The 144,179-nt window shown below is 39.4% G+C and overlaps 2 protein-coding genes and 1 long non-coding RNA gene across 9 annotated transcripts; 1 reads left to right on the top strand and 2 right to left on the bottom strand.

Annotated features, from left to right (window-relative positions):
• Positions 1-49,657: 49,657 nt before the first annotated feature.
• Positions 49,658-92,879, bottom strand: LOC124156193 (TBC1 domain family member 13). 2 transcript variants are annotated; one of them, XM_046530578.1, is made up of 11 exons: positions 92,790-92,879; positions 92,642-92,715; positions 92,308-92,433; positions 86,123-86,282; positions 84,004-84,160; positions 81,928-82,126; positions 75,105-75,306; positions 74,330-74,452; positions 69,521-69,578; positions 50,078-50,156; positions 49,658-49,933 (listed from the first exon to the last, which is right to left on the bottom strand). In XM_046530578.1, exons 1-11 carry the CDS (start codon positions 92,807-92,809, stop codon positions 49,908-49,910), a joined length of 1,224 nt encoding a protein of 407 aa, XP_046386534.1. In that variant the 5' UTR covers positions 92,810-92,879; the 3' UTR covers positions 49,658-49,907. The 2 variants fall into 2 exon arrangements, with proteins under 2 accessions (XP_046386534.1, XP_046386543.1); XM_046530587.1 differs by lacking the exons at positions 49,658-49,933; positions 50,078-50,156 and adding an exon at positions 63,651-65,896.
• On the top strand, positions 92,819-113,474 carry LOC124156173 (protein zer-1 homolog). Of its 3 annotated transcripts, none has more exons than XM_046530550.1 (12): positions 92,819-92,903; positions 93,343-94,130; positions 94,207-94,340; positions 97,670-97,845; positions 98,283-98,485; positions 99,256-99,427; positions 101,942-102,103; positions 103,025-103,186; positions 103,794-103,943; positions 107,091-107,245; positions 109,508-109,605; positions 112,315-113,474. In XM_046530550.1, exons 2-12 carry the CDS (start codon positions 93,376-93,378, stop codon positions 112,557-112,559), a joined length of 2,412 nt encoding a protein of 803 aa, XP_046386506.1. In that variant the 5' UTR covers positions 92,819-92,903; positions 93,343-93,375; the 3' UTR covers positions 112,560-113,474. The 3 variants fall into 3 exon arrangements, with proteins under 3 accessions (XP_046386506.1, XP_046386522.1, XP_046386515.1); XM_046530566.1 differs by lacking the exon at positions 92,819-92,903 and adding an exon at positions 93,024-93,216; XM_046530559.1 differs by lacking the exon at positions 92,819-92,903 and having other exon boundaries at positions 93,024-94,130.
• Positions 113,475-129,492: 16,018 nt separating this feature from the next.
• LOC124173961 lies at positions 129,493-130,779 on the bottom strand. Of its 4 annotated transcripts, none has more exons than XR_006868813.1 (3): positions 130,458-130,779; positions 130,254-130,376; positions 129,493-129,533 (listed from the first exon to the last, which is right to left on the bottom strand). It is a non-coding gene; the product is annotated as an uncharacterized LOC124173961 (long non-coding RNA). The 4 variants fall into 4 exon arrangements; XR_006868811.1 differs by lacking the exon at positions 129,493-129,533 and adding an exon at positions 129,548-129,592; XR_006868810.1 differs by lacking the exon at positions 129,493-129,533 and adding an exon at positions 129,551-129,595 and having other exon boundaries at positions 130,458-130,778.
• Between the last annotated feature and the right edge of the window lie 13,400 nt (positions 130,780-144,179).

The raw sequence follows: 144,179 nt of genomic DNA, 5'->3' as shown, positions 1-144,179 counted from the left end.
TAAAAAATTAAAAAGCATAGTAACCTAAAGTATAGTCCTGAGTAACGCATTATTGTGCAATTAAAATAATATTATAATTTATCGCGATTTACACAGGCGTATTACGGTGGAAATTAGGGAGATAATATAAAAACTCAGGCTGCAATTCCTCATGCAAAAATTGTTTTTTTGTCACGATCACCTGGATTCAGCCGCAGCAAAGCCCGATGATGATGTTGCGCTACAGCGGTGACACCCGGGTAGTACAACACATCGATGGCTAAGTTCTAACAACACGTATCTCAAATTCGGCCGTTTTGAGACAGGTATATTAAACGAAGAGTAATTACATCAAAAAAATAAATACAAGCGAAAAACAACTCTTTGTTTGCAAATGAATTTTTCTTTTTCAGTTTAATGAACTTTTGGTTTTTAATTTCAGTGTACAAGTAAAAAAATATAATCGTTTTTTTGCTCTCCTGAAAATTTGCTATTTCTGAGATATGTGTTGTTAGAACTTAGCCATCGATATATCAAAATTGCGTACGCTGTTTACAGACGATTTCCAATCAGATAATTAGCTCATGCTTTAAGCGATACTGTGGTTGTGACAACAATTTGCAACATTTCAGCTGGATTTCTGAACACGTGCTCCAACACATCGCGTTATAATACGATCATAAAAGAATTATCAACATTCAAAATTAATCAGCTCCCTTAATTTCAATTCAATTCAATTATTAATTAAATTTACTAAATCCAATTCAACTCTCGTTGTGGAATGAATGAAAACTTCTTATTAGCAGTTAACAGTGAACCAACCAAAACCCTGGAAAATATAATGTACAAAATTCTTGTAAAAGGGACCTACTCCGATACTTTAATTTCTTTGAGTTAAGGCCGTATCACACTAGCGACTGCGACCGCGATTTCGGCTGCGGCTGCGACTGCACCCGATCATACATTGCGGCCGACGCCACGGTCGCGCATGCGCACGTATGAACGTTTCTGCTTGTGGCTTGTTTGTTTACGAAAGCCCAAAGAATGGATAGAGAGCAGCAATTGTTGAAATTGTTCCTAAAATATGTTAAAACGTGCTTCATTATTACTCACCTGTGTACTCGGGTCCAATATCTAATATGCTGGGCTTCCATCTTCACTTTAAAAATCCGAAATTATCTCAGCGTTATCTCACAACCCTCTTGAACTTCCCTCGCTACGGTAACCAAAACAAACACGGCTGTCGCAAGCGCGCGGGATTGAAATAGAGCTCTCTGATTGGCTGCGACTGTGACTGCGACTCAGAAGAATAGCCGGACGGCTATTATTCTGAGTCGCAGTCGCAGCGTCGGCTGCCTCGCTCTGATTGGTCGACGGGCCAGTCGCAGCCGCAGTCGCGGCGGTCGCAGTCGCTAGTGTGATACAGCCTTTAGTCTATAAGATTGCAAAAAAACTTCAAAGCAAGCAAAGACTTCACCTCATTCTTGAGGAACGCTCTAGTTCATGCATAACTATGAAATCACACAGGTCAATATAAGAAAACCTACCCAAATATTAGATGAAAAACTATGTAATAAAACGTATGCAAACAGAGACTCGACTGTTCTGAAAAATAACATGATGATCAGAGGTGTCATGGCTGCGTTCCGGCACTGGTTAAGAAGAGACATAATAGTCAAATAACACATCTATCAATTTTGGTGCCTCAAAATTTCTAATATTATTCCTAACCAAAATAAAAATATTTTTCGATTTGTTCATTCTATATTTGCTGAAATAATTGAAACACACAGAGTAGTGTTTCGCTTGTAAAAAAAAGTTAAGGGAGCCGCGTTCCGGCACTGCTAAATTTGCCATGACGTCACTGATGATGATCGAAAACGCATTGAAAAAATGAACCGAGAACATAGTCACTAGAAATTTCTGAGTTATAATCGCTTCTTTTGCGCAACTTAACTCTTTAATTTCCTGCTTCAGAGAGCAGAGATGAAAAACACATTCATTTGCCGCTAAATCTAAGGAAAACATTCAGCTGCATTGATGAAATATATATCTTCAACACCTGGAGTGTATTCGACTCGTCTCAGGATGTTTTTACCAGATGTCACCGTACGTAGTGTATGCGTTCAACGAAATGATCCCTGTCTACGAATCGGTTAGCACGTTAGTTGGAATAGCATAATTGTAATACAGCTAATAGGAATCTAAATACGCAATTAAAATGATTTTGACGTCGAATTTCTATCATTCGGCTACTATCCTCGCAGTTGGTTTCTAACGAAGGGTTGCAGGTTGCCTAAACTAGGAATATGCTGACAATTCTATCTCACAGTAAACCCATTCAACCCTTTATATAAGATTTAAATTTCCTTTTTATAATGTCGATAGTTAAAGTCATCTATGCTACCACTGAAATGGCCATAATTGTTATGATGGGTCTCCATGGTTATCTCATCCTGACCCCGCCTGATTGTTCAGTAAACTGTTAACTTCATTTCATTTCTGGCGATATTCGTCACTACTATTCGATTTTGAAAAAAAAAACTTTGTAAACCGTATGCATAATAGATACATACACCCGTATTCGATTTATATACATCCTTGACGCATCCCCTGACATAAATACTCGCAGAAATTTCTTTAAAAAATTGTTTCATTTCAAGCTGTAACCTTGTTGCTTTCAACAATTACGTATTTAATTGCATCACGATTCAAGAAGGGTTGTAGTTTTCTTGTGTGATAGTGTCCTTGCGCCTGGGCTATTCGTCTCCTGAGCGGATGTATCGCGGGCAGCCGCCAGCGGGGAAAAAATTCGGGGGGGAGGGCTGAAGCCAGCTAAGCTCCTTTTCCCCACCACCACTGACTACGTGCCTGGCTCAACCGGCGAAAATATTGAGCCGCTCGCGCGGGCGCCATCTTGCTCTCGCGTCGATTGGGATCGGACTCCATCCCCTCCACTGCGGGAGGGAGGTGAAAGGGGCGGAGGGAGGGGGGGTGTTGAGATCGGAAGGGGTGGACCCACCCTCCGCAAACACCCTCTCAGGCGCCATATCTCGGAATTCCGATATTTGGATACTACACACCCCCTCCCTCCCTTCCCATAACACTGCCATTCGAGGGTTGAGAAATCAGAGCGAGGGTGCGTGCGAGGGGAGCACCTCCCCCCTCCCATCCCGCCCCGCCCCACCCCATCCCCGTTTAAGCCCGAGAACCCTCCGTACCTCCCCCGCTCCCCTCCCTTCCCCTAGAGAAGAGGCCCCTCCGTGCCCCCCAACACCTCAGTTCAGGAGGAAAACACCTCCAGTGGGTGCTCCTGCAGAAACTTCCTTTCGGGCACCTCTTGCACTTTCTCCCGCATTTATCACGATTGTTTCGCAAACGTTCAAGAGGGCTTCTTCCGGTGATGAACCGGAGAAACCATATTCAAGAGATAAGCAGTGCGATGAGTATTTCACTTGACCGGGTGTCTATCCAGCGACCAATGCCATACCGAGTATCTGCCACGCTACACTAGTATCTCTATACTTCAATGCTACTTCAGCGAAGACGACGGTGCTTCATGGAACGCCATTTCATTTAATAAAGACGTCAACGAATTGAAAAACAACTAAGTAAACGCACTGGATAGCGTAGTGGCACGAAAATTGCATGGCTCGACTTCCAGTCACGGGAAGACGGCAAATTTTCTCTAGCCATTTTCTGAGTCGAGTCGAGAAAGAGAGAGTTATGAATAAAATTAGTCTAGGTAAGCTAAGAGATTAGCCCATGTATGGAAGACATTTATTATTCGGTTTTATCATCATTAAACTACTCCAGGTGTATAAAGGTATACGTGGGGCGTCCCCTCGAAATTAGACAAAAAAATTATTACTTAGCGTAGCCTTAGTGAGAATAATGAATCGCGGGCTACTCTTTCACATGTATTACTACTCGTACATGATCAAACACAAAATATCATGAGTTGCTCTAATTTAAAATTAATAAATCTTGGCATCTCTACCATCATTTATCCATCATCTTTAGAAATTGCTAGGCACTATTAATTAGGTTACGATCAAGACAGAGACAGAGGGATACAAACCCGGATCGCCCATGTGATCAGCATTTCGTGGAGGAAGTGACGATTCTCCCTCCCCGAAATGACGTTATATTAACACCAATGAACTACACGCGTTAAATATAACGCGTTTTCAAATGAAACAATAAATAAACTCGCGATTCTTCCTGATAGAGGTCTACTTCTTTTTTTTTTGCTAGAAATTCACCTTTTATCCACGAGGACCAAAACTTATTGCATGCAAATAAATGTTGAGTAAATAAAAATAAATATTAAAAATATAAGTTAATTGAATAACAAGAGCAAAATTATAGATCCACATCGATGCTACCGGAATTCTAGCGTAAACAGTTATCACTCAGGATTTCGACCCACGAGTTGGTTTGGGTGTATTCAGCAGTTCCTTTCCCTGAGCCGCCTCGTATTTGGAGGATTTTCGCTCGGGGGTAAGCGAATAGTGCGCCCCCGGGGCTAGATCCCAGGAGACTTCCACTAATATCTGACTAGCCTCCCAATCAAGAGTAGGCCAGCCATAACAATTTTGATTTTTTTGTATTAGCATTAAAAGAGCTGCAAAAAGTTTAACTGTTTCTTTAAAATGGGGTCTTTCCCACAAACCCGAAATGGTAATTAATGGAAATGAATCGGCTGATGGTAAGGGAAAGAGGGAAGTTAAGACGAAATAAAGCATTCATCGTCCAGCCACTTCCTCGAAATTTTAATGAAAAAATGCAAATGTTGCCGCCCACTTTTCATGAGTTGGTGACGTCATTGGAGATTTGGATCATTGGTTAGTTCAGAAGCACTCAATCCGTGACGGAAGGAAACGCTCACTTGAGCGCTATTGGCAGCAAACCACGCGAGAAAAATGCGCGGAGTCACGGTGAATGCTCGCTAAGAGTCCGAGGCGTTACCGGCTTGTTTTAAAAGTGGAAAATGTTTTCGACTTTCTGTCGCAAATACCTCGAGCTGTTGGCGGAAAACCGTAATATACGGGTCTCATTCTTCATCAAGCCGTATCAAAAAGTGAAAAATTTGTGAACGAGTCAATTACATGGTAGCTGTGAAAACCTTGTCGGTCTAACTCCACAGTGAACTCAAATCGCACTGAGGTCATTCGTCTGTATAGACACCGGGTTCGATTCCTTCGTAACTGCACAAGACATTCATCGGGTCGGAGGTTTTTCCCTGATGAGGGGAGGAATGCGGGGGCGGACTACAGCCCTCCGCTATCCCGCGGCGACATCCTTTGATCCCCCTCCAACATGGCCCCCGCGCGCACCTGCCTCGGAATCCGATTGCCACTGATTTATTGACTTGTCTCCCGCACTAGAGATCAGGCAACACCGCGTCGCCACCCTTCCTCCTGACTCCCCCGCCTCCTCTCATACGGACTCTCCCTCGCTTGATTGTGCGCGCGCCAGCCATATTCATCCCCCCCAATCGCAATAGCAAAGGACGATTAGAAACGCGCGCGGAGACAGCTGCGCATCGGTGCGCTGGAGTCCACACGACCGCGGGCATCTCACAATCGCCATCCTCTCCAGTCTGTTAATTTTAGCTTACCATTACCTTCTCTGTTATCATAATTTCACTTCTTTCTTCTTCCGGTTATTCGCATTTCCAGAATTCCCATTACAGTCCCTCACTTCCCCCGCTGAAGCGTTCCAATCAATATTAGGTATATTTTACTCAGGATTTCCCTATTTATTAACTTTTGTTGTTCGCACACCCCATCTACTCCCCGCTTCCTTCCATTCAGTATGTTTACCTGAACCACCAAAAAGCCGGCGGGACCATTGCCATCACCATGATACGATTCCTCATATGACCACAGTAAAATAATAATGCTTTCACTCCTTTGGTCCCCACCCTCCTTCCACCTCACCTGGCAGAGTTCCAGCTTACCATTTTTTCCCTTCTCCATTTCCTTTTTTCCTAGATAACCCGCCTTCATCATTGTCCTTAAATTCCATGCTGCAACTGTCATGACTACTTTCTTCTTCCCTATTTTCTTGATCTTCTTTTATTTCCTTCTTGGATGCAGCTGGTACGCCAGTTTTCATGATAAAGACAGTGCTTCGCAACGCTCGCTGCCTTAAACGGCACCCACCCTAGAGGGCCAGGCCACATTGGATGAGTTTTCGACTCTCTTGTCATTCTGCTTCATGTTTTGAGCGAAGATTTACTGGATCGTTGCTCTACCATATCTCATCTGGCTCCTACCCAGGCATGGGTGATATTATAAGGAGAAGCTGAGAATTGCACGGGTCAGTGCCAAGTTGTTTTTAGCCATATGGAAGAGATATTCAAGGAAAAACGACAACTGTAAAATAGTAATCGGTTGAGCATAGAAAAATGTAGTCCCTGAAAGTATAGAAAAATTTAACACATAAAATGTGTCACCTAAACTACGAAGACTACGGACTGTGCTGTCATTGTATGATATGCCTCTGACCAAAAAACCGATGAGAGGAATCAGTACTCAAAATGATGGAATTGGTAAGCAACTGGGGCAATAACTCTGTCGGTATCCCCGAGGGAGAGCTCGCGCGTGTTCTTCAGGAGTGAGCGCCGCACAATTTTGAGAGATAAATTTCAGTAAGTCATTGGCCACAAAAAATCCTCCTTTGAAATGTTTCAAAGCACTGGAAAATACATGCAAAACTTGCTCCGATCTTTAGAGATGAAAACAGATATAAATCAGGAATTTACAAGCGCCGTCATTACCACATATCATACGCAACATTCTGACACACACAATCATATTCATTTATCCATTGTCATCATACCATTCATTCAATTTTCATATTCCGAAATTTCCTACACGGTAGTCAGCACGCCTTTCGGGAGGGTCGCTCCACTAAAACACAGGTTGCGCTCTTTGTTCGTCTTCGTTCGCTTTACACATTTCAAGGAAGCATTTGACTTGGAACCTCATAATAAAAATACAAATTAAATTCATGCAGGTGAAAGGTAAATAATAATAAATTGGATTCGTGACTCTGTAAGTGATCTTAAGCAAACATAAATTATGGATGGAATCAGTTCTGATGTAGTTCTCGTGACATGTGTCCCACAAGGAAGTGTATTTGGCCCTCTTTTGTTTCTTACATTTAAATGGCCTAATGCATCTAATTAGCAGTGAAATTAGTTTCTTTGCTGAGGACACATCCATTTATCGAGGATTTTGCAAAGACTTTCACTCTAAAATCCTCCCATCAGTCCGAAACACTCTTCATGTGTAGCCAAGAGTGGGGACTAGAAAATAATCTCACCGAATGCATTACAAAACATTTCGCCCATAGAACTCCCGCTAGCCTATACGTTGTGGTTGCACTTAGCATGAAGGCCACACATGAAGTCAAATACTAAATAAATTACTGTGGAAAATCATACAAAGTTATTAGTATGAATACATTTTCATTCTACGAAGTGAAGCCTGAACTAATACAGAATAAATATGGGAGTTTTGAAAGGTTGCATATAACTTGCAAGTTATCGTAAGGAGCGCATGACATAAATAATTATGGCAGAGCGCTGAAGAAGCGAGGAGTCACCAAGCGTGTTGTATGAAGAATTACGGATGAAACAGTGAAAGAGAAGTGCTACGTTGTACTAATTAGGCCGTACCTTAAATACGACTATAGTACTTTGATGCGGCGAAGAAAGAATAACCCGTGGACCAAATAAAACACGAACTTAATCGGCGCGATTCATCATAAACTGCTCTCCGCTGACAGAAGCATGACGAATCGTTCAAGTCATAGATTTGAAGGTAACTTTATCACCTCGGTCAAAATCAATATGATAAAATTGAGCAAGTACGTGATTTAACTGTGAAAAAATTCACACATACAGCCCACAGTTTAAAGTATCGTTAAGGCAAGTTGATATGTGCTGTATTGCAGCACTATTGCGGTCGTGGTAACGACTATTTGGTGGCATTGCTGCAGTTATTTCACCAGAACACTGGCTTACAAGAAGAGCACGGAAGAAATCCAGTGAATCCAGTCCAGTAAAGGGAGACTTACGAGATTTTGCCTGCAAATTATCACCATGTCGTAAAATATATGTGCTTTAATGGCTCTGATGAGAGTATTTTACGAACCATTTCGGCTTACAGAGAATTTCTTCGGAAAAATCGACCTTTCAAACTTTGGCCCTTGAGATCACTAATTCTAAAAAAAATGTTGACAAATGAAATGTTTTTCAATTTCTTGGTACCCCATGGGAATTCAGTAAGAGTTTAGGCTAGAGGAAGATACATTTTTCCATCGAAAACATGAACATGGATTTATTTTTCATTTTGATTCAGGATTGAGGATTGACATTATCCATTCAGATGAAAAATAAGAGCTACCGTGATCGTACGACTCGATAGATTATTCGAATTCGGGAGATATATTGACAAGCCGACTTCTCCATGTTGGCGACTTGCATTTTGCTATTCTGGTGGAAATCGAAAGGAAATATTTAACCATTATAATGTGAAACATTTAAAATTTACAATGAGGATTATGCGTTCTTTACGAATGTGTTTAGAACTCTTTCTTCACGACATTCATAAATAAGATGGATCGAAAATACAATTCAGTAACTAATTTCTCGATTCCAAGAAAGTATTTGGTACAACACCTAGTAACATTTAATATACATTATATTTATTTGGAGTTGAACGAAAACAATTGAATTGGACATGCGACTTTCCAAGTGACCTCAAAACAAAAATAAGCCATTGGCAGAATTAATCCTGACGTAGTTAAAATGTCATCCAGTGTTACACAGGGAAGCGTATGTACTTGGCCCTCATTTGTTCATGTTACACATAAATGACATCAGCTCCCGAATCACGAGAGGAACACAGTTGAAAATATCACAATAAAATCATTGCGCAGTTCAATAATATCAAAAAAGGACTTAAGTATATTTTATATTCCTGATAGAACCAAGGAATTTATTCTGAGAAAGTTGTGTTCCCAAGATGTCTAAAAGTGAGCTATTGCAAAATCCAAGTTAAATAAACGTATCGTATAAAAAACATATTAACTTCTTGTGGAAATATTTCTTATTTATTGGCTCACGACAATATTCTCCCAAAGTAGTAGCCGCATGGTATGTATATTTTCAAAACTTGAACTGTCAAAACTTGAAAAATGTCAAAGGGTTAGTTAAAATAATGTATGAATTCCTGGAAATTCTAACAATTTTTTCCTGCCAACTGCTGTGCAGAGGATGCGGAAAAAAAACTTCGACGACCTACTTTTTAAGGGTTATAATAACGTGGTCTTTCGGTCTAAATAATTATACCGAACATTATTTTTCGCCACAACGTGATTAAATGACCCAATCTTTGCCAATTTCGCTCAAGTCGTATTTCAGACGATATTTTATAACTGACAGATATAAATAGAAGTTTTAGTAAACAACATGAAAATCTTTAACACAGAGAAAAATTACACATGGTAATCTATTAAGCATAGAAAGATAGTGACCGCTAACTGAAATTTGACTGTAACGGCACGACTAATTCAAATTTCACGAGGAAATCTGGTTTAATTAGAGGCTCATAGCGAAAATTACATTCGAGATGAGATAACCAAACGAATTCATTACAATTAATTGCTATTACTCGCGAGTTTAAAACGCAATTGCAAATATTGGGAACAAATGGATCGTTCTCCATTTGTCGTAAATATTTGAGACGGGAGTAGCGCAGCAGCATCACAAATCAACGGGACGGACAGCTCCCTCGTCCCCTCGTTCCAAGCATTGACATTCGTTGATGGAGTGGAGGTGGCGGCGAGAGGCGCCGCCCGACGCCCCAGGACGTCTCAATCGGACCCTCGGAGGCGGGGAAGCAACTCTCCCACCCGGACACCTCCCTCCACGAATTCAACCACGTCACTCGGAGAGTGGGACGGCCGAAGGCGTCAACGGTCGCACTCATGCGGTTCACGAAGAAATAAGCGAATAAATTAACTAAGAATAACGTGAAACTGTTACGCACGTTATTGTGATACAAAAATTTAGGACAGCTCGTGCGATTGAACCTAAAGGGATGGCGAAATTGCCATGATGAATGTTTATTTCATTTTGCCAAGCTTAATCCTGCAATATTTCCCTGATGCATAGTTTCCGATAACATAAGATGACTGATAATTTCAACCACGTTATTTCCTCTAATTATGTCAGATTTCATCGTTAAATTTTAATTAGCCGTGCCGTGTAAGTCCAATTTCAGCCAGCTGTCACTCACGTGGTAACCATTACCAGGCGCGCAGCTAGGAATTAAGTCAAGGGGGGGATTTAAGGAGCAACACTGGGGTATGAAACACGGGAGGTGCGGGTGCCGTCCCCCAGAAAATTTTTAAGATAAATCGTTCAAAATGGTGAGTTTTACGGCTTTCTGAGGGATATTTTATTAATTCTCACACTATTCTATTAGTAATATTTATCCAATTAAGTAAAATAGATTAAATTTTAAAATTTCTCAAAGTTCGGGGAGGGGGGGGGGGGGGTTATCTCCCAAACGCCTCCCTTGCTGCACCACTGACTTTTCCATACTTTTAGATTCCGTGTGTAATAATTTTCTTATGTTGTTCAGTGGCTGTCTGATGGAAAATACCTACGCCTTTCGTTTATGCTCAAAGTTAATACGCAATTTAACTTTTCGCTCCGGTGGAAAACAAGTTTCTTTGGATATTAGCAGTATTTCGGGACGGTCGAATACTTGTGTCCCTCGTCGATGAAACTTGCATGGAGAAGTAAAACTGATTCAGGATTTCTCACCAATGGTAATGGTGGGGAAAATATACACGCAGGTTCGATTAATAAATTACTTTATCAAGATATTCGACGCATGGGAGTGATGAATGCCGATAGAGAAGCAATGAAGTAACTTACCCGTTGCTTTATTTCAAACATCTTCAAAGACTACTCAAAATCTTCCAATGTTTATTTAATATACTCAGAAATAATACATGCAATATTCGGCAATTCCACTGAATTTCGTGTGAAGCTCGAAAAACGTATAATGAAGTGATTCCATATGGGAACTTCCGATTTCCTTGTATATATCTAGTGGCTATCTGAAAAAATTCTCCTCGAGTTCTCCACCGGCTAAGTTGTCTAATATTAAGTTGTTCCAACCCTGTGGATAACCCGAGGAGAATTTCTTTAGGTACATAACTGCGAAATTAAACGAAAAAATCGCCATAGGTTAATCCGAAATTCTAATTCTTCTGAGTAGAGTTGTCCCTAGACAGGTGTCAACTCCACCTTAGAGCCTCTCTATCTTCCGCATGCCTTTTCACGCTCGTTTCCCTCCCGTCACGTCATTACATCCCTTCTCTCGCTTTTCCGACAATTTAAGTCTTTCTTGCATGCAATCCCTTCCCCCGTTCATCCCCTAAATATTCACGTCTTTTTCCTCCCCGCAATTCTCCTCAACAGCCATCCCTGCTCTCCATTTGAAATCAACACTTCTTCATTTCTGATTCAATCCTTAATGCGGACTAAACCATGGGTGAGTTCGTTTATCGTCCACACGCCCCCCCCCCACTATATACACGTCCCTTTGCGACCGGTTGCGTCTGTCGAGCGAGTGAGGGAGGGCGATGGGTGGATGGGTGAGGAATCTGCCCATGCCCACACATACATACATATATGCCTTTGTCACTCGCGCGCCCATCACGGGGGAACCATCGCTCACGGGCCTTTGACACACGGCCGGCCACCCATCGCGGACATCCTCCCTCGATCGATGGCGGGCATTCCTCCGTGGCGTGCACCATCATCGTCTTAGCACCGGGTGCTGCGTCACCGCCGCACCATCCATATCGCCCCCTCCTCCTCCCGCCCGAGGTGGACAGCCGGGACAGAAATAATCTCCAGTAGGTACACCTCCTCGGTGCCCACGAGATTAAACACAACGGCTCTCTCCTCAATGAATCTATCGGCTGAATATACCACACGATACTAGTCTATCAAGTCCCAGGATGCTCGCGAGTGCAGGATTTACAGGAATTAAACTTAAGACTGCTCGGAACCGTCAATGCTCGCATCACTGTGTGGCACAAGATTTGTTTGGGTTTGCTGTTATGCTACCATGGAAACCTTCCTTTTTCGCTGGAGAGGTTGACATGAACGAGATCGTGGTACTTTCGTGGTTCCACGCTGGGTTTTTCTAAAAAAAAACCATAAAGTCCCAAAAACCTTCCTTTTTTCCATGGTATAAAAACAGACGATTGTACTGCAAACTTTACGAAGAGCAAACTTCATTGATTGACGGTTACAAGTTTCCACTGGGAGCAATAATCAAACTAGGACCGCTCACCAGCTATGATACAGATTTTTCCACCAATTTCCAGCGTGCTATCTCTGAATCAAATGATACAGGATCTTGCACAATTTCACGGATAATTGCTAGTGAACCCGGAATGACGCAAGATTCGCATGACTTAAGTTTAATATGTCATTATTTTTAGTAGTGGAATTCCGGAGCATGAAAACGACACTCGACTCGGCGTATGAAAGCCATGTTCGGTATAAAAAGGCGTGTCAAGCTACGCACAAAGTGAAGTTTCTTATTTCGGCCGCATCTAGCAACAAATTAGTATACCTCAAGAAATCATTCCATTCAGGCGTTTCTTGAATGCAGCTTCTTCGAAGTGAAAGTGAACAATAAAAAAGTGGAGACTACGACTTAGAATGCAAGGTACAAATCAACCGCTCTTAGCAGCAAAGTAGTATCTCAAAAAATCATTCCATTCAGGCACATCTAGAAATAGGGTGGTTTCCTATTATATTTTATTGCCTAAATCGAAAGATTACTACTCCTGGAGTACGTATTTCACGCTTTTAGATTTTTTAATGACGATATAAATTTTTCGCGATTAAATGAAAAGTGAAAATTTTCAAGCGCGCGAAAACGCGACGGCTAAGTATGAATGGTGGAAAAACCCCGTGCGACGTCATTCTGGTTCCCGCTGACCCCGTGTGAGGTGACTTTGGGGCGAGGCTTTGAGCGCTGATGCGATGCAGGATGCGATGTAGTGCTTGGCTTAAATAAGGAGTATTAATACCCTATCAAACGAAGGAAACTTTCCGACCATAGGCAGTTTTAATAGGTAATTATTAAGACATGTTTCCCTGAGCTCTGTGCCTCATGCATGCATTGGTAACCTCAGACGGTGTATAACTCCTATCTTCTCGTATAGAAACTAGGTCCCTGTGACGTCACGTGGAGTGGCATCGCATGGGCGCCAATCTGGCCTTTTTCAAATGCGGTTAAAATTGACCATTAACACTCGTCTTAACTGGGATTTCTAAAACCAAATTATTTGCATATTATTAATACACTAATGGTGGGTAACGAATCGCAATCAATGCCTTTCGTTTTCTTTGATGAAGGAAACTACCCTATTCTAGGACATTCGTCCCTCCCTGCTGCTTTCCACATCACAGTACTACGGCCGCTTTCGTGAACTTCGCTCGAAGCCGTGGCTGTTGATGCAGGTCCGATCTCAGTAACGGACACAGAATAAGTTCAAGGGTGGATGGCGCAAAAGATATCTTGAGCTACCTTTACTTTCATCGTAATGAAACATAACCAAGTCACATGCACGGTTTAAGAAATATTTATTCAAACTGATTATAAACATATACAAGACAATGGATACGAAACCCTAGGACGGGCTCGCGGGGTTACTCTCCTGGGTCGGAGTCTGAAGCCATAAGCCTATCACCTCTGCACCACAGAAGGGGGAAGACAGGAAGGAAAAAGGAGGGAGGCGCCGCCGCGATAGGAGCCCGACGACGCCTCCTGGGACGGGATAGGGAAGGAAGGGATGGGACGAGGAATCCCGCACCGTCACAAAGGCGCGCGGGTCCTACCACTAGCGAAACCTGGAAAACCATTGCTGTGCCAGCGATTTTAGAGGATCATTCTATCAGGAAGAATAGTCCAACGATCAAATCGCTAGATGCATATACAAGACAAAGAGTTTGAGGGTTCTAGGTGAACCCTTCGAAGGATACAACGCACCGGGGCCGGGAACCAAGCCAGTGGCTTATACGCCCAGACACCCGGGGAGGGGAAGGAAAAAGGATAGAGGCGCCGCCGCGATGGGAGCCCGCCGACGCCTCTGGGAAGGGATAGGAACGGAAGGGACGGGACGAGGGAAAAACACCGCAGCGCTATAGAAGCGAAGAAGGCCCTACTATTAGCGAAACCAAGCATAAGCAATTAATGTTCTAGCGATCCCAGTGGATTTTCCTATGAGGAAGAATAATCCAACGATCGAATCGCTAGATCGCATATACAAGACAGTGCTGTCTTTTGATATAGGAAAATTAAAATTGCGGTTCTGCAATTTAAGGCAATGCGGGCTGACCCGCAAGGGGGGGGGGGCGCCCCCCATATGTGTCCGCCACTGACCGATCTTCATGATCTGCGCTATCAATGCCTTCTGCTGAGGCTCCTGCCTCTCAGTGGGGGGTGGGGGGCATTTCTCTTTGCGTGTACAAGTTGGTGACCTAAGCCAGAAATTTCTTTTCCGTCAATTGATGTAAAACCTGTGACGCTCGGATTAGGAGTTGAATAGGATACCACTGGTCCACCCCAAAAAAGGTAAACATCCAATGGAGACAATATTGAAATAAGTGGATGAAAATTTTGGCTTGAGCCAAATTGGCCGTTTTAGGTAATATACGCTAACATAAAAAAGTATTAAACTTAGCAAAGCCGAAACTTCAAAATATGAAGGAAACCTAAAATTATTATAGAATTAAAGATGAATAATAAAAGCAAATATAAGTATTTGGTAACTATCAAGGCTGCTCATGTGCGACTAGCTACATACAAAGAAAAGGCATGGTAAAGATTTTAGAACTGGTGGAGTAAATCGAGAGAAGAAATAAATGGAAGGTCAGATTTGCTGAAGAATCTAATAATAGATGGAGCAAATCTCTTTTAGGGGAGACCGGGGTAATACCGTGCACCACTGTTTTAGATCCGCTGGAGTACTATGTACCGAGCGCTGGAAAGTGATACTGCGAAGCGGAAGGAAAGCGGAACCGATAAAGACAATCAGGGAGCTTCTGCCTTTATGCACGTGTATATGACGAAAGTTTTTCTGTTCAGTCAACTTTTCTTATAATTTTAAGGACTAGCTCGAACTGAGGTAGTAAGTGAAACATGTTATTAGGGACTATATTCAAACTAGTGGTTATGAATAGCCCATATCCTGGGCTATTTTTTTAATACAAAACACAAGTCCTCTATTGTTCTTATTTTACGTTAGGGTTGGAAATTCTGCGCCATGTCGTTTTGGGGCAATTCCGTACACCTTGCATGGAGCAATACCATGCATGGTTCAAGGTGTACGGTATTGCCCCGTGTTGAAAAATAATGCCCCATATTGTATTATAACTTTTCTGAGGAACATTTAACATTTAAATTCTGATGTTTTAAGAATGTTTATGTGAATTATGAAGGACCTTTGAATGGATGAATTGCCAATCCTCCCAAGCACAGGCGAACCTCGATAGTCCGAACACACGGTAGTCGGAACACCTCAACAATCCGAACGACCTTCAGCCGTCGTGTTGTCAGTTTATCTGCACTAATTATGGATTTTTATATCTTGGTGCTACAATAAAGCATTTAATCGTAAGTAGAAAAGGATTTTTTTTAATTTCGGTTTTATGCTAGCTGACTTTTATTTCAACTAAGATAGGGGTTTTAGTCAGTACTGTAGTTGGGCCGGCACGAACCGGTACGGCGTACTCCCAAAATTCAAACTCGTTATAAGCGTACCGGTTAAACTACCTTTTTAAATCTGTAAATTGTCCAATGGATTTCAGAAAGAAAAATCGGAAATGATTTTTTACTTGTTCCGATTTATCTCGTGGCACAACTTGGAACTATATAAGAGTTGTTGTTTGACATTTCTATCGCGGCCGGATGCTCAGCTGTCCATACATTTTCAGCTGTAGGCAATTTTCTTGGATAATTTTCGATGTGTGATATCTCTTGAGATAATGTATAATGCCTTGAGCCCTTGCATAATCGTAGTGCCTTGAAATGTCAAGCTTAACTAGTCGTTGGGTATGATGCTAGCACTAGGCCTTTCGACGTTGGACCGCTTAATCTGTGAATTACACATTAAGTGATCGTGAACTTATTACACGGGGGGCCTATTTTTTCTTATGAATTCAATTTGAAAAAGCATAAGAACTCGCTTTCATCTCGCTATAAAATAAAATCAAGTTATTATGCTTACGCTTAATCTTAGATTCGTCCTAAGAGCAATTTAGGGAGCCCTCATACAAATATTAAGAGTCGTACTCTTCCTTCATCCTGTATTTGCACCTGATGATGTCGTGCAGCGACGAAACTGATCGTTACTAAATAATTAATGTTAAATTTACAAGGTTTTCCGATTTAACATGAAGCAATTTCACCTAGTCACGCCTAAAACTATCTATTTTAGTAGTTGTAAAAAGTACTCCAATTCAAAATTTACCAGACGTAATCTGGACTGGCTGCATATGTTCACGCATATTCTCCCATGTTTTCATGAAAATAAAATTTATGTTAGACAAGAGATATATTGCTAAATATCTATATCTTTAATAGGTACGTCGATCGATTGGTTGTTCGAAGCCTAGAATTCTAAGGTGTCCCGCACGGAACTTGCGCATGTCTTCCACCGAGCACATTAATCCTTTTTGCAAATATTTTTGCAGAAGCGAAAGAAAATAAATGGTACTGTGTGCAAACTATTCTCTCCATAGATTGAAGCCAGTAAAATCTTTAATTCCTCAAATCAAAGTGCTTCTCAGAACTATGGTAATATCTTACGAAGTTCCGCGTGGTCCAAAACATTTCACACAAGGAATCCATTTTTTACATCGCATTTCATTTAGAAATACATGAAAACTGGCTTCCATCTTCTATTATGTATCCACATTGATAGATAATGAACATAGTTTTTCCTTGGTGAAACGACCAATAGGTTTTACTTTTAGTTTACTTGTAACTCCTATCGAAAATGTCCTGCACAGTACCTGGGAAGGCTGAGATGCTGCCCGCACTAAAAGTATGCATTTCTCTAATTTGAACCCCCTCCGCTAGGTAACGGCGCGAGTGTCCAGGATTGAGGGAGAGAGTAATATGGTCTTTTTATATTTGGCCTTACTGTAAGTCGCTCCTGAACTTTCATTACACAGAATAATTGAAAAAAAATTCCTATCGATTTTTCGGACCGGCCTGCTCTTTATGCTGTTTTTGAATAATTTACTTCTCACAACGATCGCTATTTCGGTATTATGTGGGTATAAAGTACCATTGTTCATATGTAACCTATAATGGTATTCATTTTGACTTTAAAATAATGTACTCTAAATGAGTGTTAAGTAAGTCTTAAGAGAGTAAATCTTAAGCACCTTATCGTACCGGAATAATATAGTTCTATTCCATTCCATTTTAATGCCCATCCACCTTGCATTCATTTACTCTGATCCAAAAACGCACGCTTTGAAGAGGAGGCCTCGGGATATTCCGTTGAAACTTGATCTTCGCAGCCACTTTGGGGGCATTTTAGTCGGTTTTCAAAAATGTCGCATCGCGCCGATGAGGTGAGAGAGGTCCATTTATTCTAGATATTTACGATATAATATTTAAAACCGTCAAGAATAGCATTGGAAAGTTATGAAATTGATGGGTCGCGAGCATGGATTTGGTAAAAAAACCCATGATTATTATAGCTTACTTCACAGCGATATTCGGATCAATCTACCGTTAGCGACGCAAGAGGCGATTTTGTAAACCCTTAAAATACGCGATGGGTGACAACAAAATATATAGGCCGACCGAAGGATACATTATTGTCCCATTCGTTCTATGAATCAAGGAGACTCGCTCCATTAAAGGTGGCACAAGAACAAGGCGATTAAGCAATATATATGTTGCCGTTTAGCGCCCATTTTGTTTGGCGGCGCCAGTAGTCAGCTATAGCCCGTTCAGGGTGACTTCTGGCATTAACCGTGGTGGAAGTGGTCTTTTTTATTTGACAATCATCTCGCTTACGTTTAATGTGTGGTTTACATGATTTATTGGCACACTTAAGTATTACTGCCGTGTGTTTCCTCGTGAAAAGTGGAAATAGATGACTGGCAGCGCCGCGAGAGGCTATTTTGAAATCTGATTTTATTGCGCGCGGAGCGGCAACGATTCTAATAGCGGCGGACTTGAGAATACACTATTGAAATGTTCGTGCTCTGAACTATGGCTCGAATAAAAAAAATCACAATCGCATTGCGATGGTTTCCTCATCAAACTCGCTGGACTCAACCTCCGTCCACTAAACGAGCCGAGGAACATCCCCCGTCTGACGCCAACCACTCTTCCATTTTTTAATCCACCCCTCCACGCAAAAGGCCCTCCCGCCCCAGGGCAGCACCATCGCATTTCCAAGAAGTGCACTTACGGGGCATAGAGGATTGGCCGCGTGATGAGGCCCAAGCATTCGCCCGCTGATTGAGCGATACGACACGCCCGAAAGCGTTACCCTAATCACCCGGTGGAGATGAAATCCCGCTGAAAGTTCCAAACGCTCTTTTCTGTCGTCACAACACTATCAATGTACAGGATACATTTTAAATTAACGTGCAACATATATATTCTTTACGATTAAGATAGTAAATAGAATGATGCCAAAAAAAATACTCTTTCCGTGAAATGTGTCCTTTACTCTACATCTGCAAATTAAATTTTTTGCATGGGCATCACATTGCAGTTATACTCTGAAAATTTTCTGGCCAACGCTAGTAACTTGTATTTGTTCTTCGACTTCTTTGTAAGTGAAAATGTTAATAGAGCTTAAAATAAAACAAGAAATGTTTCTTCGAATTTATATGCGTCGCTATAAACTGTGTATACTGGGGGTATACCTACATCGGAAATTTCATTGCTGTATCGCCAGCAGTTAACTTTTGAACGCAAGAATGAGCAAGATATCGCATGATTAAAACTATTCATAGGTGACCAGCACTGTACATGGAACTATGAAATTACTGGCAATTCAGAAATAAATATTTCGATGCATGTACATTGCCAATGTCATATTCAGAAACCTTTAGAAAAAAACCGGGGTGGGCCGAACTGTTGCACAACCTTTTTGCTGAAAAACCGAACTACAGTACTGGTGCGCAGGAACCCCCCCCCCCCCCCCCCCCCAAGCCCTAGCTGCATATGTCTCAAGGAATCAAGGAACGAGCACATTTCATACCCTTGCTCAATGATAAGACTCCCTTTGCAGTATTTGCCAGGGTAAAAGTTGGTCCCACCATCAAGCCGCCAAGAAGACATGAGGCGTGTGACGCTAGTTACTCAGGTCAACCTCCTCATGAACCCTTATGCATAAGTTTTGGCGTTGGAATCAATATTTTGTCAAGCAGCAACGCGTCTCCAGACGAAAATCGGCTTAGAGAAAACACATCACGTCGCGCATAAGTTGCCCGGGACGCAACTGCTGCGGGACGCGGACCACTTAGCTGTGGACATGGCCTAAAATCCCTATTTTTTATTTTAATCGGGAAACCAATTTCATGGCGTTATGAGTTCATTTAGGATTATTATGGCGAAATTAAGTTAGTTTGTTACTGCCTAAAAATGTCTATTTTTATCTGTCTACGACTTTTTATGCTGATGTCGCCTATTTAAGGGCCTAAAAGAAGCAAAGCAGTAATTATATAACAGGGAGTATGGGTATTTACTGCATTATACTTAGCAGATAAAATTATTGAAATACGTGAGTCATGTGACATTGTGATAGGAATAATATGCACCTCCGATACATCGGTTCGAACGTCTTGTTCACCCACTCAACCGATTTTGCTCATCTTTCATATTACGTGTCCACTCTATCTATAAGAAAATTAAGACATCATGATGCATTAGTAGGTTTTCTATGGGCAACAGAATATCTGGATAAAGAAGAAGCAAAATACGTTCTCGAATCCAAAGCTGCAGAGTTGAATCACGATGTTGGTGCAGAACCTTTCAGATGCAATTTTGATTAACGACCACTAATCATGTCATCGCTGGAGGCAAGAGAACGACTCCTTGCAACGGCTACAGAGATAATCTGAACTGTGGAGAGTGATATACCAATTGAATCAGGAAAATCCATTTCTCAAGAGTTGAAGACGTTATACAGAGAATCCCTGGATGGCAATCCATTGGTTGGGTTGAAGGTATTTTACTGAGGGCACAAAATAGCTCTGATACTAAAGAAGAGTCCAAAACAACTTTAATTTTTCCGAGATATATTACCTAAATATTTTAACGTTTCTCGTTGGGGAAATAAATTTTACGAAGCTAGAAATCCATTCAGGGCTATTTGTAACAATAAAAACCAAGTTTAACTGCATTTAAATGCCAATTTTATCGTTTTGCGAACTTTTTATGCTCATATTGCTGATACGAAGGTCTTAAATTGCAAGAACCGTTTACCGTTCCAGTTTTTATTTTTATTTTTGCGTCAACAAAAGTTATTTTAATTGGTAATTCATCGGATTTTTGCCCGTTTTCCTATCGGACCGATGCAGGAGAGCTCTGTAATGTAAATTAATTTTACTTCTGATTGAACAGCTTAATGAAGTTGAGGTGTAAGCGCCAGGTTCATCAATTTCACAATGGGCCTCATCCCATTCTTGTGCCCTCCATTCGCACTACCTGGTGCAACACGACTTTCGGTCACTTGTGCATGATATTAAAATAAATACTTAGTTGGTTCCACCATGTTTATTTTCACTCGAAAATACTCAGAAGGAAAACAAGTGAAGATTGAAACCGGTCGAGTTATAATAAATTTGTGGAATAGGGTTCTTTTGCGATCTTTAAAAATGAAAAAAAAATACGTAACATGCCTAAAGAAAAATCATTTATGGCATCACTACACAAGCAGAGGATAAGTAATTATGCTAATTTTACAAATGACGATGTTATATTCTGCCAGGTGAGTTGTAAAGAGGTAAGTGCTTCTTGATAGTTTGTACAGTACATTTGGCCTCTATAGTTCACTGAATGACATAAGATGGCGATCGATGGCTGATGTACGTACGTTTTTGAGAGACGCGATATCCCTCTTTATGGTAAATTGTGAGAATAAGTGCCATTTAGAGCAGCATTGAAATTCACGCTCTCAAAAACAGAAATGTACCAGCAATACGAAACCTTCAGTGAACCAGTTTTCCTTCCCAATTTTGATTCTTCTGATCGAAAAGAGTTTTAAAAAGATTTATGCAGAGCTCTAGTTGCTGCAAATATTACATGGAGGAAGCTTGACGACCGAACTTACGGAGTTTTTTTGAAAAAGTTCACAAAACGCTCAATCCCGCATCAGTCTACAATGGGGACTTATTGCTACATGGATCCCCTCCGTAACTCAGGAAGTCCATGATAAATATAGATTAACTTTATTTACTGTATTTCACTATTTTAAAAGCATGACTCTACCAGACAATCAAGCGCTGACAGAAGAAAGTGCTGATTCTTTCCTCTGGTTGTCCGTAGACGAGACCACAGATAGCCACAGTAAAATGATTGTAAATGCGGTGGTGCTTAAGATGTGTTCAGATACCACCTCATTTAGTAGTGTCCACGGAAATTGAAAATACCGACCATGGCACGGTTACTAGAATGGTGAGAGAAGCTTTGTGTAAGTATTGAGCAGATTATTATGAATATTTATACAGTAGAGCACCGAATATCTGTTCTCTACTCTATACTGTATTATGCACATTTTTATTTCCTTCGACTATTTTGGATTTTCCTTACTTTAGAATTACTATGGCCAACAGAAAATAAAGTTGAGAAGTTTCTGGTGCTTATTATAATGGATGGTGCATCGTATGTGTTATAAGCTGGACAGATTGCAAGTCTTCTACCCCAAGATGGTGCATGTCACACGCGTCTCATCTGCTCTTCACAGATCAGCAGGGGAGATGAGATCCAAGTTTCCCTAAGTAAATGCAGTGTTTTCAAGCGTAATAAGAGTATTTTTGAAAGCACTATGGCGCATTGCTGTTTTTAAAGAGGTACTGCCTGACATATCTCTGCCTCCACAGCCTGTTTTGACAAGATGAGGCACATGGATAAATGATTCATTGTACTACACAGACAACATCGTTAAAATAAGTGAGATATGTAAGGAAACTACTATATTTAATCATTTAAACATCTCATCTCCAGAACCCCCTCCCCTCCAAATTCAAAATCCTAACTACGCCAGTGGTAACCAATGCCCATTGAATCCGCCTGTGTTTCAGCGTAATATTAATATTTTATTCAAAATTGGGTGTATAATCGATAATACTTTGTAAGCTCCTTTATGAATTCCTTAGGCGTGCAATGACGGTCTCCGAGGGAGGTCATAATATTACGGGCTTGAGACCTTAGTTACCGCCCAACTTATGACCGCTCATCGGATGGGAATCGCTCGTAAACCATGCGTATGTCCCTTAACAGGGATGCCGACTTACAAAAAAATATTGGGAGGGCCCAAACCGGGGATCTCGCCCCGGGAAATTTTATAAGTAGTGAGTTTTAAGTTATTTAAGCATTTTAGAAGAGTCGCATGATCAAAATTAGAACCCTGACGATTCGAATCTCGATATCTGGACACTCCGGGGAAAATCGACAAGCCTGACACATTTTTTCCTCACACCCATGACGAATTTTTGAGGGGGGTCGGGCCCCCTCAGGCCCCATGGAGTCGGCTTCACTGTCCCTCATAGACAGTAGTTTTAAGTAACATACGTAAGTTTGACTTGTGAACGCTTTATTTCATCATTTATTAGCTATGTATAAAGCTATGTATAGCAGTAACTAGGAATATGCTTTATGGGGATGAAGGGGCCGTAGTTATGATCGATTTCGACTTATGGTCCGGCAATACGATGATTGGAATAGCTCTGCAGGGATATAAGCGCTATAACTGCTGCCGGCAGTGCGGCTTTTCCCATAGTTAATTACTCGACCACACTACCGTGTTACGGTACAGGGCTTCTTGTGACAGGTGATTATACGAAGGATGTGCGTCTCGAATGACCGTGGCCGGAACGCAAGTCCCAAAGCAATTAACTTGGCTCCAAGCAACTCTCTCTAAATTTGCGGCAAGGACAAGAACTGGTTCCAACTGAAAGGGACACTCGCCGTCGGGGCTGGCAAGTCGATAATACGAAGTATCGTTCGACACTCGCTTCGATAGCTCGCTAATTGCTACACATCACGTTACTCAATGCAGTGGAATGAAAAACTTATTAGAGCAAAATGACGTTGCGAAGGACCTCGATCAACATTACGCTTCATTTAAATTCATAAGAATTCATGCAGCATTGGAATTATTTTCTCAGCTCAGAATTATTTCTCAGCTTATAAATTTCGGATTGAACTGCAATTTCTATATCGAAATATTAACATAATGATAAATTTATCGCCTTTCTCTGTCACAACTAGCAAATATAAAATCATTTGGCACGTCCATACTTCCGACTCAATCAATCCGCTGAATATAGAGGATCCGTTTTAGCCCACGCAGGGAGGTGCAATAAGCGGTTTTCCCGATGTTAATTTGACTATCGTATTTATATAACTAATGAGAGATATTCAAAGTTTTTTATCATATTGTAATCCATATGCATTTTTTGTCATTAAAAAGGGCCCCCGCGCACTGGCAACTTTTTCAAAGCAACTATTTAGTTGCTTTATGGAAGTTCAAATGAAACACACGGCATTTACTGTGGCCCCGCGCACGGGCGACTTTTTAGTTGCCGCAACTAAATAATTGCGTCCGGACCTATTCTGAGGGTGATTAAACTGTTGCCGGCTGGAATAGATCGCGTGGATGTTTACCCAACCCCGCGCACTGTCAACTTTTCAGTTGCTTGACGGCACTTGTTCGGAGCGCATCTTGGGAAGTGTTTTGCAGGACGCGTTTTGCAAAGGTCTCATAGTTTTTAAGTTTTGGGATTATTTACGTTAATTTTAATTACTGAACATGCTCTGCATTGTATTTGGAAGCCTTATATTTACAACTTCACTTACTTCCATTATGTAAATACACAACAACCTCAGAATAATTTTACTCACATAGTTACACCTTCCCTTCATTTAACACCTTTCATTAAATTTTCTTCATCTTGATTTTCTTTATACTCTTGAGATTCTTCGAAATTCTTTTCTTCACTTTCCTATTCTTCTCCTTTCTACTTGTCCAACTACTACTGTTTCACAGCACATTACACATGGTGGACCACGGATCTCTATTGTAGAGACTATATAATGCTGAGCCTTGGAGTTTCTCGCATTCCATCTACGTTTCCGATCTTGGTTCATTTCTTTTTCTTCCTTAAAGTCGACACCTTCAATTATTTCAATCATATATGTTGTTCGAAATAGGATTTCTATTTAAAAACACCTCATGGGGTAGGTTGATTTGTCCTTCCGCTACGGTATATGCGTTACACCTTCACTCGACGCCACCATTTCTTTAATTTTTTCCTTCCGTTCTTTCTTCCGATTTCTCAATTTTACTGCAAATGTTGCTCCGGCCTCATTACCTTTTGGGATTATTTGCGGTACTTTAATTTATTGAACAAGCCCTGGATTGTACTTGGAAGCCATAAATTCACAACCAACGGTCATATACCCTTACGGAAAGATTCGGCAATCCATGTTAAAATTCGAGTCTTAAGTTCGACTGAGGCGGCGCCAATCGTTCCTGCAGCGAATTTGGAGCTAATCTGCACAGGTGTGGGTTACTCCATAGAACCACGTTTTTTTCGTAATTTTTCGTTTAAAATTCAATGCTGAAATATAATACTAACGTTCTTCTTTATTTTCTGGTTCAGGCTCTTTTCAGGTTCTTATAAATTTCACATTTTTTTAAACTAGTGAGCATTATAAAATGAAATTTGTTTGAACGAAGCAAATTACAGTTAATAAAAGGCGGATATCATGTAAAATTCATTCAAATTTATCATGGATCTAATAGAGGAATCGCACTTACATGTCAAAGATAAGTAAGTGATTCTGAACAGAGGATTACCAAAAACAAGAAAACAATGTGTATCCCCAAAGATTCCACAGTATTGCAATCGTTATTGCAATCCAATGATTGCTGTACTGCAGACAGTGACGTAACTAGGAATATTCTTTGGGGGTGGGGGAGGGATGAGATGGCATGGTGTGGGAAAATTTTTGAAAAATGACATGCCTCGATATACATTTTACATAATTTCGGCGCTAAACATTTAAATTTAAGCAGATAAAGTTATTATATTTCAATACTAGGTAATTTTTTAAATATCTTATTTTTTTTCTCTGATGGTTTGGGAGGGAGCTATCCCCTCACCCCCCATATTTACGCCACTGACTGCAGCCCAATCCATCCTAGCTCGCGTCATATTTTATTTTCTTGAGTTTCCTCCTCATGTGTTTCTCGATCCAACATAGTCTCTTTTCAATAGTTTAGTCTCCTTTCCATGTATAACTAGATGGACGTATCTCTTCCCTGATATCTGGTCCTATATTAAATAGCCACTCCACCATTTTTACAGCTTCTCTAGTGCCCAATTGCTATTGAAGCAAATTTGCAAATTGAATTGCAAAAGCTATTGAAGATCATTCCTGATACCTATATAAACCAGATTTATTTAATTTGATTAAGATATCTATTATATTTAGGTGATTGAATTTGTGATCATTTTTGAGTAACTTGATAATGAATTGGAATTTAAGGCAACAAAATTTTAGATTAAACGAAAGTTCTATGAACGTCTACCAATTTTACATACAGTATAGTTAATCTAAATTACTCTAAAAAGAGGATAGTCCACAAGGGCAAATACTGTACCCAAAACCTTTTGTTCCTTTGCTTATTTTTTCCCTGTCTCAAAATGAGCGCAACAACACAACTAGCTTCCACGAGATCCATTGTAAACTGAGCTGAGGGGCAACTATTTAATCGCCAGTGCGCGGTAGCGAGCAACTCTTGGGTGAGTAAATTGTTTAGTTGCCGGTGATTAAAGTTGCCAGGGCGCGGGGGCCCAAATACGAATGAATCCAATTTTCCTCCTAAAAGTATCGAATATTACTGTAACTTAGAGCTTGTGAAAGCTTTATTTCATAATTTATTAGCTATGTATAAAGCTACGTATAGCTGGAACTAGGAATATGCTTTGGGGGGATGAAGGGCCCTGGGGTAAAGACTGCCCCCCAGGCAATGGGGGTCCCGGGAAAATTTTTGAAAAATGACACGCCTGGAAATACATTTCACATCATTTTGGCACTTAAAATTTAACTTAAAGCAGATGCAGCAGTTATATGTCATAACTAGACAATATTTTTAAGTAATTTTTATTTCTCTTAGGCTTTGGGAGGGATACATCCCCTCATACCCCCATAGTTACGGCACTGATTGATTTATAATATGGTAGTTTCCTTCATCAAAGAAACGAAAGGCATTCGTGATAAAAAGAAGAACACAATGGTAATTTCCACACTTTTAATGTCACAACTCAGCAACCGACCATCATGGTTTCAACACGTGTCATTTTCAAGGTGAAAAATCCAGTACTCTCTCGGTATATATACCCAGGCCAAGGTATTTTATACGAAAGGCATTGATTGCGATTCGTTACCCACCATTAGTGTATTCATAATACACAAAGTATTTGGTTTTAGAAATACCGGTTTAGAAGAATGGCAACGGTCAATTTTTATCCTCATTTGAAAAAAGGCCAGATAGGCGCCCACGCGATGCCACTCCACGTGACGTCACAGGGACCTAGTTTCTATAGGAGAAGATAGGAGTTTTACATCGTCTGAGATTACCAATGCATGCATGAGGCACAGAGCTCAGGGAAACATGTCTTAATAATCACCTATTAAAACTGGCTAAGGTCGGAAAGTTTTCTTCGTTTTATAAGGTATTAATAATCCTTATTTTAGCCATGCGCAACCAGCTAGCAGGGCACTCAGCTACCTGCTAGCATCCTGCGTCGTATCAGCGCTCAAAGCCTCGCCCCAAGGTCACCTCACTTGCGGCAGCGGGAACCAGAACGACGTCACACGGAGATTTCCCGGCATTCATACTTAGCCGTCGCGTTTTCGCGCGCTTGAAAATTTTCACTTTTCATTTAATCGCGAAAAATAGATATCGTTATTTAAAAATCTAAAAGCGTGAAATACGTACTCCAGGAGTAATAATCTTTCGATTTAGACAATAAAAAAATAATAGGAAACCACCCTATTATATAATGATTTGGATCAACCATTTACTTAGTTTAATACCTATTGAAGGATAATGAAAAATCGATTTTTGTGTGTAAAAATGAGCAGCCCATGGCGAGGCGCATGGTCAAACGTGATCCCGACGACGGAAAATGTGGAGCCCTTGGGGTCGTATCCCGTGGAGAGGCTTCCCTTGTTCTCTGCTCCACAGTCTACGCCTATGTCTGTGCGGAGGACCCGCCCATCGAGATTCAAGACGGCCAACAGAGCCAGCGATTCCCTCGAAAGCCCTTTCGTGCATATATTGCGCTGGTTACGCCGATAACGAGCTCATGTTTTGATAACCTCTCCCGCCTCCCGAGAAAGCGAGCCGCCTCCGCACACTACATAGCCCTCGGCACTCGAAAAACCCTTTCAGCAGCAGCCAAATAATAATATACACCCTCCATCCACCCCGCCCCACCCCACCCCCACACACATATTATATTGCAAATGAGATATCCTCGCTGCTTCTGTCAGGCCGCCGCCCCCACCCCCATCCTCCCCCTACCCTCCCCTCCGTCGTTGAAACACCCAACTCCAAGGCCTCTCCGCCCCATTCTCCCTCAACCTTAAAAAATCCAGCAGACGACGCAATTATCGGGGAAGGGGCGTGATCGCATGGGCGCTCACCAGCGCACGACGTGTATAAACGTAAGTATATCAACATACACGTTGTTCAATTATAACTAAAACGGGTCAATTAATTGTCAATGTTTTATGTAAAAATTTCTATACGAATGGTATGGTTTTTGGTAACATTTCTCCGAAGAGCGTACCATGAAACCTCAGACAAATCTTATACATGGAACTTATTAGTAAGGAAAAAAGTGCATTTTCTTCATATGGACCGATGCAAGATATCGAGACTATAATCCACGAATAGTACAATAGAGGACTTACATTCGGCCTCTAAAATATGCTGTCATTTAAATGAATTTGCAAGAGTCGCCGCTCGTGACGCTAACGGTAGAGCAATCCTAATTTCATGGGGAAATAAATTATCATTAGGTCTTCCAAACAACTTTTATATTCGAGATGACATAAACAATACAATTATTATCAATGCTATTCATCACGAGTGCAAATACTCGATTGAAAACACTGAGGATAAATGGATCGCCCCACATTCATCGCCACGCTGCGGACATTTTTTGAAAACCAATATTAAAACTGAGCGAAGAGGCCGCATCATCCAAGCCCCCTGTATCCTCCGATGATGATCGAAGGACAAATCTCCGAATCTGTATTTTGAGGGAACAATAAAACGGCAGAAAACGCACCGAGCATAATAATATATAAACATTGTCATTATAAGGCAAAGCACAGATTCGATCTAAAGAAAAGCAATCGTTACGTTGCGGTAGAAAATTCTTCGATGAGAGGTGACTGATCGTGCAAAAGAATTAAGTTTCACCCTGGGAATAAGACATAATCCACCTATAAGTGTGGTTTTATATATTCTTCAAAGTTTGTTCTATAGTCATTAATGCATATAATTTAACTGCTGATTTATTCAAGCTCCATCGCTCAGATGCATTACTATTCATCATATGATCAATGCCAGTGGATGAGACATTACGGGTAGTTACGATGTGGAGGAGAAAAGCTGCCTAAGAGGAATTTGAGTCAAATTATAGCGAAAATAACAAAGCGCTGAATGAAATAATGACGTGAATCCATCTCAAAATGCGGCCTGAATTGCTACCTCAACAGCCGTTGCCTACAATGCGAATTTTAAATTCATAAACTATGCTTAAGCGTCCACTCAAAGACCACTTTGGTTAGTGAAGTTAGATTTTCAGTACAATTGCAATGAGAATACAGCTATGCCCAGGCGAGATACCCTTGTTTCGTTATGAAAGCAAAGAAAACTATAGAGTGCGCAAAAATCACCCGATGCAAGCAAAAGCTGCCATCTTTGATTCACACGGTACCTCACTCCACCTGATTCAACCAGCATGACAGGTTTTCACTGATAACCTGAATGTTCAACGGCAAAATTTCTAACTTATCCCTAACGATCAAATAATGAATATTTCTGTGAAAACGCAACAGCAATCACAGGTACTCGAACTGCCCTTGCGACTCGCAATTTTTAGCTCAAATCTACTCGAACTCATCTCAATCTAAAAGCAAGCAGTGTTGCCACAGTTGGAATATGAACTTTCCAGACGTAGAAAGACGGCAAAAATTCGACTTTCGGGCAGCTTTTTGTTTGATTGGGGACCACTGTTTAGGACGGCAGCCGCAGGTCCACACCATAACCTTAAACTCCCTCTCTCTTGACTCTTTACGGCCCAGACAATGATGTTTCGGGGCAAAAACAATTTGCCTGCCACGGACACCGTATTTATTGCGCCCACCCCCACTCATTTATTTCTCCTAATGCAGCGCGCTCGACGTGGGAGGCGGACGGCTGCAGACCGTATGGCGATCGGGTGCCCCCGTATATAATACCTGCCTGCCAACCCCCATCCTCCACTTTTTTACTTGTTAATATTGTTTTTTCGCTCGCTTCCGACGTCCCAGCCGAGGGAAGCCGCCTCTCCTTCATTGGGTTGGGGGCGGGAATATATGTGCGGCCCCCGGGGGCGGAAGGGAGACGCGGCGTCGGGGACTAAATTAGAATTTTCCGGAGAAGCGGAACTGTGGACTGCGGACATTAAGAGAAATGCAAATTGGAAACGGAGGTCCGAGTCGATTATATCAGAAATTGCTTCGAGAAATATTGACGCGCACATTAATTACTGCAGAGTGAGAACCATTACGGCCATTGCTTCGATATCCAATACTGGCCCAGGTAACTTGGAGCATCTATTTCATAGCTGGAGCGGAATGGGGTATCCCTCCAATATAGCCCGAAGGAAGCTGCCTCTTCTTACGCCAGCGGTGTCTTCAATGCCTTTTGTTGTGGTCAAGCGGTTGGAATTGGTCTAATTTCAAATACAGTGCCCGATGCACTCTTTCTGGAGCACCTACACCTCATGGGCAAAGTTTAAGAGTTTTACTTTTGGGGGGGGGGGGGGAGGAGGGGAAGCAATCCTACCGGAGGTTTAAGGGCGATGGAACTCACCTCAGTGAAACGGTATTCCATAGCCCGTGAATATTTTTGAAAAATTCGTTTAAATTAGCCTCTGAAAACAGCATTTTAAGTGCCAATTAAGGCTAAAATTTATTTTTTAGCTTGCTGTTCGTGTTTTATAATTGTACTTGAATGTACAGGTTTCGTACTATTTAAGGAAAAATTACCATTTAAGTTGGGGGACCAGGCTTCCCCTACCCCTCCAAAACTCTGTCCATGCTCATAACCATCTCTCATACAGGTACATTACGTGCATGCATGTGACGTCGGCAGAGGCAGTTATTTACGGGGGACTTTTCGTCCCGAATAGCGTCTCTACGCGCTTCATCCCACGAGGCAAACTACATGAAAAAATATGTAGAGCCTAGGAATGAACACGGAGTGACAATAATCAGGAAAATGATGGTGATGTGAAAGTGACGAGGAAAGGCGGGGAAAGGGGGGGGGGGGGAGGGCTTTAAGCGGAAAGCGCGAGAGACCAGACGGGAAATTCAACAATAGTGTTCGCTTCCTGAACTTTTGGTAGAAACAGGTCATAGGAGTGCGGATCAATAAATGCCGAAATCAATAGAATGCACTAGTGTAATGAAAGCATGTTTATGTCATCATCATCATCACAGGTCAACAATCCTAGGATTGGTTTGACGCAGCTCTCCACTCAGTTCTCCTATCAGCTAATCTTTTCACACCTACGTATTTCTTCTCTTTCACATCTCTCTTTACTTGTTCCATATATTTTGTTCGGGGTCTTCCTTTTCCATTCTTGCCTTCCACTTGTCCTTCGACGATTGTCTTCATCAGGCCATCATGTCTCAAGATGTGGCCTATAAGGTTGTTCCGTCTTCTTATTAAGGTTTCATGAGGCTTCTCTTCTCTCCTACCCTTCTTAGGACTTCCTCGTTACTAACTCGGTCGATCCATTTGATTTTCCATGTTTATGTGGGCTATCTAAATATCTATCGATTTGAAATTTCCATCGGCACACCTCATTCACCTCATTTTGCCATCGATTACAGCATGTAAGATTAATTTAGCTTATATAATATAAAAAAATCCGTTTAAGCTTAGAGCTGGCGAATTCAGAGTCAACCGGGTTGCATATGTTGAGTGGTTGCAAGATAAGCGAGTTTTCGCGTAGAATGAGAAGTCGCGGAAGAAAAGGGTCGGAATTCCGTTACTGCATTGCTCTTAACTTGGGAAAGATTGGACCAATGGAATTATACAGTAGCCTGCGAACAGGCCGTGACGTGCCGATGGGAGGCTATCTCCATCTATACGCCTCATCAATTGGATAAAAAGCGCTGCACCTCTCTTCGCATCAGTGAAGATAGAGACACAGTGGTCGGTACAGAGACGTACGTTTCCCTACAGGCGTGATAACATATAATTTAACAGTCATAGTACTGCGATTTTGAAAGGCAAGAGGAAACCTCCACACGCTTACCACGGGGGAAGAACGTTGTATTGGTAAAAAAAACTTTATCGGGCTTATTTATTGTTTAACGTGAATTTCGAATGCTTTCACAATCCTAGCGATAGGACGAGGCGTTTTGCTAATGGGATCTCACTATTTGCACAAAAGGCTTCACCTCAGAACATCACAATGAAGGCCAAAAATGAGAACTCATTATTGAAAAAAATTAAAAAGCGAATAGATGAAAGGAATATCTGGCAGATTTGTGCAAAGGAGACAGCCGAAAGGATGAAAGTCATGGGAGGAAAAAGGGAAGTGGATAAATATTAAATGTGATTCCCAATTTTTTGATCGGAATTTGACGCACTCTAAGAGACCTGCGGGTATAGAGTCTGGAATTGATAATACTCCTGAAGAACCAATTAAAAGTGCAGGAGTGAAGACCGTGACCCAGCTGTACAAAATCTAAAATGAAATGTTCTCTATAGTAGTATTATGCTGTAGAATGCGATTAAGAACCTCATTATTCCAATTTCCAAGACGGTTAGAATTGTGAAGATTTTAGGACCATAAGCTTGACGACACATGCATCTGGATTGCCCTTCTGGGAGCCCTTAGAGGAGAGACTAGAGAAGAACAAGCCCATGTTTACTGCGGCTGTGGACTCAAAGAAGGCTCACCTTTTATTTATTTATACATTTTTTCGGGCAAAAAGTAATAACTGCCGAACAATTTAATGCTGAAAAAATATTAAATTTTGAGGCCACACTTTTCGGTTTGCTTTAAAAATGGTTGAAGCGCTGTTTTTCTATGAAAAAATGGCATCAAGTTGGGCCATCCATCCTGACCCGTAAAAGCCATTTGATTCACAACTTGTGGATAGAGATGGAAAATGGATATTCGGAGAAATGATTCTTCATCCATGGCGCCGCTGAGCCATAAACAAGAAATGAGAAGCCCCCAAGTTCCCGCCCACCCAGAACAGTCAGATGCGTCACCGGAGATTCGATGCAACAGGCAATTCAGGGAGGAAGCGATGAAATAAGGGAGGATTTTGCTCAAGGGAATTTCCACAAGACCCGATCAAGGTCAAACCACGACTACTTCACCTTGACATGGAGTCTTTAAAGATAAGGCAATGTAAATGGTGTTGAAAAAGCAACGTACCACCATGATCGAACATTCGAAATTGCTCGCAAATTACTAAAATGCATTTAGATACGATAATCAGGATATAATCATATAACCACACAAAAATAGAAATTAATCACAGCATCACCATTTCAAATCGTTCCAAGCGACGCGTGACGCGTAGTCTTTGCGATGATCATTATCACCAACAAGCATGTGATGATGACCTGCTCAGATCGACACTTATTCACACTTATAAAGCCAATGATCAATAATTCATTATCCTTATTTTGTCGGAGCGTTGCGACAGAGACACTCAAAATCGCAGAAGCACCGTGTTCAACGTGAGGGCCCCGACAGGTTGATAATGCCGATTCCACGGAGGAATTTGACAAAAATAATACAAAAATTGGTGTGCTATTCAATAAAATGAGTTCAATTATTTGTGCCGTATGAATAACAAAGTTTTACAATCAGTTTTATATTATTAAGAGTAATTTTAGTTTTGATGATCAGCCCCGATGAAGACAATGCCTTCCAAAGCAACTATAGCGAAATAAAGACTCCTTCCACTGGCCTTAAACTAAATAAGAAGACATATGCATGAATAACGTGGGAAACTGTTACATTGTATGCAATAATTAGGGATATTTCCTCAGAAGCGGGGGCTCAAATTCAGCAGGCGATGTGCCGGCCGTCGAAGACTCCATCGGGGAAAAGGTGGGCTCTCCGCACACCTCCTGGCATCGCAATGTAAACACTCGAATGCTTTGCTCTTCATCACCACGAAACGACTTCATCTTCGGAAAGTCCCAAAGAGAAATGAATAAAACGTTATGTTCTAAAAAAAATTCCAACGTGTGGAGCTCCCCTAATAGCACTTCATCGACTGATAATAAAATAAATTAGAAATGCAATTAGAAAATTCAATTCCGCTACATTTTCGGGTTATCCAAAATGAAAATAAGTTTCTTGCTTAGGTTTGTGTGACTGTGCTCGTCACAGCATACCATCGCAACGAGAACATAATCCTCATGCCGAAAAAAACTGATACTAAGCTTATTTTAAATTCAGAATCACAATAAAATAAAAGATACGTACGCAGCCACTCTAACATTCGAGTTATCAGTAAATGAATTCTGTCAAGAGGTGAGGTCAAATCACCTCAGTTGCATGGTAGCGGTCGGTCTTAAAAATGAATTATTTTAATAATAAAAACATTGAATTTTCCACCCTTTAAATATCTTTAACAAACATTTGTGCGAGGATCGTGGTAGCTTAGTGGGTAGAACTTTTGGCTGCTGATCCAGGGGCCCCGGGTTCTGATCCCGAAAGAAGCCTCTGGTCATTCCCAAACAAAACGTGCGAGGAGGCCAAGGGAAAAGAACTGGCCTCCATTCCTTCGGTGTGAGGAATTCACACGCCTGTCGCTTACTTCGAGGTAAGATCTACCATCTCCTATCCAAACCAGCCTTCGGGAACAACCACTGAGTGTGTGAGTAATGCATTTAAGCATCTAAGAATACCAATGAAGACAAACATTTTCAAGCAACATATCGACCGCTCCTAGCCGCAAAATAGTATCTAAAAAAATCATTCCAATCACGCATATCTTGAATTTCTTGTCCAGTAAATCGTATGTGTAAAATTTGAGCCATATAATCGTATCTGAAATTTAGTCCATAAAATCGTATGTCAGAATACCAGTACACAAAGCTGTATCTCGAAAAATCATTCGGGATAACCGTAAATGGAAACAGATATCGTGATCCCTTAAGGAAAATTAAATAATTGAAGATATTACTTTGCGGTTAGGAGCGGTCGAATTGGTTCGAGCGGTCGACGGTTGTGTTTTGAAGTTTTCATCCACGGCGAGACTTCCCAGAGAAATTTTTCTAACTATATAGATGTTAAATCAACCATTACCCACCTAATCAGTGGCATAACTATGGGGGAATGAGGGGATAGGTCCCTCCCAAAGCCTCATAGAATATTATAGTGTACTAATGTTTCCTGGCTGTGATGATTTCCCACGGAATTACGAGTGAAACTTAAATTTTAAGAGCCAAAGTGATGTAAACTGTATTTCCAGGCATGTCATTTCTAAAAAAATTTCCTGTCGCTTGGGGAGGTGTCGCCCCCCAGACTCCTCCATCCCCCTCCAAAGCATATGCCTAGTTACGCCACTGCATCTAACGTATTAGAGTAGTTCTAGAGCCATATCAGCATATATTTATGAAATATTTCTAAAGTTTGCAGCGGCGGGTGGTGAGTTGCCGGCGTGGGAACAGGGGGCGCCCTCGGCGGCGGAGTCGCGAACCGCTGATTGCCCCCACCCCCTTCCGACCGAGTTATTTACGAGCGGCGAGCCGAAAGGGAAGCCCGTCCTTCCCTCCTCCCATCCCCCCCACCTCGCTAAATGAAGTCGGACGGCGCTCAAGAAGGAAGGAAAAGACGGTCGCAATAAAACCCAGAGAATAGCCGAGAGAAGACGGAGGGAGTCTGCTGGATGTACGCTCGTAATGGTGCTGGCGGGACGCGAATCGAGGCTGAGTCGAGCAAGTGGAGTCGGAGATTTTAACGGGAGGGTGTTCCAAGGTCCAGCCCTTATGCGAAATCATTCGCCCGGAATCGGGGCACCCTTACTAAGAAATACTATAGAATCATACATAATTCGGTAATCACTATGATCATCATTAGTCAAGAAAACCAAGATTGGTTAGACGCTGCTCCTCTCTGATATCCGCTAGCCTTTTCACAGTGACGTATTTCTTCTCTTTCACATCCTCCATAATGGTGCCTATGTAACTGCCGTCCTTTGCCCTTCTTCCCTTCCACGCAGGGCCGGATGTAGGTGGTCCGGGGCCCATTTTAGTGGGAGACCGACTTCTTCAAGGTGTTGCCATTTGTAGCAACGTAATAAAAGGAGATCCAAGTAATAACACAAATTTCAGCAAAAACAACATATACCAAACAGAGCTCTTCGTCTTCCTAAACATACAAATAGCAGCGCACGTAACTCATGTTTCCGACGACACCGCTACGCGTGCCACTGGTTGCTAGCGTCAGAGCTACATTAACAAGGCCGACGGATGCAGTGTTTTTTATCAGCAGCGTTAACCATTTATTAACGCCAATGTTGATGACTAGATGTTAACCAAATACAATCCAGCGTCCCTTCAAATCCCCATATACATGATGGTTTTTTTCTGTTTTTCGGATTTTGCGGGATTTACCTCTTATATTGGCGGAAGGATCATGCTAGGTGGGTGGCCCAGGGCTCGCCCCCCCCCTTTGATCCGCTCCTACTTCCACCTGTCCTTCTACGATTGTTTACATCAGGCCATCATGTCTCATCATAAGCCGACCTGTCTTCTGCTTAAGGTTTATAGAAGACTTCTCTTTTCTCCCGTTCTTCCCAGTACTTTCTCACTTCACGGTCTATCCATTTTACCTTCATCATTCTTCGGTAGCACCACATTTCGAATGCTTCCACTCTTGACTTCTCTGCTGCTGTCAACGTCTAAGCCTCGCTTCCATAGATAAACATGCTCTATATTTAGCATCTGGTGAAATGCTTCCTTATTTCTATGCATCTATTCTCAGCTGTAAGAAGATTCTTCTTTTTGTACAAAGCTCTCTTCGCCTGCGCTATCCTACTGACTATTACTTTCTTGTTTCATCCATCGTTGGTAATTCGGCTCCCTAGGTAAGTGGATTCTTTCACCTCTTCAAGCTTATGTGCTTCCTTAGGTTAATGTCGGTCTTAGCCTCCTCTCTTTTGCGGCATACTAATATCTTCAGTCTTCTTTTTGTCGATTTTCAGCTGATATCTAACCATCGTTCTTTCCACATTTGTCAAAGTCTTCTTCAAATCATTCTCAGTCTCGGCCATGGCTGCTATGTAGTCAGCAGTGGCGTAACTATGGGGGGGGGGATGAGGGGATGTACCCCCCCCCCCCAAAGCCTCAGAGAAATCAAACAATAATTTAAATTTCTTGTCTGGATTTGATGTATATTAACTGCGTCTGCTTTAAGTTAAATTTTAAGCGCCAAAATGATGCAAAATGCATTATCAGGCATGTTATTTTTCAAAATTTTTCCTTAAATCCCCGTTTCCAAGGGGGGTTGCCCCCACTAAAACCCCCCTCATCCCCCACTTCCCCCCAAAGCCTCTTCATCCCCCCCAAGCATATTCCTAGTTATGCCACTGGTAGTCAGCACATCGCAGCATACCAATGTTATCTCCGTGGATTTTGACACCCAAAGCCTTCTCCTTGATTTCATTGATGGCTTTCTCGCTGTGAACATTAAAAATTACGGGGGTCAGTACACACATGCATCAATCCTTTTCCTATTCGACTTGCTTCTTCATATTTGGGTCCACATTTTATCACAGCTACTTGGTTTTTATATAGACTGAACAATTCTACGATCATTGTAGAGTGCTCTGATTTCTTTCAGAATTCTAAGCATTGAATTCCATTTCACAGCATCAAAAGCCTTCCCTAAATCGACAAATGCTGTAAGTCAGTTGGTTCTTCTCCATTCTCTTCTCTATTAGCGTAATTAGTGCCAAAATGGCTTCTCTTGTGCCCTCGCTTTAATTTGAATTGGTCCTCATCCAGAATTTCTTCTGCTCTTCGTTCTATTCTCCTGTAGATGATTCTTGTGAATTTCTTCGACGCATGTGTCGTAAGGTTTTATGGTCCTAAAATCTTAGCACCTCCGCTCTCTGCTTTTTTGGTATAGGAATGATGATGTTCTTCTCGAAGTCACTAGGTAAATATCCAGTTGACTACATGTTGCAGATAGTTCTGTACAGTTGAGTTAAAACCTTTTCTCCTACATTTTTGAAAAGCTTTGATGGAAAATTGTCCATTCCTGGGGCCTCATTGTTTCGCTATATTCTTATTTATTCGCTAGGTCTCTTATTCTCCTGTAGCAAGCCTGTCCTTCCTCAGTATTCGCATTCTTGTAATTCTTCCGTTCTTTTACGAGGTCTAGGACTTCATTCGTGATCCATGGCTTTTTCTTATCTAATTTTCTTCTCCCTAGAATTTTTTTAGCGGCCTCCTGAAGCCACTTTCGATATTTTTCCAGCTATTTTCCACTGATTTATCAGTCGGATCTAATCCTATCTAGCTCTCCACTACTTCTTGAAAGGCCTGTTGACTTTTTTCTCCTTTATTTTCCCTAATCAGCATGAGTTATTCGCTGATTTCTTTAATGTCTTTAATTTAAGATGACATTTCATCATCACTAGACTATGATCACAGTCGATATCTGCCCCCGTGTAGCTTTTACTGTACGTTATCTGGTTTCCAAACCTCTGCTTCACTAACATATAGTCTACTTGGAATCTTATTTTGTCTCCTGGAATTTCTATCTAGCATATCTTCTTCGCATGTGAATCTTAAACAGTGTGTTGGCAACAGTAGCGGATACAGAAAAAACTCAAGGATAGGGCGCAAAAGATATATTGATCTCCCTTTACTTTTATCGTAATAAAAAAATAATCAAGTCACAGAGTCACAAAGATTAAAGAAGTGTTATTTGAACTGATTATACACATATTGGAAGGAGAAAAGAAAAGAGGACGAAGAAGGCTGAAGATGACAGACGCGGTGAAGTTAAGAAGAATGTGTTAGGGAAACTAAAGATGAGGCCTAGGACGGAATGAGGTGGAGACGACTTCGGTGTTTGGGACCTACCGGTGAAGGGCAGAAAACCAGCTGATGATGATGACACACATATTCAAGACAATGCCATCTTATGATATAAAAAAGTTACTATTGTGGTTCTGCAATGTTCGGCAATGCGGGCTACCCCGCAAGGGCCCCCCCCCCCCCCAAATGCATCCGCTACTAATTGCCAACCACTACCTTGTGTTCGGTGCAGAATTATAGAAGCCTTTCTCCTCTTTCATTTCGATTTCCTAATCCATATTCTCCGTTTACTTTTATATTCTGACCTTTGCTGACGATAGGGTTCAAATTACCGAACACAATAAGGTTTCATTCACCCCTTACCTGTTTGATTACTTCCGTGATATCATCGTAAATTTCTTGAGATTCTTTATCCTCGTAGTCAGTCGTAGGCATGTAAACCTGGTCCACTACGGTATTTACTGGCTTAAAATTAGTCTCTTACTTTACCAATGTAGAATTCAACAAGTGTCTTGACGACGATTTGCTTATTTTTATATCACGACGAAAATATCTATCAATCCTCAGCGTGCAAAATTTTACGTTTGAAATGGAGGCCAGTGGTACCCAGGCAGCTTCCTAAAAGTTGGTGATTATGCATTATTTCGGGTTTCCTTCTGCCGAGTTTTTTTTCTTCTTGAGAAAACTTCGTTCAGAGAGTTCTTTGTTCTTTAATAAAACTGTTTCTCGAATATTTTGCTGCATAGAGTAGACCCTTATTCAAGAGTCTCCAACCCGCGGCCCGCCGGCTAATACGTTACCCACCATTAGTGCACTCATAATATACAAATTATTTGGTTTTAGAAATCCCAGTTTAGACGAATGTTAATGGTCAATTTTAACCGCATTTGAAAAAGGCCAGATTGGTGCCCATGCGATGCCACTCCACGTGACGTCACAGGGACCTAAATGCTATTCGAGTAGATAGGAGTTTTACATCGTCTGAGACTACCAATGCATGCACGAAGCACAGAGCTCAGGGAACCATCTCTTAATAATCACCTATTAAAACTGCCTATGGTCAGAAAGTTTCCTTCCTTTGATAAGGTATTAATAATCCTAATTTAAGCCAAGCGCTACCTGCTAGCAGGGTACTCTGCTACCTGCTATCATGTCGCGTCGTATCAGCGCTCAAAGCCTCGCCCTAAGGTCACCTCACTTGCGGCAGCGGGATCCAGAACGACGTCACACGGAGATTTCCCATAATTCATTCTTAGCCGTCGCGTTTTTGTGCGCTTGAAAATTTTCATTTTTCATTTAATCGCGAAAAATAGATATCGTGATTTAAAAATCTAAAAGCATGAAATACGTACTCCAGGAGTAATAATCTTTCAATTTAGGCAATAAAAAATAATAGGAAACCACCCTATTTATTGCGGCTCCTAGAGGCTAAAGAAAATATTGCATCGCGTATCAAATATCGACGCACTCGTCAAAAATAAACAATGTCAAAGATCGCATTGATTGATTGAACTTTTGAACCAATAAAGGTTAATGCACTTTGAAATTATACGTATTTTTACTGGTGCGGTGGTAAAGTGACGCGGAGTATTATGGCCCTCCGGATGACGTGAAATTGATTTTTGGCCCTTGAATTAAAAAACGTTGAAGACCCCTACCCTAGAGTGCCCCGTAAACGCATCGTTTTTGTTATTACATGGAACGTATTTTAAACGGCTTTCGATAACGCTCGAACGCCGGCGATGGGTGCGGAGTGATCCATTCATCCCCGTTGTATGATATGCAATATAGATATCTGCAATCGCTAGGAATAGCGTGGCAAGGAAATGAATTTGATATATTATACCAACTCCAACACAAATAAAAATAAATATTTAATACGAAAAATATCATTCGCCGTTAGAGCCCGGATCCCCCGATTTCCGGTCTAGTGCCTTCGCCAGTTATTTTTTAGCCGTTATACTGCATGTTTTGTTTTAACTTTCGACCATTTCGTTATTTATCATCGGAGCACTTCGTGCTTTTTATCATTCTTCTTAGCTTTTTTAGTACTTTACAAATATGCTATTTAGATTGAGACATTATGAGAAAGTAAAACAAGTTAATAATTCTATTGGAGGTGCTAGTTGCTTTCGTCGGGGAGAGGAAAGGGAGGGGCGAACGGGCCCGCCAGCTACCTGTGTCGGTCCTTTCCTCCCCTCCTTTGCTCGCGGCTCAGGTACTTCGCATGGGCCCGTGCGCCAACTTATGGCATACACACTATGGTGCGCGAAAACGCAAGCGCTGCCCCCACCGGACGTTTTACTCCGGAAGAATCACCATGGTGATCGCATGGGTCGGTATTTATAACAATGATTTACCGGGGTACTTCGTAGGGGGTGGGGGGCTTGAGGGCAGCGTGGCCTAGGGTCAGTTTCCCGTGGAGTACGGAGGGATTTATGATGGTGGAATGGTACCTCCTCTAACGAGAGGCAAGTCAGCCTAAGGGGGCGCCCTAGCGTTTGAATTTCCCAATTTAACGGCTCACGAAACCCTCTAGCCGCAGCGCCGGGACATTCAGACCTAAGTTGAAGCGCCGCGAGAGAGATAAAGGGGGGGGAGAGAAAAAAAGCACCTCCTCTCCCAACTTCGCCCGCGACAACTCCGAGGAGAAATTTGATACAGGGGTCGCAGAGGGAGTTGATAATTGATACCTAGCAGGTGGCGAAACAGTAAAAACTAATTGGGGTCGTGTTTCACTGCCATGATCTGAAAAAATAGGCCTCTGAATTCGAGAGTCCGTTTGAGCAAGCACCTTTTCTGAAAAAGATTCCGGGATGGTATCTTCATTATGTAAGCAGGCACTACGTCACTACGTCGAAATCACGACATAAAAAAACAACTTCAGTATTGAATTGTGGTTGATGACATTATTTTAACGTCATGTAGGGTCTGTTTACGCAATGAAGACACTACCGCTCGCAGTTTTCGAAACGGGAGGAGAAACTGGTGGCGTACAAAAAATAAACAAGTTTATCATAAGATATACACGCGCGAAATATATTCAAATAACATAATAAATCATCAATAAAATGTTACAATAAATGTGACATAGAATGCTTGAAAATCGCATTTGGATGAGAAAAACAATGGTTTTCAAATTTCATCCAGAAATATTTTTTTATTTACCTCGATGAAAAGAAGCACAATAACAGAACGCGATGAAAAAATACTGTGGGAGAGCTGAGACTTGCGTTTCCAAAAAATAATAAATAAATAAACAAAGTTATGGAAAAAATAGAAACACTTAAAGAGAACTTATAACCCTTCTCACTCAGAGGATGTGCGGCTGCCTAAATGTAAATGTGCGTAAAAAAATCATTATTTAGCGCTAATTAGGCGACCGCCTAATTTTAATTCACGTAATTTTCTTCCATTCACGCGGAATCTTTCAAATGTGTAGCAAAATTTCTGGCAAAAGTGACTCCATATAAAAATTTGTTAATTTATCCTCCATGCATTGTTTCCAAAACTCGTCATCCTTGACAATTCGCACAGTTTCTATGCCCAACGGACTCCATAAAATAAAATCGCAGTATTTCATTTATGTGATGTGCAGCTGCCCCTGTATTTGATAATAGTAATTGCCCTTTAATTTAAGAGCCACATGATCCTCCTTTATCTCACATGACTCTACTCTCTTCTGAGATACAGCATCCTTTGGGTGCATTTCCCTGCATGTGTATGGGCACTTAACTTCCACTATGCCATCACCATCGGACAAGAATCCTCCTGTCAACAAAAAGCCCTAACCGGTTTACTTTTTTCCGCTGACTCTCTCATACTCAGTAATGGCCAATGCTTAGATAGATTGCACTTTGAAAACATTACCTTTGACCATCGCCCTCCACTCTATGCTCAACAGTGAAATAGTGGAAGTGATAAACAATGTGTTGCCACAATGTTTGGGTTTTCGCGTCCACAAACCTTCCGTTAGAATTCCGAATTTTATTGTTCTCACGGACGAAATCGTAGTCAGAAGTAACTCCCCCACAGAAATGTCCTCGTTCGTCCAGCAAAGTAAAATAATACATTTCATGCCGAAATATAGGGGTATAGTATTACCAACACTGACTCTCCGAGTAAAATTAAGTGGGATGATTTATTGAAGATGAAAGAGGACAATTTTTTAGTCTCCCTCCCAAATACTGAGAATTTTGAAAAGTTGAGGATTCATAGTATCAGTCATCCTATTCACGGGAATTTAATGAATAATAACGAACGATATCAGGGATATATTTTAAATGATATCGCGTATGGGAAACACGATTTACTTGCGGCAGCGTCGACTGACGAGGAAAAGGAATGGCTCAATTGCAAGTATTATTACGGCATCGTCGATGAAACGGGCGATCCTAACACAATGACAGATAATTGGAGTACAAGAAATATGACTTTGAGCAGCTGCCGAAACAGAGACAAAATTGAGATTTTGGGTACCGGGGATGTGGTGGAATTCGAAGTAGAAACGAATTGCGAGGGAGATTTACTTTACCCAGATCTTATCAATAATAGGTCTCCTGGAATTTTCAACACATTTTTAGTCAAGGGTATCGAGAGGGTTTCTCAAAAAACTACAATCAAACGAGGTTACACGCCGTGGCCGAGTAGCTTAAATCCTAAAATGTACAGACGAAACGCAGCACTGGGGAGTCAGTGGTTGTTCGCGAAATATAAACCTTTGCAGCATCATTTTTTCACTATGGTCCCCATAAAGAAAGCGAATGGCGCTCTTATGAAGACCAGGGCTTCATGCATGCTCGAACAAAGTTTTCAGGTGACCTTTGTTTTTAGGGACGATGAAATGTCCACAGTAGCACCCCTTGATATGTGCCATCTGCGGGCTAGAGGTGGATGGGTTAATGGAAGGCAAAACTACAATGACATGGGAACTACGATGCCATTTTTGACATGATGTGATTTTTTTGTGAAATAAAAGACAAATATAAAAATGAACTTTGATTATTTTTATTACATAGGCCATACATCCAAAAATTGTTTACCCTTGTACCCAAATGGAAGAGTTGTAACTCTATCTTTTAACACCACCCTTTTCTTATCCTCCGAAGACAGTGCAAGTCTCCTTTGTTTTACCGTGTGCAAGAGGTGTTCTTTGGACCGAATATTATATTGGTCAACGAATAGGTTCTTGTTTTCAAATAACGCATCCTTATAGTCTTTGAAATTAACCCTCGAACCATCCGTTACGGAGGTTGCTGATGATTTAGTTCCTTTGTTATTTAAATTGCATCCATCTCCGAAACGGATGGCGTATGTCTTTGCTCGTAATCCGACAAATTCTAGTATTTTTCTGTGCCCACCCTCATCGGACCAAAGACCGGCCTCCTTATGTGTCCCTCTGGTCTTTATGACATAACCATCTGGGACATTTTCATAATCGAGGAGTGGGCCCAGAATCGGATCGTGCAGCATTTGTAGCAAAGGATGCTTGTTGCAATTCTTAAAATGCATCATTAAACAATCCGTATCAGAGTAAAGACATGAAACATGATTTCCGAACACCGCCTGCACACGGTACAGAAATTTATAAATTCTCAATTTTGCTCGTTCTAATATGGCAAATCCTAGTTGCACCGGTTTGTTTAACAATACATCAGTCTTTTTAAATTCACAAAAGTACTTATCATCCACCATGATATAATTTAGACAACCCTGCAGGAAAGAGTTAGTCCTCCCCGTCTCAGGATTACTCCTTTCTTGTAATACACTGAATTTTTTATATTTAAAAGGATCCTCACACGTCTTTCCATATAAACTGTTATTTAATAATTTTAGTAGGTTTGAATAGCATTTACTACTCGAGTTCTTACGTAGATTTATGTTTCTCGTCACATAGTCTTTAAATACATATTCCTGTGTGAAGATGAATACCTTGTGGACTTTCTCTATTACCATAGAGTAAGTATATACTTACTCTATGCTATTACCAAGCCTTGGTCTACATAATATTCCAAAGTTCTAGAATGAACCAAGTACTCGGTATCCCATCACTCGCTATCCCATATTCCGTGGCTTTGTTTCCGTGGAATGATCGTCAGAGCAAAGACTGAACTACCTTCTCCCGAGAAGTTCCGGCTCTTAGTTTACAAATGCGTGCAAACGAAAAGGCAGTGAGCCTTTTTAATCGCTCAACGTGCCCCGTTTGACAAGAGGCGTTGTTCCCTAGTGCATTCTTCCAACTTTCGCCCCTGCACTTCGTCTAAATTCAACGAAATTAAGAAAGCTTCTCGCACGGTGGGGTCAATTTCTATCCTCTTTTCGGAATTTTCAGCGTCACGCTGTCCATAATGCTGGTCGGGACTAGAGACACATCTTCGCTTGCATGTTGTGGGACCTTTGTATGCAGGTCGCCGCTTGGCTCGCATAGTTTTCTTTTTTGTCGAGGCCAGTTTAAACTTTTTTGTGTAGAATCCTGGGCTCTTGTTGGTGATGATCTTATGTATCAGGGCATGTGCATCTGGTACGGCATTCAAGGCAGAAGCGGCCACTTCACATCTTGCTTGGTATTACCCTCTCAATGCGTAGTTTACCCTTTTGCCTCCTACGTACTTTTCCACGTGAGAATTAAACGACTCTGCTTGATTGTTGGTAACATTCAGGATCAAGCTGGACGAGTGAACGAGCCAACACTTTATTCGCAGCCATTATATCATCCCATATACCAAAATTAATCAACAAAGGGACTCTGTTCTCCTCATCAGCCTTTGGCCCATGACAAAAGTACTCCGCACATTTAGAATGGTCTCCGAAAACATGCCGTGGACCATTTATAATGTCTTTCTGCAGACTTGCGGAGTCAGGAGTTGGGGCATTTTTTCGGAATTTTATGGCCGAAGATACCGCATTTCTCAATCGGGGTAAATTATCTCCAACATTCTTCCTAATAGTTGCAGGTACATGGCCTTTCCAGTTATTCGGCTTCCTCACAACTTCTCTAATGCGGTTACAATAATTCCGCAGCAAATGGTTCGAGCATTCAACCTTTTGAACAGGAAGGTCGATTCCATATAGCATTACTCTCCCGAGCCTTTGCATGATGCTGCTGTCTCCATCACCTGAAATAATCATGAAATTTAGCGGGACTATTGGTAAAAATGTATTACTTATTTGGAATACTTTATCTTAATAGTTCTCACTATGGCACAACGGCTTGTTACTTTGGTTAGACCAACACACAAATCAGCTATAGGAAATAACGAAGCGTGAAAACATTTTAAAAAATAATAGAAATAACGGATTCGCTTTGAATTAGGTATTTAGAGTGGGTAAAGAGGGTATTAGTATGCATTATTTACGAAAGAGGATTTGAGAGCCAGACTAGGTGCAGACAACAGGTCAAGGGAGGTTGATTACTGACCGTGGCTTTGAATATTTTAAGGGAATAGAATTTCTGGGATATTTAGAGCCAAAGTTTCTTTCATCTCAAGTCAAAGCTTTTTTCATCTCTTCCCAAGCAACATCGTGTATGGCAGAAGCGACGGTGACTTGCGTGTTTAAAAATGTTTGGTTGGCCATAGGCGGTATGTTTAAAATAGCACTCATTTCCGCCAGTTGAGCGTAACCTTGTCCAGTACATATCATGCTGGAGACCTGTAATTGAGATCGGAAAGCAACTACATCTGAGAACGATGAAGTGATGACCAAATGATTTTTAAAACAAAAGATGGTAACGAAGGTATGACCGTGGCCGAAAACAGGTAGTAAAAAACTGAATGTATTTCCCGGCAAATAAATTTAATATAAAGTAGGAAAATAAGGCAGGTTTTGTTTCCAGCGCAGAATGGTGATATCATCTTTGTCGTCCACTTACCATTGCGGTATTTATGTCCATGTCTTCTTTGGAGGGACACTCTGTGTGCAACTTCGATATTATTCCATATACACTACATTTTAAGATAAAAGTGCTGAAAAACCCTTTTCGATTTTACCTTTACCACATCCATGTCAGAGATACCACACCCAAAAGGTCTATGGCTTCCTAATTCCTTGAGTGAGCGGAAGAGGTATTCCACATCAAAATATCTTCTGCCTCTCGGCGATTTGATCTCATTGTCAGTGACAAACGCTGGAGAGTGAGTTGAAGAAGCTCTGAAACAGAAATCATAATTATCACTACGTGGAGCAGGAGAGAATTTTCAGGATAGTTATGAATGAATACTTCATCGTTTTGAGTGCCGACCACTATTGGGGGATGAATAATCTCTCCGTGTCATTTTATATTTTACATTAAACATTGATTCGGTTCGTCTTCCAATGATAATTTCAATATGCTCGTTACGTTCTCATGCATCAAATATAAAGTTATGCAACACGATCGTAGAATTAAATTTAGAGAATATTAGGAGAGATGGAAAGAATGTGAAAGGGCAAAACGGTTATAGAATGTTTTATCGCGTGAAATCAAGTGAAATCATAAGTCTCTTACACGATTTCCTCATTACTTGAAAGACGGAAAGTAAGTTCACCTGATAATAAGTTGAGTTGATTTTTGAGGTAAGTCCTGTCTGACTATACGCCTGTCATCCGATGTATGACATATGTCCTTGGCCCTATACTTCTCGTAAATATAAGTTATCGACCCCGCCAAAAACGCAAACAATCGGATCAAAACTTTTGTGGATAACTATATTTTCAACAGTTTTAGGGATCCCGGCTGCTGTGGTATTTATTATATTCATTAGACTGTATAGAAAATAAACATATAAATGAAAGTCAAAACCAATTTCGTATGATCTAGAAGGGTAAGGCAAACAGAGCATTGATATATTCTAGGGGATACGTATTATTTTTTTTGTAATTATAAAATAGTTAAGTGGTTTTGTTAAGCTTCTACAGCAAGGAAATCAAGGGTAACGGTAAATCATAATAATAAAAGGCAAAATAAAACAAATAAAGGTAAAATAGCATGGTAGGTAGAGATAAAATGAAAATAGCACGTTCCCTGCCATTGATTTTAGACGAATTCACCCACTGCGCCCAACTGTTTTTCCTTATTTTAATACTTGGATCCTTTTAATAAAAATGAATGAGAAGAAGTCTGCTGATCTAAAAATTATTAATGAATAGCTTTCGGTCATAATGACCGACGCGGCGAGGCGCTGCTGCTTTTAGCTGCATCGCTTTTTTCCCATACAAGAATTGACGATGACGACTCAAAGCTCTCCGACGATTCCCTTTTTTTCCCTCAGTTTTCGAGTTTCTTTAGGACTCAATCCAGCAGCCATCATCTTTAGTTTCGTTCGCTGGTTTCTCAATACACTAGTTCTTTATTATGCTCCTTCTGGCACTTACACGCAAAAAAATCGCATAATTTTAAATGTTCCTTAAATAGTGCTTGAGTTTTGTACTTCAACAAAAACCCTACTTTTGGCCTATTCGCATTTTCCGTAAGTTTTAGTACTTCCTGTGGTACCGCTAAATCCATTTAGTCACACACATAATGGAAAGGAAGCGTCACTATAGTTCGCACACCTTTATAGCCACTCGAGAGGACTTTTCATAGACCGTAGGCTCCTTTCCTGTGTTCTCGGATCTAAAAATATTTCATCACTTCTCTAAAAGTTGCTAACATCGATTTGTTTAACGCCGACGAGGCGCCTAATAAGGGACAAGTCGTCTCACTACGCTTCCTTTATTACCTTCTACCATCTTCCGATTTATATTATCATAGATAAACGACCTCCTAGCAGCATGCGCGGGATGCATTTTGCTGTATTGGAGGCGTGGGAGGGGGAGAAGCGAGCGTGGAGGGGAAGGGATCGGCCTGCGGCTCTTGTATCCGCGACGCTGCGTGGGCGTTGGAATATTTTCTTCGCGGACGCTGACTCAAATTAGGCATTTTGTGGCTAAACGATGGCAGATACGTCAAAACGCACGAAATGTTTGCCCCGTAGAACAATAACTCGGCAAAATCTATGGGGAATGACCATAAAATACGATATTTTTCGAATTTCGACCCTCCCCCCCTAAATTGAATTTGAGCGAGGGTCAGGGGTTCACCTAGAGGTCTCAAATTTTTCAGGCCTTATTTTTGATCGGTCCCACAACTTTTTTTCATTGGGCCAGATGGATTTGAAAAAAAAATCGATTTTTCCGATCCGCCCTAGCGCGCACCCCCCCTGCGGGGCCGCCCGCATTACCGAACATTGCGGAACCATAATTGTAACTTTTTTATACCATAAGATGGCATTGTCTTGTATATACGTATCATCAGTGTAAGTAAAACTACCTTAAACTTTGCATGTGAATTAATTATTTGTCATTACTACAAAAGTAAAGGTGGCTCAAGATATCTTTTGCTTGCTATAGATATCTCCCCCCTCGAGTTTTTTTCTGTATCCGCTACGGGCTGGAATATATCTCATTGTCTCTCAATTTAGAAACGTTGCCACTCAGGGGTTTTAAATCGCAGGCTATCCGTATTGATACGACTTTGTAGTATCTTCTAATGAGGGGTATGATGTGGGAGAGGAAAACTGCTTTGACTGACTTCGCAGGGATTTTTAGCAGTGACACGTACCTGATCACCTCTCTCCTTCAGCCACTCTTGGCTGGTTCATTCTCGCTAAAGAGTAGTCACCATTTACTCGGTGAAATCGTCAGCGTGCCATATCTAATCTCTAAACGGAAATATCATTTTCGGGAAGGGAGAAAGCTTTGAGGTGAAGAGGTTGTAAAATCTTTAGAAATCTCCGATTTGACACGGGATATGAAAATTTTCCAACTTTGACTTTCAAATTTTGTGTCATTCTACACCTGATCATAATCTATTTCAGAAGCAGACACGTGAATTATAAATGATTACTCATATTATATTTAGTTTGTACAATTGTTAAAATACCTTAATCCTATATTTATCTTTGCAATTGATTTCACGTTAATAATGTACGAGTTACAAGGCAATGTCTATTCTACTCACTCATTGTCAGTAGAATCATCTCTTCCGCACACTTCATGTGCGACGTGATGGACCACATATGATTCCATGCACTCATTTGGTGTTTCCGTAGGCCGGTGGCTACATTCTGGCTCTGGCGATACGCTTTTGTGGCTTTCGTAGGAAAAAGGACGTCCCGCACACTCTCCAGTCTTTCCCACATCGTCACCAGGGACTTGGTGCCTGATTGGGGACTTTGCTTCGACCTCAGATGATTTATCGGGCCAATTGCTTAGAACTGGCTCAGAGTAATCCACTCTGTAGCACAAAAAGCACCTAATTAGATAGGAAAATACTAAGGGATGTAATTAGCAAAGCAGAACCAAATAATTGGGTGAAAGCGAAAATGAAGAGAGGTTACTAATCCAATTCCCTATATAAATGAATCGCACCTATTCTTACCTTTGTTTTTCACTTTTCCGCTCTTCAGCATGCAAGGTTGTGGCGACCCTTTCAGTTTCCAATTCGAAGACACCTGAAACTAAGAGTGTCTAATATTATTTTCAATTTTAATTTCGTTAATCGCTAGCCAGCGTAAAAAGCAATCAAGTTTTTAAAAGTATTCATACATATATCACTAAATATGCTCTGACATTCTCCGGCTTTTTTCCATTTCAGTAGGTTCTTTTTGTTATACGTCTTCCTTTTCTTGAGCTTGTATCCTTATCGATAGCGCCATTTCCTGTAGGGCTTGCTAAACTCTTCCATCGCACCAGTAAAAAAACGCAAAAAGAAAGAACGACGACGAGACCTCTAAACCAAGCGGTTCGTGATCCAGCGAAGTAAGCGTGCGGCAGGCCGGCCCGGCCGGAGAGCGGTGAGCCTTTGAGGGGAGGGCCAGGAGGGGAGGCAAAGAAGAGTAGGATGACTCGCGGGAGAAGGAAAGGTGTTTAGGATGACTCGAAACGACTGCGCGTGATCGAAAAACTGGCTGCAAGGTCTCACAATTTCCCAAATTGAGGCGTTGATTTACGACTGGCGCCACATGATTATTATACTGGTGGCAGATGAAGGATAATAATTTGCTTTGGTCGGTTGAATTTTCTGCACGTGATTTTAACCATGGTGATGGTCGTTGAAAAAAATCAAAATTCGTGAAATTAAGTGACAAGTATCTCCTCTAGGAAACCTTGTGGAAGACCCGTCTTCATCTCAAGGCACAGATTAAACCTTTATTACTATTATGAGTCGAGAAACCGCTATGTACCTATGACGAGCGAAGAACAAACTGGTTAATAGAAAGGGTCTGCATCGCCTTTCGCGACCGTGCTAGGGCGCCCCCTTAAATAACCCCGTCAACCTTCAATTGGACGCACATCGAGTTAACACACGCTGTCCTCACCTTTCGGATTTTTGCTGTATTTTCATTTTTTATCATTTGACAACTAACGTGTCCTTGATATTCTATGTGGAGGTCACCGGTTCGAATCCTGATGACAACTGGCAACATTTTTCGTGCTCTTCTTTTTTTGAACATTATTTTAAAAACGATTTTTACAACGTGTTCCCTTTAAAATTTTTGATGTAATTTTTTCGTGGAAAATTGCTCCGAGGATTCACCATGGGTATTTTTATACACTCTTAAAATGAAAATACGAAAATTCAAACGTACCAGAATCTGCATCTAAACTCTCATTCTGTAGTGATGTCGATGGCGTATTTGTACCGGAACCACTGTTCTTGTTCAGCCTAGCAATCAAGTTTTTGAGAAATTGTTAACATCTAAAAGTGTTTTCTTCTTCTCACTTCAATTTCGCGCATCGCTTTTGAATACACGTTTCATATTAACACTAGGGGTGGACGGATCCAGGATTTTTTTCGGATCCGGATTCGAATCGGATCCTTGATTTTCGGAGCCGGATCTTTCGTATCGGATATTTTCGGATCCAAATGCATTTTCAAATTCCTGTTATTTAACGAAGTAATTATTCAAGTTAATTCTGGGTACATACAATCAAAGGAATGCTTTTTAGATTTTTCTACACATTTTAATATTTTTATAAATTAAAAATCATTTTTATAGGCTTTCAGTTGTTTTTTTTAAACATCTTTAATTGCTCAGGGCCTAAACCGTTACGCTTGGGTTTGGAAATGAAAATAGGAAAAATCTTCGGATAAACCAGTGACCAGTGGCGTAGCGAGAGGGGGAAGTTCGGGGGTCAGGACCACCTGAAATATAAATACACAATGACTTTCCTTCATTATAGGAAACAAAATAATTAAAAAATCATGACTTCACAATAGATTTCTATGAAAAATGAAGTTCTTTTTCGATTATGAAGGGTGTTAAAATTAGTTTGAAACCCTCTGCTTCGTACCCTATTTTTTTTAAATTTCCCCCCCTGGTTTTGGACCCCCCCTAACGAAATTTCTGGCTACCTCACTGCGATCGACTGAATTCAAATTTTTCTCACGCACGTTTCCCCTGGATTTTGTCGCTTTCTCATCGCATACCGACTTGTGTTTCACCCGAAAATGCTTCACTCTGGTGAGGTGGATTTAGCACTTCCTCGCGATAATTTCACGCCGCAGTGCACGCACATGGCACACAAAGGTTCTCCTTATCTCCATAGAAATTTTTCTACACAATGAAAGACATTTTTATCAGTATATCATTAAATTAAATTTCAATTGCGCCATCAGCAACACAATTAACAGTATTTAAAACAGCATTAACGTCACGTGCGACGAGGTGCTCGACCGCTCAGCATGAGGAAGGGGTGGGCAGCAGAAGCGCGTAAAGGAGAGGTGGAGGGGAAGGAACGCGCTCCCTCCGAAATTCAAGCAACGAGGCTATAGATCAGTGGCGCCGACTCCATGGGGCTTGAGGGGGCTCGGGCCCCCTCAAAAATTTGTGATGGGTTATGGGAAAAAATGTTTCAGGCTTGTCAATTTTCCCCGGAGTGTCCAGATATCGAGATTCGAGTTATCAGGGTTCTAATTTTGATCTTATGACTCTTCTAAAATGCTTGAATAACTTAAAATGACTACTAATAAAATTTCCCGGGGCAAGATCCCCGGTTTGCCCCCCCCCCCAATATTTTTTGTAAGTCGGCGTCCCTGCTATAGATGAGGGAGTCAAGGACAAACAAGTCAGATCTTGCTTCAGTGACGTCGTTGCCTTCAAAGCGAAGCCGGGCGCGCTCCGTAATGTATGCAGTTGGCGTGTCCAATCCGTCTCTACTTGTTTGAGGGGTTAATTCTGCGCTTGTTCCTTTGAAAATTGTGTAGTTTGGACAATTTTGCATATTATTATAGTCTAATTTTAAATAGAAAACTTAGTGACAATTAATTACAGCTGAAAAATAAACAGAAATATCGTCAGAAATGCGTCGCGTTTGGTCTAATTCTTTTTTTAAATCTCGTGCATGTCATCGAATTGTCGAAGCTATCGAGATATCTTAGGGCCCATAAAGTCACACATTTGTCGTCTAGAAACGGAGAATTGAAGCAGGTAGGCCAAAAAGGTCAGCTGGTGAGACGGGGTAGGGATGAATCACGCTTCAGTTGTTCTCGTGTAATTTGATATTTTCCTTGAAGACGATGATTTATGGTCCGTGTGATTTCGGAAACAAAAAAAGCAACTGAGGCACGGGCTGGTGGACGGCCGAGGGTGGTTTTCTGAAATCTGCGACGTAGTAACTTTTGACGTGGTTATTATCCTACGACGCTGAGATTCCCCCGATCAGGGGCGCAGCTAGGAATTAAGGCTAGGGGGGGTTTTAGGCGCAACTAACATTGGGGGGTCAGAGGGTGTGGAATACCCGCCAGGGTAAGCGGGAAGTTCGGGGGCCCTCCCCTAGGAAATTTTGCAGATAAATGGCTCAAATGGTGAGTTTTACTGCTTCCTGAGGGATATTTTATTAAACCTTACAATATTCTTTAATTAATAAATGATAATCCAATTAATTGAAATAGATTAAACTTGAAATATTTTTCTCTGAGTTCTGGGGGTTTATCCCCCAAACCCTCCCCCCTCGTTGCGCCAGGGGCGCAGCTAAGAATTAAGGCGGGGGAGGGGGAATTTAGGTGCAACTAATACTTAGGTGTGTGGGGGTATTGCATGCCTGCCAGGGTAAGCGGGATTTGCGGGGGCCCACCTCCAGAAAAATTTTAAGATTAATGGTTCAAAATGGCAAGTTTTACGGATATATGTGGGATATTTGATTAATCCTAACACTATTCTATAAGTAATCCTAATCCAATTAAGTAAAATGGATTAAACTTAAACATTTCTCTGAGCTCTGGGGGGGGGGGGGGGTTTGTCCTCCAAACCCCCCACCTCACTGCGCCACTGGTGCTCAATACAATGGATTGATGATATCTCCTCCGCGAGTGAAGTTCAGAATATGCGAACAGGGATATCTTGGAGACCGTTCCACACGAGGCAAGTAATTGCATAACCCACAGCAGGTACGAACATGCATTAAAAAGTACACAACGCATGGCCGCGAATTGTGCGAACGCATACGGAAATGTATGAAAACAAGGAGGTAACCAATGCAAAAATTATTGCACGCCCAATCGAGAAAGAGACGAAACTTGAAGATGCGCAATTCCCCCAAATTTGGGGGTTTTATCCCCCAAAATCCCCCCCTCGCTGCGCCACTGCCCCCGATGATAGTTAAATCTCTTGGAAAGAGTCACATTATGTGCCAGTCGTATTTTGCATTTTTTATTTTCGACGGCTTCGTAAGCTTTCAAACAAAACGGTTCATGGGTAGGACAAGAATTGCATGCGACTGCGCATTGGAAGAGAGAATCGGAACTCTTTCCACCCTTATTGCGCGGAGCGTTGCATTCACTGAAGCTATTATTTAAAATTTCGGATCTAGATCCGATGTCTTCCGCGGCTTTGGATACGATGTATCCGATGAAGGGCAATATCCGCGGATATTTGGATATCCGAGGTATCCGATCCGACCACCCCTAATTAACACTTTAAATAACATGAATTTCTCGTACAAACCAAACCAATTATCATTGAACTACGCAGGATTTTGCGATCTCAGTGAGGAAAAATACGGTGCCGTGTGCGACTATCCCCCCTCGAGAATCGCTTCCTTCCTTGCTTGCTGTCCAAGGCACTGAGTTTCACGGTTCACGTTACCCCTTAGCCGGTGAGATGTGTAATGCTACACATACAATGTAATCTGATATTTTTTCTAAGTGACTTAATTGAGGTCTTAACTACTCAACAGCAGCGGGGATATCGGGTTTTGCCAAGGAACTAGAGACTTTGGGAAGAGTGGAGGAGGGGAGAAAATGGCTAAGCGTGGGACAGAAGGGGAGAGAAATAGAAGAGAGGCGACCAGCGCATGTTGGCCACTTCGCGGTATAAGCGCGGGCGTTATGGGTAGTGTTGCCGCGAGACGAGACGAGACGAGACTTTCGCCAGTCTCGTCTCAGTCTCGTTTCCTGACCTCTGGTATCGTCTCGAGTCTCGTCTCGTGAACCCCACTCTCGTCTCGTCTCGTTTCCCCCACACTAAATTTAGCGTCGTTTCCATGCGTACGCGTGCTGAATCGCTTAATCGATAGTCTTAAAAATAGGGGAGCCATTAATATAAATTGCAAGCACATATTTATCCGGACACCAATTGCATCAAACTGGTGCTAAAATCATTGATTTTATTGATAATCAATGAATAAAATAATAACATAAAACGAAAAATGTCTAAAAATGGAATGTAGACATAATCCTAATCGATCACCGAAAAAAAATTCAAAAAATTATATTATCTTAAACATTGTTTGAACTTGATTATTATTAATACGTACTTACAATTTTCAGCGCCGTTTACTTTTGCCTGCTCCCTGTATGCCGTGTCTAGTAGTTCAAAAGTCTGTGGGGTTTCTCAAAACACAGGTTCCTGGGCAGTTTTACATCTGTATCTTGTCTCGTATCTCTTTATGTTTATCTCACTCACTGCACACTTTCTTCTTTCAACCCTATATGTTTCAATTTATGGGTTTTGTTGAACAAAATATGCCGTCTGGTCGATCGAGCACATTCCGTATCGATATCCGAGAACCGTCCTTTGTGCTGTTCTAAATTCTGTCCTGCTATAATTTTGTTCACTAAGATTCAAATATTCACTAATGGGCGAAAGGTTATAGTGAAAGCGCATTTTTTTGGAATTTCCTTTGTAAATTTTAAAGAAACTATGCCACGTAGCGGTTTGTCTCAGTCACTATAATTGTAATTATTTCATCATCGAAAAATAACTCCAATTCCAAGGATCCTTTTTACACGAATAGGCGATATTTCTTTTCAACTAAATCACACGCAAAGGTTAGAGGCGCGTCTTCACGGCCGATCTCTTCCCAATTATTTTCTTGAAAATTCACGGAAAAATTAGATGCTATAAATCTTCGAACCTGGACTCAAGCGAGTATCCAACTGTAATTTACGAAGTCGTATCAGAACATTCTGCACTCTTTTATTCCAGAAAGTCAAGCACACTGTGATCGGACCACTCACGAGAGCTAGAAGGCATGGTCAACTAAGAAGGGGTTCAGATACGGAAGGGGCCCAAGGCCGAAAAAAATAAAACCACCAAAGCAAACGCAAGCGCGAAAAAAACTCCAACCCTCAGCTTCCAACGTCATAAATAAGATACCAGATGCTGGCAGGTCTTCGAGGTTCCGAGAACTATTGAGTGACAATGCCTGGACGGTCCAAGCCTTCGCTATCATTGCCACGATGAAAGAGAAAGGAAAAGATGAGATGATAATGAACCACAGAGGAAGGCATTCAGCGTCCCCACATTGAGCATACAATCGCTATGAAAGCACATAAATCGGAGCGTAAGTGGTAGACTATCTTCCATGGGCGTCCACCAGTCGCCGCTCCTAGAGGAAGCATCCTGGCATCAGCTGGAAAAAATATTCTAAAAAAAGTCGACCACACAAACAGAGGCAATTAAGAGGCACAGAACGAAATCAGACAGATATGTCTCACATATATACTCACTGAAGTACATATATGGAAGATTAAGAGATAGGAATATCTAATGAAACTTTCAAACTCATACAGTGTGTCTTTCACGCTTAGGAACGACCACGCAAGGGAACGACCACGGGAATTTAAAGTCACGCTTGAGGGGTTAAATAGCAATAATAGTACTCCCTCGTTTGTACCGGCGAAAAAATACCGGTATACTGGTACATTCATAATTTATAAAATTTGTTAATAAGTTGAAAATAAACGTTCGTATTAATCTATTAAAATTATCCGGTGTTTCCGAAAATTAGATTATTATACAGGACAATTACACTGAAAAAGTCATTCACAGGCATTTATACGAAAACCCAACGGAAAACTTCATCAGAGGCTCAATAGGGGTGTTAACCTCAAACGAAATTACCCATTTAGGTAGATGCTAACGGTGAGTTTTGGCTAACAATTCACATTGGTGAAAAATTTTCTGCAATAGGTGCATTACATTTTCTTTGGTGCTCCGTTGAAATTTGTGCGCCTTTGAAACGGCCAGTTTCGGCGGGAAGTCAGGCTCGAATGGCTGTGACGTCACACACAGCTACTTCGCTGACTGCACGCTTTCGGTGAACGCCGTTATCCGTGCCGTGCTTGAATTTGTGGATGCCGTGGTGAGAAATGCCTTCGGATTGTGGTTTTGTGAGGGCTAATTCTAATACGGTGCCTAATATGAGTGCTCTGATGCTCATTTTTCATCATGAATAAGAAGAGGTCAAGACAAGAAAAAAATCTAAATACGCAGTAATGACATTTTTAGCGCTCCGGAAATTCAAGGAGTCAAGCAGGCAAGTTAGGAGTCAATGCATATTAATTATGATAGCACTGTTAAATATGTTAATCGTACTGATGAGTATATTTTCCATCAAATATTTAATTTTGTTACGATTTACTCAGCCCTGGCTTCCATTTTTATTCGAATTATCCCCTAGTAAACGCTGAAATGGTTCTCGAGGGGTACATTTCATATTATAACTCAAATCCCTGTCACGCAATGCTCGTTTTTTAGTTTAAAAGGCTTTTGATAATTTATAGCCTATAAAAACTTAGGTGACATAAGGAAACTATTATCATAAAATAATCACTTTTGTTCGTCTCAGATTTGTCTGAATCATGATATGGAATGGCGAATTATAGTAAATATTTATTATTGTGAATGTTACTGTAAGGCCCCTTGCACACGCACCGATTTTGGACGGCCGGTAAAATATCGGCCGATATTTTACCGGTGAAGCGCTGCTTGCACACACGCTGAATTTTCACAGGTCAAAAGATAAGTTGCTTGGTTGTTGAGCTGGCGCAGGGGATCCGCAGTGGCATTGGCCGGTAGCTAACCGACTTTTTACCGGTGCCGGTGCGCGGTCGGTCAGTGTGCAAGCTCCCATACCCTTCCATTGTTCACCATTGGAATGTTGACGGCCGTCCAAAATCGGCGTGTGCTATTGGGTCTAAGGGTTGATAACTATTTCAGCGCTGCCAGAAAAGAATACGGCGATTCAGCAGTTTGCTATATCCAACTTAAAAGAGAATAATATATACACTATGAAAGGGAGAGTTTGTCCTGAGCACAAAATCAGAAGAAACCACAGGAAAAATAATTTTTGTCACTTATTCTTCCGCCATACCCAGAACCCAGAGGAAAAAAATTTACAAATTCATTTGGTTCACAAGGTACTAAATATTTGATAGCATTACATTTTTATATTATTATACTCACTCCATGTCAAAGCTTGATTTATTGGATCAGAGGGCTTTTGAATTTGAATTTCAAAACATTCAATTATATACTGTACATTGCTGTAATTGGCTTAAAAGACAATGGTAGATCAAGTTTTAAATTTAAATAAAGATAAATTTTTTAAGCAATGTGAAATAAGAGGTAAAGTTGCGTGGATAGTAGAAAAACTCTTGTCTTACTGATTTGTAATTGGTCTCCTAATCTCTCCAAGCTGTCATTTAATTGAATTTTGATGATGGTGATGAAAATGTCTCTAGTGGCAATCTTAAATATTCCAGAGGGCAAATCAATGACGTACATTGGATCATTAGGTATTCCTAAGTACCTCTAGGGGTAGCTTCATTATTAAGTCAGTTATATTACTGTTTTCACCAACTCCAAAGCTGAGAATGTGCTCGAGAATATTTCATCAATAAACATTATGTTTGGTTACTGTGTGTCAATCTTTGGTGTATTAAAAATCTAAGACTATGTTAGCATCAATTAACTTCGGTGATCATTGAATAGTAGCATAAACATTGTTCTTAATCTTTCGTAAATTATTTCCATTCAAATAACTTAAATTAAAATTGTTTTCGTCCGTTCGACTTATTTGGGAAGACCGCAAGTAAAACAATATCACGTTAACTGACGTTGTGATGCTGGCATCTAGTATAAATTTAACACTAACATTAAAAGAATCTTCACAGCAATAATAAGATGTCTTGCCGTTGATATTTTTGGTCATCTCGCATTGCTGCAGTTAACCATTTCCTTCGCACACGAGAATTAAGAGGCACAGTAATAAAACGTTTTCCCGGATTTCTTATTGTGGTAGAATTACAAAGCGGTAGAAAGCAATATATATATACGCCTTCTTCCTAATTTCCTCCATTTTCACCCTCGTTGTTTCTTCTCTGATGCAGGATCACAGGTTTTTCGACCGGGTTGACGGCTTCCGCGAGAAGTTCGCTGTGTGTGACGTCAGCATGCCTTCGGCAACCTTCGTGCGCTCTCGGAGCGTTTGAGCCGGCCCTCGGATTCCACACTTTTCGCCTAGCCTTTTTAGGATTAAATTTTTGATTAGAAAAGCGCTGAAACTGTCGCCGGTATCCCCTCGGTGTGTACTTTCATTTAAGACAGTAAAAAAAAATTGGTGAACAACCCTATTATCGAATTGTTGAACGGTGATAGCGATGTAGTTGTCAAAGGCAACGTCATACAAACGATTTCGGGGCATACGTTTTAATTTTTGGTGTTTTCCTAGCGAATGATAAATTTGAAGATCTCTCAGACAAGAAAAAGACACTGTCAGCAGAACGTCTTCTTATTCAAACACCCGACGGTGGCAATCCGACACAAACTTTGGCTACTTATACAACAACCACTCACTTGGTGCCCGAGAAAGCTTTTGTCATTTTAATTTCTGCTGTATTTATGTGTGTGAAAATATTTTTACACTTGTCTCATGTAAATACATAGTAGTTTTTACATTTCTAGAATCGGAATTAGTTATGCCTAAAATACTGCGATCGAATAAAATTAGATGTGTAGGTCACATTTCTATTTAGGTTAGAAAAATATATATACATTGTACGGTTCAATAACATTGATTTTCTTGCCTTCTGTGGCTAAAAAAATCTTTTATGGCCATAGTGATAAACAGTCAAGCATGTAGCCATAGTCAAAACACGTAATAATTTTGAACAGGATATTTGGCTGAAATTCTCGTAAAATGACTTTGCAAGTCATATTTAATTCGAATATTTTCATTTATAATTGATACTATATTTATCCCTGTACATCGCGGTGCGGCCAACAGCAGCCTCCTGCCCCCCGCCACAGGCTTTTCCCGGCAAGTGTGGCATAACTGTGTACGACACATTTTTCCACCGCCAATTTTAAAAATTTATTAAAATTGTAAAAAATTTAAGTACGACTTTCTCTCCATAAGTCCTTACAATATGCAATACATTGAAATAATTATTAGCTAACAGCCGCGCTAGCCACATTGTTTTGCAATTACATGCGGATCAAATGTTTCCGGACATGGCCTTACAGATGGGACTACAATAGGGTAATGAGATAGCAATACACGAAGATACTAATACCACCTCGAAATACCCTCTACCAATTATGAACCGATTCAAATTTTTTCTCCCAGAAAAGATAAAATGCTGAGGCACGACTTTCATTTTCTCCGAGTATCTTCAAATGAGTGAGATGAAAAATTGAGGATACCATGACTCTTCAGCTTATTGAGATTTTAGTGCCGATGACAGCACCACAGACTTCATAGTTAAGAAAAAAATGAAGTTGGCAGGATCTCAGAGGAGTTCAGCTTGAATAACTATATATGAATTTTAATGAATATAATTATAAACACGTTTATGTCTCTCATGAAATTCACTAATTGTAAAAATTTTAGAATTTTAATATATTTTTCTTACTCAATGCGTAACTTGGAGTTAGCACGGCGTGTGAAAACCTTTCACCAATGGAGTTGAAGCGATCGAAATAGAGGTAATTTAGGATTCCTCTCAGCTGCAATAAAAATTATATTGTCGTTGCCATCTTAGGAAAAATTTAGAAATGAAGGGCACAGTAATATGTATTACTGAAGTAATATTAACGTGAATTTTCTGATGGATTGCTAAAAAAAACGGTAGAAAGAAAAAGGAAACAGCAATTTACGAAAGTCATACACGATTTCTGGCGTTCTCGTAACGATCTATTATGTTGTGCAGTATTGCTTACCGACGCGGAATAAGTCTCGTCATGCGTCCTAATTTTATATTTGTATAATGCAGTCTTTTGTTTACGATACTTCGATGCTTTCACAAGTGCAGAATGAAGAAAGACCTTGGAACCCTGAAGAAATCAAGAGGAAATAAATGCAGGAAATACCCCAAGCAAAAGATACCGAGCGAGGGGCTGACCACCCAACGTAACACATTTTTGTAACACAATGCTGTGGCTCTCGAAAGTTTAGCCAGAACATTTTTTACATTAAAATAAGGCTCCAATTTTCCAAATTAATTATCCCAGGAAACAAGGAAAAGTAGTCAGCCATTAACACCCACTTACTTGGCTCCATAAGTGTCGCTCATGCATTCAGAAATTGGTTTTTCAGCAAATATTCTAGTTTATAATTTGATCATCTATCGAAAAGTTATTATTCAGCTGTATTTAAAATATAATGCTTAAGAATAACGTAAAATGTGTTTCGTCCTAACTGAAGGATATAGTTTTAAGCATAAACCTATAAACCTCTAGGCATAAAACTATACCAAATATCAATGGAGGACGTCCATCTAAATTTCGAGACTTTCGAGAGTCTCGTGGAAGTGGTATCGCCTCGTCTCGTCAAAAGGTGGTCTCGTCTCGAGTCTCGTCTCGAATTCTACCCTACGGTCTCGTCTCGAGTCTCGTCTCGAAAACGAGACGAGACTCGAGACGAGACGAGAAAGTCTCGAGTCTCGCGGCAACACTAGTTATGGGGGCCCATTACGTTCGGGGCCCTCGGCGATCGCAGACGCAGACCAGCCGACATGGCCAGACCGCCCCTAAACGGCGCACATCAGTTAACCCGTGACAGATCTCGTACCTTCCAAGTTACGCGATTCCCGCCACTTAATGTTGGGCTCGTATCAGTGCAAGGGCGTACCCAGGATCAAAACTGGGGAGGGGGGGGGGGGGGAGGGTAGAGACAAGCCATGGTTGTTCAAGTTGTACGTACGATTTTTGCTTCTGCTCCCTCCAGCCCCTTGCTGCGTACGCCCGTGTATCAGTGCTGTAGTTGGGAAAAAATGTAGGCTGTACTCACCAAAAATTGCCAACTTCTGAACATGTATTATAAATCCGACCGCAATTGAAATGTCAAACTCCAACTCTTATATTAGTTGTGCCACGAGACAACTCTGAACAAGTAAATAATCATTTCAGATTTTTCTTTTTGTAACCCATTGGACAATTTACAGCAGCGCTACTTTTTACAGTTTTGAAAAGGTAGAGGTGCGCTTATTACGAGTTTGAATTTTATGGGGTACGCCGTACTGGCCCAACTACAACACTGGCTCGTATATCCCAGTGAATTGAAATCTAACAGCGTGATTGTCTCCCAACCGCTACCCAGCTAGCGACATTCGGAAAAAATACTTAAATCAGGAAACTGATGGAACAAACTTGGGAAAGAGAGAAACGGAGAATATGAGTATTCTAATTTCATGCTATAAAAATATAGGCACTATGATTGTAGTGCTATAAATGGATGACATATAAAATGTCTAATAAAGGGTAGAATGCAAATGCAAAGCTTTAAATAGGGAAAATCAGGGGAAATGCTGTAGGCCACAGGAGTGTACCACAAAGAAAGGCAAAATAAGTCAAATCATTCAACGATACTAAAAATGGGGATAGCATGATGCTTGGTTGATTAAATGGAAAATGTAAAAAGAGCTACAAGGAGTGAAATATGTGCAGTGAAAATGAAGGAGAGAGTGAATCCCAAGGACTGCAGTCCTAAATGAGCAGCAAGCACGACGAAATACACAAATAAGACTTCAACTAGATAACAATGCGGCTGAGGAAACAATGTACATACAAATAATTCAGCCCAACGAAGACTCACTCAGCCTAGACACATTGCTGAAGTTCCAACTTCAACTACACTGAAGGAGATTTATTTACAGATTTGAAAATCCATTTTAAATGCTTTTCAACTAGAGGAATGCGTATCGTTTGGCTCCTTGCCTTTGACCAATCCAATGTGGTTGCCCATCAAGTCATAAACCAGTACGGTTATAGGGGTGCTAACATTTATTTCCATTGCAACTATGTGCAGCCCAAAAGAATTTGCGCTTCTTGCTAGGTCCAACTAATCCCCTATGCCCTGCCTACATGTATTAGTATTCAAAAACCGTCACCTATATGTATCTCCCCAACAAGAACTCTTTATTTATTGAGGCTGCACTTTCATTCTAAGAATGTTACATAGTATATTTGAGCAACATAATTGAGTACTCACAATTGAGTACTCACAATTGTCAGTACTCAAATAACCTTATCATGATGGTAAGTTCAAATCAGTGCTGACTTGATTATCGAGTGTGAGAGACTAATTTGGTTTTTCTTCAATTAATGGGCACTAGAAGCCACCCAAAACAATTGAAAAGGGCACCAGGATGCATAAAGGCAGAGGCAAAGGCATATTGACTATTGAATTTAAAAAATCATACTACTAAAATTATCACAGCAGTCATGTATTTGTGTACAACACACCTTTATTTATAATCATATGTAAATTTTATCAAACTTAACAAATAAATTGATGAGTAACAATGCCTTCAGCGAATGACACCACATTATGACCGCACAGAGCAGATAAACCGACCAACACAGCCGTCAGAAGAACACATTGGCCTTGGGATCAACCACCCAGGATTGCTACTGAAAATGGCCACCCGACAAAATTTATGGAGACGAGAGAGGGAGCAACAGGATGAGTGGCATTTACAACACCTTATGCACTCTTCTCGAATGCAAGTGGCACCACAGTGATAGCCCCTAGATACCAGAATGGCCCCAGAGAGATGCTCTTAAATTCTCCGATGCGACACACAGTAATTACACTGTAGGACAGGCCATGCTCATGTTGCTGGCTTTTGAAATATTGCTTCATTGCAATAAAATTTAGAGCAGTCTTCATAAAGAATGCAAAATATTCACACATCATCAATAATTTGACTTAATTAGAGCACCTGTATGATTATCTTTGCAAACAACTCCTTGCTGATATTAAAATTATCACTTTCATACAATGAAAATTAGAGTACCTTCAGGATAATTATGTTATCAGATTCAGTTCTTCCACATGATTAATGATATAATCACCGTCAATGAATGGAAAAAGTAACAAATTATTAAATGCAAACATAAAAAAGGAGAAGTGAAACTATTCACAGCCAATCGTCAATATTGAGGGATAGCTTAAGTGGTGCCTATGTTCGCAATAATAATAATAATATACATATATGTACGTATGAACATGCCTCCCTGCGAGCAAGTGACGGGCAAGGCGCACGGCAAAGGAATGTGAGTGGGAGGAACACCGCTGTCCCTCCAGCCGAATTCACGGTAGGAGTTTTTGAAACACGCGCTTGGTGTAGTTGCATTCACAAATCAAGCAAAACATAAAAGAGACCCTTCAACCAATAATAACATGCCCTCCAGTATAATAAGCGATACCAATATAAACGAGATTCATTACACACAATCCATTTTTCAAGTGCAAGGTATACGTATAATATCAAACATATGGAAATGAACAATGTATAATATAAGAATGATAAATGATCATAAAGAGACAAAAACTGGTGACAAGAGCATGGAGGTTATTTACATTGAAACAAGATTTCACACCCTCGGGTTGAGTAGTTCCTACATCCATCAGCATGACATGACAAGCAGGGATGGTTTGACTGAGCAGATTCAAATGAATTAAGTATTCACAGACAGAGAGCCATCACTTGTGTAAGCAACAACTCACAACAAGGTTGACTACAGTGCCAATCACTGGAGATCTTAAAAATGCGGCAATGAAAGGAATGCCTTAGCAAACACAAAAAAAAAATGCCTTAATGATTAAGGCAATCTGGCTAACAAACATGATGCACACCACAGAAAATTTTGGCCCTTAACAGTTGTGCAGAGCAGCCATTATAACAAGATAGCAGCACTGCAGCGTCACGTAGTGTGATCCATCCTGGCAATTTCTTTCAGTGCAAGTGAAAGAGAGGGGGGGGGGGACAAAGGGAAGAGGAGCAAGCGTGGGACGCCGCTTCCTCCCGACCGGCACAATGCACGCCCACCTAATCTGTACACATGTCGGAGTGCTGGATCAGGTGGTGAGGGAGACAAGCGCAGCACCTGTTTCCGCCATGCACGCTCCAGCAAGATGCACAACGATAGAGTCTCCACACCCCTGACAATCAGGGTAGTGCTTCAGGGAGGAAAGGGGCCCTTTCGCAGGTTGCCGCTCTAACCTTAGAGAGGCATTTGATGTGAGAGGGTGCAGGGGAGAACAGGTGAACGGATGGCAGGATTCCAAGAACCCGAGGGAACGCAAGTGAATGAAGACTGTGAATGTGGGGACAAGGACACAACACAGCGATTGGTCATATGATATGGTGGAGCGTTTTAGAGGAGAGACAATGAGGACTAGTAGGGCATATCCCCCCTCAACTCTAGAGCAAAGCACTCTTTCCATTGTCTCCAGCAACACGAGCCAAAGGGCTCAACGTTTCCCCACAGCCTGCCCCCATGAGTGAACGCACTTCAGAGGAGGGAGCGTGTTTTCACATCTGTGCAATGATGGAGGGAAGGGAGGAGTGGAGAGGGCAGAAAGATCGATGCCTTGCTGCTGGAGCAGTTTAACAATCTGCTGGCCCGCGCCCTGCCAGTTCAGCTGCCTTGGACAGCACCCCTTGGATATCGCTTGAAGGGAAGTTCTGTAAAACAGACATGGGAGAAGACGAGAGCTAAACAAAATGGACATGATTGCACACAAAAACTGATCATGTTCACGTGTCTTGTCTCAACCATGGGGCAAAAATGGCGTGAGGGCTGCACAATAATAATTAATTTATAATGGGGAACTTGCATGAATTTTTTTATTTCACAGGCAGACAGAAAATTATTTTCTGAACACAACAAAGAAAACCGCATGTATATCTGAGTTTTCCTTCGCGAGATATTCAATGATAAACATTACGAATTTTAAAGCGCGGGAAAAACACCCTCACCCCCCAAGCCACTGCCGACGAAGCCTCGATGACGTCAAAGGTGCCTAAACATCACGCGAAGCTATTGTTGTGATTGTTTGTAATAGTTGCCAGCAGTTGTGAGAGCTTCGTTTGTTAGACGTGTTGATTATTTTATATTTAAAGATAAATATCCGACGATAGAGGCTTGGAAGCCCTAATATTTTGCATTATTTATAATATTAATATCTGAGTAAGGGCATAAAATATAAAACTGGAGCAGTTTAACCAAAAATTTTATAATACCTAAATAACATCGTTGTAGGAGTCTGAGCCACGGCCGTTGGAAGGGGGATGTACGTTACTTGTAAGTTGATGTTATCGACGGCATATCATTCATTTAAGTATGTAATTAGAACGATTTTGATGTTTACTAATGTCCGCTTAGCTTTTATATAAAATAACTTCATCCGTTTATTCGTAGGTACCGGAGAATTCGTCATTTAGGACTGTCTTCGCTTGTATTATGGGGTGAATTCCAGTCAATGCAACTTTTGCTCGCTGATTGGAGGCATCTAGGAACATTTTTGTGCCAAAGTAGTGTTATTTTCAACGTGACATCTCCCGTTAAGCTACTGCTAATAATCACAGTGCCAGTGGTTGTAATGCACAAAGTTTGACAAGGTTGAAAAATATCGGCCAAGAGTTATCAGTGTTCCATCGTGATTGAATTGTAATAATTGCTATTACGCTATCGATAAATGTCTAACAGTAGTGTAAAAATTGTCAGTGGCGTGCTAATCTCCGTTGTTCACCGTAGATATGACATTTCACGATCACGCTATTGAAATAAAAACTGTGCGTGAAGTTTGTTATTCCATTATTTCAACGAATAGTAGTGAGAAAAGTCACCTGTGTCGGCTAATTTAAGGGTTTAAATCAGTGAATAAATAGTTGTTTTCATCATAACGAGTTCTGTTATTGTAAGTTGTACGTGATGAATATAAGAATGTGACAGTGACTTCCAGTTTTTGATAATGGATGTTCCATAATATAGGTAAATCCATGTTTATGGATTTACCTATATTATTGAAATAGGTTGTAGCTTGTGTGTGTGTTGGCAGCGGAACCGATTCGCGATCTCACATGTGGATTGTGTGCAGACTGTTTTGCTGTGAATTCGTACCGTAGGACGGATAGGACTACCTTCTCCGTTAATCCGGCGTTGCCAAATTCAACAGCACAGCTTACTCTAATGTCAACAGCACAGCTTAGGATCGTTATCCTCCAGTATTACAAGTTTCTTTTACATCTCGATTTGCCGCCGACGTATAGCAATAATTTGTCTAAACAAATTCCATGAGGGTTGTGGCATCAATTTTTGGTGTCCTAAAAAAAGGCTGGTGTTCTAACACCCCATGCCATACGCCTTTTAGGCGGCTTGCGGGGTATTATGTAGATGTAGATGAATTTCAGGTGTACTATTCGAACGAGTGGCAATGTTATCATCCATTTTTCTGATAACTAAAACATACGGAGTGAAACGCTTGTACTTCATCATCCCGATGCCGCATTATTTATATCCCAAGTAAAAATCTAGGTGCAATAGCAATAGGAAAACTTGCCCAAGAATAACAGAACAAAATAAAGTGACGATGAGCGGCTAAATAATCCCTCAAAACAAATTTTACACCATGCGCTCAGCGTATTTCCCAACTCCCTACGTTTGTTTAGGCACCTATGACGTCACGCCAGGCCTCGGCAACGCTCGGGTGTCTTCGCGCAGTGGTCGGCTCAGAGAAATTTTTCTCGATTTTAAATGTAATTTTTTTATTTCTTTTGATGTTGAATGGAGAAACTGAAGGTATTTTTGCGAGCTAATGTATCCATTTGACTTATTTAAAATAGTTTTTAGAGCAATCTACGACCCATGCAAGTTCCTCATTCCAAATGTCTCAAATGACAATTTCTCGAAGATAATGCTCACAACTGACCACTGTCTTCCACAAACAACCTGGTTATGCATTCACCTTTGATCAATCTCAGGCCCGGGTGCAGAAACCTGAATTTCCCACACAATACTTGACCTTGTGCGCAAGTGTAACTACACAATCAAGTATCCATGGATTTGAGCTAGGTCATGTGTCACATGATACCAAGCTAGCATTATGAAAATCCTGCATCATAGAGCCTAGCATCCTAGTTGGTATGCTAGTCTTCATCAGATGTGTCTCCAGTTTCATTCTTGCTCCCAAATAAGATCTAGCAGCCATTACAAATTAAGTTCACTCTTTTTAATGTTTGTCGTGAGATCACAAATTATTATCACCACAGAAAAAATAAAAGTTGTTTGGAATCTTACACATATTTTTTTCTAATCCTGCATAATATTGGTTAAATTGATGTTACCATTCCCTGCAGTGAAAAAAAAAGTTTCCCATGATAGTAACAAACCTGAAAGCACAAGAGGATGTTTTCAAGCATTATCACTCATTGCTTCTTTAGTCGATAGCTATTCACCCTTTGCTTGGCATCCCACATTTTCAAAAAAGTCCTTTAAGAGAGGAAATAACTGTTCCATTAAGTTTTTTTTTAAATTCAGAGTGGTAGAGGACACATATCAGAGAGGTTTATGCATAATCACCACCAAAGAAAAATCATCTGCTGCTGCTGAAAATTTAAGCAGCAGCAGAATTATTGTGGATATCAAAATAATGCCAAATAGTGGAAACCATAGAGAAATCATCCTAATGGAAAACATTTTTTAGTGGATTTGCACAGCCTCTCTTGTTTGTCCACCATCATTCCCTATCCACAGTGTAGAGGTCATTGTGGTGGGATAGGGTAACAGACAACAAGGAATAGATGAGTAAGTGAAAATAGCATTGCCTTCCGGTTTGCAGGAAAATATTTTATTTTCCATTTCTTAGGACTGACGAGATGATCAAGTAAGTGTATATCAATCTTATTGACAAAATGTACTGTCATGTAACTGACTCCACAATTGCTATGACACCTAAATTTTTACCATGGTTTTTCACAGGAAAAAAAGTCCATTATAATACATCTTACTTACGTTACTACCTCAATTTTAGATTGGTGAATAGACAGCTACCTATGACCAACTACCATCTGTGAGAACATTTACATACAGTTCATAGGAAGCATACATTTCTTCAGAGCCTGGCTTTATTCTACATAAGTACATATATCAGAGGAGGGATGAGAGGGGCAGGGCAGCTTATATCTCTCCGACAGATTTGCAATGATAAGTCAAAGAAACATTCATTTTTGAGGGATGAGCAACAACCCATCTTCTGCCATAATGGTTCTTTTGGTAAATTAATATAATCGAAGAACATTACTGCTTACCTGAAGTAATTTGACATTGGCAGGGAAGTCTCCTTTCAAGAGCTGATCTCTAAGTAAGCTGAAAAGAGACCCCAGTGAATAGTAATTACTATTTAAATATCAAAGGTAAAACAATAGTCAAGATTAAAATCAGACAATGCGCTATAAAACCTGTTTTCAACCAAGTAGACCCATGAAAAATACACCCAAAACAGATATAATATTGATGCCTACATCCTCGTGCACCATAATTCAAATAAGAATAACTTTAATTTCCTATGGCTACTCTGTGGAAATCCACTTTGAAATGAAAGACACACCAAATTTGCATTATCTGCACTTCTTTACTTAACCTCAACAGCTTTCAAACACAGAGGTTTCTGGAGAGAACGCTCATTGGTTATCGCTTATACTGTTGGCCAGTGAATCCACAGCACCCACATACCACCTTGAATGTAGCAGAAATACACTCAGACGTTAACTAACATATATGGCTACAATCACTCAATATCTTCTCAATGACGTTATGACAATTCCTTTTCACCACTGAAGAGAAGAAAGTGCCTAACCTAAAAATATGTAAATGCAATATGTAACTACTATTATGCGAAATAAAAAACATGGTAGATCACTATAATAGCTAAGTAAGCAGGCTTTTTGCGGCTTAACTTTCCTGTACTATGTAAAACCCTCTCGAGAAACCTTTATGGTGGCAACACCTTAGCACCATTCTCTACAGAACACAACAGCTAAAATAATAATTTAGAGTAGGGGGTTGACAATCCATAGCATGGGTGGGCAGCCAATCTGGACAATCATTAAAGAATGGGAGCATCCAGGGGGAGTGATCAGTGCTTGATTGGTGAGCAGACTATGACATCGTTGCTCACTGAGCGATCACATTCCCCCTGGATGGTAAATGCTCAGTGAGCGCTTCGGTGGGGAACTTGAAATTAAAAACTTTAGCCCTGATATACCTTTGAGTAGCGGCTGCAAATTTTCGTTTAATTGGTATGGTATTTGGAGGAGGTGACCGACAGCTGAGGTCATTTGCGCCATGAGGGTAGGGTATGGAAGGAAGGGTGGAGAGAAACCGGGCGTCGGCATTAGCCTGCTCTGAACGAAAGGCGCCAAGGGGACCACGGCTTAACGTCCCATCCGACGGATGGAGTGTTGCACTTGAAATGTCCTCCACACAATATTCAAGCAGGGATCGTTCGTTTAATTCCTATGATAAGATCATACCTTCCGACTCTTTTCCGAATATATATCACTAAATGTGCGGGCCATAAGGATTGATGGCAAACAGCTCTTCACGAGCGAAAGATCCACAGAGAAAAAATCATTCGCCTTGACCGGGATTCGAACCCGGATCCCCCGATTTTCGTTCGAGTGCTTTAGCCAGTTAAGCTATCGAGGCGTCATTCTTCCCTGCGGATATTTTCGGACACTAGCCTTGGCATTAGCCTCTCATCTTGTCCGGTAGTGTCCGAAAATATCCACAGGGAAGAATGATGCCTCGATAGCTTAACTGGCTAAAGCACTCGACAGGAAATCAGGGGATCAGGGTTCGAATCCCGGTCAAGGCGAATGATTTTTTCTCTGTGGATCTTTCGCACGATTGTGCATTGCGGGTGACTCCCGTAAAAGTTATCACCGCGGCTAGTCCCGGTACACTTTAAACTCTTCACGAGTCACATGATATTTATTAGAAATGCCTTCAGTGCCGATCGTCCAAACTTCTCGTCAGGAATCTGGTTGCTGACATTGAAGTCTTGAAACAAGAGATTTTTAAACTAAAAATAAATAACAAAAGACCCTCTGCCAATAGCATTTAATGTGCCTACATTAGATATAAGTCATCCACCGCACAATGCGTTACAACGTATAACTAATACCGCTGCCTGACTCGACAGTTCTTCCGGCACCATTTTGAACTTGTGCCGCTCCCCTACTCGGCAAGTGCTTCATAATGCCTGGGAGTACGCACACAGATAAGGCGGCTCACTAATTATCGTGACCACTCACTAGGCAATGGGCAGTCACATCCAGGGGGAGAGCGGTGGTTTGCTCACCACCTTCTCAGTGAGCAGAGCTCCCCCTGGATGCACCCAACGATTGGAAGGAGGAAAGGCCAGGTGTTGTAAAGAGTGAGACTAAAATGCAGCAAGCGCAAATCTGGATGGGAATACATAGTCTTTTTTCTTTGCATTAATGTAGTTTCCATTTGCAGAATTATATTCAGACCCATAATGACATGATTTTTCACTCGAAAAAATTTTATTCAAAGAAAATCTTTCTATTTGTTGGTAGAATGTCACCAATCTTTTATTTTTCTTCTGGGGAGGGCAGACTCCCATTGTTAATTGTGAGTCTACACACCATGTATCGCATATATTTGTTTCTGACCTTCATTCCCATTTCTATATTTCAATTTGATAATGTCTTGTTACTTCTACAAATGAAAAAGTTGAAACCAATGTCCAAAAACAGGAGAAGAGCTGGATGCTGTAATTACAAGTGAAAACAATTTTCACATACGAAAATTTTTGAGTAAAACAAAAAAAAGAGGCATTCCAGGACTGAAAAAATGAAAACCACAAAAATAAGATGATAAGCATTATCCGCACATGAGTTTTTCACTCCGGTCCACTTCTCCTTGCTTTTAGGCCTAGCTTCAAATGGTTGTGAAGGAAGAAAGCACGAAGAAAGAAGGAGTAAATCAGTTGGAAGTGACTTTACTTGAGCAGTACATGTTTAGAGGCTGTTTTCTACGAACTACTAACTGTAAAGCCTCATACTCGGAATAATTCAACAACCACACTTGAAAAACTGCTAATCTGTATATGAATGAGTTTGAGGACCCATCCATCAAATCCCTCCTTTTCAATATGAAAATGCAACAAGTATGTACCACTTCAGCACCCAATTACATATGTACAGTGCAACCTCGATAAAACGACACCCCACGGTGCACCAATAAACACTCGCTATAGCGAATTCTCGTTTTACCGGAGGTGGAGCAAATAATAGCCAATATACGAACAGTTTACAGGAACAGGAGTGGTGCGGCGACAGATAAATTTCTATCCGATAAACATAAGTATAAATCCAGACGAAAGGTGATGTTTTTTTGCATCACTAAATTTCCTTACTCAAACAACGACTTACTATTCAAACAATTTATAAGCCCCGCACTGAATTAATATCATGCAAAGCATTGTTTTGTCAATCATTATGCCAATGCACAACCGATGAAGCCATTTTTCTATGCACTTAATTAGTGCATTTACGTTATCAATCTATTATTTTGGTATTTTCCACTGAAAATTCAAAAACTAACTAATAAAACTGTATTGCAGTTATTTAATGCCTCAAATGTTTCCATTGGTGAATGTTTATTGTTCCTGTACATTAAGTGGCAGTGAAGTGAAATAACGTATTGCATTTGTTACTGCAGTCGAAAACGGTGGAAGGTTGTGTAATGTTCCTGCCTTTGAAGACTTTTTCTATCAGATAATATAATATCTTCATTATCTACGGTAAAAAGTTTGCTAAGCTTGAAAAATGATGTGATTAAAATTGCCGTTGTTAAAAAAAGTTCCTTTTTGAGTGTTACGCTCGCGACCTATTTGAAATAATACACAGAGTTTACCGCGGCACTGAAAACGAGAGTCAGTTGTTCTGTGAGTTCTTCCAGCGGCCACCAGGGGATGCTCGGCTATCCATGTGACGGAAGAGAGCGCCAGTACGACTCCGAGCACTGACGCGAATAGTTCACCCTTGTGAATTCGCAACGGAGAATAAATACGTCCATCCAGACAATTCACGCTCAGTATCATTGCATCGTACATCCTACATCATCGCTAAGGCGCACTACATACCTTTAGAGGCATCATTGCAAGAAATACCTCGTACTGCAAGGATTTTGTAGGGGAGAAGGATGTAAAAAAAGTTCCGTTTCGTCTATGTTATATCACGTGGGGAATACTCCTTAAGATACTTATGATCGGAGTCCTTTCTTCCACGACTTCGGGTTTACACCGCAGGCATCACCAGCAATTATGAGGGGAGATAACCCTTTGGTGCTTTGCATTAGTATAATCAACCTTCCGAACTCTTGAAATTCTCGATTCCAAATCTATCCCTGAAATACTCCGCTTTAGGCATAGGCGTAGCCCCTTTCTCCGGAGTTCCCGCAGATTGGAGTGGGCAAAACCACCCGAAAAAAGCTCCTTATAACTCTACATAGTCTGCATTCCTTGGGCGCTTTTGTTTTCTTTAATTGTGAAGAGGGAATAGGAAGATAAATTAATTTCGATACTCTCATATTACTCCTTTATTTTTATTTTCTCGCATAGACGTGTTTGATGTTTTTTTGGCCATGGTGTCTGCCATCAAATGCCATCTATTCATGCAACTCATGGACGTGCGGGTATGCTGACGTCAGCTTTCTGCCGCCCAAGGAACAAAAGAAGATCAAGCATTCGCGAATGCTAATGCCACAATATTTTCACCAAAATTAACTACTTATTTATCGAACGACAGTTTACCACATAAATTTGAGACTGAGCGCTCCATTAACTTCATTTCTAACAGATCGCTAGCAATTACAGAGATTAAGGAGTCTTGATGTAAGTTTTTCCGGCGGTGAAACCCTCGTAATGGCGAGAGCCAACACCAAAAGGGCCTCGTAAAAACGAATTTTTTAACACGTATAATATAGGGTCAATTGACGGTGCATCGGCTATTTCCATAATAGCGGGGGTGTCGCTATAGCCCGTACTTGCTTTAACGAGGTTCCACTGTACGTGCTATTATCATACTCACATGATCATTGAGCAGCAAATATGTATGAGGAATCCAAAACGCTTTTCATCGGCAAACAAGGAATCCCAGATGCGCAACACATCAGGGAGATGGAATTCCTGAGATAGCAGCAGCGTTAACCACCTGGACAAAGAGGCAAAGCGTTAAGTTTTTTGTTGCTTTGCACAAAATAAGCTAAAATCAAGCACACTCATACTAAGAAAATAACAAAATTTTTCTAATTGTGACACAAAGACTTTCAGTCAGGAGCCAACAATGTTCAACATGATGGCATTATTTTTTAATAAATATACTGTCAACCACTAATACAACTTAGATATGTTATCTCTCAAGTGTTGGTCAGGAAAAAATAAATCTTTGACTAAGAATTATACCAATGTTTCTGTGAATTTATTCACCTTCATCAGGGCTAATAACAAAGGACAAAACCACACGTCATATAACATTTTTTTTATTTTTACATAGATGGAAAAAACAAAATTTTGTGAATATTAACTCCCACAACAAATAGTATTACAATTTTATCCTTGGTTTTTTGTTATTAGCCCTAATGAAGATGAATAAATTCACTGTATGTGTTCACATTCACAATGTTGGAATAATTCTGAATCAAAGATACGTTATTTACTGACTAATGCTGGGAGAAAATATCTCAGATATGTACAAATATTATTATGCCATCATCACTGAATTGATTATTAATGAGCATAATTTGAAGGCAGACTGTTGTCTTAATCAAAGCTCTCCACAAAATAAAAGCACACTTGAAACTCACCTGAAGCTGTAGTATTGAGGCCGTAGTTCCTGTTGCTGCAGCCGGCTCCACACCTGGTGATCATTTGCCCGCAGTGTATCACCCAGCTTTCCCATCATCCCACTGATGCCACACTCGGCCTCATCCAGCGATTTGATGAAGAAGTCTCGAATCTCACCCATGAGATTCGTGAAGCAGAAGAAACAATCAGCTTCTGCATGCTCTGCAAAACATTATTGATAACTAATTGCAAAACACCACTCCAAAATATGACCCAGACAATATACATAAAAATAGTAGAGCAGTGCAAACACCACATTTTCAACTCAAGCCAAGTTCTGAATACGTTTGGCAAAAGCTAACTCGGTAGTTTCAAGTTGAGTTCGAGTTCCAATACTATAATTTATGCCTTCAGCTAAAATTGCATTCTTGAGTTCAATTAACTTGATTTATTAATAATCATCATCTATCTAATCTAAATAGGCCGAACTCTATAATTCTGTATTAATTTCAACAAAGAATAATTTTTTCAAAGTAGCAAGGTAAAATGATTGAAGAATGTAAAGCAGAAACAAATTTTGGGAATTGAAGGGACTTCAATGTCTTTATTTAGTAAGTTAGATGACTTGTAAAAGGGACATTGTCAAGCGCCTTGCATGTACAGCAGACTCCTGATTATTCGGCTGTGGTATATCCATGTTGCGGATTATCCGTACATGATTTTCACTCTCGCTCAATATTTTCTGCGATCATTATAAAACAATGAAATCGGGCACAAAATCACCGGAATTACTGTAGAAATGTTAGGATACACCTGGCTTATCATTTCTGCTAGAATCCTCTTCGTAAAATGGAAGCAATCGCGTGCTAGCTGCATTCACGGGAGCACCGTGTTCCTGTTTTCCAAGCCTTGCACCGCACGACCGCACTCCATGATCACGGATACACATCGCGCAGCAGTTGCAACCTGGGCAACTTGTGCGAGAGGCGATTACATGGCGTGGTGCCTGACAGTGTGGTTTCCGACGTCGAGCAGTGGTTTTGAAGCATTCGCGCAAACCACTTTTCAGTATCCGTGATCACAAAGCGATGGATGTGTGCTTTTCAAAACCAGGCCTTACAAGGAGCATTAATAATACGAGTACAACTACTTTATCACCGCTAAAAAGATCACGAACGCCGTGATAATTGCCGTGATAATTGCCCTTCATTGGATACATCGGATCCAAAGTCGCGGAAGACATCGCGTCTGGATCCGAAATTTTAAATAATAGCTTCAGTGAATAAGGGTGGAAAGAGAATAAGGGATTCTATCTTCGAATGTGCCGTCGCATGCAATTCTTGTCCTACCAATGAACCGTTTTGTTTGAAAGCCCTTGCAGAGGTTATGAAGGAGAATTTCAGCCGTGGAAAATAAAAAAGGCAAAATACAACTGGCAGATAGTGTGACTCTTCCTGAGAGATTGAACAATCATTGAGGGAATCTCAGCATCAGGAATTTGAAAATGCATTTGGATCTGAAAATATCCGATCCGAAAGATCCGGCTCCGAAAATCAAGGATTCGATCTGAATCCGGATCCGAAAAAAATCCTGGATCCGTCCATCCCTAGTCTCTCCCCATCATTAGCCTGGATAGTCTGGAGTGTGCTGTATATGTCACCAGGCAGGTGCATGATTATCCTCAAAAATGCCACCACACTCACTTTCTATGGCAATTATTTTGGTAATGCAGGACAAAATTCCTAAATACACAGTGATAATGTTTTTCTTGCTGTGATAAATACTCATAAAAGGTCAATGTAATGAATGACTATGATTTAATTTTTAAGTTACTATTTGGGCATTGACCAAGCCATGGAGGATGAAGCTGATTCAAAAACGTGACAGCAATGACAATCTAACTATAATAAACAATAAACTGACTATGGGACTGTCTAGGATGAGCCCCGTCCACAAGTACCCCAGCCCTTCCCCTATCTTCCTTGCCCCCTTCCCCTCCCCATGCTATCACTGTGGCCAATAATGACCTCTTTTGGGTTCCAAAGAGCACCCCTTCACTAACACTATCCTCCTAACACAGCAGGCAAACAAACTGTGCACCTGAAACTGTCCGTCGCCTTAGATCTGAGCCTCCTGTCACCCCACTCATCCATTGTAACATTGACTAGGGGCTTCTTACTCCTCCTACGACCAAGTTTTTTAGTTAATTCCTGCGGGGAATATTATTGGTTCAAAGTGTTCCACCATTCTCGAAAGAGATGAGTATCAAGAAGGGAGGGTAACTTGCCGTGAAAAAGTATGTGAGTCACTGAGAAAGAGGGGCAAGTTACCCTGGAAGTGGGGTGAGTCACGCTAGGCAATGTTAGACGGATGACTTTTTGCTGTACGCCATCCACAGTGCAATATCAACATTCAACATTTTATATGGCAAATGGGACAGCACCATGCCAGATGGAGATGAGTGCCTAGACATCCACAGGAGTTGACGGACCCAAGTATGATCACATCCACGGTGCTATTAGATGTGCCTGAGGGTACCCACTAAGGTCCATAGTTAGGTCAAATAACGAAGCTGACCACAAATAATAGTGTCGAGTAGTCCGCTAGTTGTTAATATCATATTCTGGTCAATCAGATTGAAATTAATCAGAAGTACAAGTTTTTATTCCTTCAAATTTTGGAGCATTCAATCCCCGAAGTATTTTGCATATTAACAATTACCGATATGAAAATATGTAATATCAACTTGGCTCAAGCTGCTTCAAGTCATTCAGAAAGAGCCATTTTTATATATTTCAACTTTAAACATTTCATTGTTTAAATAATTTGATTGTACATAAGCAAATGCCAAGGATTAAGTCACAAATGCCAAGGATTAAGTCACAAATGCCAAGGATTAAGTAAAAATAACTGCAAATTCAGCAGATCAAAAACATCATTAAATAATAAGGATGAGTTGGTTCTTAAATTTTTTCAGTTCTTGATACCGGAGCGGTTCTCCCCCATCGATTCTCGGCTCTTGATACTCGTTTCCAAGAAATTATCTCTAATTATCTGAATTAATGTCAAATTTAAATGAAAAACCACAATAAATGAATGAAAATAATTTCACTAAAGATTCAAATAAACAGGAAAGCTCGGTAAAAAAACTTAACATAGTCTCTATAATTTAATTTGCCAAGTAAAAAAGTTTTCATAATACATATGTTGTTGAAGAATGCATGATCGACCAATATGTCACGTTACATCAGGCAGCCACTGGTTCTTTCTTCAGGTTTTGTTTTTAAAAATTCAACATTTTTACCCTACCTGGGTCTAATCTATTCTTTTTTTGACAGAAATATTGCTTGCAGTACTGAACAGGCATTCATTGAAAACAGTAGTGTTGATGTTGATTTGAAGGGCCACACGAAATACACTTGGAGCTTGTGATATAGTTGGAGCACAGTTTACATAATGTATGGATACATAGTTAACATAGCATCAGGATCAATAGTGAAACTTCCCTAACTTCTGACGACATCATCTGTAAATTTGTTATAACTTGTGAGTCAGTTCAATATTCTGTATTCTATATCAAAATACGGTACATGGCAATACATAGCCAAGTCGTCTGAAAGCTGCCTGAATTTCATGTGAATGGCAGCCAGCAAAAAGTTGTTTCGTCTTAAAGTGGCCTCAGTGTAGCATTGTGTATTTCACGCCATAGACGGTGCATCGCTGGGCCAGATTGAAACGGGCACCGTGCCGTCAACTCGTGAAGCCATCCATGATAATTTGAAAGCACGGTGTCGTGCCATGGACAGTAGCCAGTGAAAAGTCGGCTCGTCTGAAAGCGGCTACAGAAATGTGACAAGAGCAAAAAACTTACGAACTCTCAAATGCGCATGTCAGCGAGCAACTCTCAAAAGAAAAAGTAGGATGCCATGTGATTGGAAAGTAATACATATATGCGCTTTTTAAGTCTTTTTTTCACTGCCGGCCACGGCAAATAAGATAATTACTATTATGAATTACTTTCGGAGCAATCATAAGGACCACCAATTTTTAGAGCTACACTGGGTTGAAATTTATTCAAAATTTTTATTCAGTAAAAGTCATGTGATGATTAGAAGAAAAAACATGCTCAGTGATTGCAGATGCAAAGACAGAACTATTGCCAAAGTAAATAAAAAAATATTTTGACTGTTTCATGTTTGCATAGCCCATTTTTGTCAAAGGAACCCATAAGAAAGTTGAAATTTAACTAACTTTAAGTTATGAATGAAAACTGAAAGCATTTCGGGCAAGAAACTGGCCTGGCCTTGAACATGCTCCAGACCATTTTGGCTTTGGGCACCAAATTCAAATCCACACCAGTTGGTTCCATCGTACCAACTTTATACGATTGTTTCTTGATACTGGTACCACAGGCCAAGAAGTGGCAGTACCGAGAACTGGGTACCGGAACCGACACATCCCTATTAAATAATGTTTCAGGCAAGGATAAAGTTAAAACACTATCTAAAACATGTAAAGAGGATGGAAAAAATCCTGACATATGCAAGTTCAAGCTATTGTTGCACACTTGATAGTTTGAGTATTAATACTACTCGTAATCTCCATGAGTTGATTTCATCACTTTCAGTTACGGAACGTGTTCATATGAACTGTTGCGTTGATGAAATAGTTACGAAGTGTCTGGTTTTCAATGGTCATGATTATGAGATGTTGTGATTATAAAGAGTCCATTTATGTAATGTCAGTTACAAAATAGCAGTTAACGTACTGACGTGATACCAAAAACAGTACCAGCCAACTGGGGTTTTTGTACCTTGTTCCCCATTCCTTTACCCCCTCTCCTCACCCATTTCTTTATCCTCCCAACGCCCCTGAGCTAAGTCTGGTTTCCCTCCCCAAATACGAGACTTCCATCCCCACCATCCCTCCTCATCGATAATATTTCCCCTAGCCCTTCTTCAGGACATTTGAGGTGAAGAGTGAAATTGGTTCAACAGGACTTGTTTCATGTGTTTTTTATTTATTTATTCAGAGTTAAGTAGGTTTCTATTTTTTTCGGTTTTGGTTCCCATTCAGTTATTCGCTTTTGTTCACGGTTCCAGATATTCATAATGCACTTACATGAGCTCAATTTTTCACAGCTGAGACTTTTTTCTGCTTGAATGTTAAGCTTATCAACAACATAATCATTTTCATTCTATAGAAAATCAAAATAGGGAAAAATCATCGAAAAGACATCGTTTCTCGGCACTGGTTCTCGATTATCATTCATTCTTTAGCTCTTTACTATGCCGAATGAACAGCCGCTCAAGAAATTTTTTCAGACAAAATCTTGATCTCGTCCACAACAACATTATTTATATTTTGTTGAACATCAAATCAGCATAAAAATCAATCCTGATACACTGGTTCCAGCACCGGTTCTTGATTTCTGTTGCTTCTTTAGAACTTAAATACACAATAATATAAACAACTAAAGTTGATATTTAGCCTACATGTTGATCTTATCAGGCAAAATATAAACTAATTTATCACCATTAAGGGCAAATACTGAGAAACTATCAAGACTATCCCACCAGATGTTGGGAATTGAGCGAAGAAGGCAAATTTGCAGGGTGTGGAGTGGAAAAAGAGTAATTGACAAAGGGCTGTAAAAGAGAACATGCCCATGAAAGACATGGAGAAGGCAACAGTTTTCATAATCAAAGCAACAATAATATTATTTCATATTTAAATAAATTATCTGGAGTAAAGCACACTTACCATGAAATTAATCGAACTAGCCTTAAACAATAACAATGGAGTGTCTCATTCACTCATATTTTATTAAATTAAAACCTATTACAGTGAGTCCTCGTTTAACGTCACTTACCGTTCCTGAAAAATGTGACGATAAACGAAATGACGTTAATCGAAGCACAATATCCCATAAGAAACAATGTAAAAAGTGAATATCAGCTCCTAGACCTCACAATTCCTACGCGAAAAAATTTTAGCATATCATATTTGGGCCATTTCTTACGATGGGAATGCCAAACTATGGCATAAACACGAGTCCCTGTCTTCATTGACGGCAATACCAGCAGCGACGTACATTCTTCTCCATTTTTGTATCTTCCCACATTTGTTTTTTCGGCTTTGCTATGGTGGTCACCTGGGCATCATCGCCTGGGCATCATCATCGCTGAAACATCGTCGCAGTTACAGGAACCAAGATTATTGAGAACGCGGCGAAAAAGTGACGACAAATAATCCGAGTTCTACCCGGAAAAATTCCTAGAAATCACTTTTCAGGTTCCAGAAAACCGTTATGTCAAGTAAAATTTGCTAAAACTTTACTTGACATTTACGCACTTAACATTTGCGCACCAACCTAAGAATTCATTTAGCAGCAAATTTGCTATAAACTTAATCGAAATTGACAATAAACACAGTTTACACTTCGTTTAGACTGACTGTATTACCGCCCACAAAACGAACAACCTGCAACGCCCGCCACTTCGCATTTTTTCTCGCGCGAAATTTAAAAGACCTAACCAGACCTGACGTTATCGCGAAGCAAAGGTGCGATAAACGAATGACGGTCTCAAAATTTTCGTGAAGTTATCGCGAAATGACGTTAAACGGGGTGACGTAGAACGAGGACTCACTATATTGAGTATGAAAAACATCAGAAAATAGACAAAGGAATATTCACACAGCATTCATGAAAAATATTGATATACATCTACATGGTGAAATATCTACCAGTAATATTTAGAAGGGATGAAATTTGGATGAGATTGAAGAGAAATAGAGCCTTTTGAGGAGCCCTACAGATGTGTGACAATTTTTCACATTTACCTCGCCACGACAAGTCAGGATCACGAGCAAATGTGTAGTAAATAGGTCCAATGATTTCATTCATTCCCTGCACATAACCCTGGCCAGGATTCAGCTTGGCGTAGAGGAAAAGGATTCTCTCCACCACTTCCCAATGAGCTTCACTTCCCTCTGGCATGGGGGCATAATCCTCCTGTGCTTTCTTTACGGAGAGGGCTATCTAAAGGCAAGAGTTAGAAAGATACAGTTTACAAACAAATTTCTACCCAGGATGTATACTCTTCGAAGCAACATTCTCAACAATACATGCACAACTGCGATTCTAAAAATGTGACATGCAAAGTAGGTACAGAGGAATGCATTAAACATATTACACATATGCACATAATACAAGTAGGCTGAGAGAAATGACAAATTTTAGAAAATCCAAAAAAATTCTCTTAAAAAAATATGAACTAGATGTGCTCCATAGGGTTGGAAATTGACTATTTCTCCTAATATGCAATTATTCCACCACCCAAGTGCTGCCTATTCCATTTCAAACATTCAGTTAGTGCATCTGGAATATTAGTCATTGCAATGGCACAATGTGTGCTCTGAAATGTAGGCGATGCTCCCTTCTATGTTTCATGAGTGTCAGGAAGATTTTTGATCAAGTCTTCCATACGATGCTCTTCAGATGTCCTCCTAAATGTGTCCACAGACTGAAAGGTTCAACCATTGCTTATTGGTATTTCTTTTTGAATATGATTTCCTCACTGTTGACATTGACTGCTGGGTAAAGTGTGAGGTGGCCCCATAACAGTTGTTTGGAATACAAGCATTAGAATGGGAATGAAACCTTGGCACAAAAAAATTATCCAGAATGTTATTTTCGTGTTGAGAAGAAGGATAGACTTGAGTGATAGAGTGACGATAGAGTGATTAGAATATGACAACAGGAAAATAGCCTAGGCTGCTTCAGGTAGATGTTTTTTGTTCAAATGGGAGGATCACCAAATTATTCTTACCCCAAACTTTATACTGAAAATTCGCTAGGATGAAATAACAGTCTGAGTTTCTCATTGCACTTACTTTTTTTGACAACTGCTATGCAGCAGGTGCTATGCCTACATGCTTCATTTATACTGATTGAGCTCATACTCTTGGTAAGCAATCTATTGTTGCACAGTTTAACATGTTTACCAAGTTAAGAAGTGAGCAAAACAGAATATCAGGGGTAGAAAGGCCCATGAAATAAGAAAAAAACAAAACGCAGCTCTTTTTGTAATCTTCTCCACACTCTTCACCATCACAAATTTTTCCAACGGCTAGGTGATTTTTAAAAGATATTCTCAGACAAAAGTACACAGCTACATTGTAGGTAGGTAGGTGTGAACTTGGAGGAGGTGACAGGTTAGGTCATTTATGCCAAAAAGGAAAAGTGGAAAGAAACCAAGCATTAGCAGTGGCCAGTTCTACATGAAAAGTGTGAAGGGGATCACAGCTTCATCTTTCATTGAACAGACAGAGTTCAACATTTGAAAGGCATTTTACAAAGTACTGAAGCAGGGAGCAGGCAGTCTCCAAAAAATCTCTGCCACCACCAGGATTCAAATGAAGGCCTACAGGATGGGAAGCTAACACAATGGGCACCATGTTACAACCCTCTAGTCCTAGGTGCAATGCTTTTCCAGCACTAGGGTAGTACAAACCCATTCCCAAATTAAACGAAACAATCTGCAACATCTCGTGGCCGAACTGGTGCCCCACTTAGGAGAGCAAATTATCATGCAGTAATTATGATGCAAATTAAGATGCAGCTGTATTGCAGTGATTCATCAATAGCTCAATACATTCCTTTTGTTCAGAGAAGTATATATAACAATCCATCATGGAAAAAAATGTTTTTAGTAAAAGCATTCACCAAAATACATGACATGCAAATACATACCTGCTACTAGAAGAACAATAGCAAGAAAAGAATGAAAATTCATATGTAATTATCAAAGCAATGATAATAAAACGATTTTTCACATGTTCACTGATTGTTCAGCAATATAAATTAACTGCTGATGCTAAATATTTCAATGGAGAAAGAGGAAATGAAATACTTGCCTTGGTCACTCCAATTCCCTTGCGCTCCACATTAGCAGACTTAAGGATCGTGTGCTGGACACGCTTGTGCAGTCTCTTGATACCACTGCTCTGCACGACTTCATGGCATGGGAAGTCAGTCGCTTGTTGGAAAAACGATATGTCTGGGCAAAGGCGTCTACAATTCAAATGCAAAGAGAAACATTAATGAGTTATTCCAGCACTCTGCCCGGCTAGTGACTATGAGCACAATCCCTGCAAAAGATTGCACCATTGGACGCTCAGAACAGCGGGAGTGAAATGTGTGGGAGTGAAGAAATGGAGAGGAAAGTGAGCATAAGCAGAGTGGTGACAAGCCAGCATCAAAAGGTGGCTTTATGTGACCACCTTCTGAGAAATTCTTTGAGAAAAGAAGAACTTTATTACGAAGTTCCACTAATAAGTAACGCCGTTTTGCTTGGACAGTGTTGACACCTGTGTTCAAGACGAAGAAAGAACTGGCATTGAATTTTGCTTGACTAACTTGTCTTTTTCAGATGGTGGTACTAAAAAAATCTTTGTCTCATGCCATTACCATGAAAAATAATGAATAATGACTGTTTAAAAAGAGTGATGAATTCAAAATTTCGGAAATGCTGTTTTGAGTCAACATTTGATTGAGTATTTGTTGCAATTATTAACTAATTCCTTCCTTCTTAGTTAATCACACTGATATGTAGCAGAGCATATAAAAGGAACATGAACATCTTTCTTTTCACTTACTTTACTTACAACGCACAAAAAAAGGCATGAAGGTAGCAACAAACAAAGATAACAATGGTAAACCAAACACACCATTGGCAATATTAATATGGACCATATGAATGGAACGTAAACAATAAAAATCACACACTCCCACAGTATTTCTGCTCTCTACTTGAAACTGCACATTGTTTCTTGAGTGTTTTGTCGTGCTGCTTTGATATGACTCCTTGATAGGGTGGCAATAAATTTAATAGTAATTTTCTGAGTTTGTTTTCTCAATAGCCTGCAAGAGTGCACAAAGTAAATATTGTGCTGTGGCTGAATCATCCGAGTGTCAATATAAATTGGTAGGTACTTAGAAGATATAATATTACCTATTACATATTACAAGTAAAATATTATGAATAGGCAGGGTTTTCCCCAAAATCAAGGCTCCATCCTCAGTCCACTTCTATTCTCACTTTACATTAATGATTGCTCGTCAGGACTAAATTGCAAGTATCACCTTTACGCAGATAACTTACAAATCTATTTGCATTCCACAGTCAAGAATTTAAGCAATGGGTTGATTTCTATCAATAGGGTGGTTTCCTATTATTTTTTTATTGGCTTAATCGAAAGATTATTACTCCTGGAGTACGTATTTCACACTTTTAGATTTTTAAATGATAATATCTATTTTTCGCGATTAAATGAAAAGTGAAAATTTTCAAGCGCGCGAAAACGCGACGCGTTAGTAGGAATGATGGGAAATCTCTCCGTACGTCGTATTTCTGGTTCCCCCTCCGCCCGGTGAGGTGACCTTGAGGCGAGGCTTAGCGCTGATACGTCGCAGGCTGCCAGCGGGTAGCCTAGTGCCCTGCCGCCTGGTAGCGCTTGGCTTAAATAAGGATTATTAATACCTTATCAAACGAGGAAAACTTTCCGACCTTAGCCAGTTTTAATAAGTGATTATTAAGACATGTTTCCCTGAGCTCTGCGCCTCATGCATGCATTGGTAACCTCAGACAATGTATAACTCCTATCTTCTCCTATAGAAACTAGGTCCCTGTGACGTCACGTGAAGTGGCATCGCATGGGCGCCAATCTGGCCCTTTTCAAATGAGGATAAAAATGGACCATTGCCATTCGTCTAAACCGGCATTTATAAAACGAAATAATTTGTATATTATGAATACACTAATGGTGGGTAACGAATCGCAATTATTGCCTTTTGTTTTCTTTGATGAAGGAAACTACCCTATTGTGACTTAGAATACCTCCAAGAATGGTGCAATAATAACTTTCTATGTTTAGTGTGCCACAATGTTTTAGTGTGCAGGGCCATAGGCTTCCATAATGACAGCATTAGTCCCAGAGAAGAAGATAATGCAACAATACAGATGCAAGCACTAACCTGACATCCTTATCAATTTGTAACAGGACCTCATTGTCTTTGAAAAATGTCTGCCACTGACTGTCAGGATTCAGGTTCAAGGGGTGGTCAGCAAATGTCACATCTACTCGACTGCCATCATTTTCCTGACAGCAGCTACCTGGGGTGATTATCATCTCATCTGAAATTCACACAAACACTTAACTTCAAGATTTACTCCAACATGTACAGCTGATGAGACATTGAGTATTACAGCTGTACGGTAGGATTTTTGAACTAGTTTTACATGTGATATACACAGGGGTGCTGACTTACAAAAAATATTGGGGGGGCCCAAACCGGGGACCTTGCCCCGGTAAATTTTATAAGTAGTGAATTTTAGGTTTTTAGGCATTTTAGAAGAGTCATATGATCAACATTAGAACCCTGATCACTCGAATCTCAATATCTGGACACTTTGGGGAAGATCGACAAGCCTGAAACATTTTTTTCTCACATCTGTAACGAACTTTTGGGGGGGCTCGGGCCCCCTCAGGCCCCATGGAGTCGGCGCCACTGGATATACATCTGTATGCATGAGCTAAACATCATCTATTACGGATGGAATACAGCTGTATAACAGGTGTGATACATGCTTTGTGCTATCTTGGTACAGAGGGTTAGATTACCTCTTAGTATTTTTGGGAAATAAGCCACAGACTATTAATGTGATTAAATGTTTATATTAATGTTTATATTTATGGATGATTCAATGCCTATATTTACATAGAGATGAGTATTGTTGTTGTTGTTTATCTCTGCTAATAAATTCGAGTAGTATCAAATGGTGATCGATGCGAGAGATATCTTTATTATTTACCGGCCATCAGTCACAACAAGTTGGCGACGAGGATTAAAAAAGAAAGATTGTGAAGTTCAAAGACCAGAAAAAACTTTGTCGACGCTTATTTACGTAAATTTAACCCGGATATAATGGACTCAAAACAGCTCAAAGAATTACTTTCTGCGCTGACTTCCGTCATCAAAAATCAGCAAACCACACCAGCTCCGCAGATAATTCCATTTGAAGCCTACGACGCAAAAACTGAAAAGTTTTCTTCGTATATGGAACGCTTCAATAATTACTGCGATCTCAAGAACGTCAGCGATGATATAAAAAAGGCTCAACTCCTGCGTTCATCGATCGGAAAAGATCACTACAATAATCTTGCTGCATTTCTGGGACCAGATGATCCTATTAAAGCAATCGATTTCGAAACCTTGAAGGCTCATTTCGAGAAAATGCTGTCACCATCAGTCTCAACGGTCGTCTCACAGCATTATTTTCTCAGCATCACTCAACAGCCGCATCAATCAATCTCGGATTTCGTCGCATCGCTGAAGGGAAAGTTGAAAGACTGTGATTTCTACGCTACTTGTCCTACTACCACGTGCAAAAAGAAGTTCTCAATAGCTAATATATTCCTCCGTGCTCAGTTTATCAGAGGCCTGAAGGATAGCTGGATACGAGAAGCGATACTGCAAGAGACAAATCTCAAGGATTTCGACGGAATCCTGACGAAAGCCACAGCACTAGAAGCATCTCGCTTCGAATCGGGACAGTTGAGTAAATCGCCTGAGAAGACATCGGATCAAGCCGCAGATACAAATAAGATTTATCGTCGTCAAGAAGGAAAACGTCGCAGTCGCCGGAGTTCCGAGTCTCAAGATAATCGCCGTCAGTCCAACTCTCATCCGCGTCATTTTTCCCATTCCCGCAATTCTAGAGGGCGTATTAATTATCGGTCATTAGGTCTCGATGGTATTTGCCTCAAATGTGGTCGCACAAACCATAAATCGCGAGATTGCAGAACAATGCGCGAATCTCTAAAGTGCATTTCCTGTGGGAAAATCGGTCACATTTCCAAAGTCTGCATCACCACCCTGCTCCGTAAATCGAAGACCAACACCCTGTCGTCTCAACGCTCTCAAGAACAAGAAGAAGATCGTCACTCAAACAATGATTATGGCATCACTCGCATCGAAGACACTGAGGATTTGTATGAAGTTGGACCAGACACCGATAAATACATCGTAACAGTCACTCTCAATAACAAGCCGCAGTCGTTCGAAGTGGATTCAGGTGCGCGTTTCTCTTTAATCTCAGAACCCGATTTCAACAAACTTGGACTTAGTATACCGCTTCAACCGACATCAATTTCTTTCCGCTCATACTCAGACCACGTTATCAAACCCAAAGGCAAAGTTACTGTCTCGGTTACCTATAATAGGAAGTCAATGGACGCCGATCTATTTATAGTACCAGCAGGGCATGATGCTCTACTCGGACGGATGTGGATTCGTGGACTTGGAATTAGTCTAAAAGAAATAGATAACCATGAATCAGGTCTTCGCACTGTCAATGTGAAAGTAGTTACCTCACTAGAAGACATCTTCAAGAAATATGAACAAATTTTTGAAGAAAGAATCGGGTGTGTTCCAAACGTCGAAGTACATCTTCAACTTAGAGAAGGCGTGACACCCATTTTTAACCGTGAACGAGATGTTCCTTTTGCATTGAGAGAGAGAGTTGAAAGAGAGTTATCCACATTGGAAAAACAAGGTGTCATCACTCCCATTATATCAAGTGACTGGGGATCGCCACTCGTGGTAATACCTAAGCCCGATGGAGGAGTGAGGCTATGCGTAGACTACAAATGTGGGGTGAATTCTAGACTCGTTGCATCAAATTACCCCATCCGCAGAATAGACGAGGTTCTCCACAGCCTCAGAGGTTCCAAGTATTTTTGCAAATTGGACTTGTACAAGGCTTACCTGCATTTACGGGTCGATGAAGAAGGGAGCAAGATTCAAACGATTTCAACACACAAAGGCACGTTCCGAATGAATCGCCTCAGCTTCGGGATTAAGACTGCTCCAGCGGAATTCAATCGCATTCTAGGTCAATTGTTGAATGGCTTACCAAAGGTGGAGGCATACTTCGATGACATTATCTGTCATGGTTCAGATCTTGAAGAATGTACCAGAAATCTTACTGCATGTTTGGAACGCCTCAGAGAGAATGATCTTCATCTCAATCGTGCCAAATGTTCATTCTTCAAGGAAAGCATCAGTTATCTTGGTCATGTAGTGTCGCATAATCAGATTCAAAAGTGCCCAGTTAAAATTCAAGCAGTTTCTCAAATGCCACGACCAAAGGATTTAGGTGAGTTGAGGAGATTCCTGGGCTTAGTAACATATTATTCCAGGTTTATTCCAGACTTCTCTTCAAAGTCCTATCCACTACGCCGCTTGCTAAGAACGGGTGAACGCTTCGTTTGGTCTGCTGCTGAAGAAGCTGCCTTCGTAAATCTCAAATCAGAGTTGTGCTCGGATAGACTACTCATTCCATTCGATCCATCAAAGCAAGTCATACTCACAACTGATGCCTCACCAACTGGGATAGCTGCAGTACTTAGCCATGATATTGATGGTCATGAGCGCCCAATTGCTTATGCCTCACGAGCTCTGACGCAGGCTGAGTCTAATTATAGTCAGCTTGACAGAGAGGCCTTGGCCATTATATATGCAACAACGCACTTCTTCAACTACATTTTCGGAAAGCGTTTCGTTCTCGTCACAGATAATGAGCCACTCTCAAGGATTTTTCACCCAGATCGTCCACTACCACAGATGACCTCTTCGCGTTTACTGAGGTATGCATCTTTTCTCAGTGGTCTTGATTACACAGTTCGATGCAAGAAGGGGAGAGAGAATGAGAATGTTGACTGTTTATCTCGCGCCCCAGCCTCTACATCTAGTCCTTCTCTAGAAATCTCTATCGATCAAGAAATCAACGCTTTGCATGCTGAAACCCTGCTACAAATCTCGAGCGCATCAATCACTGCAGATATTGTTGCTGAGGAAACCGCCAAGGATCCAGAGTTGCAAGCGCTTCTACAGGAGCTCAAGACCAGCCGCAAGGATAGCCCGTACACTGTCTCTGGTGACATGTTGTTCCGCTCTGATCGTGCAGTAATTCCGAAGTCACTCCAAGCACAAATTCTTAAAGAGCTTCATATGTCGCATTTGGGAGTCACGAAGATGAAGCAACTTGCCCGGAGATACGTGTACTGGGAAGGGTTAGACAAAGATATAGAACGTCTTGTTAAGAGTTGCGAGCCCTGTGCTAAGGTCCGTCACAGTCCGCCAAAAGCACCTATTCATCCCTGGAATCAGCCTGATGAGAATTGGGAGAGGGTGCATATCGATTTTGCAGGGCCATTTGATGGCCAATTTTTCCTAATGTGTGTGGATGCAAGGTCGAAGTGGGCAGAAGTCCGCATGATCCGTGACGCTCCATCCTCTGCCACAACAATCGCTACGCTGGAGGGCATCTTTTCAGTACATGGCTACCCTTCCGTAATGGTGTCGGACAATGCAAGCATCTTCAGGAGCGAAGAGTTCCTAAAATACTGCAAAGAGCGTGGAATATTCCAGAAGTTCAGCGCACCTAATCACCCAGCCACAAATGGACTTGCGGAACGCAGCATCCAGACATTGAAGAGGAGGCTTATAGCTGCTGCTGATGATCCTACTCCACTAACCACCAAGTTACGGGACATTATGTTCCGCTATAGGGCAACACCTTTGGCCTCAGGTCGGACTCCTGCAGAGCTGTACTTAAAGAGGAGGATCCGCACTCGTCTCGATGCCCTGCTTCCCAACTGCAAAGCTTTTGCCCCAACAAAACATACTAACTCACGAATTCGCAGTCTCCAGTTGGGGGAGAGAGTACAGGTGAAGATTTATGCAGGAATTCATCACAGTTGGCAGTTTGGCATCGTATTAAAGAAGCTCGGCAATTGCCATTACATCGTAAAGTTGGATAACGGTCGAATCATAAAACGTCACATCAATCAGCTGATAGCCACCTTGGTTCCGAAGAAACAAGTCACATTCTCGCCTTTGTTTCCACAACACACAATGGGTGTGCCATCCTCAGCAGGAGCTGCAGGGGTGCCGCCTCATTATCAATTGCCGCCAACCCACCAAGCGCCGCTGGCACCTTCTCCTCCGCAAGTCGTTCGACCAACCCCGTCTCCTTCGGCCAGAAGCCTCCTACCGCACCTTCCCAGGAACCGGCAAAAGCCGACCTATCTTAAAGACTATGTTGTCTTCAAATAAGTGGGGGAGAACTAATGTGATTAAATGTTTATATTAATGTTTATATTTATGGATGATTCAATGCCTATATTTACATAGAGATGAGTATTGTTGTTGTTGTTTATCTCTGCTAATAAATTCGAGTAGTATCAAATGGTGATCGATGCGAGAGATATCTTTATTATTTACCGGCCATCAGTCACAACAACTATCATATCCATTTCGACTTAAATGATATGTTTCAAACTTAAACACAATCGAAACAATTGAGCATAGTGGTACCCCATTGCAACCAATTCTTTCCTAATTATGGCCAATTTTCCGACTGCTTTTAGATAGAAAATTATCCAAAAAGCTATTAATGAAAATAAGAACAAGGTATGCACTATTACCTCTGATGCCAAGGTAACATAACAGAAATGGAGTCAAAGGAGCAATGTCAATTCCAAGTATTTTATAATTCATAGAATTCCCTTTTCAAACTACTGTTTTAAGTCCTTAAAAATTACCAACAATAGCAATACATATACCTCTCTGGAGAGTATAGATTTTCAAGTTCAGTTTTCTACTCTGGACATTAATTGCCCACATTAAATCTATTTTCGTGTACTTCAAAATTAATATCAATGTAGTGTTAACAATGCCTGACATTTTCCTCTCTAACTATTGATAATATTGCTTTTCAATACCATTTTCAAAGTGCCCAGGCCTGTGAAATGATCCATCAACAGCTTTTGCCTCCTAACAATCTGACAAAATTATTATACTTCATTGCCCATGCTCCGAATACTTGAACTCAAAAACAGTTGTGTAATTTTTTTTAGCATCAACTGAGCTAAATCACGAGACTGATGCATGCAATTTCGAGCAACAAAAGAGGGCAATGAAAGTTCCAGGGTTGATTATTATGCAATTTTGTCGGCTAACTATTTCAATCACACTTGTTTACACTATTTATAGCATTTGAAGTTCAGAGAGGCTTTTATCAAAGCCAAAATATTGAATACATTGTATTTACTAATTCTGATATATTATTTAAATGGAGATACAAAATACTTTACCAATGAATTGCTTGTATAGCAATCTTTTCCTTGCCAAGGTTTCGCTCCATGTTTTCCGAGTCGTAGGCAGATAATTTAAAAGCAATTTCCAGCATAACGCTCTTCTGCCTTGCTCATCCGGAATCCCTGAAAACAAATTCATTTTGGAAATTAAACGGATAATTACAGGCCCACAAAGTAATACAAACCATCTCTTAGCTAAACTAAACAGTATATTATGCAATGTCTTAGGTGATAAAACAGATTAACAGAGCATATTCGGTAAAACTTGATAAAATGATTAACAGAGAAAAAAGAGAGAGGAGGCGTTTCTCCATGTATTCCTGAGACATACCATTGAAGCATAATTGCTTGAGTTTCTTTAGGTCAATTTCATCACACTCCAAGGCTTCATCTAACTCCCTCAATCTAGAAACGACACGAGAGTAAGCATATCATTCAGCAATAAATAAGTAAATATTTTATAGGTACCAACACTTCACCTAGTCCTGTACGCCGCCATCACTGTCAACGCATGCGCAATGAGCGATCGCGAATGTTGCGAAGGTTACGGAATAGTAAATGGCAGAACATCTGCTTCTTAGAATCTTTTCGTGGTAAGTACTTTAATGCAGTTTTTTTGAGATCAAAATAAAATATTTCGTTTTTTTCTTTTCTATCACGACTCCATTGTGATTTCACAATTGTGACAAAGCCCCAATGTTGTGACAATCATGGGTGATGTGCTGTCGTAATAGGACTACATATATTTCGCACTTATAAATACGCACTTGGCCTTCAAATTTTGACGTGAATTTTGCCTTCAGCGTTGAAGTACCGACGTATTTATTCATATAATGCTTTTCTTCCGCGTTATTTGCTTATCGCTGTCGCCTATCTAGGCATTGTTATTTGTAGGACAATTGTTCAGTAATGATGAATTCCATCGTTATCTTATCATATTTTTTGTCTGACTGTATGTCTCGTTGAGAATTAGTATACTTTAATTCCATCACGTCTTTCTGATCATGCAATCTCTCATTTATTTATGTTTAGGTGATCTGGATGTAAATTCCAGTTCCTGTGAAAATGTTGTCCTTCCAGGAGGTGAGCAAAGATAGTGCTCCTGAGTCTTTGCTGGATTTGTGCTCTAAGTATGTTGTAAGTCATTTAGATACAATTTGCTTCGAGGATCCTGAATCCAAAGGTAGAAGACTGAAAGATGGTTTGACCCTGCCCAGTGAAATTTGTGAAAAACTGTTAGAGGTTTATCAGCAGACAGGCCATAGTTTGGAAGATAAATTCGTGAAAATTTTTGAAAATAAGCAAGCCACAAGGCTTAGGAGAGTTAGGTTACGGAATGCAAAAATTACAGACTATGGACTGTGTATCTTATTGCACCATAGGCTGATAGAACTAGATCTATGCAATTGCATCTTCATCACAAAGCGTTCTCTTGCGTTTATTAATGAATTTGGTGACAGTTTGTTGTCCTTAGTCATTGGACCTTCAGTTAATATCCTTCATGATACACTCCACCCTGATTCGCCTGAAGAAGTGGGCGAATCTTCATCGTCGCCTTTTTTCAAGAGGGGATACATAATTAAAGCGCCTAACCTCCGTCGGCTGGCAGTGAGAAATTTAAATACTCAAGTTGAAGTGTGGTTCTTTCGATTGCTGGTTCAATCCTTGCACAATTTAACTCATCTTGATTTGTCTGGGTGCTATGACTTAGATGACTTGTCATACCTATGTGAATTAAACAACCTAACTTCGTTAATATTGCACAATGTACGCCGACTACAGGAGACCATTGGTTCTATTTGCCTGCTGAAAAAATTGAGGTATGTAAGGAACAATTTGTGTTGTATTGTGGGTCATACAATTGTAATTTTAATTTTGTATCTTTTATCCTTCCAGGCATCTTGATATATCACAATCAAACGAGAAGCATGGAACGTTCATGAATGAAAACCAAACATTGGCCTTACTTGTGGAAAGTTTGCCCATGCTGTCTTCTCTGGACATATCTGGCACTAATCTGGCTGGGACTGGTGAGCCAATTTTATGTTTCAATGCAAGCCCAAACTTCCCCTCTCACAATCAGCACAGTGAAAATAATGCATCTTTGTGTTGATCTACTGCCTCATAATGGAATTAAATTTATGTTCAGTCTATTTGCATGATTTTATTCTGCCATTCCTAAGCAAAGGTTATTCCTAAGCAATGGACCTCAAAACTAATGACAAACATTTTGGTGATAAATGCCAGTTTTAACTGGTATTAAGTAGTTGATTAGTTAATTTACATTAAACATTTTCTATTTCTGAAAGTCATAGACTGGTAGTATATCTTTCCTTCATAAAAGCGTATGGGAGTAAGTATGTGGTAGTCGCTAAATTTCCTTGAGGTGCAGTCACCATTGTGAAAGTAATAAAGTTGTCAGACCTGGCTTTATTAATTCTATTGAAAAATTCTGGAGATCCATGCCAAAGGAGCAGATCAGTTTTAGGCAGTTTCATTTTTCACAAGCTGGTATTTGAGCTGGCATTTCAGATGAGAAGTTACTTCTCACCAGAGGACTCATGCTCAATACTTGAAAAAAAAGCTCTTATGGAAAATGAATTGACAATAAGGATTTATATATGTAAGTACAGCATATGTAAGAACAACTTTGAATCCAACTCCGGAAGATCAATCGCAATGTAGAAGAACAAAATTTCAACCATCTTCTGGGGTCTATAGCTGTTTCTTCCAGGAAATGCTGCATCAAATTCATTTTCCTCTCATGGTTCCCCTCCTCATACGAATTAGTAACGCTATCAAGAGAAGAGAGAGCATTGCCTGAGTTGGATTGAAGAGTTGTGCAGCACCTAACTGAGCCATATTAACAGGGGAACTGATATGTAATGTGCAACAATTATGTACTTCATTGATATGGAGCTTGGACAGAGCCTTCTGAGTTATAGCCTTACTGTTGTTGGAACTGTAAGGAACAATAAATGATTTATCCCAGGTAATTTCCAAGCCCATAAAAATCGAGAAGTTGGCTCTTCATTGTTTGGTTCAGAAATATTACGTTAGAGGTTTCTCATATCTGCAGCTAGAATTATTGTAGCTTGGTGCATATTATTATCAGTTTTTAAAAATCACCACTTGCAGTGCTGCCAGGCAACCATATTCACCTTTCAAAAGGAACAACACATAACTGAGCCAATAAGTCATGTAAACCACACATTTATCGCATGTGAGACGATTGTCAACTAAAATGGAACACTCCGATTTTTCTACCATCAACCACAGCATAAAATCAGAGCTGACAATTAAAGGAGAATCAGGTATTGGCAATTTTTGAATGCATTCACATCTAATGTACTAGCAGTCCCCTTTCGTATGACATCTTGATCTCACCCAGAACCTTTTCATCGTACCATTAAAAGAGATTTAAGCATCAATAGTAGGCCTAAGCTGGAAGCAAATTTTAATTGCCCTTTACTGTGGCTAATGGAACTCAGGCTGTTGGGAAACCCTTCTCTTCAACCCCATGGGGATGCCTCCCAATATCACCCAACCATTCGAAGCACCAGTGCAAGCAACTCAAGTCTATCAATAACCATGAGGGTATGTAAAAAAAAAAACAACTAACACATCACTACAAGTGATCTCCTGATTAGTGAAGTTATGATCAGAATGAATTATTCACTGCTACTATATACATTAGTGATGGTTACATCCCATTTTGAAAGCTGGAAAAAAACAATTTATGACTCTCAGTAGGAAAATCACTTTAAAAAACAGATGTAAGCCTGAGATCATGGGACTACATCCACTATGGTTAATGGCGAAAGTCACACAGGACAAGAATCTGTTGCCTATCAGCGCTGTTATGCAGCTATGTTATTTTTATGTGATTACAGTCACCAGAATGTAAGGTAAATATTTATAGATTTTAATTCTTTTATTGATTCTGAGTTTAAATTATTTCCACCGTATATCGTTTTTTATAAGTAATAAATCATTATTATTCCAGATTCAAACTTTTGTAACAAATTTATAGGACAATTTTTAATTTATGAACATAAAAAATATGCAAAATAACATCAATTTTTATAAATTGGCATTATTTGATAAAATACCATGATATTTCTGCTGGAAGGTTACCCCACTTAAGTAAAAGTGAAGAATGAGCTGTAAGGGTCCAATGGGTGCAGCAGCCTGCCCGGTTGTGGGAAAGATTTGAGGTGCCCATGTAAAGGTTGAGAGAAAGAAAATCTGATGAGCAAGTCCCCTCCTTCTTCGTTACTTCACTCCTTCCCCCCCCCCCCCCAACATTTGCAGAAAATATTCCACAAACTCTGGAGAAATGATCATTCACCCTGAAAAGGTCTCCAGTAATCGAGGGGAAATGTTGATGAGAATGACCACTGATGCCATATTTCCTTGAGCTCCAATTCTCAAAAGAGCTCAGAGGATATGCCAAAAAAAAAACTGTACATAATTCTTATATGTACATAGTTTGAATCGACATGGAGTCATTTTTCTTACTCTCAACATATGGTTTGACAGTTGAAGTAGTGTCCCTCCTCTCTCCAATGCAAGAGACAAAAACACCTACTGCGTTGGTTTGCCAGGATGGGGATTCCAAAATGGGGAGCAACACCAGCGTCTCCACCAGAACATCCTTCTGTGTGGTTTATGAGAATCTTACTTCTCTGCCAGGGACCATCTCAGACACACACACCACAACCTACGAAAAGAATCCTTTGCCAGGCTAATGGGACCTTGCTAAGGACACCTGGGTTAGATCCTGGGGTCCTTCTCAGAGCTGATGGGACCCTACTAAGGTTTTCAGGATATTATCTCAATCACATTTGCAAGTGCTCAAAACACTCTCTTGCTCACTGTAGGTCCCGAATTTCAAGGAGAACCGTTCAAAAAGAGCGTAGTCAATAATGAAAACAAACACAAGCATGGAGGAGGGCGAGCATCAGGTTTATGTATTTTGACCACAAGGTCTCTTTCACTGACAAGGGATGCCAAATAATATGGCCATTGGAGGGTTTTATTCGAATTTTGATCTATAGAAGCCGTAGAGCTCCATGCCCTTTACTCAGCATACTGTATTTAGAGTGAGAAATTCAATTTGTGTGGACTGGGATGTGATAAAAAATCCAGAGATACCAATCAAAGTGGTTAAATGGGTAAAATATATAGTGAAACTTATGATGCTTTTCTATATCAAACATTGTTCCATCCAGAGTTCCCTGGCATGTTAAAAATGTGAATAAAAAATTAGCCGATCTTAATGTATTTTTTGAGTCCATCCAAGACGTAGATCATAGTAAGGGGGTAATCAGTGCATCCTTTGAATTGTGTTCTGCAGGTGTGGCCGAGCATAGTCCTGCTCCGAAGACGCAGCCCAAGAATGGGTATGAAAACGTGGCACCTCAGACTGACATCCCTGGCCTTAGCTCTCGTGTGGACAACCCTCTCGACTTCCTAGGCCTCTATGCCACCCACCATGGTGCTTGCCATCGTCACGATATCCCAGCCAAGAAGGTAGCTACTTTTACGTTCATCTCATTGCTCATCAATGCTCTCTGGTGGAATTGGGAAACCACTTTAATAAATTCTTGTGGAATTTGGTCTGTATTTTGCTAAGTTGTGACATCAACCCATTTGAGGGTGTATGTGTGAAAAGCTCTCTTTGATAATTTGAGGAGAGAAATGGTTGAAAGCATACATTCATTGTTGGGAGGTGATGGAGGTGGCTCTGCCAGTCTCAAAAATAAAAATTCATGCACCTCTCTTTGGGACAGCTTTTTCTGTGGCCTCAATTATCTCAATAGTCTAAATAACAATTGTATTCTTTCCCTTTCTCAGCCTGTCTTTTTTCCCTACTTTTCATGGTATTGGCAGGAAATATATCATAAAAAATGGTTGCAATAGAGTTAGATAACTTGACCATATCATGAAGCGTCACCTTTTCTGTTTAGATTTCAGGTGATGCAAATGAGGACCAGATCCTAACTGCAGCTGCTGCCTATATTGACCGCCCTGAAGTTCTTCAGAAGGTCTTGAACGATTTGTATCATTTATTCCGTTATGAGACGTGCCAAAATGTTTGCCATGCCCTCACCGTTGTCTTAGAAGCTATGGATCGCCACATCCATGAGAAGCACATTCAGATATCTGGAAGGTAAGAAATTTTCCTTCACTCATTTTCTGTCATCGAATCTCCTTGATCACTTTTTATTTAAATGTTGTAATTATTATCCCGGAAAATAGAATGTGTGTTATCATTTAAGCAATGGTTGATGCTGAAACAAAAATCTTTTTGTGAGTACTGGCATGATAGTAGTAAATTAATCATATCTTTCTGCACTCTCATTTTCATTCTTTGATGATGTTTCACATCACTTGATTTTCAGCTATGGGGTTATGTCAACCTGTAAAAGTGGAAGGTCCTTACTTTATGAGATTGGGTCAACATCTTTATTCTTGGAACCAAAAGAAAATTCATTGAACATCACAAGTATACAAAATTCAGTGAATGTCAATTAAGAAATATGCCTTGGAACACATAGTTACAAAGTGTTTACCAGTGCATTTTCCTTGGAATGGGAAAAGAATTTCCTTATTTTTAATATCTGACATTAAATCCAAGTTTTTGAGGATATCAGTCAACTCAACAGTCATGTTGATAATGGAGACAACAATTATGACAGGCATGATTGAGGCAAAAAGTGGAGAATGACAATTCAAAATAAAATACTATACTCTTCAAACTCTCACCCAGGCTATCTAGTTTTTATAAATTTTTGTAATTGCTGTTTGTCATGAAGCTTGTTCTATGGTGTTGAGAGCACGTAGCAAGAATTTTTGTGATCGTGATCCGTGATGACAGTAGGAACCTCTCAATCTTAATATGTATGTTGCCTGCATACTTTTCTCTCTCTCATTTCTCAGTGCCACTCTGTTCTACATCGTGAAGGGTAAAGACAAGCACTCGTTTGCAATGAGAATGAAGAGGAAAATCATTTGCACACTGCTGAATGGCATGAGCACTCACCGAGATGATGACACCATGATGAGAAATGGCTGCTTAACCTTGTGTCAATTTAAAATCCCCCAGGATGTTGTAAGTACCCTTCTCGTATATTTTAATTTATTTTGTTTTTTCATTTATTGTTTTCAACATGTTAGCATGAAGCTTCTAGTGAGCTGCTGCTCTCAATGAAAGAGATTTATAAATGGAGGGTTTCTCAAAGGGTGAATTCAAAATTAGTTTTTAAATTACTGAGTGTTTCGTGTTCATGTAGTAATCTTGGCCAGAGGCTGCAAGAGGTGCTACTTGAATCCTTGAACTACTTACTTGTAAGTTCTGTGATAATTTTTGTGGCTAAGTTACCTATGATAGCCCTTGTAGCTCTTCTGTAAAATATGTACTACTTTTTACTCAAGCTATGTTTTATCAAAGAGGCTGAGAATAGGGGGGGGGGGACGGTTTTTTGCTTTCAGTGATGCCTGACCTGTAATTCAAAATCTCTTTAATATTATTTATCTTTAATGACATGCTGTGGGAAGCTGAAATGTCTTAAACTCACCAATGTTCACTGGTTCCCTATTTGTTTCAAAGCTGATATTTGCATTGTTATAACTGCAAGCTTTCGTATATGTGCCTGTTTTCTGAGCCTCAATTAATGATGGGGAATGGTTTAAAATTCATAGGAAGCAGCTGAAAATTGGTGTCTGGCTGGAAAAGTGTCTTGATTGATTGCATTTCTCATTGGGGCTAATCTCTTGGGAAAAGAAGGCTTCTAGTCCTGTGGGTCAATTGTGCCAGCCACCAGTAATGTGGTCTCCTATAGAGTCCAATGTCCTTGTTAAAGGCTTATTGCTTCACATTTTCTAACTTTCGTGGGCTCAAGGAATGGCAAGCCCAGGTCCTAAAAAATCATTTGAAAAGCTCTTCTTCACATAGTTGAATACATGTAATTGGACATCCATCATGCACTAGGCATCGGGCCTGATTGGTTAAATAGAATTCCTCGTGGGGGGACTCCTTCAAGGAATATTATCGTTTGCTCAAGTAATTGTTGATAGTTCTCTATGGACACATTCTCAATCACTTTTTCAAATATATTATGGCAGTATGTACTCATACAATGTATGCAGTACTGGCCTCAATGACTCTTTCCCCTGAAGCCATTCCATTATTTATTGCCCTCATTATTACCAAAGATGTGTAGCCTGTGCGCTTGTCTCCACTCAATTGACGTATTGTCTCAATGACAGGTTAACAATGTATGTACACATGAGCATCAGTGTGTAAATTGGATGCAAATAAAATCTGTAATGGTGAGATTCTTGGATTTAACAATAATAATCATATCACCAGGGAAAAAATTTTACCATTCTAAAACTTTTTAATTTAGATTATTTCTAGGGTTGGGATGCTCAAATAGTCGAATTGCCAAATGCCTCAAATGAGCTTTTACACTAATGGATATTCGATGATACATACAAAGTTATCAATTATACGATTTACGAATACACAGCACAGATCATCTGTGATTCTCTTTAAATCCGATTCTGTTTAAATCCTCATGAAGGTTTGCACATTTCGTTGGTTCAATTTTTTAATTTTATTTTTACAAAAACCTATCGTTGAAAGTGAGCATTAAAATATGTAAAATGCTTATGCCTCCATGAGGACAACACTAAGAAGGATGTATATGTACGCTCAAATGCAGGCATGATTGGCTATTCCTCCTCTGACTCCGTTGCGTGATGAAATTGACGTTTTACGTAATCCAATTATGAAGTAATTCTCAATTTTTTATTTAGTTTAAGTTGTTTCATAAACGCAGTGAAGCATTACTAATAATTAGAGGAAAGTGAAAGAGGTTTTATTTTTTGCTAAAATTTGTTTGAAAACTGTTTGTGATATCGGTGTTATAGAAAATCTTGGCGGTGTTATCATAATGTTACAATTTTTGCACATTTCTAGGTGTGTTATTATTTTTTGGTACACATATTGTGAATGCTTATACTTTTATTAAGCATTTTGCATAGCATTTAATACAATTTTGACTGTACAAAATTTCTGATAAAACCTAATTAAGGAAATGGTTCAAGTTGAATTAATATCATAGAGTGAGCAAGCGTCGTCTTGTCTGAAAGTGGCCTGAATCTCACAGCACCGTGACGTAACCGGCAGCCAGCGAAAAGTCATTTCATCTGGAAGCTGCTTCAATGTAGCACTTTGTGTATTTCACACCGAAGATAAGGCCAGATTGAAATGGGTGGCATAGTGACCATGACGACAGTCGACGGTGCCGTGCCGTCAACGATGAGATATGACTTGTTTGAAGACATCCATGGAGACCTATGGTTGTTTGAAAGCATGGCGCCGTGCCGTGTCATCTAACCAAATTTGACCATTAATTAGCTCATGAATTCCAGATATTTTAACTGGGAAAATATATATTTTTTTTTTGAAATTATGAAAAAAAAAGGCTGGCTTGTGTTCTTTGTCTTTTGTAGCTAATGTAATTACAATATGACTGTAATAATGTTGTGTCCTCATCTGTGGAACTGTCAAAAAATTTTCCCTCTTACTCAACCTTTGCATTTTGTCTTTCGTTCACAGCTCTTTGACTACAAGCGCCTCATCCTCATTTTACTGCACATTGTCTGGGAAATGGAGCAAGAGGGGTTTGTTCAACGCATTGGAATTTATCTTCTCAATTCACTGGCTTGCCAAGTTGATGGCTACCAAAAGCAGTTGCTGGGCGACCTGGGTGCTATTAAAGTAAGTTATCTATTATTGCATCCTCATGTCAAAGTTTTATTCTTATTGCTCAAGCAAATGAATATTTCCTTTTGCAGCCTTATTCCCTTAGAGTTCCTTGCTTGAATCATTTGCAATTGCTTCTGGTACAGGATAATCATCAATGAACATTACAGATACAACTCAGGAAAGTGGCACCATTTGTCAGAATCTGCTTCAACCAAACGGAGATAGTTACTCAGATTTTATACACATTATTGAATAGTTACGGGATGTTTGAACCTCCCTCAGCCCAGGTTTGAACCTCCCATAACTCAGTTTATCTATATGAACAAAAATAATCAAAATAGGATAGTTATTCGTATCATTTTTCTGGACTCATTACGCAATTACTAATCAATTTCCAACTCTTGGTAGTAGTTAGGGATCTTTCAATCTCCCCATGAAAAAATTGGAATGAAATATTCAAAAGTGAATTCTGTAAAATTGCCATGGGGATCAGGTAACCTGGAAAGTGTAGTGGTCTGTGCTGTGGCCTGGAAAACCAAAGATCCATGGTTTGATTCCCGATGAAAGGTCTGATTGATTTTTGTCGAAGAAGATTGTCCATAAAAAAAAGGAATCATTTGTCATTCATAAAAGTGTTCAGAATTCAACATATTTCAAATGGAAATTGCATTATATTTCAAACTCAACTCACTTTTTTACTCATCAGTGGACACACAAGCTAATTACAGTTGGCCCTCATTTAACAATATTAATCTGTTTCAGAGGACCAATTTTAAAGTGAATTCCTCTGTATGTTCATTAAAGTTAGAGTTGTAAAAGTTATTTCATCGTAATCATGCTGTAAATGGAGGTCCTATTTATTTGGAATTACATAATCTTTTCTGTACCCTTCTGCATGGATTTTAATTAACATTGTCTCGTTGCACTCAACAGAAGATGCTTGACCTGATTGAGGATAGACTGGAGAGGAAAATCTGTGATGATGTTCTGGAAGTGGCGTGGTCGACCATGTGGAATGTGACGGATGAAACGGCCATCAACTGCGAGCGCTTTCTGGATGGTCGAGGGATGGACTTCTTCCTTGGTTGCCTCAGCGTGAGTCTAAATCAATGTCATGTGGTTGCATAAATATGTCTTTTTCTAGGCCTACGTATAGGTAAGGTAAAATCATTTGTGTAGCAATTTTACTGAAAAACTAAACTCTTCAAAAGGCTCTTTCTTTGTGATTTTTTTGGGAATGGTAAACATACCAATTTATCCCAGGAACTGCACCACTTACGCTGCCAAGCTATCTTCCTTCTCTGTGGAGTTTGTTTGGCTTTAGGGGACAAACTCGGTGGAGGAAGAGGATACCTAGGCTAGCGTAAGTGATTGAGCACTGGGTGCTAATGTTTGAATTCCAATGAAGGCAAATTATCTTTCTCCTCTGGTATTTTCAAGCTTCACACTTGCAGATAACTGTACAAAGTTACACTGCTGACTAGTCTGTGGTTATTTCCTTGGATAATGGCAGTAGATATTTTGGTTTCATACTCATTCAGGAGGCCTTGAGTGATTCTAAGCACGCACTAGATCTTCTGAATCTCTCTCCCTCTCCTCACTGTGCAAGGTAGAATGTGCAAGGTGTCTTGTGTCTGTATGGTTGCTAGGTGTTTTTATGGTGTCCTATAACAAAAAATAACGTGTCCAATCATAATTGCAGACATTCCCTCAAAAAGAAGAGCTGCTGAGGAATATGATGGGGCTTCTGGGAAATGTTGCTGAAGTGAAAAACTTAAGGTCACGCTTAATGACTAGTCACTTTGTGTCTGTGTTTTCTGATCTGCTGGATTCTTGCAGTGATGGAATAGAGGTTAGTAATTTACATGTATGCTTTTTACATTTTTCTACCAAGTCTTCATGTATTATTGCTTTTTCATACATAAAGTAAGGGAAATGGACAAGAATTCAGGGCAAAGTCAGGGAAATTGAAAATGAAAGTTTCTATGAACCCTGTTTGAACATGATTCCGAATTAATTTCAAAATTTGGATGTGTCAGAGTGGTTCTATATTTTTCAAAAGTACTTTGCAAGCGGGAATTCTTATTTTACAGAAACAAAAGAATCATTATGATCACAACATGCTTGCTTCCAATTCTTGCAAGCAGTCTTTCAAAATCAGAGGATTCTCCAAAACCTTTGTTTACTCTCTCTTACTGCCTTTTACTGATCTTCCTGACACCCAAATTACGCATCCCAAACCCCCCTCCACTAGCATTTCCACCCCTCCCTTCGGTGACGGAGCTTGAGTGTGTCGTAAAGAAACACCCCACCCCGAACGTAGTCTCAGGCAAGGCTGAAGGCCTTTTACCCACCCCCTCTTCCTCCTGCACTCTCCACCTCTCTTTATCCTGCCCCCACTTCCTCCACCAGGAAATACCCATCCCACTCTTACTAACCCTCCCGGCAACAGGAACATGTTTCAACTAAAGAGAGGCTGGAAAAGTATTTTCCATTATCGGGGAAACGAAAAGGAAAACTTTATTATCCACATTCATTTCATTGTCTACGACACGTGTTTTGTCATTCCTTGATATATTTTTCGTCTACCCTAGCTCATGTGAGACTTGGTAGATTAGCATTCCCTTCTACTCTGTTCACCCAAAGACATGGCTGGGCTACCTGTCTCACTAATCCCATAATTGACACTAGTCATTCTTGCCAAATTAGGAAGCATATTGGGGAAAACTAAACGAAACACCAACCTTTTAAAATTAATTATTTTATATCCATGGATTAAACAATTAGGGATCTACTTAACATTTGTAAATATTGAGCCAAAATAGGATGTCAATCTGAAATTATGAGCCTATTTTTTTGGTTTTATTAAACTACTACGTACAAAAATGATAAACAAACTTAAATTATGCAATGAAATGTCGTGTTTTGGGCTCATTATTTTATAAATATCGAGAATGTTTGTAATTTTGCAATGTTGGTTTACTTTCGTGAATTCTTGAAAATGATGTCTCAATACGTAGGGCCATCTTCAGTTTTCGGGTTTCATTCTTCACCGTATTTAAAATGATGCTATGTAACGTTGATATAGAAAAAAGATTTTTATAGTTTTAGCACTAGAAATAGACAAAGCGCCACAAAGGGAAATAAGTAGTTGTGCGGAAGGGAGAAAAACCTAATTAATGATAGAATTAAATTCGTCTAGGCACTTCATCTACCTCTCTGCTAATGATTCAATTGAAGACTTTTCGATTGTAATTATGGCCGTTGATACCTACGGGGTAAGAGGTGCTGGGTTTATAAAATTGTCTCTCTTCTTCTCCGCAGGCTTTTCATTCGAAATTATTTAATAGCTTTGTCCTTTCCAAGATGCTATTTATGTGCGATTACAGCGTGACTAATTTTTAGTGCTAAAACTAAGAAAATCTTTTTTCTATATCAATGATACTTGGCATAATTTTCAATACGATGGAGATAGAAACACGAAAACTAAATGAGGTTAAGGTACACATTTTTGGGTATAATTTTTGGGAATTCACGCAAGTTAACCAATACTTCACCTAAATATGATGAGAAATGAGAACAAGTATGTTTTAGGAAAAAAATGAATGTGGATAATAATGTTTCTCTCTTAATTTCCCCTGTAATGGAAGATGCCTCTCCAGCCTTTCTCTGATAGAAACCTTGTTCCTGTCAGCATAAATGAAGAGAGACTTATTATATAAACATGGCACTTCACACCCGGTATGAATAGCCTTGATGTCGAGTAAAAAGTCTTCCATTTTAACGTCCGCAAAGATGATGGAGCACGGCATGCGGATGGAGAGCTCGAAAAGAATTTACGTCAAATGTTCGCCGGTAGAAAATCATATTGTATGCAATTTAAGATTGTCACTGAATCATAATGAAAATAGCTAATTAAAAAGATCGTACACACACTTGACAATATGGAGGCAGCTACAAATTTTAACCTACGTAGGTTATTTTGGAAACAGGCTACGACTCTTGTTCTTTTTTGTCACTGAGCGATAGAGGGCGACATAAATGATGGTTAAGCCATTAAAATTTTGTAGGCATTGGATACAAATATCATCTTACGCGTAGATAATATGTAGTTGCTATTCGCTACTTGCCTCAAATTTCTAAGATTAAATTCATATGCAAAAATTTTAAATTCGTTATTTGATTATATTTTTTAAAATGGACGGGAATTTCTTTAGGGCTAAGATCGTTGATATTTCTCTTTAAAGGATAGGCAGTTTAGGATAGTATGATTTTTTAACAATCTTTCACAGCATAAAATCAAAAACAAAAAGCATTAATAAATTTCTAGCGTAAATAACCACCAAAAATGTATAAGCAAAAAACCACTAAAGACAAATAAGGGTGGCGGGAACAAAAGCAAACATTTTTTCTGTTATTAAAAAGGTTCAAAATTACGAAACTCAATATTACGAAGTGCTAATTTTCCGGTCTTGCTGGCTTCGTATAATTGAGAATTTAGAGATTTATGGCCAATTACATGCATGTCACTGATATATATACACTTAAAGGTAGCAATGGTTTATTTATTTCTGTAAGGGATCATATTTCTAATTAAATTCCCTTAAGTTGTGATGTAGATGTAGTGGAAAATGCAAATGTATTTCTCAGAATTCTATTCTTTTATCAAAAAGTTGGGATTGAGGTCTTGCAGTATTCCCCAGCGTTCTACATTCCAGGCCCAATGTATGGTATGCCTTGATTTTTTACAAGTGCCCTGTTGGCTTAAACCACAATTCGAGTTGAGTGTGATGGCAGCTGTCATTGCCCACTCATCACCCTTTTTACTGGAATGGTCTTGATTGCGTGGAAATAAAACGACATCCAGCATTTCAGTTTGTCTATGCCAATGCTGGGAATTCTCCGTGGCAAGGCCCCTTTCGCTGTGCAATCCCTCTTCTCTCCTTCTCTTCTAATGTCCTAATGAGCATTTGTGTGTGTGTGTGTGTGTGTGTTACAGGTAAGCTACAATGCAGCGGGCGTGCTCTCTCACATGGCGTCTGATGGCCCTGATGTCTGGACCATCACGAGCCCTCGACGGGAGGATGTGCTTCGAAGGATGGTGTCGGCCATCGAGAGGTGGGACCTCACCACCGAACGCAATATCAATTATCGGTAAGGACATTTCGGATATTTGGACATGATATGATCGCATTGATAACAATAATTTCTAAGATTTCTGAAAGATTTCTAAGAATCAATGAAAAAGTGACCTAATTCAATCACTGTATAGTTTTTCCATGATTAAACTTATAATTTGCTTTGGGTACAATGCAATCCACTATAATGAAATTATTTCCCATTCAGGCATTATCGCTTTTTGTTTAGTTGGGTGGAGTCTTAGGTCTAGTGATATTGTATTTAATTCATTTAGGTTTATCAATGAATAAATTCTTCATTTGTTTAATAGCTCTTTTGTGCATAAGTTTTCTCAAATCTGAAAAATTATGGCCAACGTGGTAATGGTCACGAATATTTGAGAATGCCTCCAAATGCATTGTTATCTCTGCATTATGTGCAATTACACATATGACGAGTGTTCATCAATTCCTATCTAGCGATTCGATCGATGGATTTTTCTTCCTCATAGGAAAACCCACTAAAATCGCTGGCACATTAATTGCGTACGCTTGGTTTTGCTAATAGTAGGACCCGCCCACCTTTGTGACGGTGCAGGATTCCTCGTCCCTTTCCTTCCTTCCCTATCCCCTCCCAGGAGGCATCGTCGGGCTCCTATCGCGGCGGTGCCTCCTTCCTTGTTCCTTCCTGTCCTTCCCCTCCTACAGGCAGAGGAAAAAAGCTAGCGCTTAGAATCCTGCCCCTGGAGTGTGACCCGCAAGCCCGCCCCAGGTGTCTTGTTTCCACTGTTCATCAATTCCTACTTTAGAGCATTAAAATTTCAACTGTGCTGAGAGGGATGTTATACTTATATAGCTGATATAAAGTGGAACTTTGTTAGTACTTTCCTCCTTAGCATGGTGATTTCTTTTGCTTGCGTTACCTTCAAAATAAGGTAAAACTATTTCGTTAGTATGCTTTAAATAGTAGTGCTTTCCTGGGTAGTACGCTCAATTATTTGCCATAATGCAATCTGCTAGTCGTTTCCTAGTATCTTCAGTATGTGTAAACCTCGGAATTCATTAGTTATTTTATTATTATCAGCTATATACCTTCCTACATTCATCCCACATCTCTTTCTCTATGACTGTATACATCCAAATGCAAGGAGTATATGCGTCATTGCTTGATAAGTGTTGCAGGAGCAGACGATGCTTTGGATCTCCATGCAAAACTAAACACAAAAATACTTTATCTTGGTACAAGAAATAGAAAGCAGACTACATTGGACAAATTTTTTAAGAGATGAGAGAAACTGTAGAATATAAAAATCTGCTTATAATAATCTTGTCTTATTAATCGTCATATCAATTACAATGTATCAATCAATATACCGTTTATGTCTGAATATAGTCCCCCCTTTTTTTCCAACAATGCCTGTGGTAAAAGTAAAGGGGGGACTATATTCAAACGCATTTTTTTAACTTTTCCCAAAACTGAAGCCTCAAAATTAGGGGGGGGGGGGACTGTATTAGGAGAAATATGGTAATCATCGATATGGTTTTATTCTGAGAACAAATGTGTATGGCTGTCGCCGGGATTTATGGTAAAGAAAATCGAGAAGCCCAATTTTTATGATTTTTTTTAAACAACCAATTGATATACTCAGGGTTATCATCATATTCTAGGAGTAATCTGTGAGGAAGAGGAAATGACTTAGCTTAACTTCCCCTCTTGATACGTATTCAACAAATCATGGGAGAATGACGACGTTTTTATGTAATTGCCTCTGGGAAATCTATGAAGACATTGTGATTTTCATTCGCATGGTTTTGTTTTAGCAGTTTAGTGCTAATTTTCTTGATTTTAAATGTGAAAAGAGTTCAGGAAGGTGATCCTACAAGAACTTCGGAAAGTAATTGTTATCATGACGACCTTTCCACGGATTTCAATTACTCCAATTTCTATTATTGACTTCCTTGGTTAGCACATTGTCCTGGGTAGCACGTTTATTTTTGTTTGTTCCCTACAGAAACACATTAAAGAAGCTCTACTGTAGTTTGTTATAATTTGTAGACTAATAAAGTTATGAAGTAGATCTTAGGTTTTATTCACTGAGTTTTCTGGTTTATTTGATTCTTGAGTGACATTATTTTCATTTAATCCTTGTGGTTGTTAGCTGAAACTTTCCATATATTCAGAAAATAAAAAGTCCATTCATAAAATTATTTTTTTATGATTTTGGCCATGTCTTTTGTAGTTCTTATTTTCTATTTGCTTTCCAGTAAATATCATTTATTACTTTATTTTCACTTGCAGGTCATTTGAGCCAATAATGTATCTGGTGCAGGTGTATCATACTCCTGAGTGCCAACACTGGGCAGTGTGGGCTCTGGCCAATTTAACACGAGTTTACCGTGAGTATATTGTTGGTGAAATGTTGACCCTCTGTGTGAGTGAATAGTTTGCCTGGATATTTAAGTCTTTGTGAATGCGAGGACCCCCAGGATCTTGATCCAACAGTATTTTTGGTGAAATATTTTTCCCACCGAAGGCCAACTTCCCATTTTTGGGTTGCTAATAATATACTGGAGCCTGTACATAACGAAGATGTTCGGGCCAGAAGTTTACTCCATTATAACTGAACTTCTTGTGTGTGGGTTTGCATTAGTGAACTTTGAAGCAGGCTTACTGCAGTAACATCACTGGAATTATTTTATAACCTCGCAGAGGTAAAGAAAAAATCTCTGAAACGCTTTAGACAATGTTCTACCTTATAAGTGGACCAAAAAATCCGTCACCTTTCTCCATTTCGAAGCCTGTGGGCTCCGCCAACTTCCAAATAATTCCTCACCCTAAATGCTCAAGTGAACGTGCCAATTCAAATATCTTTCATGCAGTTAAGATAGTAAACTGGGAAGGGGTTATTTTGTGATCTCGTATTCATGCATTCTTGAAATTTGACTGTTTTCATTTGGAAATTTTCACCATATTTATGTGCAGAATGTGCATTGGATAATATCTCCAATGCACATTACGTTATTATATCATTAGGGACAAGCCACCCATTGGAGAGATGAGGATTGTAGTCTTTCTGCTTGGGAAAGACTTCCGTACAATTACTGTCGAAGTTCTGTACCTTTTTTTTGAGGTTTTAACAGTTTATAAAGATCGGAACAGCTTTGTTTGAATAAAAATTGTAATTTTTAAGTCACTAAAGATGTCAAATGCAGCAAAAAAATTCGTTAATTTAAAGTGCTCTTTCTAAAAATGGTCTGAAAATAATTTTTAAGAAAAGAGCTAAAGAAGAGAAGTAATATGAAATATGATGAGAGATTTTTGGAATGATATTTTTAAACAATTATAATGGCTATTAACTAAATCAACATTCCTATTTGGAATGGTATAATGGTGTACTGTTGTCAACATTAATTATTCCATTTATACTCATTTTTCAGTGGCCGTAGTTCATTTTTAATAATTTTATTCTGTGAAATTGATATAAGGAGGCTATGTGCTTGAAAAATTATTTTCATTGCATCATTTAAGACAGGTGATATAAAGATACAGTAGGAGGTTGTTAATCTGGATTTCTGACTTACAGAATATCTAGTTAATGGAAGATTTGCTAGAACTGCCAACTTGATGTTTTTTATCACTTCGGCAAAATGATGGCCTCGAGAGCCGTTAAATAGCCTTCTGTGTATGCATTTTTGCTTCCAATATCATGTGAAAAAGATAATCTTATTTCTAGTGGAGAGATCGCATTTCAAATCGATCGGAAAAGCAGCATGCATTGCCTTTTCTGCGGGCTTACCCCACCTCTCCATGAATGTTTAAATGAAACGTGGTTGGACCTTGAATAACTGTAAGCTTTACTCTTCAAAGTGAAAAGCCTTTATCTTTAATAGAATTGGAATTAATGTGAAAATTTGTGAAAATCTCTGGAGTTTGACAAATTTGTCAGTGTGATGCTGTTGGATTCAACCAACTAGGAATTCCTGCCGAATTTTTGTATTTTTCCATGTTCATCTATTTTCCTGTGAACATGCAGGGATTTTTTTCCTAGTATGATATTAATAATTGTGGGCTGTGATTCAGTGGTCAAAACTTCAATTGTCATTCTCTTTCAGTATAAAATAGCAGCATATTAACATCCTGTGATCAACAACGTTTCAAATAGCCATCCACATGTCCTTTCATGGGATCAGTGATATCTGCATTACAATGTTACCTGATGTTTCTCCGCAGTGAAAGAATATTCTTGCTCTCCAATCGAAGAAATTTTGGGGAAACACATCCTCCGTTCTTTCACAGTTCCTCTGAGGAAACTGATCTTGAAATACGTAGAAAGGATCTTGAGGAAATGTTGGGCCTCCTCCTTTGAAAAGGGAATTTATAAATAAAAAAATAAGGGAATAGGAGAAGGTTACTATTGGGCTAACAATGGACTGCCCACCGGGAGTAGAGTTAAAAAGGAAAAGTGTTGGAAAAACATTCCCTGAAAACCATCATAGCACCTGCCCTTAGAATTACTCAGTCTTCAGGTAATCATTGAAGTCAAATTCAGGAAGTGAAAGATAAGGAAGTGATTGGTGATTTAGGAATGACTTAGTATAATTAGATAAATTCTATACAAAAACTTGAAAAGTACTGCCGATGATAATCATCATGGTGTTGGGATAATCATTCCCATTAACCGGCATGAAAAAAGTTCAAATCAGCTTAAAAATTCTTGCAGAAATATATTGAATGCAAAGACATTTTATCCGGATCTGATTGTAGTTTTATTTTGTAGGTTGTAATTAATATTTTATTTAACAAAGATGGCACACAAAGAATGTATTTTTAAATGTAAATTTCATACTCAACTATAATTGTGTTGATGAAATCTTTATTGCTTTGTGCTTTAACGTTCACGTTTCTGAGTGAGAAAGTGACCGCATGTAGCCAAAAATGGGGAGACAGTCTTGCTATTCATTGAATTGGTGTTTTTGGTAAACCTTCATTTCATTATACTGAAGTATTTTTATATTCATTTCAATTTTTGTGTTAAAATTAGTCAAATATAATAATTATGACCCTTAATTGGTTGAATGATAGCTAAGCCTATTCTATGTCCGCAGCAACAAAGTACTGCTCTCTGGTGGAGGCCGAGGGAGGCTTGACACTGCTCGAAGAGGTCATCTCCCATAGTGAGCCGTACCCTCGGATCAAGGAGCTGGCTGCCATGGTGATTGAGCACTGCCAGCAGTACAACCGGCAGTCTCAGGCCAGCAAAGGGCCCAGCGGTAGCGTGGGCAAGGATAGCCGGGGAAGTGGCGGGGCAGCCCCTGGATCTCGTTACCTCGAGCCACCCTTGGAGGGTTAGAAATTTGCCAGAGGTGCAACGCAAACCCAGTCGGGAAGGAAAAGTTCATTGTGTGTTTACCTATTCTGAATGGACATTATTGTATGGCGTAGCTGTGTGTGTGTGTGTGTGTGTGTGTGTGTTTGTGTTCGAGTGAGCGAAGTTCTCCCAGCTGGAAAAAAATGAAAGGCCAACATGGTTCTTGAAATTCACCTGTATATATCTCCCCATATTATTTTTTTTTGTCTATTGTGTGGCAGAATCGGAGGCCATAATTTGTGATTCTTTATTATTTTATTATAGTTTACAGACTTATAAAGCTTTAAAGAGAGTTTTGTATAGATTTCCTAGTACTCTAACATACTCCTTCAAAGATGACTGTGTGAACACAAAGTTGTGTGTTTATTAGATGACGAGATTGGAGAGGATAGGTGGAGAGCAGTGAGCTGCTATTGGAATGCAGTCTTTTTGCTAGCCTTTGCTCCCACCCATCTGCCTTCTCTTGACGGGAATGTGGAGTCGGAAATGGGAATGAGCAATCTTCTTTGATGTGTAAACATTCTCCAGTGCTACTCGCTCTTCTCAATCGATTTACGCAAATAACGAACATATTTATAAGGCAGTTTATTGCCTGAAATGTACATAACTTAACTATGAACTAAAAAAAACTGTTGGTTTGATGTGTAAATTTTCAGTAATGCTGGTTTGAATTAATGGTAGTGTAGTCATGTTACTTGTTGCCGCCTATAACATGTGCTGTTATTGTAGAATAACAGACCTATAATTGCTATGCTACCTTCTGTAAATGTGTAAAATAATAAGAAAAAACTAAGTATAAGATTTAGATCCCCGTAATCCAGTGATTGGGGTTTTTCTTCAAATTACTGTCTATATAATGTATTATAATTGCAAATTATATAAATCTAAAAGTCTAAATTGTGTTTGTTTAAACAGGTTAAACCCTATTGGTGGTGTCTATCCCTGGTTCACAAGATGATGTAAAGCCAATTATCTACATGGTGAATGGCTATTTATTGAATTCAAACTAATTTAAGCTCAAGCTGCACATCATCACATGGTAAATTATGTCTTTATTAATCCTTTCTTAATAATAATTTTCTTTAAAGTTTAGTAATGAAGTCCTCAAAATGAAAAATCCAATTGGAAAGTGTAACATTTGCCTGTAGGTTTTGTATTCATTATCATGCATTTCTGGGAAGGCTATTGGGACCAGTCATTTCAACTTCACGATTTCATGGCTTTCATTTGCAACATGAGAGACTTTTGGACATTCCTTTGCAACAGAGGTCTTAAACAAATGCCTGAGAACATCCTTTTTCCATCCATCCCAACCAGATTCAATGGATGTGATCAGCTGGAAGATGGCAAAAAGCATAGTTGGCCACAGTGGCATTCTTGCTTCTAAAAAACTGCACATCATGTGAAAATGCACAATTGGATTCATAAAGTTGAGGCTCTTGGTCACAATAAAGAGAAACTGAGCATGCTGCAGAATTTTGATGGTGAAATTGTGTGTAAGCACTTCGTAAAATCATTATGTGTTTGTGGAGAAATACATAGTTATGTAGAAGTCATTTTCCTAACTGTATTTCACGCAGACTTCATTCTAGGAATGTTTCACAATAATTGATACTCATGACGGGAAGTTTTTCTGTTTGCATCATGTATGGAATGGGCCCTGGACTATGACTTCATAATATGGAAGCTTTCATTAAATTTTGCCTTATGAAGGTTCATTATCCAGAAGTTGTACTGCATTTTGTGAAAATCACCCCATCACTTATCACCGTAAGGAAAGCAGGGTAATCAATAAGGGTTTTTTCTTTGCCTTTCTAAATTACTTACGGTTGAATTATTTGCCTACATTTTTATGATTTGACAGAACAAATCATGCTAATACAAGTTAAGAAAAGATAAGGTATGACAAAATGAAAGTCTTCCCTATTAAGGTAAAATTTGCCATCCACTTTTTGTGAGTTGGTGACATGGTCAAAGTTCCAGTTCACTAACTTGCTAAGGGAAAATATTTCATGGGGGAAAGAATCTCTCACGAGAGTGTTAAACTCCATGATGCCCATGAACAGGAATAGCAGAGTGGTGGCTACCCACTTCTATCAACAACTTCACTATGTAAGAGTTGAGCCAGCCAATATTTTGTCATCAATAGCTTGATAAATAAGCGACGGATCGAAAAACGAAAAAGTATGAATCTCATTATTTTTCAAAATCTATCACAATCTATATATGTATATAAAAGAAAGTCGAAAATCGTGTTAGTTAGAACACTTATAACTCGAGAACGGCTGCACCGATTTCAATGAGATTTGGTTCTTTGGATTCGTCTTAGGCGGGGTTAACATATAGGCTATTAAAAAAAGGATAATTTCACAAAAAAAATTCATCTCTTTCCTATGGACATGCTTTTAGGAGTTATAGTAACACAACAATTGATAAGTCGGTCAAAACTACAAATTAAATAATTTGTTTTGTTTTTACCACTTTAATAACTGAATTTAGTAACAATATAACATTTTGATTACTAAATATATTCAAAATATTAATTAAATTGAAATTACATTTTAAAAATTTAATTCGAGCTAATTGTAGGCCCAGCCGTGGCCAAGCTCGAGTTGACACTTCACTACTGTGTTTGTAAACAAATCTCCAAGCATTTGTTGACAAACGGTAATGTCCGTGTTACTGTCGAGGAATCGAGTAGTTTTAACTCATTTCCTTGGAATGATTGCAAATTAGTTTCAGTGAGCTCATCAACAAAGAGTTCCAGAATATGATTGATCACCAAAAGAATCAAAGATGGTTGATTTAGCGAGCAAGAACGAAGATGCGGATGACTAAAACGAGGTAAATTCAAATAGTTCGTACTCTGCATGAATTCGAATCTTTTAAATGTGTAACAAACGAAGACGAAATCACCAACTACCTATCTGAATATTTTAAGTCCTTGGACATACCTAGCTTACCAAGGCACGATTTACAGAAAAATGTAGTTTCTGTGTTCATGATCTTTCGAAGCCTAAACCAACCATAACTATCCAACGGAACGTGTTTGGTGATTAAAATAATTGGTAATGAATGTGATTCACGCAACTTCACTCAAAGGAAAATTCAAAGGTGAGGAAGTCCTTATTCCGTGGATTCCATTATCTCAACTCATATGCCCTTTTGAGATTAAACGTATTCAATTTCCAATTCGTGTTGCATTCGTGATAACGATTAAAAAATCGCATGGTCAGTCTTTCAGTTTTTGTGTTTTTTGTGCTCATGTGCTAATGAAAACCCATGATTTTCTCATGGTCAATTTAACGTGCTATGTTCACGAGTCGATAAACCATCCTCTGTATTTCTTCCTTCGCTTCAAGTGCGTAGCTAGGATAGGGGGTTTTGGGCGCAGCTAATACCACGGGTCTAAGGGTATAGAAAACTTGCTAAGGTAAGCGGGAAGTGTGGGGGCACTTCCCCCAGACATTTTTTAAGATAAATGGTTCAAAATAGTGGCTTTTGCGGCTGTGTGAATAGTTAAATATGTTTTGTTTGTTAGTCATCCGTCCCCCTAATATTAATAACAAAATCTTTCATTAAAAAAATTCTCTAAACTCTTGGGGGGGGGGGGGGTCGCTGTGTCACTGCTTTGCTTCGCTATATTTATTTAGCTTCATCCGCTTCATCTTGCGCCTGATAACAAAACAAAAACTGTTGTTTCTCAGAAGGTGCTTGACGCAAGAAATTAAACCCGAATGTGTAGAGCTCACCGTGGTGCGTTTACGCATGCAGTACGTTTACGCAGTGCATTTTTTTCAAACAGAGATACTAAAACTGGCGCGCCTTAAGTCATTTAATGCGAATGCTGCCTCATAGGGGCTCTTCTTGCACGATTTTGAGCATCAGCCAAGCGTCGGTCTGGGGTTGTGTCAACCTCCCCCCTGAATGGGCCAAGTGTATGCAACAGACTTGGACCTAAAAACATTTTTTTACAGCTAATAACGCAAATAGCCAACAACTGAATGCGTATAATTTTTATTTCATGAACTGCTTTATTAAACCACAATGCCCAAAATTTCTTAAGCTAAAACGTAATAAAATTTGCTGAAAAATATCCGCGTAGACGTGCTCCGATCCACCCTATATAGATTCAATAAAGAAAATGTCCTTCTGACAAGCAATTTTGGTACTCATTTACGTAGTTTTATTGAATTTGTATCCTTATTTTATTATAATAAATTAAACATGATTAAAAACGATACAGCCGCTCTTGATTTATAAATGGTGTAAGTAAACTTTAAGTTCATTGATTGTTAGGCGATACGAAGTTCGCCGGGTCAGCTAGTTAATAATAAAGTAAAGCTGGTGAGTGAGCCCATTACGGAATTTATTTGCTGTTATGTAATTCTCGGAAATGAGTGTGGTGACACGCCTTCCTTTTATTTTCATCGTGAAGATAATGGTATGGCAAACTTCTAATATATGTATCAGTTTTTTGTCAAAAAGGACATACTTTAGTTGTACTAAACATTTTTCTTGTGTTCTTAGACGATTATCACCTGCAGAGTCTACTCTGATTTTCAAGTGCAATTACCAAAAAAGTATCTCAGGAAGCGCATTTGTTCTTATCATCATTCAATAAATTACTTATGAGGAGAGCATATTTTGGAATGTTCATGAGATTAGCATTTCCTTTTTTCTCAGAGGAAACTCCTACGTTATGCAATGAGACCAGCATGGGAATTTTGTGGCTTGGGTTGTGGCATAATGGAGCAGCAGAGTATTTAATTTGATAAACTCTTCTCGGGATACTGCGCGGGTAATATTATGTATTAATTAATTATTATGATGAGTATTTAATTCATCGCTAAGCATCCACTATGGAAAAGCAGGAAGATATAAGCATCTCTTTCTTGCAGCATGGTATTTGAAAATAATTACAGCTAGAGAAAATCCCAGAAAATACATGTCAACTGCACAACAGATCATATCTGAATGCGAAATACCTGTAATTGACAACACTGCGCTACTGGCCTTATGGAGATTAACATGGGAAACAATTCTCCATAAGAGCCCATACTGTCAACTAAATGTGGAACGCTCTATAGTAAATTTCCTTCAGGTCACGCATTCCCCATTTTATATCCTCGGATGTATGTATCCTCGGGCCGGATCAGTTTCTCCGAGTTCGGAGACTGGGTTAGTGGAAATTGTTCTCTTAGGCATTTTTTTGTTGGGGAGGATGCCAAATAAAATGCTTGTAAGTATTTAGAATACAGTGGAACCTGTTTAGTACGTTTCTGAAGGGACCACAAAAAATGAACGTACTAACCAGGAAAACGTGCTAACGAGGAAAGTAAAAAAATAGCAGTCGGGGTAATTGCAATCTGTGGAAAAGTCGTCATAATTACAATTACTATCAGTAGTTCTCGTAGGATCGCCTTCCTGAACTCTTTCCACCTTTAAAATAAAGAAAATGGGCGCTACATTGAAAAACAATACCATGTGAATAAAAAATCACAATGTTTCATAGATTTCCCGAAGACAATTACATGAAAACGGCGTCTTTCTCCCGTGATTTATCCTCTATGTATTTATAGAAAGAGGACAAGTATAGCTAAGTCATTTCTTTTTTGTCACAGCATACTCGGAGAATATAAAAACAACCTTGAGTATGATCAACGGGTTGTTTTTAAACATCATAAAAATTGGACAAAATTATATTAACCTTAAATTACGGCAACAGCCGTACACATTCGCGCTTCTTGAATAAAGCCATATCGATTGTTATAGCGATCGATATATCGAATAATAACACGCAAGATTATTAGATTACGAGGTAATTACAAGAAGATTTTATATTATACAGTTGAAATTTACTTTTAAAATTTGTTTAATGTCGTCTCCTTTCGTGCCGAGATCAAGTATTTTTAAGCTAAGCTTCGCGTGGAGATCCAGAGCATCGTCTGCTCCCGCAGCAGTAGTCAAATACGCACGTACTACGTAGCATTGACGTCGTGCAGTACTGCTTTAGATAAAGTGGAAATTGGATAAGGCTCATTTCTTCATCATGATAACTCGTGCAATAGCAACAATTGCCCACTCGTGAAATTTGTGCGCAGTGGGCACTCCAGAGGCAACAGAAGGTGAGGAGCTCGGGGTGGGGAAAATTGGGGCTTCTCATTGGCTGCAGTTTTGCATAGTCAGACATTCCTGATAGGGTGCGGTCCAATGAATGCTACTTTCGCTACCAGACGCTACAGACGGAAGTGCTCCGGAGCACCGGTCCATAGGCGCTACGTTCGCTACGAGAATAGGGAAATTGCATACTTTTTATAAACAGTATGCTGATATACTACAGTAAACACTTAGTACCGCAATATACTTTTTTCCGCTTAAGATTCAGTTTTTACCCTAGAAAATGACTCCCAAAAGTCTCCCGAGTTTCGCGGGCTAAAAAATACCGCCCCCACTAATCTTTGGCCGTGACGTCATAGTTCAGTAGGAGTCCAAGATCCAAGCCCAAACTGCAGGTTTGGAAGAGCCACGTTGCGTTTTAAGGAGAACATGGGTGAAGTAAGGAAAAATTACAAGTGGTGCATTGTTCCTCTGTGCAATAACACCCCAGAAAAAAATTTCGTCTGCATTCCCACGGAGGAAATTAGAAGAAAAGCCTCGATGCATGCCGTCCGTCGGGATGAGCGTTACGGAAAAATAAGAGTATAATAAACGGAATGATAAACCCGTGTGCTATGTGAGCGAAGATAACTTTAATATTAATAATATATCCATATTTCATTGACTGAATAACTTGAAACTGAGATTTTTCGATAATTCGGCCGCCGTAGAATAAAAACTCAACTTCACAACAAAAATCGAGATAGGTGTTTCTCGATGGTTATGATGTACTCAAATTATTTATGGCACTTGTTCAATTTCAGTTACGGAAGGACATAGAAAATTCCATGATGTTTAAAATCAAGAGAGGAAATATGAAAATACAGAGCAACGTTGATCCTCATGCATTCGAGTGCCAGCCAAGAAGACAGCGTTTTCTTCTACTGTCGGCGTCAAAATGATGTGCCGCAGTACTTTGCAAATTTATACCCTGGCTTCACTGCATGCTATAATAATGAACTATATGTCATTTTAAAGGAAATTTTATCCTACATTCTGATTTATTTTATTACAAAAAAATTGAAAAATGTACACACGGCCAGTGCAATATAAATGACTCCGCGCACCGAAAAATTAGCCGTTTTGTCAACTTCATGAACTTTGCAACTCAACCTAAGGAAAACTACTACGTCTACAGCATTCATCTTCCACATTAATTTACACTCGTCAGTGCGGATTAATAAAATGGCTTTTGGGTATTTTTAGAACTTATATTTTGTTATAAATTAATGAAAATATTTAAACATCGTCTTGTCCCAAAGATAAAGGAAGTTGTAGATGAAAAAAGAATGGAATCCAGAGGTGGTCACAAAAAATGAATCGCAGCATTCTTTGATTTTATTCTACTCCGGCTTGCTTTTCAGAAAAAGTTGAGTCACAATGAGGAATGTTCCGCGGCCCTTGATTTGGAAACTGTGGAGATAGAGGAAGACGTGTGGATCAGCAATTTCCATTTAGTTGGTTGTCAGGATAAACCAAGGATCCATTTAAAGGTTGTTAGGCTATCGTATAAAGATAGGACTATGATGTGCACCACAGGGGAAATGGGATGTTTGAGGGAAAGTCAAACCCAAAGTTGTCCAAAGAATGTGCAGTTCTATGTTGCTCTTTCCCAGTTAAAACCAAATAGAAATTGGATTGGGATGATATTTTCACCACGGGTTCCAGTGATAGTGAGAGTGCAGGTGATAATGGTCATCGTCGAAGGTCATCCCTCTAGGATTTCCGATACGGAATTTTTAAGTGACAACCGATCGCAATTTAGAGTAGGTTTCAGATATATCGCGAGAAAAGCTCCCAAAATGTATTAAAGACTCTGTTTGGAAAATATTCAAATTTTAATGTTACTTTAGGAAGGCCTTCTAATTACAAAAGTAACTTATTAACACCTGAAGACGTTGTATTTATTATATTAATCGAAATGCTATTGACCGATTCTTTCTGCAGAATAGGAAGTGGTTTCGGGGTTTTGAGTTACAAGATGGTAGATTGTGTTGGAAGTTCGTCTATATTATCGCTACTAAATTGAAACATTAATAGTTTGGCTTCCTCAGAGCTTCCTGTCGCCTTCCAGGCAAGGTATTTTTAAGTTGAAAGTATCATCGACAGCTTCGAGGTGGAAATAAGTTCACCGTAAGACTCTCTACCGGACTGCCAAAAGAATACACATTTCACATGAGTATACGCTTTCGCCAATGTTATACGCAAGTCTCACTTTGTTATGAACTATAAAACATTTCAGATGCACATCGGTTGGTTCCTTTAATTGCGTCGATGTTGCCCGGGCGACCACCATATCGAATTCCCATCGTAAAAAATGCCCCAGATATGATACGCTAAATTTTTTTCGCGTATAGAAGCCGATATTCACTTTTAACATTGTTTCTTGTGGGATATATGTTTCGATTAACGTCATTTCGTTTATCGTCACATTTTTCAGGAACGTTAAACGAGGACTCACTGTACTGGAACTAAGAAATGCCTCACAACCAAGCCGTCGCTTGTGTCCAAATGCCTATGCTGCTTCCTTCGCTTCCTCGTACTGAACTATGACGTCAATTTGCCGCTAGCCAATCATCGGGCGTTTTCGAGTCCCACTCGTATTTGAAAATTCTCTTGAACTTTAATGAATAAAATATCGCTAACGACATCAAAAAGTAATAAAAACTTTTCACTGTGAAACGCAAACATGTATTTCTACATGATTTTGGAGCTCACAACTGTTTCTGAAATGTATGCAAGTTCCCTATTTCTTTTCGGACCGGTCAGGAGCGAAGTCAAGATTTTAATTTTTATTCTTAAACCATCGGATACAGCTCTTATTGGCCATTTTACACCGGGGTGTTCAACAAATGTAACAAGTAAACGTACACAAACGACCATGCCCTGGACCGGGGAAACCTACCCAGGCGGGACTCGAACCCGCGACCTCTTGTTTGGCAGGCGAGAACGTTACCCCGCCGCCACCGAGGCCGGCGGAAATGAACGAGGGTGGGCAAACTGGGATTATGAAATCGAAGATGAGGTTTTAATTGCGAATTGAGGTGACTATGATCATTGAATATTAATAAATATGTTTGAATATCATTAAAATGAATTTTATTTTTCAATACCGAGGCTCCACATAGTAAAGGAAGAAACTTTGGACTGTATTTCTCACACCAACCCTCGCCTACCCTTCTCAATGAAACTCATTACCCTAGTAAAGGAAAAAGTAGGTACTCTACCGTTTTCCCAGTTGAAACATATTAACTTATAATGGCTAACGACTATTAAAAAACATTAATCTATTTCATGTATATCCTATTTTTCTTCAGATTTTAATTTATGGAATGAGTAAATTTGTCGATATATGTTCTTACAATCCTTTCTTTATATTAAATGCCCCTTTTAATAATTTTTGTTGCCTTTTGTATGTAAAGGCTGCTTCCAAAGACATTTGAGTTCATTTTGGGGGAGATACGAGAATGTTTGTCGATATTTAGTTCTTGCTATATATTTATTTAAATCACAATTAAATTTACATCTATTTACTAAGTGCGTCTACTCCGTTACTTCGTAGTCACATATATAGGAGAAAGGCGTCCACATTCAGCGTCCATCATCTGCAACGTGAGTAAAACTCTCCATTGCCTCAGTGCATTCCCTTCGAATTTCCGCCAAAAATTGACTCGCTCCTCCGCTGACCCAAGTTTTCAGGGGAGCGTCTGGAGCTGGTCCGGAGCGAGGCGGGAAACGGGTGTATGACGTTTGCCGTGACGTCACAGCCTAACCTGTAGCGCTCCGTAGCGAATAACGGACCGCTTGGTGGCGCTCCGAAGCATTGGTAGCGTTCAACGGACCGCACCCATAAATGGCCATATTTTATAATTCATCGCGTCATAAGAATTGAGAAATGCATTTGGATAAATCACGGTCGAAGAAAGATACGTGGAATGAATGCAAGAATTTTAATGGCTAGTAATAACAAATTAAATCATGAATTCGGAGCTTTACGACCCTTAAGAAGATACTGGAGAACGAATTGCGGGTTGCGTCACAGCTAGCAGTTGAGCGTACTAACCAGGAAAGCGCAATTTTTTCAAACGTACTAACCAAATACTTTTACCTGTATTTTGTTCCGATGGTACCGGGACCGAGAGAAATCGTCGTACTAAGGAGGAAAACGTACTAAGGAGGAACGTACTAACCAAGTTCCACTGTATTATGGAAAAAATCAAGTAATGACTCTCTAATTGAAATGTTAGTGAACTTAAGGATGGGGAAGTCTGGCTATTGTGCATGAAATGTGAATAGTAAAAATAAATCGCAATGTGGAACCAGGACTTCACTGAAGTTATTGTCAAATTTATGCAAATATGGTTATTATTTCAAGCGTAGCAGCAAAAAAACATAGGGATAACAACAAATTTTGCTACGATGAAATCATAGCAAAAAAAATTCACTCGGAAAATTTAAAGGTATAAGAATGGAAGCATTTATTATTTATCGTAAGGATTAAAGTACACATACCTGGAGTATGTCCGAAATTAGGCAACCAGCTAAGCAATTTACCATGATAGCGTTTATTGATGCTAAAAATAAAAATAACAACAAGGGAAAAATATTTGTATTCCTTCTCGTAAAAACCAATTAAATAAACACAATTTAATCAATGCGTGAAAAGTCATTAAGAAAGATAAAATACCTTGTAATAAAGTATCTTACCTATCCTCGTCAACTGCAAAAGGATCTTTTTTTTTATTCGCTTTGAATATTTGTTAAAGTTTTTTTTAAGGTATATAAGAACAATTGTGAGAATATATTACTGTTTTATGCATTATAAAATGAAAGTAATAATGAAATAGATTGTAAAAACCCACCCCCAAAGACATCCCTGCAGAGCAAAACCGGGTAAAATAGAAAAAAAACAGAAAAAATCGAAAAAAAATTTTTTCGGAGCTTTCCGCACGGCAAGCAGGAGAAGAGTGGTGACTGACCCTCTCCCATACCTTAACAGCGGTGGCTGGCGCTCAGGGCGGAATATAATGCAAAAGGGAGTCATGACGTAGCGTCTACGTCATCAGCCACTTCCCTACAAACGCAGAAAGGATTAAATCTGGATTAAACACGTATTTTGAAATCCACGAAATCTCAATAATATCTAGATTTAATCTGTTGCAAAGGTGTTGCTATGTCCTCTTTTTCTCATATTATATCTAGATTTAATACATGTAATATCTCGCCCCACGATACAGATTTTTCAGGGATTAAATACAGATTTCAGTATCTAGATTTTCCTGGGATACATTGTAGTACTGCTTTTCATTTGAACTTTTATCAAGGAACCTTTGCGTTACAATTAATGATATATTGAGGAAGCTTCCCTGAAGGGAAAACCCTCTGACCACCACAATAAGATCTCTACCTATTCACCCCTTAGCTCCAACAAGAATTATATTATCAAGCACCCAATAAGCAAAATCTTTAAAAATGAACTAACCACTATGCAATAATAAACTGACTTGAAGGAAAAAGATTGTTTATTTGGATTGAGAAAACATGACTCAATAATTGATATTTTATTAAAAAGGTACAAATATCTATTTATATCACATACAAATTCCAAGCATTTCAAATTACAATGAAATTAATAATTTATTAATTCAACTAGCTTTTAATGTGCCCTTATCAATGTCATAGATTTTTAGGTGGAAAAATGCATTAAGTAGCCACTTCACAATAATACACTGACTTGAGGAAAAAGGTTAATAATATGGATTAAAAAACATGAGATAGAGTAATTGATGCTTTATTAAAAAATCACAAGTATTTTTTATTATCATTATATAGAATTCCAAATTACTATGAATCTAATTGATGTTGAGCATCATTTGCCTCCTGCCCCTTGCACTGGCCTGCCGCAGCCAGAAAGGGAGGAAAGATAAACACAATATACTACATAGAAAAGTGGCAGGTGGATAAAGTGAAAGGCTTTGCAGTCAATATAAAATAAATTTTTAAAGTACTAGTTCAGGGAGAAAGCAGATCAATAAAAACAAAGGCATTGAAATCAACAAACATGACGACACTCACGGCAGAGTTAAATGCTTATAATACAAGGTTAAGATAGAAAGCAGATTCATAAAAACAAAGCCATTTAAGTCAATATAAGTGAGCCCATTGAAGTCACAGTTCAACCATGGGCCCAATAACGGTAACTCTAGTGAATTTTTAGGGAGAGAAATGATAAAATTTTTATATTGCAAGGTTCAGTTAGAAAACAGGTTCATAATAACAAAGCCATTGAAGTTGACATACCTGAGGACACTAAAAGCACAGTTCAACCCCTACAAACACAAAAAGGATTAAATCTGTATTAAACACGTATTTTGAAATCCACGAAATCTCAATTATATCTAGATTTAATCTGTTGCAAAGGCGTTGCTATGTCCTCTTTTTCTCATATTATATCTAGATTTAATACATGAAATATCTTGCCCCACAATACAGATTTTTCAGGGATTAAATCCAGATTTCAGTATCTAGATTTTCCTGGGATACATTGTAGTACTGCTTTTCATTTGAACTTTTATCAAGGAACCTTTGCGTTACAATTAATGAAATATATTGAGGAAGCTTCCCTGGAGGGAAAACCCTCTGACCACCACAATAAGATCTCTACCTATTCACCCCTTAGCTCCAACAATAATTATATCATCAAGCACCCAATAAGCAAAATCTTTAAAAATTAACTAACCACTATGCGATAATAAACTGACTTGAAGGAAAAAGATTGTTTATTTGGATTGAGAAAACATGACTCATAATAATTGATATTTTATTAAAAAGGTACAAATATCTATTTATATCACATACAAATTCCAAGCATTTCAAATTAAAGTGAAATTAATAATTTATTAATTCAACTAGCTTTTAATGTGCCCATATCAATGTCATAGATTTTTAGGTGGAAAAATACATTAAGTAACCACTTCGCAATAATACACTGACTTGAGGAAAAAGGTTAATAATATGGATTAAAAAATTTGAGATAGAGTAATTGATGATTATTAAAAAATCACAAGTATTTTTTATTATCATTATACATATATGAATTCCAAATTACTATGAATCTAATTGATGTTGAGCATCATTTGCCTCCTCCTGCCCCTTGCACTGGCCTGCCACAGCCAGAAAGGGAGGAAAGATAAACACAATATACTACATAGAAAAGTGGCAGGTGGATAAAGTGAAAGGCTTTGCAGTCAATATAAAATAAATTTTTGAAGTACTAGTTCAGGGAGAAAGCAGATCAATAAAAACAAAGGCATTGAAATCAACAAACATGACGACACTCACGGCAGAGTTAAATGCTTATAATACAAGGTTAAGATAGAAAGCAGATTCATAAAAACAAAGCCATTTAAGTCAATATAAGTGAGCCCATTGAAGTCACAGTTTAACCATGGGCCCAATAACGGTCACTCTAGTGAATTTTTAGGGAGAGAAATGATAAAATTTTTATATTGCAAGGTTCAGTTAGAAAACAAGTTCATAATAACAAAGCCATTGAAGTTAACATACCTGAGGACACTAAAAGCACAGTTCAACCAAGAAAAAAGTAAATGGAGAAACCAGGTTCAAAAGAAGGAATCTGAAGGGAATTATGGAAACGGAGTTCAGACTTCAGGGTTCAATAAGCCCACCGAATAACATTGAGAAACGAAAAATTTCTCCTCGTCGTCGTTTTTGTTGACAAGACCATCCCTCGTTACTATTTTCAGAGGCACTTTACAAATTGAAACATTACGATACAGTCATAAAATGAAGCTCATAATGAACCAACGTAATAGATAAATGTGCACCAACGTAATGGAATATGGTTTAAAAAACTATGCATGTATATTGAATGATAAAGTTCACTACATACGGAAGATCCAGGTTACTGTGAGGTGCAAATACGATACTTATGCAATCGATGGATATTAAGGAAAAATATAACAGATAATGGAGCAAATAAACCATATGCAGCTCGTGTCGGTCAAAACCAGTCGTTTAGTAACAATAACAAAACACACTTTCACAGTTCATTCTAATGTTTCGGCCATTTTGCAAAATCACGTCATCGACGCTAGCGCCGCTAGTGGCGCAGAAACTTCGGAAACAGATTTAATCCGTATTTAAAAAGGATTTGGAAATCTAGATTTGATGTATTATGAAATCTCCCTAAAATACAGATTTGATCTTTTTTGTGTTTGTAGGGACCATGGGCTTAGTAAGAAAAAAGTTAATGGAGAAACCAGGTACAAAAGAAGGAATCTGAAGGGAAATATGGAAACGGAGTTCAGAGTTCAATAAGCCCACCGAATTCGAGAATCCAAGGTCGGTAAAAGCCAGGTCGTGTCACGCACTTGACCAATGTAATCCGCCATCTTGATTCTCAAGCGCGGCGGGAATTCAAATTTTACGTGCATTTAAATGGGAGACATAGGTAAAAGGGAACACGGTTATCTCACAACGTAATCGATGCAGGGACATGAAATTTTTTTTATAAATAGTTAATAAAATGGAAATTTATGATACGTCTGTATTTTGAGTCTATGGCCCACGGTTCGACTCTAGAAAAATTGTCAAATCACGGGAAAAATAAATTTCGCACTGCAGCGCTCTGGATGCATGAGTTGTAAGGCACCATGTCTTGCTTCCTTATTTAGGAAGTCTGGTACATGAAATTTTCCATGGTCATAGATGATTATAATATACTTGCAAACACGGGCAGTTTTTGACACTGAAGACCACGGTTCGACTCTAGAAAAATTGTCAACTCACGGGAAAAATAAATTTCGCACTGCAGCGCTCTGGATGCATGGGTTGTAAGGCACCATGTCTTTCTTCCTTATTTAGGAAGTCTGGTACATGAAATTTTCCATGGTCATAGATAATTATAATATACTTGCGAACACGGGCAGTTTTTGACACTGAAGACCTCGGTTCGACTCTAGAAAAATTGTCAACTCACGGGAAAAATAAATTTCGCACTGCAGCGCTCTGGATGCATGGGTTGTAAGGCACCATGTCTTTCTTCCTTATTTAGGAAGTCTGGTACATGAAATTTTCCATGGTCATAGATAATTATAATATACTTGCGAACACGGGCAGTTTTTGACACTGAAGACCTCGGTTCGACTCTAGAAAAATTGTCAACTCACGGGAAAAATAAATTTCGCACTGCAGCGCTCTGGATGCATGGGTTGTAAGGCACCATGTCTTTCTTCCTTATTTAGGAAGTCTGGTACATGAAATTTTCCATGGTCATAGATGATTATAATATACTTGCGAACACGGGCAGTTTTTGACACTGAAGACCTCGGTTCGACTCTAGAAAAATTGTCAACTCACGGGAAAAATAAATTTCGCACTGCAGCGCTCTGGATGCATGGGTTGTAAGGCACCATGTCTTGCTTCCTTATTTAGGAAGTCTGGTACATGAAATTTTCCATGGTCATAGATAATTATAATATACTTCCGAACACGGGTAGTTTTTGACACTGAAGACCTCGGTTCGACTCTAGAAAAATTGTCAACCCACGCGACAAAAATTTTCTTACTTCAGCGCTCCGGGTGCATAGGTACAAGGAACCATGTTTTATTCCTTTATTTATGAAATTAGATTCATGAAATCTCCCAAGGTCATAGGAAATTATAGTATACTTGATAACATGGGCGGTTTTCAGTCTGACGACCTCGGTTCGACTCTGGAAAAATTTACAAGCCAAGCGAAAAAAACATTCGTTCTACAGCGCTCTGTGTGTATAGGTACAAGGAACCATGTCTCACTTCCTTAATTAGGAAGTCCGGTGCATGGAATTTTCCACGATCATAGTTAATTACATTATACTAGATAATAAGGGCGGTTTTCGACCCTGAAGATCTCGGTTCAACTCTGAAAAAATCCCCAACCCACACAACAAAAATTGTCTTCAGCGATCCGGGTGAATAGGTACAAGGAACCATGTTTCATTCCTTCATTTATGAAGTTAGATTCATGAAATCTCCCAAGGTTATAGGAAATTATAGCATACCTGATAATACTTTTATTATTTTATTAAATAAAAATTAAATTATTAAAATTATATTATATGGCGGTATTTTAGTCTGAGGACCTTGGTTCGACTCTCGAAAAATGCCCAAACCAAGCGATAGGATGACTGATCTAAGAGGGTTGTGAATTTATTAACATTGCTACTCCAAATCATGTATGTAATACTAGAACCATCTGCTTACCAATTTTCTAAGAATCATGACAAATAATCTGACTGCAACTGCATTTAATTCAGCACAGAGCAAATGCATTCCAAATTACACCCAGACCATTAACAATTAAAATACCTACTTATTGAGATGAATTGCTGGATAGAAATAAAAAAAGCTGGCACATCGTAATCACATCCTTATATTATAATAAAATTCACTACAATCTCCACAGTTCAGTAAATCACATAACTATTTACAATTACAGTCATATAAAGTAATGTTTGATCATTAAAACAGAAAGTCATGGGCAATAGAATATTTTTCCAGAATAAATAAAATATAATTTTGTTGAAATAGTAGTACAATTTGATCAAACTAATTTCAAAACAGATGCACATAATTTAAGGCTTTTAAAACATCCATTTAAAGGTGCACTGCCATAATGTCTAGACTTTAAGGAATGATGATTTTGCTAATGCTGGCAAATGTAGCAGTAAGGTCCACACAACAGGTATCACCCTCAGGATTACAAATCCAGCCTGCCACTTAATGCATAGTATCCTGTCCCGGATTAAGAAGAACAGTTTTTCAAATAGTTCATGATTATCCACTGCACCAGGCTGCTAGAAAACATAACATATAAATACCATGAGACAAAGTAAACCGAAGAGTTAACAATGTAATTAATTGAACAAACCATTCAATTTGAGATGCACAAGTATGTTCATGGGAAATCAACATTCAAAAGGAAAAAGTTATGTTCATCCAAGTTATCATTATAGGTCAGTGTATAGAATACCCAACAACACTTAAACCATGATCCCGAAAAAATCAGAACTATGTAATTGTGTTTGTAGTTCATAGAATAATATCTTAAAATAAATGGATTGTACTAAACATCAATTCCATACTTAAAATCATCAACTTCTAAATATACTGATATTCCTCCTGATGTGAGATCCTAATAAAATCCTTGCAAACCTGAAATACAATTAAAAAGACCATCGGAAACAGTACATATTACATAATTTCCAAGGATTGCAGATTGCAGTAGTCTCACACATTATCCAAATATGTCAAATAAAGTTGAAATGCCATTCACCATTACCATATGCCTGCAAAATGACAAGTTCACAGCAATGCATAAGGCCTCATATACTCCAATAGCATATACCAGCATTGCATTATAATTTGCATTGCATTATATACTTGCATTATAACAGCTTTGCCCTGATTTTATCTAACTTAAGAGACAGATTAGAGACAGCTTATCAAACTTACTTCACCAACGTTACCAAAGATAATCAGACTTCACCATCCCCACAGGTCAAAAATACTAAGATTTTCCTAAAGCAATGTCCCTGATGGGTATCTCATTTGCTCCACCATTGAAGACAGATCAACCTAGAAGAAAGAAAATAATTATAAGGACATCCTTGGATACATTTCGAAAAGGCAAGACAAATGAAAAATGCTCCTACTTACTCATGCTTGCCAATCATTCATCTTCATAGACTGTTTCCACAATGTTCCGAATGAGACTCACTTGCTCCCATAGTTAACACAGATGTTATTCCATTCTTCAAATCATTTAACAACTCTCATGGCTAACATGTTCACAATTCACCAAACCATAGATGACAAAGGAACCTAGGAAAGTGATAACATGTCCATATGATAATAATAAACTCTCATTGAATGCTTATTAATTGTCTAAAGTTGAGGCCTATGTTATTTAGTTAGAAAATGTAAATATTGCCAATCCCAATAATGAATGTAATACTAGAATAATCCGCATGCAAATATTCCAAGAATCACAGCAAATAATCTGACACAGTGATGTCAGTGTGCACTCAGGTGAGCCTTTAGGTACATTAAAGATTTTACAAATAACTGCAATAAATGAATATACATCAGAACATTAATTAGAATAGGATGGATTCCAAACTCAATCACTGATTTTAAGTCAGCAAATGCTGCACGGAGCAAATGCATTCCAAATTGAGCAATTAGACTCAGACAATTAACAATGACAAGACAATCATGGATGTAAATAACTGAAGCATAAAGCCTGTTAAATTGTAGGAAGTAGTTTTACAAATCCAGTAGAATACCTCGCTCATGTGTTAATTTTAATGGATATATTATGGGTTGAAATGCACTATAGATACAGGGTGGGGTACAGACATAATGGGTATTAAATGAAACGAAATGATTAATACCGAGCTAAATGCAGGAGATAACCCCGAAAGGAAAGATATGGTGCATCTCAATATGCAGTCAAACTATACTAATAATGTTGCATTGATGGAGAGAGAAATAAATCATCCAGGCTCATCATAATCACATTCTTATATTATAATTCACTACAATCTCTCTAGAGTTTAACAGGACATCTTATTACGACTTCCAAAAGTGCATAAAAAACTGAAATTATTAGAAAAGACTAGATTCGACTGTCGCCAATTTGTAATATTAAAACTATGTAAACTTATTCAAACTTTGTATAACTTATCTTCAGAATACATACCTTTTTCCAGAAATCGCTGTTGGAACGGCAGTTTGTTTATGTAGTTTGCGACCATCCTGTTGACGACACTCTTAACTTCTCCGCAGTGAAACAAACCTAAATAATAATATTCGTAAAAATTGAGGAATTTCTGAACAGAGAAGGCATTATCCATTGCACGTATAAAACTGAATTGAAGAAATGTATACTGGCGCAAGCGAGCCTACATACGATCCGATTATTCTACTAATTTACAATGAAAATGCACCATTTCCGTATTATTCCGTATGAAACATGACCCGAAGTAATAAATAACATTGAAAAGTTTGGCACTTTTGCATTACTTAACATAATTTCAAGGCAAAGCGTGATGAATCCGTATCAAAATATGCTGGTGACAACAGCGTTGTCAACAACTTTTGAGAAGCCTATATTTCTACTATGTGACGTTCCCTCATTGACATAGACTATTGCTAGAATTATTAAGACTTACGTTGAATATATAAATATTTACAAAGTACAAATACAGGCAAAAAATACTTATAATATTGTCACTTCCTTACCTCACAATGTGCGATGTTATTGTAGATTTCCATTTGTTTCTTCTGCAATCTATCGACCAAGGAGCCTTTCTTTTACGATCAGAAGGAAAACGAAATATTCATACTCCGTTTTTCGTGGAATTGGAGCAAATCGGAGCACTGCAGCACACAATTTTTTGAAATTAATTCATATGCCCTATGCAAACACCATGTAAACAACAGACAGGTGGGAACCAAGATGATCAAACCGAAATGCACTATGGGAGCGTGACACGACCTGCCTTTTACCGACCTTGCGAGAATCCAGACAAGGGAGACGCCAACTATCGGCCGAATTCGAAAGTAGAGCTTCGAGGGAACCTTTGGTGGCTAGGCATTTACCGCAGTAAGCCACGTTGATCAAGCATTGGAATTGTTCGGTATTCTCTGATTTCTGTAGTTATTTTGTTGACATGAAGCTATCATTACGTCGTAAGCAATATATTTTATCCATTGATATTGTGCTTGAGGCTTTTAGTTTGGTTTTATTGCTACCATTCGTCACTTAACTACACAACGTTGGTAATATAGAAACACGTTGCGAAATCATAGGCATTGTAGGGTAGGTAGGGTAGGTAGTCAGTTTTCTCTGGATAAATTGTTAGTGTTAAGCTTCGATAACTTCGTTAGTAATGTATTTTATGCATTTATATAAATGTGTTTGAGGTCTTTTAATTGATTTTGATCACTGCAATTCATCATTCCCCTTGACGGTAAACCCCGACGGTGGGAAACCACGTTGCGAAATCTTTGGCATTGTTGGGTATATTGTGTTTTCTCTAATTACACTCGACGGCAAAAACAATTTTTTTGAGACCTGATACCATTCCTGCTAATTATTATGCAAAATGACCTCCTGAATCCGAACATGACATCCGCTTTCATCCATCACCTACCATTTTCAGGGGGAAGCTCCCACTCTAATTTTCATCACTTTCATATGTCTCGGAGGAATGAAAATGATTATATTAGAATTTATATTTCTTATTAGGTTTTTTAGAGGTGAAAAGTTCTAAAACATGATAATTAATGGTAAGGTTGTAGATTTGGGGGGATTGATTTCCGTTAATGATTTAAAAAACCCATTAAAATGATGAACCTTTCCTTTTTTCGCAATTTTTTTACTTATTTTCTTCATTTTTCAGCTCCTATTTTATTTTCCCCTACCCCAAATATCCTACAATGATGGAAAAATATACATATCAACAGATTATATCAGCAATAATAAAAATATTTAGGTACACGGCATAGAAAAAATAATGAAAATGTGTGCCAACAGTTGAGAAGGTACGCTACCATGCTGGTGCCCTCAATACCACACGCGCATCAACAAAGAAAAAAATAACCAGTGTGAAGTGAAGTAGAAGTTTCTCATGCAAAAACAGCAGTAGGCCTAATATATCAACATACCCGCATTCAATTTCCCTGAAAATCTCCTCACAAATTTGATGATGTCTTTATAGAACCTTTCCCTGTGTTAATCTGAAACTGCTCCTAAATATTCTATGAAAATATCCAGGTGTGAATGAAGGAAATGCATTTTTAGTGACACGTTAAACCCCGTGGCCTAATACGCTGACAGCAGTTCACACGTTTCTGAGCTCATTCTCACAGCTAACACACGTTTCAGAATCCAAGCCAAGCTCGATTTTATTTATAATTCAGGTGTTTCATGTACGTCGAATCTTTGAAAAGTTTCCTACTCTGGGGGTCCACGAGTTCCTTCCTTGGTTTTAGCCTCACTAATTGTAAGACGAGGAAATTAAGTTAGAAATTGAAATTCAGCTCCTGTCTTTTCGATTGCCTTCACAAAGTATTTCATCTGTCTTAATTTGATGTGCAATGGTGGCAAGTGAATATTTTCTGTCGAAACCAGGGAAACATAAGCAACATTTTTATAACCATGAGTAAAGCTTTCTCGCAGAGGCCAATTCCGTACTATGTAATGAATTTTCACGGGCGCGGCTGTTGTATTCACAAAGAAAGCAGCACTATTTCGTGAAGCCTGATTGCAGTCCCATGAGTAGAGCGACAACTTTCAGATCAGCGCAAACTTACCAATTATAATCACGATAATTAATTCTTTCAAGGATTCAACAGAAATATCTGTACGTCTCCTTCATATCAGCAGAGTATGCAGACAGGACAGAAGGTAACTCATTCCCATTGGCCAACAGGTCCACTTTAGAGCTTGTCTTTGACGAATCCATAAACAGTCTCCATTTTTTGGGTCACATGGCATCATCAGTTCTATCAATAATGCATTTAATTACAGAAAAAAACAAGCCTTTACCTTCCATAAAAAGTAATTTCAGTGCTGACTGACAGGAAAAGATTTTTATGCCCTTTTCTAAGGGATTGTCATTCATTTACGCGAAACTATGTGCCATATGCTACAGTGGTTTGACCAAATATTTGTTTAAATTACTGTAACAAGTGGTGCAACAAACACTTGGAGCTTAATTCTAGTCCTGACCGCCAACTTGACCGCCAAAGTAAAATTTATAAGCAGTTTTAAAAATTATAAGAAGAGGTAATTGTTGCGATGCTTAAGTCAATTCACCGCAAACATAGTAGAAGCGATGAGGATGATTTTTACACATTTAATCTCGGTAATGATCACAACTCAAGCCCATATACTGACATTCACTTGGAAAAAGCCGGAGTGAAACAACTTCTACTGTAATCCTTGTGTAGGCTTTCGCGGTGTGGTGAGGATTCAGCGTGGAGGTTTTCGGGGTTACTACCGCGTAGATTCTGTAGATTGATTTGCGATCCGATTTGTCTGCAGAGATGAATCTATGTAACCCCGAAAACCTCCACGCTGAACTTCTACTGTTTCGCACAATTTTAACTACTTGGAAAAAAAGGATCATCCTTGTCCGAAACAGCGAAAAATGTTGACTCTGCGATTGTTAGAGATACCGAGGGAAGATTACGACAACTTCAATACACACAATTGATTAGAGAGGCTGATACTTTGTGCAACTCCATTCTTAAGGAGAAAGAATACTTTTTAACTGAAATGAGAATATAAAATCTTAGTCTTATATTTTTCGTGGAATAAGGAAGTATTACTTTTCCTTTTTGGCTGCGAAAGCTAAGAGTATTGCCGTCCAAGGCTAAGCGGGCGAGGCATTGTGAGGGCCAGCGTAGTAAAGTGAACCTTTCGAGGTATTGATACAAATTTTAATCATTGTTGCTATGCAGCAAAATATTTTTATTATTGCTGCTGTTTCTTGTTTTATATATATTTTTATCATTCGGTGGAGGAAGACGTGAAATGGCAGCTGGAAATTTTAAAAAATACGTGAAAATTTGCGAAAAAATGGCAAAATTGATAATTCTTAATGCGTTTTCACACTATTTACGGAGACTTATTCCCCCCGAATCTACCTCCTTGCCATATTTGCACCCCTCAAAACCCTTAGAAAAAATTTAAATGCTAAAGTAATCGTTTTAATTCCTCCAAATGACTGAAAAGTGATAAAAAATGGAGGGGGAGCTCCCCGAAAATGGTGGGTGATGGGAAAAAACGGAGTTCATATTCGGATTTAGGAGGTCATTTTACAGTAGAAGCAGAAGGAATGGTGTCAGGGCCGATAATCATGCCGTCCAGTGTTATTTTGTTAGTATTGTGATAACGTTGTAAGTAATATATGTTATGCGTTACCAATAGCCAATACTTTCCAAAGCCAATACTTTCAATTCACCGCCTTGCTGGCTTAGGCAACCAACGGAAATGAACAATTCCCTAATTTAAAATACACTCTCCCTGCGTGGCACAGCCGCCATTCTTTGTTGCCCCTAGGTATCTATATACCTCTTCATAACCAAGAAAAATCTTCCTCGACATATTTCAATTGATACAGCGGGATGCCTCGACGATACTTAATACCACAGAGTTGTGCTCCTACTACGCCTATGCTATTATCAGAACCCTAACCTCGCTGCGTCGGCCATATTGTCAGCGCCTGCAGCGCCGCCATCGGTGATTTGAGTCTCGAATAACATTGAGAAACGAAAAATTTCTCCTCGTCGTCGTTTTTGTTGCCAAGACCATCCCTCGTTACTATTTTCAGAGGCACTTTACAAATTGAAACATTACGATACAGTCATAAAATGAAGCTCATAATGAACCAACGTAATACATAAATGTGCACCAACGTAATGGAATATGGTTTTTAAAAAAAACTATGCATGTATATTGAATGATAAAGTTCACTACATACGGAAGATCCAGGTTACTGTGAGGTGCAAATACGATACTTATGCAATCGATGGATGTAAAGGATAAATATAACAGATAATGGAGCAAATAAACCATATGCAGCTCGTGTCAGTCAAATCTAGTCGTTTAGTAACAATAACAAAACACACTTTCACACTTCATCACTAATGTTTCGGCCATTTTGAAAAATTACGTCACCGACACTAGCGCCGCTAGTGGCGCAGAAACTTCGGAAACAGATTTAATCCGTATTTAAAAAGGATTTGGAAATCTAGATTTGATGTATTATGAAATCTCCCTAAAATACAGATTTGATCCTTTTTGTGTTTGTAGGGTTGGTAGTGGCTGCCATGACGAAGACGCTACGTCATGAGCACGGAACGTGTTAATGAGTAGTTGGCTAGTTTTGCCTTTGCATGAATGTGGTAGTATAATTTGTTATTATGCGTAGCGTTTTTTTGACCTTGTGGTGTGCATGTGGGAATCCTAAAGCATGCTTGTGGTCGATCAGCCCCTGCCATATACCCAAGAGGTGGGTCGCATGGTGTTATGTAGATGTAGTCTATTGATATCTGCTATCAGCCCTACTTCATAAGGGTCCCTCACGCTAGAACATTTTCTAAAAGAGGTGAGGTAGCGTACTTCTTACACCTCTCTAATGCATTTGCCGAGAATTCTTTTTACAAAATCTAGTTTAAAGTTGGTTTTTCCCGTACACCTTGCGTCGTGCTTACACCATGTGACTACACCGAGTAATGAAGATCCCTATCCATTTGTTGACAATATCATTTCACATTATTTCTCTCAATCGATCAATTTAACAGTGAAATTGCCATCAATAACGAAATTGTCATATTTTTAAAACTTAAAACGCTTCTTATGACTACCTAGCTCCAACACTGAACGTAGGCTTGAATCCAGTGGACTGTAGAACTCTCATAAAAAAATGTCTTAGCTGAGCCACATGATTGATAGACTTATTAATAGGCTATGTATCCAAATATTAGTGAGACATAGAAGGGCATTGCTGAATAAGAGGGTGAAAAGTACCCCCACCGGGATTTTTCACGGACCTGGGGAATAGGATTTGGGATCAAAAAGAACTAACCTCCCCACTCTTCAAGCCCACTAGGGACGGCTAGCTCGAAAATTTGATTTCCACTGTTTTTTTAAATGTCTCGAGGCTTAAAGCATATTTTCCAATGCATTTTGCGGCATTTGAGGGCTTTCTTGATGGAGCAGATGCCCAATTTTTTCACAACTTCTCAGCGGCATAAGGTGAAATGGCGTCGTTTTGAAAATTTCAACCGCTAGTTTCCATAAAATATTTTTGAGAGGGCCACAAAGAAAGCGATTTTGTCAATTTTTTTGCTGTTTTTTCCATGACCTGTACCCCCATAACATCCGTTTCATACCATCTAGCAGATATTTAGTCCCCTCACTAATGCTCAAACTCATACCGATTGTAATTCTAACCACAAGGGAAAGAATTTGGTTGATGCTGGTGACAAAAATGGCTTCAGGACCCTTAAAAACCCCCGAGTAAGCTATTTAGAATTTTAAAAAATTCCAGACACCCAAACCCCTTCCCCCACTCCTCCTAAACGTAGAAAAGAAAGTAGCATTTTACGAAAAACTCATCCCCACCCTGGCACCCTCTCGCTCTATTTGTGACTTTCGAACCGTTTGAGCAGCCTTGATTCTCAATCTTAATTCCGATCGGGATTCCTGGAATTCGACTCTAGCTTCGCTATATCTCAGTTGCGTCCGTCTGGGCGTAGGTGCTGTGATGGTAAAGAATGCAGGTTCCTTCATGAGCCAACCTACCAGGTTTCCCCGTCCCCGTTTACATATTATTGAAAACAGATACTTAAGCCATAGAAAAGCAGTTTGGTGCCGCCATGAGGTGAAGTCATCAGTATGTATAAATGTGGACGTATATATTTTTGAAATGTGTTCTACTTTTATGACAGAGTGGTATGCATGTGAGCATCCTCTTGCATGCATCACCTTCTGCCAAACACCCTAGAGGTGGTGTTTTAACTATGCGGATATCGACGAAGGTTCCTCCCCCCCCCACAAGGGTATTATTAATAACCCCAAGTGATCCTCAAGATGATGCTTGTTCCCTCAACTACTGCTCCTGCACAAGATTTGCTTATTTTTCATTCTCTTTTGAAGCCTTCACCTACACTACACCAATACGTTTGCACTCGTTTGTATTGAATGGTATTCGATATGGAAAAAAAGTTGTTTGTGATTTGCGAAATCAAAAATAACTGCATTGGCGATAGATAATTTTTATGGAGAAAGATTATGAAATACACATTTCATGGAATTGTACATTTGCAATTGAATTTTTTGCAATTCTAAATATTTAATGGATGACGAAATTTTTAGGTCTAATGGAAACATACCACATCCAAAAAAACGAAAATTACCTTACTGTCAGCACTTAGTCATAAGCATCCAACAAACAATTCATACCCTCTGCCGCCAGTGTTGCAACTGAAAGGAAACATCCAGGGGCGGATCCAGGATTTTTTTCTGGGAGGGGCACAAGCAAGGCCGTATCCAGGATTTTGTTCTGGGTGGGGCACAAGGATACCTCGCAATACAAAACGAATGCAATGATAATGGGACCGTATTAAAAATCTTGCATATTTATGAGGGTCTGGGGGGGGCACGTGCCCCCGGGCCCCCCCCCCCCCCCTGGATCCGCCTATGGAAACATCCATCCAATGCAATGTCATTCCCATTCCAAACATGCTAAGCAATGTTCACGATGAACGGAACATAATGTAGCCACTCTTGAGGAGGTCAATATACTAAATGATATTTAATACCCCGACGATGTATTACACTTAGTGACATGTGAGATACCTCTTGCTGCACTCAAATATGTACATATAATACTGGATCTTACTGCACCCGGTTTTTTGGGGTAGCTACGTTACCCTACTAAGAAGTGACAATATATAAATATAACTAATAACTTGCCATCATAGGTGGATTTTGGAGGGGGACACAGGGGCTCATGTCCGCCCAATCCCTTAAAAAAATATGCAATATTTTTAATAAGGTCCCATTATCTTTGCGTTTGCTTTGTATGATGAAGTATCCTTGTACCCCCTAGAAAAAAATCCTGAATACGGTCGCCCTTGTGCCCCCCCCCCCTCTGCTTACCATTATATGTATAAATACTTCAGGAAATTCCTCTACGAGGTGTGTAATACAAAAATGTCCCACGTTGGGCGCACAAGATAAAATACACACTTAAGAAGAAAATAAATAAATGTTCAGGGGCACCTACCACCTTCCTCAGAGTTAGGAAATATTTTTATTAAATTGTCTCGTACTGTGTGTGCCCAACCTGGAATATATTCATCTTATATGTATAAATATTCGAGGCTGCTATCACAAAGCCCCTTCCCCTCCATTTTACTGTTTAACAGGGTTATATATTTAACAAAACACAAGACAAATTAGCTATGCAAATGAGGCTCTAATTTTCAATGTTGAACTGACCTGGAATCTCGCTGCTGAGTTCTCAGTCAGCCACATAGCCAGAAAGGTATGAAGATTTTGGGTGTTATGTGGTTTGCCTGCAGTGATACTCCTTTGTCGTCGCTTTCGAGGTATCAGACAACGATACACTGGTTACAAACTTTTCAGCTACTTAACGATGAAATAATCTTTCAGCATCATAACAATTCATTGATTACTGGAAGACATAATGAAATGTAACCACATAATTTAAAAATTGGAGAACTGGAGGACTTGTGGTCTTCTCAGCAGATGCGTTGCAGGTAGTCACCTCCAGGGGAAAAATATGGGGGAAGTTTATGCCCCCAAAACACCCTATGGTTATAAAAAATTAAAACGTACATTATATACTTATCAAGCATTACCAGTACTTCAAAAATTAATCACAAAGTTACATTCATCCATTGTTAAAGCCCTATATAACTAAATACCTCAACATGCACGCGTGAATTAATCTAATGCCATAATATGGACCCATTGTCACGATGTCCGAAGGCCTGCCTAGTCTGAGTTATTTATAATCGACAGCATTATATAATTAATGTATAACCCATATTCTCCTGTTGCACATCTAAACTTTAGCCGGATAAATACATGCTCCTAATCATTTTGTGTAACAATGTCACATTATCATTACCAAAATCCAATTAACAATGGTAACAAATTGCCTATTTGCATTATATTGAATGAATTAAAATATTTTTATGCATACAATGGATGCCCAATGTAATTGCACATTGATGGAAGATTTCTGAATATGTACACTTTATTCAGGTAAATTGTCAGCTGACAAATGTGAAATTTTATCAATACCTTAACGAAATTCCATTTTACCGAATTTGTACCAGCACTTTGCTTTTCACAAAAAAAAACATGTAAAATGTTTTATTTTATGTCATCAATCACCAAGATATTAAAAATATTTTATTTATACAACATCTCCTTAGTAAAATATAGCCAAAGGTATATAGAAAATAGTTTTATCGCCTTTACTTGTACAAAGTAGTAGGGAGAAATTACATGCACACCATTTCATAGCTTTTAAAATTATTAAAATAATAATTTGAAATGCTATTAAAATAATATCAATCAAAAAAATAAAAATCGAGACAAAATTTCAACAACAATAATAGAAATCGACCATAATAATGGGTACAATTTATTCTGGTCAGGGTGTTACTTAATTATATTTTCATGCCTATTCTGAGTCATTTCTTAACAACAGTAATTCCTACTCTCCTGCCACGAGTGTTAACAATAACAGGAAAGAAATATGCATTACTTACAAAAATAAAAAAGGCTCTGTACATTACTATCAGAAAACATTACAAAAAAAGTAATGCAAATAGTACTAAGCACTGAAATAATGATCACAGCAACATATCATATGTTTTATTCAATGGTTTCATGTATTTAAATACAAATCAAAAATGCACCAACTGTTTTAGCCAAGGATAAGTCTTATTTGCATTGTATCAAACAACCTGTACAATCTGCAACTCATGCGGAAAAACCACTAACTTTGGAAGAAAAAATATTCCATAACATTCCCATTAAGGGTGCAATTTTTTAAGCATTTGGTGCAAATTAATGACTTATCCCTGTTACACCCCCTCCCCACGATGAGGGAACAGTTTGGATTTGAGGGGGGCATGCACTACACTACGACCAAAATTAATAAGAATAAAAAAAACTACACAAAATATAATTAGCAAATCATGACAATCAAGCACTAATACTACTAATATCATTCATTCATTCATAAACCACATTCCATTCAGTCATTCATAAAATCACATTCCATTCATTCATTCATCAAATCACATTCTACTCCCTCATTCATAATATCACATTCATCCATTCATACAGCCCTGCCTACCTCAATACTGCTTTATAGGCCTGAATTAATTTAATGCCTAAATACGGAATCGTGGCCACGATATACGAAGACCTGCCTAATCTGAGTTATTTCCACTCGACGGTAGGACACAATATAAAATCCCTACTCTCCTGCCGCAAATCCTAACTAAAGCTGGAAAAAATACATGCATTAATAAAAAATATACAAACACCCTGTACAATAATTGCAACAAAAAGTGCAAAAAAAACAACTATCTTCAGGCTTGGTGTCTTCTTTCTTCCTATCTTCATTCTTCCTCTCTTCACGATAAAATCCTCAAGTCTCTAGTTGTCGGTGCAGTAACCTTCAGGTGTCCATTTCATGGACCTCCACAGTAGTCTCCAAAAGCAATCACTGTCGTTGTCCGTAAGCTTGACCTGTGGTAATTTAACAAAAAAATTCTCATGATCCAACGAAGGGGAGACTTAAAAGGTTAACTCTCAGCTCAGAAATATCATTTCGAGGAAGATGTTCAGAAAGAATTAACTTTTTAAGTGTCTAGAAATTAAAAAAAATCCAAGAGTAGGTACTTACAATTTATTTTATGCTTATCTAATACTTGATATTTCAATGCATTTTTATTATTCTTTAAACATTTTAAAGATTTGATTGGGCAATATTAAGAATTTTCCCGGAAATCATTACAGTGAGCCCAGTGTGTTATTTATATAACTATTTTTACGACAAACTTGGACTTCACGGGTATTACTAATAATTGAGAGCAAATATTTACGTTGAAATACTTAAGTTATGGTTAACTGTGGTTGGGGATTCTGACCACAGTTATCTGACCATGGTTGGTGGTAGTTTATGCGTGTGTGAACGCAAGTTGGTTAATAGCTAGTTAGAAAAAGAAGAAGACGAAGCAGCAACAAGGTGGGATAGGAGGAAAGAAAACAGAAAGTAAAGCATTGGAAGAGGAGACGGCCGTTCTTGTTGAACTATATTCGTCAGAATTAATTCTAAGGAAAGTGTTATAGATTCATTCCGTAATTTGTTGTATATTATGAGATTTAAAACCTGATTTAAGTTATGCGATATACTACATAGTTCTTATTGAATTAGCCATTATCTCACGTCAGCGGCGCAGCGGGGGTTGGGGGGGTTTAGTTTAATCGGCTTTACTGAATTGGATTGATATAACCAATAGAATAGCGTAGGGATTAATAAAATACAACTCAGAAAGCCGTAAAACTCACCATTTTAAACCATTTGTGTTAAAATTCCGGTATTCATTAATCTCGCACCTACCGATTATCCTGGTGTGTATACCAAACCCCCACGCACCCTGTTATTAGTTGCACCTAAACCTCCCCCAGCCTTAATTCCTGGCTGCGCCCCTGGATCGCATTGCAGTGTTACGGTCATATTGAATAATCTCTATAAATATTTCGCTAGAATTATGTACAATTTGCGAAACTACCTAAATATAAAAATCAACTTTTTAATAAACTTTTGGGAACATTGAACTGAAACTTTCAATAAAAAAGCGAAGCAAGTGGCGAACTTGATAGGCAATATTTGAAGGCTACCAATCATGAATCATGGAAAATCATTGAGAAAAATTTTGCGTTTTATATAGTGAAATTCGTAGTTTTCATTGTCCAATTAGCAGGAAATGACTTACAGCATTACCACGACCGTGTGGTAAATTTCGGATATCGACAGCGACTGAATTAGACGAAGTAAAATTAGATGTAACCGTAAAAGATACCTTGGAAAATTGGAGGGATGGAAAGAATAATAAGTATACTATTTCCGAATATTATGATATCATTGATTTTCAAGTGTTTCCAATTTTTGTAAAAAAATACCGGCAAAACAAGGGATGATAACAAAAGGTCGCCAAAATTATAATCCACTATTGCCAGGAACACAATTCTCGCATCAAATATATGAAAACGATCGCAATATATCAGAACTAAAGACTCTTATAAGAATAATAAAAATGAATTCTACCGAAGTAATAATATGATTTTTTTAAATTGTAATAATATAATTTAAAACAATAAACGAAGCAACTGAAAATGTGCAATGGAATTATTTTCTTACCGTTTGGCGTCTTCAGTGCAGACGGAATGCGGATTAGCGCGATTTTTCCACCAGCTGTCTGTCTGTCCACATCCTCCGAGATTTGCGACTGAGGAGAGAAAAATGGAACAGGGATTGAATTTCCTTCGTGAATTTACGTCTACTCGACATTTTAAAAATAACAATTCCTTAAATTGGTTAAGAAGGAATGGTTAATTAGACTTAAGTTAAATAACTTATAGAACAAGTAATTGTCTCACACCTGAAGATAAGTCATGGATATTGTAAGAGAATTGCAAAACTATACATATTTAACTATCAAATTAGATATCTATTTAGAACTGATACATCACAATAAATCATATTAACCTTATAATTTAAAAGAAAACTGAATGGCTAAAATCACAAT

Source organism: Ischnura elegans, chromosome 1 (genome assembly GCF_921293095.1).
Source record: "Ischnura elegans chromosome 1, ioIscEleg1.1, whole genome shotgun sequence".
NCBI classification, from domain to species: Eukaryota; Metazoa; Arthropoda; class Insecta; order Odonata; family Coenagrionidae; genus Ischnura; species Ischnura elegans.
The sequence above is the reverse complement of the archived record's forward strand: the minus strand, read 5'-3'. Positions and strand labels throughout refer to the sequence as shown.

Bases quoted from the DNA above. Each gene is read 5' to 3' on its own strand.
- LOC124156193 (XM_046530578.1), bottom strand. From the start codon at position 92,809: ATGGCGGCGTACAGGACTAG. The intron at 92,434-92,641 runs GTATGTCTCAGG...ATTTGTTTTCAG, and splicing joins CAAGCAATTATGCTTCAATG to GGATTCCGGATGAGCAAGGC. The intron at 50,157-69,520 runs GTAAGCAGTAAT...AGACACTCTTAG, and splicing joins CCAATGTCAAATTACTTCAG to TTTCAGGTGTCTTCGAATTG.
- LOC124156173 (XM_046530550.1), top strand. From the start codon at position 93,376: ATGTTGTCCTTCCAGGAGGTGAGCAAAGATAGTGCTCCTGAGTCTTTG. The intron at 94,131-94,206 runs GTATGTAAGGAA...TTATCCTTCCAG, and splicing joins TGCCTGCTGAAAAAATTGAG to GCATCTTGATATATCACAAT. The intron at 109,606-112,314 runs GTGAGTATATTG...CTATGTCCGCAG, and splicing joins CAATTTAACACGAGTTTACC to CAACAAAGTACTGCTCTCTG.